The sequence below is a fragment of the Diadema setosum genome, chromosome 5 (assembly GCF_964275005.1).
Source record: "Diadema setosum chromosome 5, eeDiaSeto1, whole genome shotgun sequence".
Lineage (NCBI taxonomy): Eukaryota > Metazoa > Echinodermata > Echinoidea > Diadematoida > Diadematidae > Diadema > Diadema setosum.
In genome coordinates this window covers 10847098-10991276 of record NC_092689.1, presented here as the reverse complement: position 1 = coordinate 10991276, position 144179 = coordinate 10847098, and the positions used below count along the sequence as shown (strand labels likewise).

Here is a 144179-nt window from a genome sequence, read left to right as displayed (position 1 = left end):
TTTTAATCAATGATTAGAGTCCTGATCACAATAGGCATGACCATAAGGTTTCATCCTTGTTTAGAGACATTGGCCGTGTGATATTTGGATTCTCATTTAGAAAACGGAGTGAGACCTGCCATCTTTGGTACCGAATTCCGTATACACTAACGGAAATACAGAATGAAGTATATTTGACCTTTGACCTCACTTTGCACACCCAAAATGGCGTCTAAGCAAAAAGTGATTATTTTATGAAATGATTCTTGTAACATGGTCTTTGCGTGTGCAAAATATGGGAAAGATAGGACATGTATTCACCAAGATACTGGATGAAACATTTATGACCTTTGACCCTAATTTACATACCCAAGATGGTGTCCGATCAAGTAGTTGTTATTTTATGAAATAATGTACGTGACATGTACTAAACATGTGCAAAATATGGGATTGATAGCCATTGTTGTTGTTCATCTATTGCACAGAAAGTAGAAAGAAAGAAAAATAAAGAAAAAATTATGTTATTTTATAGAAATTTGAAGGAGAAGCATAAAAAAATCAGAAAAAGATAAAGTAAGGAAAGGGAGATTAAGATTAACTAAAGAAAAAGAAGAAAAAAGTGTTTAAAAAAATTTTAAAAATATTGGCAGGGGTGAGCCTCGAACCAGGGACCTTAGGATTACGATTCGGATGCGCTACGCAATGACCTACAGTAAACCTCGGATAAGTCGACGTCGAGTGAGTCGAAAATCACTTAACTCGAAGCAAAATAAAAAGTCCCGATTTTTCCCTATGTATTTTCTCTAAGAAATATTTGGATAAGCCGAAGTACGAGAGTCGAATTTCGGCTGTGTCGAAGTAAAACCTTCAGTCCCTTTTGTACAAAACACACGTAATTTACATCACTTGAGCCGAAGAAGATTTGTCTGGCATTCTCATTACATTTTCGAGAACAAAAAAATCGGCATGTCGCAGAACCCCGTCCCCAGCTGACCTGCTGCAGGTAAGCATGCACACTCGCCGTACCGCTCCGCACGCATGTCGAATACATACACATGTATACATGTATACACACAGCACATCGATCCATACTTTATCCATACACACAGCACATCCATACTTGGTCAACCAATCGCTGCTTTAATATTTTAGTGACAGGCCAAGTGGGCGGAGCTTGTTTGTGCGTGCCCGGCTGGCTGTATAGTTTTGTTCAATGGAGGTGGGATGGGCCTGGGAGAGTGTTTGTCTCAGGGTAGGTAGGTTGACAGAGATGGCTACCTATGTTGCACCATAGACATAGCACATGCACATTGCCACATTAACATGCACATTGCCACATTAGCGCAGACATTCTCAGAACTACGTTTATCTACTAGTATTGATACAAATTCCATGTTCAATTTAGAACAAAATAAGAACATTATCTTCAAGAACAGACAAATTTGAATGCAAACACACACACGCACGCACACACACACACACACACACATGCATGCAAATGCACTATAATACATGTACATAACTGTGAGTCGAAAAAAAAAATCGACTCTCGCGAGAGTCGAAGTTCACTTAAGTCGACGCATTTTTGACAGTCCCGAGAGCTTCGACTCATGCGAGGTTTACTGTATTTCATTCTCCATAGGCCCTGTGTATTAAGCAAAATGACGCTGCATCGAAGCCTCATGCCATTTTCAACCAAGTTTTTCGACGTGATGCCGACATCGTATGAAAAAATGGAGGGCACACTTACGATAGCCCAAAGTCTCAGCTACAACATACTAAAATCTGGGAGAAATTCACCGAAGCATAAGTGAGCTAGTGCTCGAAAAAGAGAGTCATGTCAATTTTCACTGCCAGAAAAACTGCTCTCCCATAGAGATAACACGTAAACTGGTCAAATTTGACAATACTACTTTCAATCCATTTTTACGAGGTGATGCCGTCATCCAATCAAAATGTTGTAATAATAATAATGAAAGATCATATAATAAGCTACAACATACTGAAATCTGGGTGTAAATTGGCAAAGGATAAGTGAGATACGCTTGAGTGAACTTGAAATTTGATGACGTCATTTTGAAAATTTACTTTTTTTACTTTATTAAGATATTTGATATCTTTTAATCATTTTTCCAACATCGCCAACCCATGAAATAACATATTCAACTCATCAGCTTTCAGAATATGTAAAGAAAATGGGGGGTCACCGTCCATCCTGACGAGTAAAACCGGATTTAAAATTGGCGTTTTTTTGGCATCGTTGCACTGTATATCGCCATTGACGCGCGCGCGGAATTTCAACTTTGACGGGCCCGTATGACGTCATATTAAGTCGGATTGACTTGAAACTTGGTAGAAATATTCCTTGACATTTCAGGCATCCGATAAATGTAAAAAAAACGGGAAATTTCTATTGCATATGAGCTGTGTGTGCGAATATGTGCGCGCGCGTACGCGTCCGTCGAATTTTTTCAATTTTTCAAAAAATGCTCCAAATGGTCTGAAACGTGTGCAAAAAAAATTTGAGCTCGATTTGAGCATACAAATATTTCAACGCGCGCGTATGCGCGCGTTTTGAGATAAAAATGAATTTTGAGAATATGAGTAGAATTCACTTGACTTGAAATATGTGGGACGTAAATTTCATTGAAGAATTCCATTCTATTAATGAGATATGCATGAAAATGTGTTTTCATATAATGACGTCATAGTGACGTCACGGTCGACTGATCACTATGATTTTACTTGCGCTGTCGTCTTTGCGACATGATACATATATGGTATAAGTTTGACATTGAGAGGCAATGCACTTTCTGAGCTAACCTCTGCACAAATTTTGTCCAGAAATAAAGAAGATTAAAAAGAAGAACAAAGAATCAGTACAGATACAGAAGGTGATCCGAGAGGATACTCGGATCACCTAACTAGAGATTGTAATTTGTCATCACTGACAAATTAAGGTGATCCGATTTTTTTTAATCAATGATACGAGTCCTGATACTGCAAAGTCTCAGCTACAACATATTAAAATCTGAGAGAAATTCACAGAAGCATAAGTAAGATAGTGCTCGATAAAGAGAGTCATATCAATTTTCACATCTAAAAAATTCCCTCCCTTAGAGATAACACGTCATAGCGAAGATAGAAAAAGAAGTACATATGACCTTTGACCCCACTTTGCACAGACAAGATGGCATCTGAGCAAAATGTTATTTTATTAAATGATCCCTGTAACATGGTCTTTACGTGTGCAAAATATTGGAAAGATAGGACATGTATTCACCAAGATACAGGATGAAACATGTATGACCTTTGACCCTGATTTACATACCCAAGATGGTGTCTGATCAAGTAGTTGTTATTTTATGAAAAAATGTTTGTGACATGAACTGAACATGTGCAAAATATGGTGGTGATAGGGTATGTTTTTCTTGAGTTATTGCACAGAAAGTTGCAGAAAGAAAGAAATATTTCAATACATCGAAGATAAGCTTTAATTTCAACCAAGTTTTTTCACGTGATCCCGACAACGTATGAAAAAACAAAGGGCACACTAACGATAGCCCTATGTCTCAGCTACAACATATTAAAATCTTAGAGAAATTCACCGAAGCATAAGTGAGCTAGTGCTCGATAAAGATAGTCATGTCAATTTTCATTTCCATAAAAATTGCACTCCCATAGAGATTACACGTAAACTGGTCAAATTTGACAAGGTTACCTTCAATCCATTTTTTCGAGGTGATGTCAATATCTAATAAAAATTGTGTAATTACATTTATGAAAGAACATTTTATAAGCTACAACATATTGCAATTTGGGTGAAAACTGGCAAAGGATAAGTGAGATACGCTCGAGTAAACTTGAAATTTGATGACGTCATTTTGAAAATTTACTTTTTTTACTTTATTAAGAAATTTGATATCTTTTAATCATTTTGTCAGCATAGCCAGCCCATGAAATGACATGTACAACTCATCAGCTTTCAGAATATGTCAAGAAAACGGGGGGTCACCGTCCATCCTGACGAGTAAAATCCGATTTAAAATTGGCGGTTTTTTGGCATAGTTGCACTGTATATCGCCATTGACGCGCGCGCGGAATTTCAACTTTGACGGGCCCGTATGACGTCATATTGAGTCGGATTGACTTGAAACTTGGTAGAAATATTCCTTGTCATTTCAGCCATCCGATCAAAGTGAAGAAACGGGAAATTTCTATTGCATATGAGCTGTGCGTGCGTATATGCGCGCGCGCGTACGCGTCCGTCCAATTTTTGCAATTTTTCAAAAAATGCTCAAAATGGTCTGAAACGTGTGCAAAAAAAATTTGAGCTCGATTTGAGCATGCAAATATTTCAACGCGCGCGTACGCGCGCGTTTTGAGATTAAAATGAATTTTGAGAATATGAGTAGAATTCACTTGATTTATAATATATGTGACGTAAATTTCATTGAAATATTCCATTCCATTAATGAGATATGCATGAAAATGTGTTTTCATATAATGACGTCATAGTGACGTCACGGTCGACTGATCACTATGATTTTATAAGATCTGTCGTCTTTGCGACATGATACATATATGGTATAATTTTGAAATTGATAGGCTGCGGACTTTCTGAGCTAACCTCTGCACAACTTTTGTCCAGAAATAAACAATCAGTACAGATACAGAAGGTGATCCGAAGGATATTCGGATCACCTAACTAGACTCGGAATTTGTCAATACTGACAAATTAGGTGATCCGATTTTTTTTTTTTTTTAAATCAATGATTCGAGTTTTCACCTAAGATTAGGGACATTGGTCGTGTGATGTTTGGATTCTCATTCTGAAAAGGGAGTCAGACCTGCCATCTTGGGTACCGAATTCCGTATACACTATCAAAGATGCAGAATGAAGTATATTTGACCTTTGACCCCACTTTGCACCCCCAAGATGGTATCTGAGCAAAAAGTGGTTATTTTGTGAAATGATTCTTGTAACATGGTCTTTGCGTGTGCAACATATGGGAAAGATAAGACATGTATTCACCAAGATACAGGATGAAACATTTATGACCTTTGACCCTAATTTACATAACCAAGATGGTGTCTGATCAAGTAGTTGTTATTTTATGAAATAATGTACGTAACATTAACTAAACATGTGCAAAATATGGGGTTGATAGGGGCTATTTTTCTTGAGTTATTGCAAAGAAAATTGGAAAAAGAAAGAAATATGAAAATACATCGAAGATAATCTTTAATTTCAACCACTTTTTTGGACGTGATCCCGACATTATATAAAAAACAATGGGGACACGTACGATAGCGCAAAGTCTCAGCTACAACATATTAAAATCTGGGAGAAATTCACAGAAGGGTAAGTGAGCTAGTGCTCGATAAAGACAATCATGTCAATTTTCACATCTAGCAAAATTCCCTCCCATAGAGATAACACGTCATAACGAAGATAAAGAAAGAAGTACATAATATTATGACCTTTGACCCCGATCTGCACAGACAAAATGGCATCTGAGGAAAAAGTGGTTATTAGGTGATCCGAGTATCCTCTCGGATCACCTTCTGTATCTGTACGGATTCTTTCTTTTTTTTCTTTATTTCTCCCCAAAATTTGTGCAGAGGTTAACTCAGAAAGTGCTATGCCTATGAAGTTCAAACTTATACCATGTATGCATCATGTCCCAAAGACGACAAATCTAATGTATCATTGTGATCAGTCGACCGTGACGTCACTATGACGTCATTATATGAAAACACATTTTCATGCATATCTCATTAATGGAATTGTATATTTCAATGAAATTTACGTCACATATATTTCAAGCCAAGCGCATTTTAATCATATCCTCAAAATTTATTTTTATTTCAAAACGCGCGCGTACGCGCGCGTTGAAATATTTGTATGCTCAAATCCAGCTCAAATTTTTTTTGCACACGTTTCAGACCATTTGGAGCATTTTTTGAAAAATTGAAAAAATCGGACGGACGCGTACGCGCGCGCACATATACGCACGCACAGCTAATATGAAATAGAAATTTTCAATTTTTTCACACGGATCGGATGTCCGAAATGTCAAGGAATATTTCTAGCAAGTTTCAAGTCGATCCGACTCAATATGACGTCATACGGGCCCGTCAAATTCAAAATTCCGCGCGTGCGTCAATGGGGATACACAGTGCAACTATGCCAAAAAACCGCCAATTTTAAATCGGATTTTACTCGTCAGGATGGACGGTAACCCCCCATTTTCTTTACATATTCTGAAAGGTGATGAGTTGTACATGTCATTTCATGGACTGGCTATGCTGATAAAATGAGTAAAAGATAACAAATTTCTTAATAAAGTAAAAAAAGTAAATTTTCAAAATGACGTCATCAAATTTCAAGTTTACTCGAGCGTATCTCACTAATCCTTTGCCAATTTTCACCCAAATTTCAATATGTTGTAGCTTATTTAATGTTCTTTCATAAATGTATTTAAACAATTTTGATTTGATGACGACATTACCTCGAAAAAATGGATTGAAGGTAACCTTGTCAAATTTGACCAGTTTACGTGTAATCTCTATGGGAGTGCAATTTTTATGGAAATGAAAATTGACATGACTATCTTTATCGAGCACTAGCTCACTTATGCTTCGGTGAATTTCTCTAAGATTTTATCATGGTGTAGCTGAGATGTAGGGCTATCGTAAGTGTGCCCTTTGTTTTTTCATACGTTGTCGGGATCACGTGAAAAAACTTGGTTGAAATTGAAGTTTATCTTCGATGTATTGCAATATTTCTTTCTTTTTGCATTTTTTTTGCAATAACTCAAGAAAAACAGCCCCTATCACCTTCATATTTTGCACATGTTTAGTTCATGTCACGAAAATTATTTCATAAAATTACAACTACTTGATCAGACGCCATCTTGGGTATGTAAATTAGGGTCAAAGGTCATAAATGTTTCATCCTGTATCTTGGTGAATACATGTCCTATCTTTCCCATATTTTGCACACGTAAAGACTATGTTACAGGAATCATTTCATAAAATAACCACTTTTTGCTCAGATGCCATCTTGTCTGTGCAAAGTGGGGTCAAAGGTCATATGTACTTCTTTTTCTATCTTTGCTATGACGTGTTATCTCTATGGGAGCGAATTTTTTAGATGTGAAAATTGACATGACTCTCTTTATCGAGCACTATCTTACTTATGCTTCGGTGAATTTCTCTCAGATTTTAATATGTTGTAGCTGAGACTTTGCAGTCTCAGGACTCGAATCATTGATTAAAAAAAAGATCGGATCACCTTAATTTGTCAGTGATGACAAATTACAATCTCTAGTTTTGTGAAATGATCCTTGTAACACGGTCTTTACGTGTGCAAAATATGGGGAAGATAGAACATGTATTCACCAAGATACAGGATGAAACATTTATGACCTTTGACCCTAATTTACATACCCAAGATGGCGTCTGATGAAGTAGTTGTTATTTTATGAAATAATGTACGTGACATGAACTAAACATGTGCAAAATATGGTGGTGATAGAGTATGTTTTTCTTGAGTTATTGCAAAGAAAGTTGGAAAAAGAAAGAAATATGAAAATATATCGAAGATAGGCTTTGATTTCAACCAAGTTTTTTGACGTGATTCCGATACTGTATGACAAAATGAAGGGCATATTACAATAGCCCAAAGTCTCAGCTACAACATATTAAAATCTTAGAGAAATTCACCGAAGCATAGGTGAGCTAGTGCTCGAAAAAGAAAGTCATGTCAATTTTCATTTCCAGAAAAACTGCACTCCCATTAAGATAACACGTAAACTGGTCAAATTTGACAAGATTATTTTCAATCCAATATTACGAGGTGATGCCGTCATCTAATCAAAATGTTGTTATTATATTAATGAAAGAGCATTTAGTAAGCTGCAACATACTGAAATCTGGGTGAAAATTGGCCAAGGATAAGTGAGATACGCTCGAGTGAACTTGTAATTTGATGACGTCATTTTGAAAATTTGCTCTTTTTATTTTATTAAGAAATTTGATATCTTTTAATCATTTTTCCAGCATCGCCAACCCATGAAATGACATGTACAACTCATCAGCTTTCAGAATATGTAAAGAAAATTGGGGGTCACCGTCCATCCCGACGAGTAAAATCGGATTTAAAATTGGCGGTTTTTTGGCATTGTTGCACTGTATATCGCCATTGACGCGCGCGCGGAATTTCAACTTTGACGGGCCCGTATGACGTCATATTGAGTCGGATTGACTTGAAACTTGGTAGACATATTCCCTGACATTTCAGGCAGGCGATAAGTGTGAAAAAACGGGAAATTTCTATTGCATATGAGCTGTGCGTGCGTATATGCGCGCGCGCGTACGCGTCCGTAAAATTTTTTCAATTTTTCAAAAAATGCTCTAAATGGTCTGAAACGTGTGCAAAAAAAATTTGAGCTCGATCTGAGCATACAAATATTTCAACGCGCGCGTACACGCGCGTTTTAAAATAAATATGAATTCTGAGAATATGAGTAGAATCCGCATGACTTAAAATATATGTGACGTAAATTTCATTGAAGAATTCCATTCTATTAATGAGATATGCATGAAAATGTGTTTTCATATAATGACGTCATAGTGACGTCACGGTCGACTGATCACTATGATTTTACTTGCGCTGTCGTCTTTGGGACACGATACATATATGGTATAAGTTTGAAATTGATAGGAAGAGGACTTTCTGAGCTAATCGATGCACAACTTTTGGGGAGAAAGAAGAAGAAAAAGAAGACTAGACCCGGAATTTGTCAAGACTGACAAATTAGGTGATCCGATCTCTTCGAAAATCAATGATTTGAGTCCTGATCCAAATATTCATGACCATACAGGTTTCATCTGTGTTGACGGGACATTGGCCGTGTGATGTTTGGATTCTCATTTAGAAAAGGGAGTGAGACCTGCCATCTTTGGTACCGAATTCCGTATACACTAACGGAAATACAGAATGAAGTATATTTGACCTTTGACCTCACTTTGCACACCTAAGATGGCGTCTAAGCAAAAAGTGATTAATTTATGAAATGATTCTTGTAACATGGTCTTTGCGTGTGCAAAATATGGGAAAGATAGGACATGTATTCACCAAGATACAGGATGAAACATTTATGACCTTTGACCCTAATTTACATACCCAAGATGGTGTCCGATCAAGTAGTTGTTATATTATGAAATAATGTACGTGACATGTACTAAACATGTGCAAAATATGGGACTGATAGCCATTGTTGTTCATCTATTGCACAGAAAGTAGTAAAAAGAAAGAAAAATAAAGAAAAAATTATGTTATTTTATAGAAATTTGAAGGAGAAGCATAAAAAAATCAGAAAAAGATAAAGTAAGGAAAGGGAGATTAAGATTAACTAAAGAAAAAGAAAAAAAAGTGTTTAAAAAAATTAAAAAAAAAAATATTGGCAGGGGTGAGTCTCGAACCAGGGACCTTAGGATTACGAGTCGGATGCGCTACGCAATGACCTATTTCATTCTCCATAGGCCCTGTGTATTAAGTAAAATGACGCTGCATCGAAACCTCGTGTCATTTTCAACCAAGTTTTTCGACGTGATACCGACGTCATATGAAAAAATGGAGGGCACACTTAAGATAGCCCAAAGTCTCAGCTACAACATACTAAAATCTGGGAGAAATTCACCGAAGCATAAGTGAGCTAGTGCTCGAAAAAGATAGTCATGTCAATTTTCATTTCCAGAAAAACTGCACTCCCATAGAGATAACACGTAAACTGGTCAAATTTGACAAGATTACATTCAATCCATTTTTACGAGGTGATGCCGTCATCTAATCAAAATGTTGTTATTATATTAATGAAAGAACATTTAATAAGCTACAACATACTGAAATTTGGGTACAAATTGGCAAAGGATAAGTGAGATACGCTCGAGTGAACTTGAAATTTGATGACGTAATTTTGAAAATTTACTTCTTTTATTTTATTAAGAGATTTGATATCTTTTAATCACTTTTCCAGCATCGCCAACCCATGAAATGATATTTACAACTCATCAGCTTTCAGAATATGTAACGAAAATGGGGGGTCACCGTCCATTCTGACGAGTAAAATCGGATTTAAGATTGGCGGTTTTTTGGCATAGTTGCAGTGTATATCGCCATTGACGCGCGCGCGGAATTTCAACTTTGACGGGCCCGTATGACGTCATATTGAGTCGGATTGACTTGAAACTTGGTAGAAATATTCCTTGACATTTCAGGCATCCGATAAGTGTGAAAAAACGGGAAATTTCTATTGCATAAGAGCTGCGCGTGTGTATATGTGCGCGCGCGTACGCGTCCGTCCAATTTTTTCAATTTTTCAAAAAATGCTCCAAATTGTCTGAAACGTATGCAAAAAAAAATTGAGCTCGATTTGAGCATACAAATATTTCAACGCGCGCGTACGCGCACGCTTTAAGGATAAATATGAATTTTGAGAATATGAGTAGAATGCGCTTGACTTGAAATATATGTGACGTAAATTTCATTGAACAATTCCATTCCATTAATGAGATATGAATGAGAATGTGTTTTCATATAATGACGTCATAGTGACGTCACGGTCGACTGATCACAATGATTTTACTTGCGCTGTCGTCTTTGGGACATGATACATACATGGTATAATTTTGACATTGATACGAAGAGGACTTTCTGAGCTAACCTCTGCACAACTTTTGAGGAGAAAAAAGAAAAAGAAGAAGAAAAACAAAGAATCAGTACAGATACAGAAGGTGATCCGAGAGGATACTCGGATCACCTAACTAGAGATTGTAATTTGTCATCACTGACAAATTAAGGTGATCCGATTTTTTTTAATCAATGATTCGAGTCCTTATTGTTTTTTTTTTTTTATCAATGATTCGAGTCCTGATCGCAATAGGCATGACCATACAAGTTTCATCTGTGTTTAGAGACATTGGCCGTGTGATGTTTGCATTCTCATTTAGAAAAGGGAGTCATATCTGCCATCTTTGGTACCAAATTCTGTATACACTGAATAACGAAGATACAGCAATGAATACATATGACCTTTGACCCACCTTTGCACTCCCAAGATTGCATCTGATGAAATAGTGGTTATTTTGTGAAATGATTCTCGCGACATCGTCTATACGTGTGAAAAATATGGGAAAGATAGAAAAGGTATTCACTAAGATACAAGATGAAACCTTTATGACCTTTGACCCTAATTTACATACCCAAGATGTTGTCCGATCTAGTAGTTGTTATTTTATGTAATAATGTACGAGACATGAACTAAACATGTGCAAAATATGGGGGTGATAGGGCGTGTTTTTCTTGAGTTATTGCAAAGAAAGTTGCAGAAAGAAATAAATATCTCAATACATAGAAGATAAGCTTTAATTTCAACCAATTTTTCATCGTAATCCCGACATTGTATGAAAAAACGAAGGAAACAAAACGATAGCGCAAAGTCTCAGCTACAACATATTAAAATCTGGGAGAAATTCACCGAAGGGTAAGTGAGCTAGTGCTCGATAAAGACAATCATGCCAATTTTCACATTAAAGAAAATTCCCTCCCATAGAGATAACACGTCATAACGAAGATACAAAAAGAAGTACATATGACCTTTGACCTCAATTTGCACAGACAAAATGGCATCTGAGTAAAAAGTGGTTATTTTGTGAAATGATCCTTGTAACATGGTCTTTGCGTGTGCAAAATATGGGAAAGATACAACATATATTCACTAAGATACAGGGTGAAACACTTATGACCTTTGACCCTAATTTACATACCCAAGATGGTGTTCGATCAAGTAGTTGTTATTTTATGAAATAATGTACGTGACATGAACTAAACATGTGCAAAATATGGGGGTGATAGGGCGTGTTTGTCTTGAGTTATTGCAAAGAAAGTTGCAGAAAGAAAGAAATATGTCAATACATAGAAGATAAGCTTTAATTTCAACCAAGTTTTTTATCGTAATCCCGACATCGTATGAAAAAACGAAGGTTGACGTAACGATAGCGCAAAGTCTAAGCTACAACATATAAAAATCTGGGAGAAATTCACCGAAGGGTAAGTGAGCTAGTGCTCGATAAAGACAATCATGTCAATTTTCACATTTAAAAAAATTCCCTTCCATAGAGATAACACGTCATAACGAAGATACAAAAAGAAGTACATATGACCTTTGACCTCAATTTGCACAGACAAGATGGCAACTGAGTAAAAAGTAGTTATTTTGTGAAATGATCCTTGTAACATGGTCTTTGCGTGTGCAAAATATGGGAAAGATAGGACATGTATTCACTAAGATACAGGGTGAAACACTTATGACCTTTGACCCTAATTTACATACCCAAGATGGTGTCCGATCAAGTAGTTGTTATTTTACGAAATAATTCACATGACATGAACTAAACATGTGCAAAATATGGAAGTGATAGAGGCCGTTTTTCTTGAGTTATTGCAAAGAAATTTGCAGAAAGAAAGAAATATCTCAATACATCAGAGATGAGCCTGAATTTCAACCCGATTTTTTGACGTGATTCTGACATCGTATGAAAAAACAAGGGGAACACTTACGGTAGCCTAAAGTCTCAGCTACAACATATTAAAATCTGGGAGAAATTCACCGAAGCTTAAGTGAGCTAGTGCTCGATAAAGATAGTCATGTCAATTTTCATTTCCAGAAAAACTGCACTCCCATAGAGATAACACGTAAACTGGTCAAATTTGGCAAGATTACTTTCAATCCATTTTTATGAGGTGATACCGTTATCCAATCAAAATGTTGTTATTTTATGTTTGAAAGAACATTAAATAAGCTACATCATACTGAAATCTGGGTGAAAATTGACAGAAGACTCGTGAGATACGCCCGAATGAGCTTGAAATATGATGACGTCATTTTGAAAATTTACTTTTTTTACTTTATTAAGAAATTTGATATCTTTTGATCATTTTGTCAGCATTGCCACCCCATGAAATGACATGTACAACTCATCAGCTTTCAAAATATGTACAGAAAATGGGGGGTCACCGTCCATCCTGACGAGTAAAATCGGATTTAAAATTGTCATTTTTTTGGCATAGTTGCACTGTATATCGCCATTGACGCGCGCGCGGAATTTCAACTTTGACGGGCCCGTATGACGTCATATTGAGTCGGATTGACTTAAAACTTGGTAGACATATTCCTTGACATTTCAGGCAGCCGATAAGTGTGAAAAAACGGGAAATTTCTATTGCATATGAGCTGTGCGTGCGTATATGAGCGCGCGCGTACGCGTCCGTCCAAATTTTTCGATTTTTCAAAAAATGCTCCAAATGGTCTGAAACGTGTGCAAAAAAAATTTGAGCTCGATTTGAGCATACAAATATTTCAACGCGCGCGTACGCGCACGTTTTAAGGTATAGATAAATTTTGAGAATATGAGTAGAATGCACTTGACCTGAAATATATGTGACGTAAATTTCATTGAAAAACTCCATTCCATTAATGAGATATGATTGAGAATGTGTTTTCATATAATGACGTCATAGTGACGTCACGGTCGACTGATCACCATGATTTTAGTTCGATTGCCGTCTTTGGGAGACGATACATATATGGTATAAGTTTGACATTGAAAGGCAATGCACTTTCTGAGCTAACCTCTGCACAAATTTTGTCCAGAAACAAAGAAAGAAAGATTCCGTACAGATACAGAAGGTGATCCGAGAGGATACTCGGATCACCTAAAGAAGAAGAAAGAATCCGTACAAAAACAGAAGGTGATCCGAGAGGATACTCGGATCACCTAACTAGAGATTGTAATTTGTCATCACTGACAAATTAAGGTGATCCGATTTCTTTTTTAATCAATGATTCGAGTCGTGATAGGGCAAAGTCTCAGCTACAACATACTAAAATCTGAGAGAAATTCACCGAAGCATAAGTAAGATAGTGCTCGATAAAGAGAGTCATGTCAATTTTCACATCTAAAAAATTCCCTCCCATAGAGATAACACGTCATAGCGAAAATAGAAAATATGACCTTTGACCCCACTTTGCACAGACAAGATGGCATCTGAGCAAAAAGTGGTTATTTTATGAAATGATCCCTGTAACATGGTCTTTACGTGTGCAAAATATGGGAAAGATAGGACATGTATTCACCAAGATACAGGATGAAACATCTATGACCTTTGACCCTAATTTACATACCCAAGATGGCGTCTGATCAAGTCGTTGTTATTTTATGAAATAATGTTCGTGACATGAACTAAACATGTGCAAAATATGGTGGTGATAGGGTATGTTTTTCTTGAGTTATTGCACATAACGTTGCAAAAAGAAAGAAATATTTCAATACATCGAAGATAAACTTTAAATTCAAGTAACTTTTTTGACGTGATCCCGACATCGTATGAAATAACGAAGGGCACACTTACGATAGCCCAAAGTCTCAGCTACAGCATATTAAAATCTGGGAAAAATTCACCGAAGCATAAGTGAGCTAGTGCTCGAAAAAGATAGTCATGTCAATTTTCACTTCCAGAAAAACTGCTCTCCCATAGAGATAACACGTAAACTGGTCAAATTTTACAAGGATACTTTCAATCCATTTTTACGAGGTGATGACGTCATCCAATCAAAATCTTGTAATTATAAATATGAAAGAACATTAAATAAGCTACAACATACTGAAAGTTAGGTGAAACTCGGCAAAGGATAAGTGAGATACGCTCGAGTGAACTTGAATTTTGATGACGTCATTTTGAAAATTTACTTTTTTTACTTTTTTAAGAAATTTGATATCTTTTAATCATTTTTTCAGTATCGCCAACCCATGAAATGATATGTACAACTCATCAGCTTTCAAAATATGTAAAGAAAATGGGGGGTCACCGTCCATCCTGACGAGTAAAATCGGATTTAAATTTGGCGGTTTTTTGGCATTGTTGCACTGTATATCGCCATTGACGCGCGCGCGGAATTTCAACTTTGACGGGCCCGTATGACGTCATATTGAGTCGGATTGACTTGAAACTTGGTAGCAACATTCTTTGACATTTCAGACATCCGATACGTGTGAAAAGACGGGAAATTTCTATTGCATATGAGCTGTGCGTGCGTATATGCACGCGCGCGTACGCGTCCGTCGATTTTTTCTGAAATACTCCAAATGACCTGAAACGTGTGCAAAACAATTTTGAGCTCGATTGGAGCATGTTAAAATTTCAACGCGCGCGTACGCGCTCGTTTACTATGAACGTGACTAAATTTTATGAAATATATCAATAGAGCTTGACTTGAACTATATGATATGTAAATTTCATTGAGAAAATCCATTCCATTAATGAGATACGAATGTGAACGTGTTTTCAGATAATGACGTCATAGTGACGTCATAGTTGACTGATCACAGTGATACATTAGATCTGTCGTCCTTATGACGTGATACATATATGGTATCAGTTTAGAAGTGATAGGTGAATGACTTTTAGAGTTAACCGCTGCACAACATTTGAGGAGAAAGAAATAAAGAAGAAGAAGAAGAAGAAGAAAGAATCCGTACAGATACAATAGGTGATCCGAGAGGATACTCGGATCACCTAACTAGACTTGGAATTTGTCAACACTGACAAATTAGGTGATCCGATTTTTTTTTAATCGATGATTCGAGTCCTGATCGCAATAGGCATGACCATACAGGTTTCATCTGTGTTTAATGACATTGACCTTGTGATGTTTTAATTCTCATTTAGAAAAGAGAGTCAGGTCTGCCATCTTTGGTACCAAATTCAGTATACACTATAACGAAGATACAGAATGAAGTATTTTGACCATTGACCCAGATACGTTTCATCTGTGTTTAGAGACATTGGCCGTGTGATGTTTGGATTCTCATTTAGAAAAGAGAGTCAGGTCTGCCATCTTTGGTACCAAATTCTGTATACACTATAACGAAGATACAGAATGAAGTATTTTGACCATTGACCCAACTTTGCACAGCCAAGATGGCATCTGAGCAAAAAGTGGTTATTTTGTGAAATGATTCTTGTAACATGGTCTTTACGTGTGCAAAATATGGGAAAGATAGGACATGTATTCAGCAAGATACAGGTTGAAACATTTATGACCTTTGACCCTAATTTACATACCCAAGATGGTGTCTGATCAAGTAGTTGTTATTTTATGAAATAATGTACGTGACATGAATTAAACATGTGCAGAATATGGGCGTGATAGGGGCTGTCTTTCTTGAGTTATTGCAAAGAAAGTTGCAGAAAGAAAGTAACATGAAAATACATCGAAGCTAAGCTTTAATTTTTGCGAAGTTTTTCGACGTGATTTCGATGTCGCATGAAAAAGAGTGGGCAAAGAAACGATAGCGCAAAGTCTCAGCTACATCATATTAAAATCTGGGAGAAATTCACAGAAGAGTAAGTGAGCTAGTGTTCGATAAAGACCGTCATGTCAATTTTCATTTCCAGAAAAATTCCCTCCCATAGAGATAACACGTAAACTGGTTAAATTTGACAAGGTTACATTATATCTATTTTCACGAGGTGAAGACATCATCCGATTAAAACTTTGATTGAAGAAAACTTAAAGAGTATTACATTGGCTACAACATACTAAAATCTGGAAGAAATTCACCGAAGGGTAATTGAGCTAGTCGTCGATAAAGACAATCATGTCAATTTTCACATCTAGAAAAATTCCCTCCCATAGAGATAACACGTCATAATGAAGATAAAGAAAGAAGTACATATGACCTTTGACCCTACTTTGCACAGACAAGATGGCGTCTGAGCAAAAAGTGGTTATTTTGTGAAATGATTCTTGTAACATGGTCTTTACGTATGCAAAATATGGGAAAGATAAGACATGTATTCACCAAGATTCAGGATGAAACATTTTTGACCTTTGACCCTAATTTACATACCCAAGAAGGTGCCCGATCAAGTAGTTGTTATTTTATGAAATAATGTACGTGACATAAACTAAACATGTGCAAAATATTGGGCTGATAGAGCTTGTTTTTCTTGAGTTATTGCAAAGAAAGTTGCAGAAAGAAAGGAATATGAAAATACATGGAAGATAAGCTTTAATTTCAACCAAGTTTTTGGGCATGATGCCGACTCCGTATGAAAAAACAAAGGGCACATTACGATAGCCCAAAGTCTCAGCTACAACATACTAAAATATGGGAGAAATTCACCGAAGCATAAGTGAGCTAGTGCTCGATAAAGATAGTCATGTCAGTTTTCATTTCCAGAAAAACTGCACTCCCATAGAGATAACACGTAAACTGGTCAAATTTAACAATGTTACTTTTAATCCCTTTTTACGAGGTGATGCCGGCATCCAATCAAATTGTTGTTATTATATATCTGAAAGACCATTTAATAAGCTACAACATATTGAAATTTGGACGAAAATCAACTAAAGAATAAGTGAGATATGCTTGAATGAACTTGAAATTTGATGACGTCATTTTGAAAATTTACTTTTTTAACTTTATTAAGAAATTTGATACCTTTTAATCATTTGTTCAGCATCGCCAACCCATGAAATGACATGTAAAACTCATCAGCTTTCAGAATATGTAAAGAAAATGGGGGGTCACCGTCCATCCTGACGAGTAAAATCGGGTTTAAAATTGGCGGTTTTTTTGGCATAGTTGCACTGTATATCGTCATTGACGCGCGCGCGGAATTTCAAATTTGACGGACCCTTATGACGTCATATTGAGTTGGATTGACTTGAAACTTGGTAGAAATATTCCTTGACATTTCAGACATCCGATTCAAGTGAAAAAACGGGAAATTTCTATTGCATATGAGCTGTGCATGCGTATATGTGCGCGCGCGTACGCGTCCGTCCAATTTTTTCAATTTTTCAAAAAATGCCCCAATTGGTCTGAAACGTATGCAAAAAAATTTTGAGCTTGATTGGAGCATACAAATATTTCAACGCGCGCGTACGTGCGCGTCTTAAGCGTTAATATGAATTTTGAGAGTATGAGTAGAATTCGCTTGACTTGAAATATATGTGACGTGAATTTCATTGAAAAATTCTATTCCATTAATGAGATATGAATGAGAATGTGTTTTCATATAATGACGTCATAGTAACGTCACGGTTGACTGATCACTATGATTTCATTAGATCTGTCGTCTTTGGGACATGATACATATATAGTATAATTTTGACATTGATAGGATGAGGACTTTCTGAGCTAACCTCTACACAACATTTGAGGAGAAAGAACTTTTTTTTGTGACAACGGGAAGTTTAACACTAGAGATTGTAATTTGTCATCACTGACAAATTAAGGTGATCCGATTTTTTTTTTTATCAATGATTCGAGTCCTGATCGCAATAGGCATGACCATACAAGTTTCATCTGTGTTTAGAGACATTGGCCGTGTGATGTTTGCATTCTCATTTAGCAAAGGGAGTCATATCTGCCATGTTAGGTACCAAATTCTGTATACACTATAACGAAGAAACAGCAACAAGTACATATGACCTTTGACCCACCTTTGCACTCCCAAGATTGCATCTGATGAAATAGTGGTTATTTTGTGAAATGATTCTCGCGACATCGTCTATACGTGTGAAAAATATGGGAAAGGTAGGACAGGTATTCACTAAGATACATGATGAAACATTTATGACCTTTGACCCTAATTTACATACCCAAGATGTTGTCCGATCTAGTAGTTGTTATTTTATGAAATAATGTACGAGACATGAACTAAACATGTGCAAAATATGGGGGTGATAGGGCGTGTTTTTCTTGAGTTATTGCAAAGAAAGTTGCAGAAAGAAAGAAATATCTCAATACATAGAAGATAAGCTTTAATTTCAACCAAGTTTTTATCGTAATCCCGACATCGTATGAAAAGACGAAGTAAACAAAACGATAGCGCAAAGTCTCAGCAACAACATATTAAAATCTGGGAGAAATTCACGGAAGGGTAAGTGAGCTAGTGCTCGATAAAGACAATCATGTCAATTTTCACATTAAAAAAAATTCCCTCCCATAGAGATAACACGTCATAACGAAGATACAAAAAGAAGTACATATGACCTTTGACCTCAATTTGTACAGACAAGATGGCATCTGAGTAAAAAGTAGTTATTTTGTGAAACGATCCTTGTAACATGGTCTTTGCGTGTGCAAAATATGGGAAAGATAGGACATGTATTCACTAAGATACTGGGTGAAACACTTATGACCTTTGACCCTAATTTACATACCCAAGATGGTGTCTGATCAAGTAGTTGTTATTTTATGAAATAATTCACGTCACATGAACTAAACATGTGCAAAATATGGAAGTGATAGAGGCCGTTTTTCTTGAGTTATTGCAAAGAAAGTTGCAGAAAGAAAGAAATACTTCAATACATCGAAGATAAGCTTTAATTTCAACCAAGTGTTTTGACGTGATGCAGACATCGTATGAAAAAACAAAGGGCACACTTACGATAGCGCAAAGTCTCAGCTACAACATATTAAAATCTGGGAGAAATTCACCGAAGCATAAGTGAGCTAGTGCTCGATAAAGATAGTCATGTCAATTTTCATTTCCATAAAAACTGCACTCCCATAGAGTTAACACGTAAACTGGTCAAATTTGACAAGATTACATTCAATCCATTTTTACGAGGTGATGCCGTCATCTAATCAAAATACCGTTATTACGTTAATGAAAGAGCATTTAATAAGCTACAACATACTGAAATCTTGGTGAAAATTGACAAAGGATTAGTGAGATACGCTCGAATGAACTTGAAATTTGATGACGTAATTTTGAAAATTTACTTTTTTTACTTTATTAAGAAATTTGATATCTTTTAATCATTTTGTCAGCATTGCCACCCCATGAAATGACATGTACAACTCATCAGCTTTCAAAATATGTACAGAAAATGGGGGGTCACCGTCCATCCTGACGAGTAAAATCGGATTTAAAATTGGCAGTTTTTTGGCATAGTTGCACTGTATATCGCCATTGACGCGCGCGCGGAATTTCAACTTTGACGGGCCCGTATGACGTCATATTGAGTTGGATTGACTTGAAACTTGGTAGAAATATTCCTTGACATTTCAGTCATCCGATGAGTGTAAAAAAACGGGAAATTTCTATTGCATATGAGCTGTGCGTGCGTATATGTGCGCGCGCGTACGCGTCCGTCCAATTTTTTCAATTTTTCAAAAAATGCTCCAAATGATCTGAAACGTGTGCAAAAAAAATTTGAGCTCGATTGGAGCATGTCAACATTTTAACGTGCGCGTACGCGCACGGTTTAAGTGTAAACTGAAATTTGAGAAAATGTGTAGAGTGCGCTTGATTTGAACTATGTGTGACGTAAATTTCATAGAAAAATTCCATTCCATTAATGAGATATTAATGAAAATGTGCTTTCATATAATGACGTCATAGTGACGTCACGGTCCATTGATCACAATGATTTTACAAAATCTGTCGTCTTTGTGACATGATACATATATGGTATAATTTTGAAATTGATAGGCAGAGGACTTTCTGAGTTAACCTCTGCACAACTTTTGTCCAGAAATAAAGAATCAGTACAGATACAGAAGGTGATCCGAAGGATACTCGGATCACCTAACTAGAGATTGTAATTTGTCATCACTGACAAATTAAGGTGATCCGATTTTTTTTCATCAATGATTCGAGTCCTGATCGCAATAGGCATGACCATACAGGTTTCAGCTGTGTTTAGAGACATTGGCCGTGTGACGTTTGGATTCTCATTTAGAAAAGGGAATCATGTCTGCCATCTTTGGTACTATTCTGTATACACTAGATAACGAAGATACAGCAACAAATACATATGACCTTTGACCCACCTTTACACTCCCAAGATGGCATCTGAGGAAAAAGTGATTATTTTGTGAAATAATTCTCGCGACATCGTCTATACGTGTGCAAAATATGGGAAAGATAGGGCAGGCATTCATCAAGATACAAGACGGAACATTTATGACATTTGACCCTAATTTTCATACCCAAGATGGTGTCCGATCAAGTAGTTGTAATTTTATGAAATAATGTACGTGACATGAACTAAATACGTGCAAAATATGGAGGTGATAGGGGCTGTTTTTCTTGAGTTATTGCAAAGAAAGTTACAGAAAGAAAGAAATATCTGAATACATCGAAGATAAGCTTTAATTTCAACCAAGATTTTTTACGTGATTCCGACATCGTATGAAAAAACAAAGGGTATGTAACGATAGCGCAAAGTCTCAGCTACAACATATTAAAATCTAGGAGAAATTCACAGAAGGGTAAGTGAGCTAGTTGTCGATAAAGACAATCATGTCAATTTTCACATCTAGAAAAATTCCCTCCCATAGAGATAACACGTCATAACGAAGATACAGGAAGAAGTACATATGATCTTTGACCCCATTTTGCACAGACAAGATGGCCTCTGAGCCAAAAATGATAAATTTGTGAAATGATCCTTGTAACATGGTCTTTACGTGTGCAAAATATGGGAAAGATAGGACATGTATTCACCAAGATACAGGATGAAACATTTATGACCATTGACCCTAATTTACATACCCAAGATGGTGTCTGATCAAGTAGTTGTTATTTTGTGAAATAATGTACGTGACATGAACTAAACATGTGCAAAATATGGTGGTGATAGGATATGTTTTTCTTGAGTTATTGCAAAGAAAGTTACAGAAAGAAAGAAATATTTCAATACATCGAAGATAAGCTTGAATTTCAACCAAGTTTTTGGAAGTGATGCCGACTCCGTATGAAAAAACAAAGGGCACACTTACGATAGCCCAAAGTCTCAGCTACAACATACTAAAATATGGGAGAAATTCACCGAAGCATAAGTGAGCTAGTGCTCGATAAAGATAGTCATGTCAGTTTTCATTTCCAGAAAAACTGCACTCCCATAGAGATAACACGTAAACTGGTCAAATTTGACAAAATTACTTTCAATCCATTTTTACAAGGTGATACCATCATCCAATTAAAATATTGTTATTACAACTTTGAAAGTACATTTAATAAGCTACAACATACTGAAATCTGGGGGTGAATCGGCAAAGGATAAGTGAGATACGCTCTAGTGAACTTGAAATTTGATGACGTCATTTTCAAATTTTAGTTTTTTTATTTCATTGTGAAATTTGATACCTTTTAATCATTTTGCCAGCATCGGCAACCCATGAAATGACATGTACGACTCATGAGCTTTCAGAATATGTAAAGAGAATGGGGGGTCATCGTCCATCCCGACGAGTAAAATCAGATTTAAAATTTGCGGTTTTTTGGCATAGTTGAACTGTATATCGGCATTGACGCGCGCGCGGAATTTCAACTTTGACGGGCCCGTATGACGTCATATTGAATCGGATTGACTTGAAACTTGGCAGAAATATTCCTTGACATTTCAGGCATCCGATAAGTGTGAAAAAACGGGAAATTTCTATGAAATTTGAGCTGTGCGTGCGCATATGCGCGCGCGCGTACGCGTCCGTCCAATTTTTTCAATTTTTCAAAAAATGCTCCAAATGGTCTGAAACGTGTGCAAAAAATTTTTGAGCTCGATTTGAGCATGCAAATATTTCAACGCGCGCGTACGCGCACGTTTTTAGAAAAAATATGAATTTTGAGAATATGAGTAGAATGCGCATGACTTGAAATATATGTGACGCAAATTTCATTGAAAAATTCCATTCCATTAATTAGATATGATTGAGAATGTGTTTTCATATAATGACGTCATAGTGACGTCACGGTCGACTGATCACAATGATACATTAGATTTGTTGTCTTTAGGACATGATGCATACATGGTATAATTTTGAAATTGATAGGCAGAGTACTTTCTGAGCTGACCTCTGCACAACTTTTGGGGAGAAATAAAGAAATAAAGAAGAAGAAGAATAAAGAATCAGTACAGATACAGAAGGTGATCCGAGAGGATACTCGGATCACCTAACTAGACCCGGAATTTGTCAAGACTGACAAATTAGGTGATCCGATTTTTTTTTTAATCAATGATTCGAGTCCTGATCACAATAGGCATGACCATAAGGTTTCATCCTTGTTTAGAGACATTGGCCGTGTGATATTTGGATTCTCATTTAGAAAAGGGAGTGAGACCTGCCATCTTTGGTACCGAATTCCGTATACACTAACGGAAATACAGAATGAAGTATATTTGACCTTTGACCTCACTTTGCACACCCAAAATGGCGTCTAAGCAAAAAGTGATTATTTTTTGAAATGATTCTTGTAACATGGTCTTTGCGTGTGCAAAATATGGGAAAGATAGGACATGTATTCACCAAGATACTGGATGAAACATTTATGACCTTTGACCCTAATTTACATACCCAAGATGGTGTCCGATCAAGTAGTTGTTATTTTATGAAATAATGTACGTGACATGTATTAAACATGTGCAAAATATGGGATTGATAGCCATTGTTGTTGTTCATCTATTGCACAGAAAGTAGAAAGAAAGAAAAATAAAGAAAAATTGTTATTTTATAGAAATTTGAAGGAGAAGCATAAAAAAATCAGAAAAAGATAAAGTAAGGGAAGGGAGATTAAGATTAACTAAAGAAAAAGAAGAAAAAAGTGTTTAAAAAAATTAAAAAAAAAATATTGGCAGGGGTGAGCCTCGAACCAGGGACCTTAGGATTACGAGTCGGATGCGCTACGCAATGACCTATTTCATTCTCCATAGGCCCTGTGTATTAAGCAAAATGACGCTGCATCGAAGCCTCGTGCCATTTTCAACCAAGTTTTTCGACGTGATGCCGACATCGTATGAAAAAATGGAGGGCACACTTACGATAGCCCAAAGTCTCAGCTACAATATACTAAAATCTGGGAGAAATTCACCAAAGCATAAGTGAGCTAGTGCTCGAAAAAGAGAGTCATGTCAATTTTCACTGCCAGAAAAACTGCTCTCCCATAGAGATAACACGTAAACTGGTCAAATTTGACAACATTACTTTCAATCCATTTTTACGAGGTGATGCCGTCATCCAATCAAAATGTTGTAAATATATTAATGAAAGATCATATAATAAGCTACAACATACTGAAATCTGGGTGTAAATTGGCAAAGGATAAGTGAGATACGCTTGATTGAACTTGAAATTTGATGACGTCATTTTGAAAATTTACTTTTTTTACTTTATTAAGATATTTGATATCTTTTAGTCATTTTTCCAGCATAGCCAGCCCATGAAATGACATGTACAACTCATCAGCTTTCAGAATATGTAAAGAAAATGGGGGGTCACCGTCCATCCTGACGAGTAAAATCGGATTTAAAATTGGCGTTTTTTTGGCATCGTTGCACTGTATATCGCCATTGACGCGCGCGCGGAATTTCAACTTTGACGGGCCCGTATGACGTCATATTGAGTCAGATTGACTTGAAACCTGGTAGAAATATTTCTTGACAATTCAGGCATCCGATAAATGTAAAAAAACGGGAAATTTCCATTGCATATGAGCTGTGTGTGCGAATATGTGCGCGCGCGTACGCGTCCGTCCAATTTTTTCAATTTTTCAAAAAATGCTCCAAATGGTCTGAAACGTGTGCAAAAAAAATTTGAGCTCGATTTGAGCATACAAATATTTCAACGCGCGCGTACGCGCACGTTTTAAGAGAAAATATGAATTTTGAGAACATGAGTAGAATGCGCATAACTTGAATTATATGTGACGTAAATTTCATTGCAAAATTCCATTCCATTAATGAGATATGAATGAAAATGTGTTTTCATATAATGACGTCATAGTGACGTCACGGTCGACTGATCACTATGATTTTACTTGCGCTGTCGTCTTTAGGACATGATACATACATGGTATAATTTTGATATTGATAGGAAAAGGACTTTCTGAGCTAATCGATGCACAACTTTTGGGGAGAAATAAGAAAAAGAAGAAGAAGAAGAAGAAAGAATCCGTACAGAAACAGAAGGTGATCCGAGAGGATACTCGGATCACCTAACTAGACTTGGAATTTGTCAACACTGACAAATTAGGTGATCCGATTTTTTTTTAATCGATGATTCGAGTCCTGATCCCAATAGGCATGACCATACAGGTTTCATCTGTGTTTAATGACATTGACCGTGTGGTGTTTTAATTCTCATTTAGAAAAGAGAGTCAGGTCTGCCATCTTTGGTACCAAATTCAGTATACACTATAACGAAGATACAGAATGAAACATTTATGACCTTTGACCCTAATTTACCTACCCAAGATGGTGTTCGATCAAGTAGTTGTTATCTTATAATAATGTACGTGACATGAACTAAACATGTGCAAAATATGGGGGTAATAGGGAATGTCTTTCTTGAGTTATTGCAAAGAAAGTTGCAGAAAGAAAGTAACATGAAAATACATCGAAGCTAAGCTTTAATTTTAGCGAAGTTTTTCGACGTGATTTCGATGTCGCATGAAAAAGAGTGGGCAAAGAAACGATAGCGCAAAGTCTCAGCTACAACATATTAAAATCTGGGAGAAATTCACAGAACAGTAAGTGAGCTAGTGTTCGATAAAGACCGTCATGTCAATTTTCATTTCCAGAAAAATTCCCTCCCATAGATATAACACGTAAACTGGTTAAATTTGACAAGGTTACATTATATCTATTTTCACGAGGTGAAGACATCATCCGATTAAAACTTTGATTGAAGAAAACTTAAAGAGTATTACATTGGCTACAACATACTAAAATCTGGAAGAAATTCACCGAAGGGCATTGAGCTAGTCGTCGATAAAGACAATCATGTCAATTTTCACATCTAGAAAAATTCCCTCCCATAGAGATAACACGTCATAATGAAGATAAAGAAAGAAGTACATATGACCTTTGACCCTACTTTGCACAGACAAGATGGCGTCTGAGCAAAAAGTGGTTATTTTGTGAAATGATTCTTGTAACATGGTCTTTACGTATGCAAAATATGGGAAAGATAAGACACGTATTCACCAAGATACAGGATGAAACATTTTTGACCTTTGACCCTAATTTACATACCCAAGAAGGTGCCCGATCAAGTAGTTGTTATTTTATGAAATAATGTACGTGACATAAACTAAACATGTGCAAAATATTGGGCTGATAGAGCTTGTTTTTCTTGAGTTATTGCAAAGAAAGTTGCAGAAAGAAAGGAATATGAAAATACATGGAAGATAAGCTTTAATTTCAACCAAGTTTTTGGGCATGATGCCGACTCCATATGAAAAAACGAAGGGCACACTTACGATAGCCCAAAGTCTCAGCTACAACATACTAAAATCTGGGAGAAATTCACCGAAGCATAAGTGAGCTAGTGCTCGATAAAGATAGTCATGTCAGTTTTCATTTCCAGAAAAACTGCACTCCCATAGAGATAACACGTAAACTGGTCAAATTTAACAATGTTACATTTAATCCCTTTTTACGAGGTGATGCCGTCATCCAATCAAATTGTTGTTATTATATATCTGAAAGACCATTTAATAAGCTACAACATATTGAAATTTGGACGAAAATCAACTAAACAATAAGTGAGATATGCTTGAATGAACTTGAAATTTGATGACGTCATTTTGAAAATTTACTTTTTTAACTTTATTAAGAAATTTGATATATCTTAATCATTTTTCCAGCATTGCCAACCCATGAAATGACATGTACAACTCATCAGCTTTCAAAATATGTAAAGAAAATGGGGGGTCACCGTCCATCCTGACGAGTAAAATCGGATTTAAAATTGGCAGTTTTTTGGCATTGTTGCACTGTATATCGCCATTGACGCGCGCGCGGAATTTCAAATTTGACAGGCCCGTATGACGTCATTTTGAGTGGGATTGGCTTGAAACTTGGTAGAAATATTCCTTGACATTTGAGACATCCGATCAAAGTGAAAAAACGGGAAATTTATATTGCATATGAGCTGTGCGTGCGTATATGCGCGCGCGCGTACGCGTCCGTCCGATTTTTTCAATTTTTTAAAAAATGCCGCAAATGGTCTGAAACGTGTGCAAAAAAATTTTGAGCTCGATTGGAGCATACAAATATTTCAACGCGCGCGTACGCGCACGTTTTAAGAGTACAGATGAATTTTGAGAACATGAGTAGAATCAACTTGTTTCGAACTATATGTGAGGTAAAGTTCATAGAAAAATTCCTTTCCATTAATGAGATATGAATGAGAATGTGTTTTCATATAATGACGTCATAGTGACGTAACGGTCGACTGATCACTTTGATTTTATTACATCTGTCGTCTTTGGGACATGATACATATATGGTATAATTTTGACATTGATAGGATGAGGACTTTCTGAGCTAACCTCTACACAACATTTGAGGAGAAAGAACTTTTTTGTGACAACGGGAAGTTTAACACTAGACTCGGAATTTGTCAACACTGACAAATTAGGTGATCCGATTTTTTTTTTTTTAATCAATGATTCGAGTCCTGATCGCAATAGGCATGACCAATAGGTTTCATCTGTGTTTAGAGACATTGGCCGTGTGATATTTGGATTCTCATTTAGAAAAGGGAGTCAGACCTGCCATCTTGGGTACCGAATTCCGTATACACTATCGAAGATACAGAATGAAGTATATTTGACCTTTGACCCCACTTTGCACCCCCAAGATGGCATCTGAGCAAAAAGTAGATATTTTGTGAAATGATTCTTGTAACATGGTCTTTGCGTGTGCAAAATATGGGAAAGATAAGACATGTATTCACCAAGATACAGGATGAAACATTTATGACCTTTGACCCTAATTTACATACACAAGATGGTGTCCGATCAAGTAGTTGTTATTTTATGAAATAATGTACGTAACATGAACTAAATATGTGCAAAATATGGGGGTCATAGGGGCTGTTTTTCTTGAGTTATTGCGAAGAAAGTTGGAAAAAGAAAGAAATATGAAAATACATCGAAGATAAGCTTGAATTTCAACCACGTTTTTGGACGTGATCCCGACACCATATGAGACAAAGGGCTCGCGTACAATAGCGCAAAGTTTCAGCTACAACATATTAAAATCTGGGAGGAATTCACCGAAGGGTAAGTGAGTTAGTGCTCGATAAAGACATTCATGTCAATTTTCACATCTAGAGAAATCCCCTCCCATAGACATAGCACGTCACAACGAAGATAAAGAAAGAAGTACATATGACCTTTGACCCCACTTTGCACAGAGAAGATGACATCTGAGCAAAAAGTGTTTATTTTGTGAATTGACCCTTGTAACATAGTCTTTACGTGTGCAAAATATGGGAAAGATAGGACATGTGTTTACCAAGATACAGGATGAAACATTTATGACCTTTGACCCTAATTTACAGACCCAAGATGGCGTCTGATGAAGTAGTTGTTATTTTATGAAATAATGTACGTGCCATGAACTAAACATGTGCAAAATATGGTGGTGATAGGGTATCTTTTTCTTGAGTTATTGCAAAGAAAGTTGCAGAAAGAAAGAAATATTTCAATACATCGAAGATAAGCTTTAATTTCAACCAAGTTTTTGGACGTGATGCCGACTCAGTATGAAAAAACGAAGGGCACATTCACGATAGCCCAAAGTCTCAGCTACAACATACTAAAATATGGGAGAAATTCACCGAAGCGTAAGTGAGCTAGTGCTCGATAAAGATAATCATGTCAGTTTTCATTTCCAGAAAAACTGCACTCCCATAGAGATAACACGTAAACTGGTCAAATTTGACAATGTTACTTTTAATCCCTTTTTACGAGGTGATGCCGTCATCCAATCAAAATGTTGTTATGATATGACTGAAAGAACATTTAATAAGCTACAACATATTGAAATTTGGACGAAAATCAACAAAAGAATAAGTGAGATACGCTTGAGTAAACTTGAAATTTGATGACGTCATTTTGAAAATTTACTTTTTTTACTTTATTAAGAAATTTGATATCTTTTAATCATTTTTCCAGCTTCGCCAACCCATGAAATAACATGTACAACTCATCAGCTTTTAGAATATGTAAAGAAAATGGGGGGTCACCGTCCATCCTGACGAGTAAAATCGGGGTTAAAATTGGCGGTTTTTTGGCATTGTTGCACTGTATATCGCCATTGACGCGCGCGCGGAATTTCAACTTTGACGGGCCCGTATGAGGTCATATTGAGTCAGATTGACTTGAAACTTGGTAGAAATATTCCTTGACATTTCAGGCATTCGATAAGAGTGAAAAAACGGGAAATTTCTATTTCATATGAGCTGTGCGTGCGTATATGTGCGCGCACGTACGCGTCCGTCCAATTTTTTCAATTTTTCAAAAAATGTTCTAAATGGTCTGAAACGTGTGCAAAAAAAAATTGAGCTCGATTTGAGCATACAAATATTTCAACGCGCGCGTACGCGCACGTTTTAAGAGAAAATATGAATTTTGAGAAGATGAGTAGAATGCGCATAATTTGAATTTTATGTGACGTAAATTTCATTGAAAAATTCCATTCCATTAATGAGATATGATTGAGAATATGTTTTCATATAATGACGTCATAGTGACGTCACGGTCGACTGATCACAATGATTTTACTTGATTTGTCGTCTTTGGGACACGATACATACATGGTATAATTTTGGCATTGATAGGAAGAGTACTTTCTGAGCTAATCGAAACACAACATTTGTCCAGAAAGAAAGAAAGAAGAAGAAAGAATCCGTACAGATACAGAAGGTGATCCGAGAGGATACTCGGATCACCTAACTAGACTCGGAATTTGTCAAGACTGACAAATTAGGTGATCCGATTTTTTTTTAAATCAATGATTCGAGTTTTCACCTGAGATTACGGACATTGGTCGTGTGATGTTTGGATTCTCATTTTGAAAAGGGAGTCAGACCTGCCATCTTGGGTACCGAATTCCGTATACACTATCAAAGATGCAGAATGAAGTATATTTTACCTTTGACCCCACTTGCACCCCCAAGATGGCATCTGAGCAAAAACTGGTTATTTTGTGAAATGATTCTTGTACCATGGTCTTTGCGTGTGCAGAATATGGGAAAGATAAGACATGTATTTACCAAGATACAGGATGAAACATTTATGACCTTTGACCCTAATTTACATACCCAAGATGGTGTCTGATCAAGTAGTTGTTATTTTATGAAATAGTGTACGTAACATTAACTAAACATGTGCAAAATATGGGGTTGATAGGGGCTATTTTTCTTGAGTTATTGCAAAGAACATTGGAAAAAGAAAGAAATATGAAAATACATCGAAGATAATCTTTAATTTCAACAACGTTTTTGGACGTGATCCCGACACCATATGAAAACAAAGGGAACACCTACGATAGCGCAAAGTCTCAGCTACAACATATTAAAATCTGGGAGAAGTTCACCGAAGGGTAAGTGAGCTAGTGCTCGATAGAGACAATCATGTCAATTTTCACATCTAGAAAAATTCCATCCCATAGATATAACACGTCATAACGAAGATAAAGAAAGAAGTACATATGACCTTTGACCCCGATCTGCACAGACAAGATGGCATCAGAGCAAAAAGTGGTTATGTTGTGAAATGATCCTTGTAACACGGTCTTTACGTGTGCAAAATATGGGGAAGATAGAACATGTATTCACCAAGATACAGGATGAAACATTTATGACCTTTGACCCTAATTTACATACCCAAGATGGCGTCTGATCAAGTAGTTGTTATTTTATGAAATAATGTACGTGACATGAACTAAACATGTGTAAAATATGGTGGTGATAGAGTATGTTTTTCTTAAGTTATTGCAAAGAAAGTTGGAAAAAGAAAGAAATATGAAAATACATCGAAGATAGGCTTTAATTTCAACCAAGTTTTTGGACGTGATCCCGATACCGTATGAAAAAATGAAGGACACACTTAAGATAGCCCAAAGTCTCAGCTACAACATATTAAAATCTTAGAGAAATTCACCGAAGCATAGGTGAGCTAGTGCTCGAAAAAGATAGTCATGTCAATTTTCATTTCCAGAAAAACTGCACTCCCATTAAGATAACACGTAAACTGGTCAAATTTGACAAGATTACTTTCAATCCAATATTACGAGGTGATGCCGTCATCTAATCAAAATGTTGTTATTATATTAATGAAAGAGCATTTAGTAAGCTGCAACATACTGAAATCTGGGTGGAAATTGGCAAAGGATAAGTGAGATACGCTCGAGTGAACTTGTAATTTGATGACGTCATTTTGAAAATTTGCTCTTTTTACTTTATTAAGAAATTTGATATCTTTTAATCATTTTTCCAGCATCGCCAACCCATGAAATGACATGTACAACTCATCAGCTTTCAGAATATGTAAAGAAAACGGGGGGTCACCGTCCATCCTGACGAGTAAAATCGGACTTAAAATTGGCAGTTTTTTGGCATTGTTGCACTGTATATCGCCATTGACGCGCGCGCGGAATTTCAACTTTGACGGGCCCTTATGACGTCATATTGAGTCGGATTGACTTGAAACTTGGTAGACATATTCCCTGACATTTCAGGCAGGCGATAAGTGTGAAAAAAAGGGAAATTTCTTTTGCATATGAGCTGTGCGTGCGTATATGCGCGCGCGCGTACGCGTCCGTAAAATTTTTTCAATTTTTCAAAAAATGCTCCAAATGGTCTGAAACGTGTGCAAAAAAAATATTTCAACGCGCGCGTACGCGCACGTTTTAAGGTATAGATGAATTTTGAGAATATGAATAGAATGCGCTTGACTTGAAATATATGTGACGTAAATTTCATTGAAAAACTCCATTCCATTAATGAGATATGATTGAGAATGTGTTTTCATATAATGACGTCATAGTGACGTCACGGTCGACTGATCACTTTGATTTTAGTTCGATTGCCGTCTTTGGGAGACGATACATATATGGTATAAGTTTGAAATTGAAAGGACGAGGACTTTCTGAGCTAATCGATGCACAACTTTTGGGGAGAAAGAAGAAAAAGAAGAAGACTAGAGATTGTAATTTGTCATCACTGACAAATTAAGGTGATCCGATTTTTTTTTAATCAATGATTCGAGTCCTGATTGCAATAGGCATGACCACACAAGTTTCATCTGTGTTTAGAGACATTGGCCGTGTGATGTTTGCATTCTCATTTAGCAGAGGGAGTCATATCTGTCATGTTTGGTACCAAATTCTGTATACACTATAACGAAGAAACAGCAACAAGTACATATGACCTTTGACCCACCTTTGCACTCCCAAGATTGCATCTGGTGAAATAGTGGTTATTTTGTGAAATGATTCTCGCGACATCGTCTATACGTGTGAAAAATATGGGAAAGATAGGACAGGTATTCACCAAGATACAAGATGAAACATTTATGACCTTTGACCCTAATTTACATACCAAAGATATTGTCCGATCTAGTAGTTGTTATTTTATCAAATAATGTACGTGACATGAACTAAACATGTGCAAAATATGGGGGTGATAGGGCGTGTTTTTCTTGAGTTATTGCAAAGAAAGTTGCAGAAAGAAAGAAATATCTCAATACATAGAAGATAAGCTTTAATTTCAACCAAGTTTTTTATCGTGATGCCGACAACGTATGAAAAAACGAAGGGCACATTACCGGTAGCGTAAGGTCTCAGCTACAACATATTAATATCTGGGAGAAATTCACCGAAGGGTAAGTGAACTAGTGCTCGATAAAGACAATCATGTCAATTTTCACATTTAAATAAATTCCCTCCCATAGAGATAACACGTCATAACGAAGATACAAAAAGAAGTACATATGACCTTTGACCTCAATTTGCACAGACAAGATGGCATCTGAGTAAAAAGTAGTTATTTTGTGAAATGATCCTTGTAACATGGTCTTTGCGTGTGCAAAATATGGGAAAGATAAAACATGTATTCACTAAGATACAGGATGAAACACTTATGACCTTTGACCCTAATTTACATACCCAAGATGGTGTCTGATCAAGTAGTTGTTATTTCATGAAATAATTTACGCGACATGAACTAAACATGTGCAAAATATGGAAGTGATAGAGGCCGTTTTTCTTGAGTTATTGCAAAGAAAGTTGCAGAAAGAAAGAAATATCTCAATACATCGAAGATAAGCTTGAATTTCAACCAAAATTTTTGACGTGATCCCGACAGCGTTTGAAAAAATGAAGGGCACACTTACGGTAGGGTTAAGTCTCAGCTACAACATATTAAAATCTGGGAGAAATTTACTGAAGGGTAAGTGAGCTAGTGCTCGATAAAGCTAGTCATGTCAATTTTCATTTCCAGAAAAACTGCACTCCCATAGAGATAACACGTAAACTGCTCAAATTCGACAAGATTACTTTCAATCCATTTTTACGAGGTGATACCGTTATCCAATCAAAACTTTGTAATTTTATGTTTGTAAGAACATTAAATAAGCTACAACATACTGAAATCTGGGTGAAAATTGACAAAGGACTAGTGAGATATGCTCGAATAAACTTGAAATTTGATGACGTCATTTTGAAAATTCACTTTTTTTACTTTATTAAGAAATTTGATATCTTTTGATCATTTTGTCAGCATTGCCACCCCATGAAATGACATGTACAACTCATCAGCTTTCAAAATAAGTAAAGAAAATGGGGGGTCACCGTCCATCCTGACGAGTAAAATCGGATTTAAAATTGGCAGTTTTTTGGCATAGTTGCACTGTATATCGCCATTGACGCGCGCGCGGAATTTCAGCTTTGACGGGCCCGTATGACGTCATATTGAGTCGGATTGACTTGAAACTTGGTAGAAATTTTCCTTGACATTTCAAACATCCGATCAAAGTAAAAAAACTGGAAATTTCAGTTGCATATGAGCTGTGCGTGCGTATATGCGCGCGCGCGTACGCGTCCGTCCGATTTTTTCAATTTTTCAAAAAATGCTCCAAATGGTCTGAAACGTATGCAAAAAAATTTTGAGCTCGATTGGAGCATACAAATATTTCAACGCGCGCGTACGCGCACGTTTTAAGAGAAAATATGAATTTTGAGAACATGAGTAGAATGCGCATAACTTGAAATATATGTGACGTTAATTTCATTGAAAAATTCTATTCCATTAATGAGATATGATTGAGAATGTGTTTTCATATAATGACGTCATAGTGACGTCACGGTCCACTGATCACAATGATACATTAGATGTGTCGTCTTTGGGACATGATGCATACATGGTATAATTTTGAAATTGATAGGCAGCGGACTTTTTGAGCTAACCTCTGCACAACTTTTGCGGAGAAATAAAGAAATAAAGAAGAAGAAAGAATCAGTACAGATACAGAAGGTGATCCGAGAGGATACTCGGATCACCTAACTAGACTTGGAATTTGTCAAGACTGACAAATTAGGTGATCCGATCTCTTCGGAAATCAATGATTTTAGTCCCGATCCCAATGGTATGACCAAACAGGTTTCATCTGTGTTAATAGGGACATTGATGTGTGATGTTTGGATTCTCATTTAGAAAAGGGAGTCAGACCTGCCATCTATGGTACACAATTCCGTATACACTAAGATACAGAATGAAGTATACTTGATCTTTGACCCCACTTTGCACAGACAAGATGGCATCTGAGCAAAACGTGGTTATTTTGTGAAATGATCCCTGTAATATGGTCTTTACGTGTGCAAAATATGGGAAAGATAGGACATGTATTCACCAAGATACAGGGTAAAACATTTATGACCTTTGACCCTAATTTGTATACCCAAGATGGCGTCAAATCAAGTAGTTGTTATCTTATGAAATAATGTATGTGGCATGATCTAAACATGTGCAAAATATGGGGGTGATTGAGTCTGTTTTTCTTGAGTTATTGCAAAGAAAGTTGCAGAAAGAAAGAAATGTCTCAATACATCGAAGATAAGCTTTAATTTCAACCAAGTTTTTTGACGTAATCCCGAAACCGTATGAAGAAACAAAGGGCACATTAACGATAGCGCAAAGTCTCAGCTACAACATATTAAAATCTGGGAGAAATTCACAGAAGAGTAAGTGAGCTAGTGTCCGATAAAGACCGTCATGTCAATTTTCATTTCCAGAAAAATTCCCTCCCATAGAGATAACACGTAAACTGGTTAAATTTGACAAGGTTACATTATATCTATTTTCACGAGGTGAAGACATCATCCGATTAAAACTTTGATTGAACAAAACTTAAAGAGTATTACATTGGCTACAACATACTAAAATCTGGAAGAAATTCACCAAAGGGTAATTGAGTTAGTCGTCGATAAAGACAATCATGTCAATTTTCACATCTAGAAAAATTCCCTCCCATAGAGATAACACGTGATAATGAAGATAAAGAAAGAAGTACATATGACCTTTGACCCTACTTTGCACAGACAAGATGGCGTCTGAGCAAAAAGTGGTTATTTTGTGAAATGATTCTTGTAACATGTTCTTTACGTATGCAAAATATGGGAAAGATAAGACATGTATTCACCAAGATACAGGATGAAACATTTTTGACCTTTGACCCTAATTTACATACCCAAGAAGGTGTCCGATCAAGTAGTTGTTATTTTATGAAATAATGTACGTGACATAAACTAAACATGTGCAAAATATTGGGCTGATAGAGCTTGTTTTTCTTGAGTTATTGCAAAGAAAGTTGCAGAAAGAAAGGAATATGAAAATACATGGAAGATAAGCTTTAATTTCAACCAAGTTTTTGGGCATGATGCCGACTCCGTATGAAAAAACGAAGGGCACACTTACGATAGCCCAAAGTCTCAGCTACAACATACTAAAATATGGGAGAAATTCACCGAAGCATAAGTGAGCTAGTGCTCGATAAAGACAGTCATGTCAGTTTTCATTTCCAGAAAAACTGCACTCCCATAGAGATAACACGTAAACTGGTCAAATGTAACAATGTTACTTTTAATCCATTTTTACGAGATGATGCCGTCATCCAATCAAAATGTTGTTATTATATTACCGAAAGAGCATTTAATAAGCTACAACATACTGAAATCTAGGTGAAAATTGGCAAAGGATTAGTGAGATACGCTCGAATGAACTTAAAATTTGATGACGTCATTTTGAAAATTTACTTTTTTTACTTTATTAAGAAATTTGATATCGTTTAATCATTTTTTCAGCATCGTCAACCCATGAAATGACATGTACAACTCATCAGCTTTCAGAATATGTAAAGAAAATGGGGGGTCACCGTCCATCCTGACGAGTAAAATCGGATTTGAAATTGGCGGTTTTTTGGCATTGTTGGACTGTATATCGCCATTGACGCGCGCGCGGAATTTCAACTTTAACGGGTCTGTATGACGTCATATTGAGTCGGATTGACTTGAAACTTGGTAGAAATATTCCTTGACATTTCAGGCATCCGATAAGTGTGAAAAAACGGGAAATTTCTATTGCATATGAGCTGTGCGTGCGTATATATGCGCGCGCGTACGCGTCCGTCCAATTTTTTCAATTTTTCAAAAAATGCTCCAAATGGTCTGAAACGTGTGCAAAAAAATTTTGAGCTCGATTTGAGCATACAAATATTTCTACGCGCGCGTACGCGCACGTTTTAAGAGAAAATATGAATTTTGAGAATATGAGTAGAATCCGCATAACTTGAAATATATGTGACGTAAATTTCATTGAAAAATTCCATTCCATAATTGAGATATAATTGAGAATGTGTTTTCATATAATGACGTCATAGTGACGTCACGGTCGACTGATCACTATGATTTTATTTGACCCGTCGTCTTTGGGACATGATACATATATGGTATAATTTTGACATTGATAGGAAGAACACTTTCTGAGCTAATCGATACACAAATTTTGTCCAGAAATAAAGAAAGAAGAAGAAGAAGAAGACCCAACAAAGAATCCGTACAGATACAGAAGGTGATCCGAGAGGATACTCGGATCACCTAACTAGAGATTGTAATTTGTCATTACTGACAAATTAAGGTGATCCGATTTTTTTTTAATCAATGATTCGAGTCCTGATCACAATAGGCATGACTATACAGGTTTCATCTGTGTTTAGAGACATTGGCCGTGTGATGTTTGGATTCTCATTTAGAAAAGGGAGTCAGACCTGCCATCTTTGGTACCGAATTCCGTATACACTAACGGAAATACAGAATGAAGTATATTTGACCTTTGACCTCACTTTGCACACCCAAGATGGCGTCTGAGCAAAAAGTGATTATTCTATAAAATGATTCTTGTAACATGGTCTTTGCGTGTGCAAAATATGGGAAAGATAGGACATGTATTCACCAAGATACAGGTTAAAACATTTATGACCTTTGACCCTAATGTACATACCCAAGATGGTGTCCGATCAAGTAGTTGTTATTTTATGAAATAATGTACGTGACATAAACTAAACATGTGCAAAATATGGGGATGATAGGGGCTGTTTTTCTTGAGTTATTGCAAAGAAAGTTGCAGAGAGAAAGAAATATCTCAATACATCGAAGATAAGTTTGATGTCAACCAAGTTTTTTGACGTGATCTCGGCGTCGTATGAAAAAATGGAGAATCACTGATGATAGCCCAAAGTCTCAGCTACAACATACTAAAATCTGGTAGAAATTTACAGAAGAGTAAGTGAGGTAGTGCTCGATAAAGACCGTCATGTCAATTTTCATTTCCAGAAAAATTCCCTCCCATAGAGATAACACGTAAACTGGTTAAATTTGACAAGGTTACATTATATCCATTTTCAAGTGGTGAAGACATCATCCGATTAAAACTTTGATTCACAAAACTTAAAGAGTATTACATTGGCTACAACATACTAAAATCTGGAAGAAATTCACCGAAGGGTAATTGAGCTAGTCGTCGATAAAGACAATCATGTCAATTTTCACATCTAGAAAAATTCCCTCCCATAGAGATAACACGTCATAATGAAGATAAAGAAAGAAGTACATATGACCTTTGACCCTACTTTGCACAGACAAGATGGCGTCTGAGCAAAAAGTGGTTATTTTGTGAAATGATTCTTGTAACATGGTCTTTACGTATGCAAAATATGGGAAAGATAAGACATGTATTCACCAAGATACAGGATGAAACATTTTTGACCTTTGACCCTAAATTACATACCCAAGAAGGTGCCCGATCAAGTAGTTGTTATTTTATGAAATAATGTACGTGACATAAACTAAATATGTGCAATATATAGGGCTGATAGAGCTTGTTTTTCTTGAGTTATTGCAAAGAAAGTTGCAGAAAGAAAGGAATATGAAAATACATGGAAGATAAGCTTTAATTTCAACCAAGTTTTTGGGCATGATGCCGACTCCGTATGAAAAAACGAAGGGCACACTCACGATAGCCCAAAGTCTCAGCTACAACATACTAAAGTATGGGAGAAATTCACCGAAGCATAAGTGAGCTAGTGCTCGATAAAGATAGTCATGTCAGTTTTCATTTCCAGAAAAACTGCACTCCCATAGAGATAACACGTAAACTTGTCAAATTTAGCAATGTTACTTTTAATCCCTTTTTACGAGGTGATGCCGTCATCCAATCAAATTGTTGTTATTATATATCTGAAAGACCATTTAATAAGCTACAACATATTGAAATTTGGACGAAAATCAACTAAAGAATAAGTGAGATATGCTTGAATGAACTTGAAATTTGATGACGTCATTTTGAAAATTTACTTTTTTAACTTTATTAAGAAATTTGATATATTTTAATCATTTTTCCAGCATTGCCAACCCATGAAATGACATGTACAACTCATCAGCTTTCAAAATATGTAAAGAAAATGGGGGGTCACCGTCCATCCTGACGAGTAAAATCGGATTTAAAATTGGCGGTTTTTTGGCATTGTTGCACTGTATATCGCCATTGACGCGCGCGCGGAATTTCAACTTTGACGGGCCCGTATGACGTCATTTAGGGTCGGATTGACTTGAAACTTGGTAGAAATATTTCTTGACATTTCAGGCATCCGATCTGTGTAAAAAAACGGGAAATTTCTATTGTATATGAGCTTTACGTGCGTATATGCGCGCGCGCGTACGCGTCCGTCCAATTTTTTCAATTTTTCAAAAAATGCTCCAAATGGTCTGAAACGTATGCAAAAAAAATTTGAGCTCGATTTGAGCATACAAATATTTCAACGCGCACGTACGCGCACGTTTCAAGAGAAAATGTGAATTTTGAGAACATGAGTAGAATGCGCATTAGTTGAAAAATATGTGACGTAAATTTCATTGAAAAACTCTATTCCATTAATGAGATATGATTGAGAATGTGTTTTCATATAATGACGTCATAGTGACGTCACGATCGACCAATCACAATGATACATTAGATTTGTCGTCTTTGGGACATGATACATATATGGTATGAGTTTGAAGTTGATAATCTGAGTACTTTTTGAGTACGTAGATACACAACTTTTGTCCAGAAATAAAGAAAGAAGAAGAAGAAGAACAAAGAATCCGTACAGATACAGAAGGTGATCCGAGAGGATACTCGGATCACCTAACTAGAGATTGTAATTTGTCATCACTGACAAATTAAGGTGATCCGATCTTTTTTTTTAATCAATGATTCAAGTCCTGAGACTGCAAAGTCTCAGCTACAACATATTAAAATCTGAGAGAAATTCACCGAAGCATAAGTAAGATAGTGCTCGATAAAGACAATCATGTCAATTTTCACATCTAAAAAATTCGCTCCCATAGAGATAACACGTCATAGCAAAGATAGAAAAAGAAGTACATTATGACCTTTGACCCCACTTTGCACAGACAAGATGGCATCTGAGCAAAAAGTGGTTATGTTATGAAATGATTCCTGTAACATAGTCTTTACGTGTGCAAAATATGGGAAAGATAGGACATGTATTCACCAAGATACAGGATGAAACATTTATGACCTTTGACCCTAATTTACATACCCAAGATGGCGTCTGATCAAGCAGTTGTAATTTTATGAAATAATTTTCGTGACATGAACTAAACATGTGCAAAATATGAAGGTGATAGGGGCTGTTTTTCTTGAGTTATTGCAAAAAAAATGCAAAAAGAAAGAAATATTGCAATACATCGAAGATAAACTTCAATTTCAACCAAGTTTTTTCACGTGATCCCGACAACGTATGAAAAAACAAAGGGCACACTTACGATAGCCCTACATCTCAGCTACATTATGATAAAATCTTAGAGAAATTCACCGAAGCATAAGTGAGCTAGTGCTCGATAAAGATAGTCATGTCAATTTTCATTTCCATAAAAATTGCACTCCCATAGAGATTACACGTAAACTGGTCAAATTTGACAAGGTTACCTTCAATCCATTTTTTCGAGGTAATGTCGTCATCAAATCAAAATTGTTTAAATACATTTATGAAAGAACATTAAATAAGCTACAACATATTGAAATTTGGGTGAAAATTGGCAAAGGATTAGTGAGATACGCTCGAGTAAACTTGAAATTTGATGACGTTATTTTGAAAATTTACTTTTTTTACTTTATTAAGAAATTTGATATCTTTTATCATTTTATCAGCATAGCCAGTCCATGAAATGACATGTACAACTCATCACCTGTCAGAATATGTAAAGAAAATGGGGGGTCACCGTCCATCCTGACGAGTAAATTCCGATTTAAAATTGGCGGTTTTTTGGCATAGTTGCACTGTGTATCCCCATTGACGCACGCGCGGAATTTTGAATTTGACGGGCCCGTATGACGTCATATTGAGTCGGATCGACTTGAAACTTGGTAGAAATATTCCTTGACATTTCGGACATCCGATCCGTGTGAAAAAATTGAAAATTTCTATTTCATATTAGCTGTGCGTGCGTATATGTGCGCGCGCGTACGCGTCCGTCCGATTTTTTCAATTTTTCAAAAAATGCTCCAAATGGTCTGAAACGTGTGTAAAAAAAATTTGAGCTGGATTTGAGCATACAAATATTTCAACGCGCGCGTACGCGCGCGTTTTGAAATAAAAATAAATTTTGAGGATATGATTAAAATGCGCTTGGCTTGAAATATATGTGACGTAAATTTCATTGAAATATACAATTCCATTAATGAGATATGCATGAAAATGTGTTTTCATATAATGACGTCATAGTGACGTCACGGTCGACTGATCACAATGATACATTAGATTTGTCGTCTTTGGGACATGATGCATACATGGTATAAGTTTGAACTTCATAGGCATAGCACTTTCTGAGTTAACCTCTGCACAAATTTTGGGGAGAAATAAAGAAAAAAAAGAAAGAATCCGTACAGATACAGAAGGTGATCCGAGAGGATACTCGGATCACCTAACTAGACTCGGAATTTGTCAAGACTGACAAATTAGGTGATCCGATTTTTTTTTTTTTTTTAAATCAATGATTCGAGTTTTCACCTAAGATTAGGGACATTGGTCGTGTGATGTTTGGATTCTCATTTTGAAAAGGGAGTCAGACCTGCCATCTTGGGTACCGAATTCCGTGTACACTATCAAAGATGCAGAATGAAGTATATTTGACCTTTGACCCCACTTTGCACCCCCAAGATGGCATCTGAGCAAAAAGTGGTTATTTTGTGAAATGATTCTTGTAACATGGTCTTTGCGTGTGCAACATATGGGAAAGATAAGACATGTATTCACTAAGATACAGGATGAAACATTTATGACCTTTGACCCTAATTTACATACCCAAGATGGTGTCTGATCAAGTAGTTGTTATTTTATGAAATAATGTACGTAACATTAACTAAACATGTGCAAAATATGGGGTTGATAGGGGTTATTTTTCTTGAGTTATAATGCAAAGAAAATTGGAAAAAGAAAGAAATATGAAAATACATCGAAGATAATCTTTAATTTCAACCACTTTTTTGGACGTGATCCCGACATTATATAAAAAAACAAGGGGAACAAGTACGATAGCGCAAAGTCTCAGCTACAACATATTAAAATCTGGGAGAAATTCACCGAAGGGTAAGTGAGCTAGTGCTCGATAAAGACAATCATGTCAATTTTCACATCTAGAAAAATTCCCTCCCATAGAGATAACACGTCATAACGAAGATAAAGAAAGAAGTACATAATGCTATGACCTTTGACCCCGATCTGCACAGACAAGATGGCATGTGAGGAAAAAGTGGTTATTTTGTGAAATGATCCTTGTAACACGGTCTTTACGTGTGCAAAATATGGGGAAGATAGAACATGTATTCACCAAGATACAGGATGAAACATTTATGACCTTTGACCCTAATTTACATACCCAAGATGGCGTCTGATGAAGTGATTGTTATTTTATGAAATAATGTACGTAACATGAACTAAACATGTGCAAAATATGGTGGTGATAGAGTATGTCTTTCTTGAGTTATTGCAAAGAAAGTTGGAAAAAGAAAGAAATATGAAAATATATCGAAGATAGGCTTTGATTTAAACCAAGTTTTTGGACGTGATCCCGATACCGTATGAAAAAATGAAGGGCATATTACGATAGCCCAAAGTCTCAGCTACAACATATTAAAATCTTAGAGAAATTCACCGAAGCATAGGTGAGCTAGTGCTCGAAAAAGAAAGTCATGTCAATTTTCATTTCCAGAAAAACTGCACTCCCATTAAGATAACACGTAAACTGGTCAAATTTGACAAGATTACTTTCAATCCAATATTACGAGGTGATGCCGTCATCAAATCAAAATGTTGTTATTATACTAATGAAAGAGCATTTAGTAAGCTGCAACATACTGAAATCTGGGTGAAAATTGGCCAAGGATAAGTGAGATACGCTCGAGTGAACTTGTAATTTGATGACGTCATTTTGAAAATTTGCTCTTTTTATTTTATTAAGAAATTTGATATCTTTTAATCATTTTTCCAGCATCGCCAACCCATGAAATGACATGTACAACTCATCAGCTTTCAGAATATGTAAAGAAAATGGGGGGTCACCGTCCATCCTGACGAGTAAAATTGGATTTAAAATTGGCGGTTTTTTGGCATTGTTGCACTGTATATCGCCATTGACGCGCGCGCGGAATTTCAACTTTGACGGGCCCGTATGACGTCATATTGAGTCGGATTGACTTGAAACTTGGTAGACATATTCCCTGACATTTCAGGCAGGCGATAAGTGTGAAAAAACGGGAAATTTCTATTGCATATGAGCTGTGCGTGCGTATATGCGCGCGCGCGTACGCGTCCGTAAAATTTTTTCAATTTTTCAAAAAATGCTCTAAATGGTCTGAAACGTGTGCAAAAAAAATTTGAGCTCGATCTGAGCATACAAATATTTCAACGCGCGCGTACGCGCGCGTTTAAGAATAAATATGAATTCTGAGAATATGAGTAGAATTCGCTTGACTTGAAATATATGTGACGCAAATTTCATAGAAGAATTCCATTCTATTAATGAGATATGCATGAAAATGTGTTTTCATATAATGACGTCATAGTGACGTCACGGTCGACTGATCACTATGATTTTACTTGCGCTGTCGTCTTTTGGACACGATACATATATGGTATAAGTTTGAAATTGATAGGAAGAGGACTTTCTGAACTAATCGATGCACAACTTTTGGGGAGAAAGAAGAAGAAAAAGAAGAAGAAGAAGAAAGAATCCGTACAAAAACAGAAGGTGATCCGAGAGGATACTCGGATCACCTAACTAGACCCGGAATTTGTCAAGACTGACAAATTAGGTGATCCGATTTTTTTTTTAATCAATGATTCGAGTCCTGATCACAATAGGCATGACCATAAGGTTTCATCCTTGTTTAGAGACATTGGCCGTGTGATATTTGGATTCTCATTTAGAAAAGGGAGTGAGACCTGCCATCTTTGGTACCGAATTCCGTATACACTAACGGAAATACAGAATGAAGTATATTTGACCTTTGACCTCACTTTGCACACCCAAAATGGCGTCTAAGCAAAAAGTGATTATTTTTTGAAATGATTCTTGTAACATGGTCTTTGCGTGTGCAAAATATGGGAAAGATAGGACATGTATTCACCAAGATACTGGATGAAACATTTATGACCTTTGACCCTAATTTACATACCCAAGATGGTGTCCGATCAAGTAGTTGTTATTTTATGAAATAATGTACGTGACATGTATTAAACATGTGCAAAATATGGGATTGATAGCCATTGTTGTTGTTCATCTATTGCACAGAAAGTAGAAAGAAAGAAAAATAAAGAAAAATTATTTTATAGAAATTTGAAGGAGAAGCATAAAAAAATCAGAAAAAGATAAAGTAAGGGAAGGGAGATTAAGATTAACTAAAGAAAAAGAAGAAAAAAGTGTTTAAAAAAATTTAAAAAAATATTGGCAGGGGTGAGCCTCGAACCAGGGACCTTAGGATTACGAGTCGGATGCGCTACGCAATGACCTATTTCATTCTCCATAGGCCCTGTGTATTAAGCAAAATGACGCTGCATCGAAGCCTCGTGCCATTTTCAACCAAGTTTTTCGACGTGATGCCGACATCGTATGAAAAAATGGAGGGCACACTTACGATAGCCCAAAGTCTCAGCTACAACATACTAAAGTCTGGGAGAAATTCACCGAAGCATAAGTGAGCTAGTGCTCGAAAAAGAGAGTCATGTCAATTTTCACTGCCAGAAAAACTGCTCTCCCATAGAGATAACACGTAAACTGGTCAAATTTGACAATATTACTTTCAATCCATTTTTACGAGGTGATGCCGTCATCCAATCAAAATGTTGTAATTATATTAATGAAAGATCATATAATAAGCTACAACATACTGAAATCTGGGTGTAAATTGGCAAAGGATAAGTGAGATACGCTTGATTGAACTTGAAATTTGATGACGTCATTTTGAAAATTTACTTTTTTTACTTTATTAAGATATTTGATATCTTTTAGTCATTTTTCCAGCATAGCCAGCCCATGAAATGACATGTACAACTCATCAGCTTTCAGAATATGTAAAGAAAATGGGGGGTCACCGTCCATCCTGACGAGTAAAATCGGATTTAAAATTGGCGTTTTTTTGGCATCGTTGCACTGTATATCGCCATTGACGCGCGCGCGGAATTTCAACTTTGACGGGCCCGTATGACGTCATATTGAGTCAGATTGACTTGAAACTTGGTAGAAATATTTCTTGACAATTCAGGCATCCGATAAATGTAAAAAAACGGGAAATTTCCATTGCATATGAGCTGTGTGTGCGAATATGTGCGCGCGCGTACGCGTCCGTCCAATTTTTTCAATTTTTCAAAAAATGCTCCAAATGGTCTGAAACGTGTGCAAAAAAAATTTGAGCTCGATTTGAGCATACAAATATTTCAACGCGCGCGTACGCGCACGTTTTAAGAGAAAATATGAATTTTGAGAACATGAGTAGAATGCGCATAACTTGAATTATATGTGACGTAAATTTCATTGCAAAATTCCATTCCATTAATGAGATATGAATGAAAATGTGTTTTCATATAATGACGTCATAGTGACGTCACGGTCGACTGATCACTATGATTTTACTTGCGCTGTCGTCTTTAGGACATGATACATACATGGTATAATTTTGATATTGATAGGAAAAGGACTTTCTGAGCTAATCGATGCACAACTTTTGGGGAGAAATAAGAAAAAGAAGAAGAAGACTAGAGATCGTAATTTGTCATCACTGACAAATTAAGGTGATCCGATTTTTTTTTTTTTTTACTCAATGATTCAAGTCCTGATCGCAATAGGCATGACCATGCAGGTTTCTTCTGTGTTCAGAGACATTGGCCGTGTGATGTTTGGATTCTCATTTAGAAAAGGGAGTCGTATCTGCCATCTTTGGTACCAACTCTGTATACACAATAACGAAGATACAGCAACAAGTACATATGACCTTTGACCCCACTTTGCACAACCTAGATGGCATCTGAGCAAAAAGTGGTTATTTTGTGAAATGATTCTTGTAACATGATCTTTGCGTGTGCAAAATATGGGAAAGATAAGACATGTATTCACCAAGATTCAGGATGAAACATTTGTGACCTTTGACCCTAATTTACATACCCAAGATGTTGTCCGATCAAGTAGTTGTTATTTTCTGAAATAATCTACGTGACATGAATTAAACATGTGCAAAATATGGGGGTGATAGGGGCTGTTTTTCTTGAGTTATGCAAAGAAAGTTTCAGAAACATAGAAATATCTCAGCACATCGAAGATAAGCTTTAATTTCAACCAAGTATTTTAACATGATCCCGACATCATATGAAAAAAGCAAAGGGCACGTAACGATAGCGCAATGTCTGAGTTACAACATATTAAAATCTGAGAAAAATTCACCGAAGGGTAAGTGAGCTAGTGCTCGATAAAGACAATCGTGTCAATATTAACATCTAGAAAAATTCCCTCCCATAGAGATAACACGTCATAACGAAGATACAGAAAAAAGTACATATGACCTTTCACAACACTTTGCACAGACAAGATGGCATCTGAGCAAAAAGTGGTTATTTAGTGAAATGATTCTTGTAACATGGTCTTTACGTGTGCAAAATATGGGAAAGATAGGACATGTATTCACCAAGATGCAGGATGATACATTTATGACCTTTGACCCTAATTTACATACCCAAGATGGCGTCTGATCAAGTAGTTGTTATTTTGTGAAATAATGTTCGTGACATGAACTAAACATGTGCAAAATATGGTGGTGATAGGGTATGTTTTTCTTGAGTTATTGCACATAAAGTTGTAAAAAGAAAGAAATATTACAATACATCGAAGATAAGCTTTAATTTCAACCAAATTTTTTGACGTGATCCCGACAACGTATGAAAAAATGAATGGCACACTTACGATAGCCCTATGTCTCAGCTACAACATATCAAAATCTTAGAGAAATTCACCGAAGCATAAGTGAGCTAGTGCTCGATAAAGATAGTCATGTCAATTTTCATTTCCCTAAAAATTGCACTCCCATAGAGATTACACGTAAACTGGTCAAATTTGACAAGGTTACCTTCAATCCATTTTTTCGAGGTGATGTCGTCATCTGATCAAAATTGTGTAATTACATTTATGAAAGAGCATTTCATAAGCTACAACATATTGAAATTTAGGTGAAAATTGGCAAAGGATAAGTGAGATACGCTCGAGCAAACTTGAAATTTGATGACGTCATTTTGAAAATTTACTTTTTTTACTTTATTAAGAAATTTGATATCTTTTAATCATTTTGTCAGCATAGCCAGCCCATGAAATGACATGTACAACTCATCAGCTTTCAGAATATGTCAAGAAAATGGGGGGTCACCGTCCATTCTGACGAGTAAAATCCGATTTAAAATTGGCGGTTTTTTGGCATAGTTGCACTGTGTATCCCCATTGACGCACGCGCGGAATTTTGAATTTGAGGGGCCCGTATGACGTCATATTGAATCGGATCGACTTGAAACTTGGCATAAATATTCCTTGACATTTCGGACATCCGATCCATGTGAAAAAATTGAAAATTTCTATTCCATATGAGCTGTGCGTGCGAATATGTGCGCGCGCGTACGCGTCCGTCCAATTTTTTCAATTTTTCAAAAAATGCTCCAAATGGTCTGAAACGTGTGCAAAAAAATTTTGAGCTCGATTTGAGCATACAAATATTTCAACGCGCGCGTACGCGCACGTTTTGAGATAAAAATGAATTTTGAGAATATGAGTAGAATTCGCATGACTTGAAATATATGTGACGTAAATTTCATTGAAATATTCTGTTCCATTAATGAGATATGCATGAAAATGTGTTTTCATATAATGACGTCATAGTGACGTCACGGTCGACTGATCACTATGATTTTACTTGCGCTGTCGTCTTTGCGACATGATACATATATGGTATAAGTTTGACATTGAGAGGCAATACACTTTCTGAGCTAACCTCTGCACAACTTTTGAGGAGAAATAAAGAAACTAGAGATTGTAATTTGTCATCATTGACAAATTAAGGTGATCCGATTTTTTTTTAATCAATGATTCGAGTCCTGATCGCAGTAGGCATGACCATACAAGTTTCGTCTGTGTTTAGAGACATTGGCCGTGTGATGTTTGCATTCTCATTTAGCAAAGGGAGTCATATCTGCCATGTTAGGTACCAAATTCTGTATACACTATAAGGAAGACACAGCAACAAGCACATATGACCTTTGACCCACCTTTGCACTCCCAAGATTGCATCTGATGAAATAGTGGTTATTTTGTGAAATGATTCTCGCGATATCGTCTGTACGTGTGAAAAATATGGGAAAGATAGGACAGGTATTCACCAAGATACAAGATGAAACATTTATGACCTTTGACCCTAATTTACATACCCAAGATGTTGTCCGATCTAGTAGTTGTTATTTTATGAAATAATGTACGTGACATGAACTAAACATGTGCAAAATATGGGGGTGATAGGGGGTGTTTTTCTTGAGTTATTGCAAAGAAAGTTGCAGAAAGAAGAAATATATCAATACATAGAAGATAAGCTTTAATTTCAAGCAAGTTTTTTATCGTAATCTCGACATCGTATGAAGAAACGAAGGTCAACTGAACAATAGCGCAAAGTCTCAGCTACCACATATTAAAATCTGGGAGAAATTCACCGAAGGGTAAGTGAGCTAGTGCTCGATAAAGACAATCACGTCAATTTTCACATTTAAAAAAATTCCCTCCCGTAGAGATAATACGTCATAACGAAGATACAAAAAGAAGTACATATGACCTTTGACCTCAATTTGCACAGACAAGATGGCATCTGAGTAAAAAGTAGTTATCTTGTGAAATGATCCTTGTAACATGATCTTTGCGTGTGCAAAATATGGGAAAGATAGGACATGTATTCACTAAGATACAGGATGAAACACTTATGACCTTTGACCCTAATTTACATACCCAAGATGGTGTCCGATCAAGTAGTTGTTATTTTATGAAATGATTTACGTGACATGAACTAAACATGTGCAAAATATGGAAGTGATAAAGGCCGTTTTTCTTGAGTTATTGCAAAGAAAGTTGCAGAAAGAAAGAAATATCTCAATACCTCGAAGATAAGCCTGAATTTCAACCAAAATTTTTGACGTGATCCCGACATCGTATGAAAAAACAAAGGGCACACTTACGGTAGCGTAAAGTCTCAGCTACAACATATTAAAATCTGGGAGAAATTTACCGAAGGGTAAGTGAGCTAGTGCTCGATAAAGATAGTCATGTCAATTTTCATTTCCAGAAAAACTGCACTCCCATAGAGATAACACGTAAACTGGTCAAATTTGACAAGATTACTTTCAATCCATTTTTACGAGGTGATACCGTCATCCAATCAAAATGTTGTAATTTTATGTTTAAAATAACATTAAATAAGCTACATCATACTGAAATCTGGGTGAAAATTGACAAAGGACTAGTGAGATGCGCTCGAATAAACTTGAAATTTGATGACGTCATTTTGAAAATTTACTTTTTTTACTTTATTAAGAAATTTGATATCTTTTAATCATTTTGTCAGTATTGCCACCCCATGAAATGACATGTACAACTCATCAGCTTTCAAAATATGTACAGAAAATGGGGGGTCACCGTCCATCCTGACGAGTAAAATCAGATTTAAAATTGGCAGTTTTTTGGCATAGTTGCACTGTATATCGCCATTGACGCGCGCGCGGAATTTCAACTTTGACAGGCCCGTATGACGTCATATTGAGTCGGATTGACTTGAAACTTGGTATAAATATTCCTTTACATTTCAGACATCGGATCAAAGTGAAAAAAACTGGAAATTTCAATTGCATATGAGCTGTGCGTGCGTATATGCGCGCGCGCGTACGCGTCCGTCCAATTTTTTTAATTTTTCAAAAAATGTTCCAAATGGTCTGAAACGTGTGCAAAAAAAATTTGAGCTCGATTGGAGCATACAAATATTTCAACGCGCGCGTACGCGCACGTTTTAAGAGAAAATTGAATTTTGAGAACATGAGTAGAATGCGCATAATTTGAAATATATGTGACGTAAATTTCATTGAAAAATTCTATTCCATTAATGAGATATGATTGAGAATGTGTTTTCATATAATGACGTCATAGTGACGTCACGGTCAACTGATCACAATGATGCATTAGATTTGTTGTCTTTAGGACATGATGCATATATGGTATAATTTTGAAATTGATAGGCAGAGGACTTTCTGAGCTAACCTCTGCACAACTTTTGGGGAGAAATAAAGAAATAAAGAAGAAGAACGAGAGGATACTCGGATCACCTAATAAAGAATCAGTACAGATACAGAAGGTGATCCGAGAGGATACTCGGATCACCTAAAGAAGAAAGAATCCGTACAGAAACAGAAGGTGATCCGAGAGGATACTCGGATCACCTAACTAGAGATTGTAATTTGTCATCACTGACAAATTAAGGTGATCCGATTTCTTTTTTAATCAATGATTCGAGTCGTGATAGTGCAAAGTCTCAGCTACAACATACTAAAATCTGAGAGAAATTCACCGAAGCATAAGTAAGATAGTGCTCGATAAAGAGAGTCATGTCAATTTTCACATCTAAAAAATTCCCTCCCATAGAGATAACACGTCATAGCGAAAATAGAAAATATGACCTTTGACCCCACTTTGCACAGACAAGATGGCATCTGAGCAAAAAGTGGTTATTTTATGAAATGATCCCTGTAACATGGTCTTTACGTGTGCAAAATATGGGAAAGATAGGACATGTATTCACCAAGATACAGGATGAAACATCTATGACCTTTGACCCTAATTTACATACCCAAGATGGCGTCTGATCAAGTCGTTGTTATTTTATGAAATAATGTACGTGACATGAACTAAACATGTGCAAAATATGGTGGTGATAGGGTATGTTTTTCTTGAGTTATTGCACATAACGTTGCAAAAAGAAAGAAATATTTCAATACATCGAAGATAAACTTTAAATTCAAGTAACTTTTTTGACGTGATCCCGACATCGTATGAAAAAACGAAGGGCACACTTACGACAGCCCAAAGTCTCAGCTACAGCATATTAAAATCTGGGAAAAATTCACCGAAGCATAAGTGAGCTAGTGCTCGAAAAAGATAGTCATGTCAATTTTCACTTCCAGAAAAACTGCTCTCCCATAGAGATAACACGTAAACTGGTCAAATTTTACAAGGATACTTTCAATCCATTTTTACGAGGTGATGACGTCATCCAATCAAAATCTTCTAATTATAAATATGAAAGAACATTGAATAAGCTACAACATACTGAAAGTTAGGTGAAACTCGGCAAAGGATAAGTGAGATACGCTCGAGTGAACTTGAATTTTGATGACGTCATTTTGAAAATTTACTTTTTTTACTTTTTTAAGAAATTTGATATCTTTTAATCATTTTTTCAGTATCGCCAACCCATGAAATGATATGTACAACTCATCAGCTTTCAAAATATGTAAAGAAAATGGGGGGTCACCGTCCATCCTGACGAGTAAAATCGGATTTAAATTTGGCGGTTTTTTGGCATTGTTGCACTGTATATCGCCATTGACGCGCGCGCGGAATTTCAACTTTGACGGGCCCGTATGACGTCATATTGAGTCGGATTGACTTGAAACTTGGTAGAAACATTCTTTGACATTTCAGACATCCGATACGTGTGAAAAGACGGGAAATTTCTATTGCATATGAGCTGTGCGTGCGTATATGCGCGCGCGCGTACGCGTCCGTCGATTTTTTCTGAAATACTCCAAATGACCTGAAACGTGTGCAAAACAATTTTGAGCTCGATTGGATCATGTTAAAATTTCAACGCGCGCGTACGCGCTCGTTTACTATGAACGTGACTAAATTTTATGAAATATATCAATAGAGCTTGACTTGAACTATATGATACGTAAATTTCATTGAGAAAATCCATTCCATTAATGAGATACGAATGTGAACGTGTTTTCAGATAATGACGTCATAGTGACGTCATGGTTGACTGATCACAGTGATACATTAGATCTGTCGTCCTTATGACGTGATACATATATGGTATCAGTTTAGAAGTGATAGGTGAATGACTTTTAGAGTTAACCGCTGCACAACATTTGAGGAGAAAGAAATAAAGAAGAAGAAGAAGAAGAAGAAGAAGAAAGAATCCGTACAGATACAATAGGTGATCCGAGAGGATACTCGGATCACCTAACTAGACTTGGAATTTGTCAACACTGACAAATTAGGTGATCCGATCTCTTGGGAAATCAATGATTTGAGTCCTGATCCCAATAGGCATGACTATACAGGTTTCATCTGTGTTGAGAGGACATTGGCCATGTGATGTTTGGAGTCTCATTTAGAAAAGGTAGTCAGACCTGCCATCTTTGGTACCGAATTCCGTATGCACTAACGAAGATACAGAATGAAGTATATTTGACCTTTGACCCCATTTTTCACACCAAAGATGGCATCTGAGCAAAAAGTAGTTATTTTGTGAAATGATTCTTGTAAAATGGTCCTTGCGTGTGCAAAATATGGGAACGATAGAACAAGTATTCACCAAGATACAGGATGAAACATTTATGACCTTTGACCCTAATTTACATACCCAAGATTGTGTCCGATCAAGTAGTTGTTATTTTATGAAATAATGTACGTGACATGAACTAAACATGTGCAAAATATGGGGGTAGTAGAGGCTGTTTTTCTTGAGTTATTGCAAAGAAAGTTGCAGAAAGAAAGAAATATCTCAATACATCGAAGATAAGCTTTAATTTCAACCAAGTTTTTTTTTAGCATGATCCAGACATCGTATGAAAAACAAAAGGCATATTTCTGATAGCGCAAAGTCTCAGCTACAACATATTAAGATCTGGGAGAAATTCACCGAAGGGTAAGTGAGCTAGTGCTCGATAAAGACAATCATGTCAACTTTCACGTCTAGAAAAATTCCCTCCCATAGAGATAACACGTCATAACGAAGATACAGAAAAAAGTACATATGACCTTTGACCCCACTTTGCACAGACAAGATGGCATCTGAGCAAAAAGTGGTTATTTTGTGAAATGATCCTTGTAACATGGTCTTCACGTGTGCAAAATATGGGAAAGAAAGGACATGTATTTATTAAGATACAGGATGATATATTTATGACCTTTGACCCTAATTTACATACCCAAGATGGTGTCCGATCAAGTAGTTGTTATTTTATCAAATAATGTACGTAACAAGAACTAAACATGTGCAAAATATGGGGGTGATAGGGGCTGTCTTTCTTGAGTTATTGCAAAGAAAGTTGCAGAAAGGAAGAAATATCTCTATACATCGAAGATAAGCTTTAATTTCAACCAAATTTTTTGACGTGATGCCGACGTCGTATGAAAAAACAAAGGGCACATTAACGATAGCCCAAAGTCTCAGCTACAACATACTAAAATTTGGGAGAAATTCACCGAAGCATAAGTGAGATAGTGCTCGATAAAGATAGTCATGTCAATTTTCATTTCCAGAAAAACTGCACTCCCATAGAGATAACACGTAAACTGGTCAAATTTGACAAGATTACTTTGAATCCATTTTTACGATGTGATGCCGTCATCCAATCAAAATGCCGTTATTATATTAATGAAAAAGCATTTAATAAGCTACAACATACTGAAATTTGTGTGAAAATTGGCAAAGGATAAGTGAGATACGCTCGAGTGAACTTGAAATTTGATGACGTCATTTTGAAAATATACTTTTTTTACTTTATTAAGAAATTTGATATCTTTTAATCATTTTTTCAGTATCGCCAACCCATGAAATGATATGTACAACTCATCAGCTTTCAAAATATGTAAAGAAAATGGGGGGTCACCGTCCATCCTGACGAGTAAAATCGGATTTAAAATTGGCGGTTTTTTGGCATTGTTGCACTGTATATCGCAATTGACGCGCGCGCGGAATTTCAACTTTGACGGGCCCGTATGACGTCATATTGAGTCGGATTGACTTGAAACTTGGTAGAAACATTCCTTGACATTTCAGACATCCGATCCGTGTGAAAAAAGGGAAATTTCTATTGCATATGAGCTGTGCGTGCGTATATGTGCGCGCGCGTACGCGTCCGTCCAATTTTTTCAATTTTTCAAAAAATGCTCCAAATGGTCTGAAACGTGTGCAAAAAAAATTTGAGCTCGATTTGAGCATACAAATATTTCAACGCGCGCGTACGCGCACTTTTTAATAATAAATGTGAATTTTGATAATATGAGTAGAATGCGCTTGACTTGAAATATATGTGACGTAAATTTCATTGAAAAATTCCATTCCAATAATGAGATATGAATGAAAATGTGTTTTCATATAATGACGTCATAGTGACGTCACGGTCGACTGATCACTATTATTTTACTTGCGCTGTCGTCTTTGCGACATGATACATATATGGTATAAGTTTGACGTTGAGAGGCTGTGCACTTTCTGAGCTAACCTCTGCACAAATTTTGTCCAGAAATAAAGAAGATTAAAAAGAAGAACAAAGAATCAGTACAGATACAGAAGGTGATCCGAGAGGATACTCGGATCACCTAAGAAGAAGAAAGAATCCGTACAGAAACAGAAGGTGATCCGAGAGGATACTCGGATCACCTAATTAAAAAGAAGAACAAAGAATCAGTACAGATACAGAAGGTGATCCGAGAGGATACTCGGATCACCTAACAATACAGAAGGTGATCCGAGAGGATACTCGGATCACCTAAAAAAAAATACACGCAATATCAATCTAGTGAGTAAGCGAGTTATAACGTAGGAGAGCAATAAATTTATTCCACTCAGTTTATTATACACCAATAATATGAATCAGGCGAAGAATAGACTAATTGCTTATTGATCAGGTTTTGCCTATCAAGAAAGCTAATAAGGGCGATATCATTGTGGGCGACTAAAACGATGGACGAATCACAGTCACAGCTGTCTTTCGCACATACTAGATACACACCACAGTACGTATACTGCATGCAGTTCCAAAGATTGACATTTGATCGGAGGGCCATCACGGGGATCAGAAGAGGTGCATGCAGTGTGTAAACTGGCATAGACTCCAGACCAATTATTGTACTTTTCATACCAGCTGAATACAGCATGTAGCTAATGACGATCGTGGGACGTGATCCTAGAAGAGGATATCCAGAGTGGAGTGGCTTCTAACACTCTGAACTTGATACAGAGTCGCAACGTTGTGAGCAGTACAACTTACTACAGGAGAGTGTAGGGTGCCTACCGCTACCGTACCGGTGGTGCATGGTGGTGTATTCATGCTGATTTACCCGTCACTTCCCCCACTGCACCGGACCAGGCCTCCCCTCATCATCACGTCACCTCGGTCAGCAAGCAAGTGGAGTCAGACAGAAGGCCAACAAGGAGGATCAAGGATCAACGCTAAATTACAACAGCTTCCTTCTCATCGTATGGTCATTTTTCATAAGTTGGATAGTAAAACTAAAGGTAGGAATGTGAAATGAAAGTTTCCTTGTTTGTTTGTTTGTTTGTTTTGGGTTTGTTTGTTGTTGTTGTTTTGGGTTTTTGTTTTTTTTTGGGGGGGGGGAATTTACAGTTTTTCGAGTCTTACAGTTACCTCCACCTGCTGGTTACTCACATTCTTACTAAAATGCAGATTGTGATTAATTTGTTTGCGTTGATTGAATTACTACGTCATATTTCATAATATATTGTTCTAGCTACATTGGTAGAGCCAGGGTTTTAACCGCGCAGCCATCATGGTCACTGACTGTCTCTGTAGATGGATGGTTAGCAGTAGCATTCCCACTGCTATTTTTTGCACACTGTAGCTGTAAAATTTTATATTAAATGACGTTATCTATAAAGCGTTCAAATCATCATTGTGTGAACAGTTGCATCCACAACAGTTTGTCTTATATAACTAGGCAGTAGTTCAAGTGCTTATCATCAGTTGCTTGCAAGTGTTCAGCTGTGAAAAAAAAAAAAGTGCAGAATTGACTGCATAATGCAGTGATAACATGTGAACATTTAAGTTTTTATGCCTCCTGTTTTGTTTTTTGTTTGTTTGCCTTGTTTTGGTTGCAGGCATCCGCGATGGCCACAATTCTCAAAGAGTTGGAAGACGTGAAGAATCGGTGTATTGATGAGGTTCCTGGGTCAGAAATAATTGCCTGTCATCCGGCAGCTGTCAGAATTAGCATAGTGTAAGCATAAATAATATTCATAGTGTAAGGAAAGATCATCTTATCATCTCATATGCAGCCTATCTCTGGATAGGCTGCATAGTCCTTTGAAGATTACAGAAAAAGAAGAAGATATAAAATGCACCAAAGACATTTCACCTTTGTCTTCAGTTAAAATCACATAATAATGATGACAATAATAGTTATACTAATAATAATGATAATAATTGTTGTTATTATTATCATTATTATTATCATCATCATTATCATTATTATTATTATTATTATCGTCATTATTATTATCATCATCATTATTATTATTATTATTATCATCATCATCATCATCATTATTATTATTATTATTATTATTAACAACACTTATATAGCACTTGATACTCCCTTCCCCCCCCCCCCAAATGGCACACTGTGTCTCACTCTTGATGCCTTATCTGAAGGTCAAATGTTCTTGCCTCTAACGCTCCTACGCGAGGGGAAGGCATGATTCAACACAACATTGATCAGCTGAACTTACAGCACTGGAACTCCAGCCATTTGATTGCACTCACTGCCCTAGGCACTGTCCTGATGTGATTTTTTTTTTTTTTTTTTTGGGGGGGGGGGTTGGTGGGGGGTGCTCTGGTGTCAGACTTCATGGTCAAAGTTCAAGAATATTTTGATTATTCCAGGATTTCATGAGGATGTCAAGATGATGAGGCAATTAAAAAAACTCAAATATGACAGCGTACATTAAATCTAATTTTAATCTTGACTGTGGCGGTAGGGTAAACGTCAATGTAAAGAGAAAAAAGCAAACAAACCAACAGTGAAACTTGATATACATGTATGTACATTGGGTCAAATCAATAAAACACATATGAGAGTGGTCATGCCAAGTGAATTTAAGAAATTTAGGAATATGACTGCGTAATTCAGTATTGATTGTATTGAATTGTCTTCTGTGTACTTTGAATTGTCTTCTATGTACTTTGATTTGGTAAAATAGGCATGTTTTAAAGGTGCTGTCTGCCACGCTCATGCTCTAGTTAGGATCTTGAAAGCTGTCATCATCCCACATTGTATGTGTACCCAGTGGGAAATGTGACAATATGATCTCCAAATTGTTCTCTTCTATACAGTTGAAGGTTCAGATACTGTCTCGATGAAGCAGTATCACATGCAGCTGAAAGTTCTCACAACAGATGTACAGTTGCCTGAATTCAAAGCTGAGCAAGATTTTTTTTCTTTTTAACTATACGGCAGATCTTGGCAAGTTATTACATTTTCTACGTAAACTAACACACACAAAGGTGGGATTATGCTGGTCATCAGTTGCATGTGAAAGGATATGGTATTTTGGGGCACAACTAAGGTGAGAGTACAAGTTAGCCATTTATGGAGGTTTACCAGAACCCATTTGCAAACTCTGAAAACTGTTTTCATATTGTTGGTTAAGTTCTGTTATCATGGCAAGATTTATCCGCAATGGCTTCTCGGTGGTGAGTGTCGAAGAACACCAACTTGCCGTATCATCATACACAAGATATGACTTGTCAAATTATATGTACATTTAAGTGTATTTCCCACTTCTAGCTGGCGTGTAATGGAAAATCTGCTTTACATTTCCCACAGGAAGACTCGGTACAAAGCTCTTGCTGTATGCATGCAGTTTCAAGATGGCTACCCAGACCAGCCCATCATCATCGAGATCAAGAGTAAAACACTGCCGGAAAAACTGACAGATGGCCTTACGAAGATATGCGATGGGGAAGCAAAAAAACTATTAGGCAAACCACAGGTGAGCTTCTGTGAAATTTTCCTGTCATGTTTCATTTTCCACTCATGCATAATTTGTCTGTTGATACCTTTATTGCATCTTATTATACAATGAAGAATATGAAATGGAACTATCAGTATTTTGACACATATTTCAGGGGCGGATCCAGGAATTCCGTAAAGGGGAGGCGCCTTTACGAAATCAAAGGAGGGTGAACGCCCCCCATTTTTTCCCTTTATTTCTTTTGTTTAAAAAAAAATAAATAAAGAGGGGGCGCGCCTGGTGGAACCCCTCTGGATCCGCCACTGTATTTAGTGCCAGGGATTTTTTTTTTTTTAATTCTCAATTTTGTATTGTATTTTTCTTTCTTTCTTCCTCTTTTTCCTCTCTTGTTGTATGAATGCAATTGTGAAGTTCTTTGATTTGTTTGCCATGACCTTTGGACTTAAAGTCAATATTTACTGAAAAGCTATTAGATATATCAGAGATGGTAGTTCTTATCAAGTACATTTTATTTTGACAAAATTTCACTCAGAAATAATATGTATATATATGTACTTTTTTGGTCTCTATCTCTTTTTAGCTCACCTGAGCCAAAGGCTCAAGTGAGCTATTGCGATCGCCCTTCGTCCGGCGTCCGTCGTGCGTCGTGCGGCGTCCGGCGTCCGTCGTCCGTAAACTTTTTACATTTTCATCTTCTTCTTGAAAACCCCAAGACCGATTTTCATCAAACTTAGCAGGTAGCATCCCTAGGGGGTTAGGAATTCAATTTGTTAAAATGGGCACCATACCCCACCTAGGGGGCCCCCATCGGGGCCCAAACCCCCCAAAATTAAGGAATCTGTAAAAATCTTCTTCTCTAGAACCAGAAGTGATAGAGCTAAGTTAATACTATGAATTAGTACATTGATGACTGTAGTTTCAAGTTTGTTCATGGCAGAATCAGAGGTGCCCCCCCCCCCCCCTTGGGACCCAGGGGAGGGGGGTGGGGAGGGGTCCTAATGGGGCCTAAATTGTACATTTTCATCTTCTTCTTGAGAACCCCATGACCAATTTTCACCAAACTTGGCAGGTAGCATCTCTAGGGGGTTAGGATCTCAATTTGTTAAAATGGGCACCATGCCCCACCCAGGGGCCCCAGGGGGGGGGGGGGGCCAAACCCCCCCCCCCAAAATGAAGGAATCTTTAAAAATCTTCTCTAGAATCAGAAGTTATATAGCTAAGATAATACTATGAGTGAGTACATTAATGACTGTAGTTTGTTCATAGCAGATGCAGGGGTGCCCCTCTTGGGGGCAGGGGGGGGGGGGGGGGGTTGGGAAGGTCCAAATGGGGACCTGAATTGTACATTTTCATCTTCTTCCTGAAAACCTCATGATGGATTTTCATCAAACTTGGCAGGTAGCATCCCTAGGGGGTCAGGATCTCAATTTATCAAAATGGGCACCATGCCCCACCCAGAGGGCCCCAGGGGGCCCCAATCCCCCCAAATTAAGGAATCTTAAAAAATTTGGGCCCTTATTGTACATTTTCATCTTCTACTTGAGAATGCCTGGTCAAATTTTAGTAGAGCTGTGAATAATTTAGATTAGTGACTGTGTGAAAGGTGAACTTGCGATACTCAGGTGAGCGCTAGACCCGCGGGTCTCTTGTTTAAATCAGAATAAAATATTTCAAAATGACAGCGAATGTTATACCAGTTTGATACTTAGAAACAGAAATTTTCTCTGAATTTCTACTTTGGTGCCACACCACATGCTGAAGGGCTCTCCCACTGGGCTGTAGACTGACAATGTGTTCATGAGAAATGATGCAACATGATTATAAACTAAATGTTCTGTAATTTTGTACACATGAGTCTTCATATTACACCATGAGGAGCTGATTTCACTGTAGCGCCACCATCTGTGATTTTGAAGGAGGGTTTCTGCCGTCTGATATTACTTGAAATTACCTATTAAAAACTGAACGTACACCATCAGAATCAATTTACGGACGTTTGCTGATATCCATTCACGTAATTGTTTGGTCATCAATCATTTCTTCTGTCATTAGGTCCTGCACATAGTGAAGTTTGTGGAGCGGTTTTTGGCAGACAACCCCTTCACAGTGTGCAGCGATGAGCTGGCTTTCATCAAGCGTGAACTCATCACGGGGAACGATGAAATCAAGACAAAGCAGAAGAGCGGCGTCATCATCGTTTCCATCAGGGAAGAGGAATATGCGATGAAGATGAAACTCAAAGTACCCGATCTCTACCCTGAGCAGCAAGTGAGGTAAAGAGAAGGGATGATATTATCAACCTCTTGATTGAGATTACTATGGCTCTGTATGCGATGAATGCTATTTGTGACAAAGCTTGTTACAGTGTGTGTAGTTGTAAACAGAGAAAGTATTCATCTATCCAGGTAGGCTTCCATCTGAGCCATTCTCAGAACTAAAGTTGATCAATGTCTACAATTGAATGATTAAGGTCAATGAGATATTGTTGGCTGGGCTCGACATTTGCAGTGGCCCAGGGCCACTAGAAAGTAATGTCGGATATTCTTTGATGGCCCAATTGGACTGCTAAAAATAAAAAAAAAAATGAATTCTTATATTTTCATTTATTTCAGGCCAGAAGAATATCAAATGCAAATATTTTAGTGGCCTAATTGTGCCACCAGAGAGAGAGAGAGAGAGAGGGAAAAAAAAAAGGTTCGTGTTAAGCTCTGATAATGCTGTCTGTTATAGAATTGTCATGTCAAATTTTCTCATCACACTTCTATGCAAAGCCATAGACCACTTGAAAAAAATGAAGTATCTGTTAGGGGGAACTTGAAAATTTATAAAGTATCATTCTCGGTATACTAAACTGACCGTACAGAAATTATTGAAAATTTATGGTCTAATGAGATTATCTAACATCACAATATGTCTCTGTATGGCTTCCTTTATGGTGCCCTGGTATCATTAGGATACTACACTTGCTATGAATAAGAATATGTTGCAAGAATATGGTAACTTGGTAATTTTTAGCATCCCTGGCATCAAGCAACTTTGTGTAACTTTGTTTAACACAGAAGTTTTACATTGTCAAACATTCTGAGGAAATCTTGTTGTAACCTGTTTGACATTTCTCATTAAAAACTGAAGAGGGGTTCTTATCCCATTAAGGACAGACTGATTTCGCTACAACTCAGGACAACAACAGGACTAGTCCTCAACGGGTTTGATAAGCTTGATATTGTCCAAGCATTGGATTCATTGCCTTCTATAAAATGAAGGCATACAAAAACTTACACAGCTATTACACTTTACATGATTCTTTGTTGTGACTTTGCTTATGATATATTTGCTATTATTTTTGTTGTTGTTGTTTTCATTATATTTTTTAGAGTTGAAAGTGTAGAGGGTAACTTTCCAGAGCTATTCACCAAGATGTTTGTAGCTCAGGCGGAGGAGACTGCCAGGCAGTGTGTGCAGCCACCCCTGAAGAAGAAGTCAAAGTGAGTTTAAATGCATCACCAGCTGTTGGCTCCGGCTTCATATGTAGTAGTAGTAGTAGTATGAAGTAGTCACAGTGTACAGTCATTCACCAATGTGTCCATTTCGTGATACTTGAAGTAGGGATATGTGTAATGTAGTTTGAATCACATCCATCCCATTCATTGCCAATCATATCAGTTACATGAGTTTTTGTTGCGTATTTTTTAATGATCTGCCTTGTATAATTATACTGTTTGTTGGTGTTGTTATTTGTGTGTGTGTGTGTGTGTGTGCAGTGCTCCATGATATGTACTTGAATGATGTGAGAGTGTTCCGGCTGATTTGGGTAATGAAAATGAATTTACATCCTCCACAGAACCCATCTGGAACACACTTCAATTACTGACAAGTTTCAAATTCAAGTAACAAATCAAACACATTTAATGGTGTTTCCTTATTTGTTCATAAAGATTTAGATGATGAATAGTTCTACCCTTATTCCCCCCCCCCCCCATCAAACAAAAATCATCACTGAGCATTTTTGGTGGATTTATCAGAGCATGCTGTCTTGCAAACATTTTGAAGGTGTGGATTGGGAATTCCTCAGCATGTACAAGTAAATTTCATGTGGTGAAGTGTATATTAATGTAAGTCATCTCAATCTCACATTCACAGGGATCCTCCATTCGAGCCAAAGCCCTCTCTCAAACCAGTTGCGCAATACCTGATCGACTGCCTGCGGAGATATCCCACGGAGTGCTGCCCCATTTGCAAAGAGAGAGCGTTCACCCCCAAACCAGAGGTTGGTTGATAGATGTAGATGGCGGAAGCTTTGCTTCAAGTCAGATTTGACTTTTTGACGTATCAAAGGAAAAGAATCATGGAAACATATCAGTTGCATGTCTTATGTGAGTTACGAATAGGAAAAGATTACATTACATTTGCTCCCCAACCCCCACCCCCCATCCTCCATGTTGTGATAACTCTAGAGAACTAAACAATTTGAATACAACAGCTAAAAGTTGAAAAGATATCTGGAATGAATAATAGTTCTGTTATTGTCAGTAATCATATGTTACAGTTGTACATGTGAATTAGGAGTAATTGCGGAAATCATTCATTAATTTCAACGTGATTTAGCTTTATCACTTTTGTGAAAAGTTTGATATTTCATATCCCTATGATACACTGTTTTGTAAAGTGATAATATTATTTGTTGTATTGTTTGAGTAAAGAAAAGGCACTATTTGCTGATTTCGGGGGTGAAGTGGTAATTGTTCCTCCTCACTGTATGTATTATTTTATAATCCACTAATTTTTACTTCTCCTTCTGCTCAGCACACCGTGAATGACAGCTCAAGTGAGCGGTTTGTGGTGTGGGTCTACTGTGGTCACATATTCCACAAAGGCTGTCTGGACGAGTTCTTCAAAACGCCGCCATTTACAGGTGAGGAAATTACTGCGTGAGACACAGGAACTATGGCCTGTCCCTTTGACTACATGTATATACAGGAAGCTTGAAAAGCTTTTATAGCGCAGTGAAAGTTGCGTTTGTCTCATAAAGGCTATTTTGGGAAATTGGGAAGATGATTGTCTTTGTCTCATACGAAAGCAGATAGACCAGGTTCAATGTGAATTTGGAGGGGTTTGACGGCAGAGAGATGTACAGATTTCTTAGACCATAATTTCTGTTTTCAGAACACTTGTTTTAGAAGGGATTTAATCAAGAAAATAAGTACCAAAATATGTTATGTGCCTTTCTGTTCTTGTGGTGGGATGGGACAGTACACTGTTGAACGTTTTACTTTCAAAGTATCTTCCTTGTCATCAGACAGCTGTAACTCACATGGATAAAAATTCATCTTGATATTAGATTATATTGATCAATACAGTGTTGATTTAATGTAAAGTCATATCTTGTTTCACTAAATGAACCGCATAACATTCTAATCGCGTTCTTGCAATCTTGAAGTTTTTTGTCATTGAAACCCTGTCCCATTGGCTTGCTGTGATGCTAGAAAAATGCTTCGATTGTGAATATCTGTCGTTGGTTCAATACTCGCATTGCCTCTTTTTCATCAACTTTCAAAAACAACTGTGCAGGAGGCAAGAAGTGTCCATCCTGCGGCAAGAGAATCTACCATGACATGTGGAAGATTACGCCCAAGGTCGCGGAGGAGCGGTGGGCCCACCAGCAGGCACGGCAGCGCGAGCTCGACGAGGTGGCCGACTTTTTGCAATGACGATGGGAGAGAAGAGGCAGGGACCTTTAATAGTGAATGGGAAATCCCCCTCGCAATGAACTCGGTCTTCTCTTGCCAGCGAAATTCGGTGGAAGCGTTGGTCCACCATGCAAAGACACTTATTCTCGTGGAGTGTTAGGGCCGTAAAGATATGGAGGATGAAGAGGAGGAGGAGGAAGGCAGACAGGCAACTCAACTCTGCTGTCGCCAGATCCTCTTTGCATCTGTGCCGTAGCCTCCAACGTTTGCACGAGGACTGAAAAGTGAGGAATAGACTAGTAAATGCGTCAGGACAGGTGACATCATAGTGAACTCATTGATACTCCTTTGCAATCATGCTGTGTGATCCAGGTGGCTTGATGTGTGCATGTACCGTACAGATCTAACCCGGGTATTTTTTCCGTACATTTGATCTATGCCCTGCAGATGTTAATTTTTATAGTATCAAATGCTACAGCATTAAAAGCACAAAGTAAAACATAGTTACTTCCATTATCTGTGCATTGCACGAGGATAGAATAAAAAAAAAAAAAAAAATAGAGTCCCTCCCCTCCCCCCCCCCCCAACATCTGTATGTAGTTGTGCCTGAAACTGCAATTCAGGGAATTTCCACATTAAAATATTTCCTTATATAGTACACTTGTACCTATTTCTTGAGGTAAAGCCAGTGTTTTTCAGTCTGTGAACTGTAAAGTTATAGACTTTTGCCCAGGGCTTTGACATTGTACCAGTTTTTTGCCAAAATATAATGAGTTACCAGGTTAGTGCTCTATCAAACCTTAACTATGTATTGAGTTAGCAGACATAATGTTACATATCTCAGGATTTTGTTTTGTAAAGTGACATGTTAGAATCTGAACCTAATCCTTTCCCTTCAGCAATAGACATACCAAATTTACAGAGAAAATCTTGTTGGTGAATTGACTCATGAAACTACAATCATTTATGAGTAATTATTAAAGATAATATAAAGTTTTGGTGCCTCAAAAGTTTCCCTGAGTTTCCTTGTCTTAGTTTGTGTTTCAGGTTAAAGTACCTTTCATATAACTAACACTGTGAGACTTACTCACCCCAAAGTGCTCTCATGTCTTAGTAATCATGCAATAATGGTTTCGTACAATACATGTATATTGATTCTCGCGGTACCGCGTCGAGTCAAACTAACGGCTCGTTCGAATTTTTCAGAGCCCGCTCTGCTCTGGTACAAAACATTATTGCATGATTACTAAGACATGAGAGCACTTTGGGGCGAGTAAGTCTCACAGTGTTAGTTATATGAAAGGTACTTTAACCTGAAACACAAACTAAGACAAGGAAACTCAGGGAAACTTTTGAGGTACCAAAACTTCATATTATCTTTAAAGCAAACAGTGACATTTTAGACTTTAATCTTGCTCTTAAACATCTGACCTCTCTAAGATTCTTCCTGAATCTTACACCTTGTACCAATCTTTTGAAGAAAATGTGATTAATGTAGAATAATGCCTTTTGAGATACTAATTGGAGAAGAATGAAATAGTAATTAATTTACAGGCATGTAGAGCAAAAACTCATAATCTTGAGAACTAAAGGGTGCTATAACAGGATTATTATTAGCAAGAAAATGTGCCACAGTGCTGTAAATTGAGTACCGGGTAGTAAATACTGCAAAGAATAAGTACTTTTTGTCATGTACTTTTTCTTTCTTAAACAGGGCTGAAGAATGCCAATGCATATTCATGAACACACAGGTCACAAACTTTTCATGCAAATAACAGAGAATTAGACTTTTCTGACTCGGAATCAAAAATGTACAATTATTCAGTGCTGCTAGCAGTGATGTAGTTAACTCTTTATGTGCCACGTTCACATGCCCGACTCAGTTGACAGCATACCAAGTTCGCATATTCTGCTCAAATGCACAAACCCACGCAAACCGATTGATAGATAGCCAAATGCCGCAGTACAACAAAGGCGTTTCTCGCGATTCCATTACTGTCACGTGTAGCATGTATTTTATGTGGTGATTGACTATCAAGCGGTGTTCCCTATTGGATTTGCAAGAAAATTCTAAGTTTCTGTCACTGTTTTGTGTGCAAAAGTCATGCTTTTACAATAATGTAGCTACTGGTTATTTAAAAAAAAAAAAAAAAAACAGTTACAGATTTGTGTCATACAATATACATCAAAGCAAAGCTTGGCTTTTTCTCTACAACTTTCTTCATTACATTTCCAAGATAACAAAAATCTGTAAGATATGAAAAGTATGACGTCGTTGCTGTCTCAGAATAATGTGGCACACAGGGGGTTTACACCATGGCACATAAAGAGTTAATGTCCAATTATCAGATGCAAAAGGTGGAAAGGAGAAGAATTCTTCTTTTTCTTTCCATTTCTCACTCTTGTGAGAATGGAAATGTGTGAAGCTCTAATATTTCCCTTGTGTATTGAAGAGAAAGTGCATTTGAATTAAAATGGCAATGTAACTTTAATCTTATAGCTAGAGAGTGGTAATTATGTATGAACATCAATTTTGGCATCTGCTGGAGCAATATGTAATGCATTGCCTAAGGATGTGTGTGTCTGTCTATCTGTCTGTATGTGTGTCTGTGTTTATCCACATTTGCAGGGTCAGAGAGAGGAATGATTTGATGTGCAGATGAGTGAAATATGATATGTAATTAAAGAATTACATATACTTTCATAATTCATAAGAGGTTTCTCATAATCTCACAAACACACAGACAAAAGTTGGAAACCTGCAGCCCCATCTAAACCGAAACTGTACCATCCCGACGATTTCATCCAAATCTGTTCATAACTGATTTAGTTATTTTGCAGACAGAAAAAGAGACAACAAACTATTGCCACCATGTCCAAGAACATGACCGCCTTTGCAGCTCACTAAAATGTTAACTCTGTATAACAGAGGGCTCTGTAAGGCTCATACACAAACAAAAGTACAGTACATTGTATTTCTGATCTTTCTTCTTAACACCATCTTATAAATGCCTCCATTCCTTGACTGCAAATGCTACTGTGCTACAAGAAACTGCACTCGTAGCAAAAACATACAAACACACACACAAGCACACATAAATACATACACACATGTACATGTTTGTGCTGTGCATGTGAGACATTGTAGTCATTCAACCTTGTATAAAGTGCATTCACCTGTCACATGTTCACGCATAGTGCAATACAATGTACTACAGTATCTCAAATCTATATATAGGTAGATCAATAGATATGTGTGTGTATGTGTGTGTATATATATATATTACAATGTATATATATATATATATATATATATATATATATACATTGACAAACAGAAAAGGACAGTTACACAGTAATTCATATTATCATTTCATAGATTTTTATTCAATTCATTACGATCATTAGAAACATTGTAAAGATACAGCACTAGGAGAGAATATTAGAGAGATAGAGAGAAATAGAGACACATACAGCAAACATAAGCCGCCCCCAGTCGAGGATTAAAAATGGCACAGGTAGCTACTCTAGTGGCAATGAAACATAAGTCCCATGGAAAGAGAGAAAGTGATAGAGACAAGACAGAGAGTACAATTGTATATTCGTACAGATATTGATTACACAGTGAGTTCAACCACGTATAATACTTCCACTTTTTTCGTCCTTCCAAGATTTTGAAAACAATCAAGTTCTGCTTATCCTTTACACATCTTGGACAAAATTTTCGGCAGAAAGGACGATCAACTTTGAATTTGATTCACTTGTAAGGAAAAACTGGGCTCTCCCTTGCTACTAAATTTTTGGGAAGCAAAACATTGCTCCCAGTTCGCAGAGCCACACAACTTTTGCTTCCTCTTTCAGTGTAAAAAAAGAAAATGAAAAGAAAAACAAAGCCAGTGGAAGTTCACAGTAAAATATGAACGTCATCAAAGACAAACATATACCTAATACTATTATTTTTCATCCCAAGTTGGATCCCCTATACAGGACAGAGTCTACAAATTGAAATCCATTTCACATCAGTCCATAGTTTTACTCGACATCTCCCATCCAACTAACTCCATGGCTTCGTAAAAATTTTTCCTGATGCACAGAATGAATCGGGAGAAGCAACAGGACTATCGGTAAAATGTGCCACATAAATACATAACTGTCCATTGTGCTAATTGGCAAATAATAAAGCTATCTAAACTTGGATTACACAGTATCTATTCAGACCTTCAAAGTCTGGAGAGACGAACATTGCTACAAATAAAAATTTTACCACAGGGGGGGAAAGAAATTTTTCATACTGACAACTGCAAGCACAAGAACGAGTGATTTCATTACATAACATAAATGTACTGCTAAGATATGTGTTTTCTACAAATTAATATATTAATCCTTTCTGTGCTGCACATGTATACATCAGTTTTTACTACAACACAATATTTGTCAATGCATTCAGTTTTCCATATTAATTCTGTGTGTCTTGCTTTCACATATACTTCTTTTTATTTTGGTAAAGAAAGAATATAAATCTGTTGAAGCAGATATATCAAGCACAATCACTTTTCACCCCCTGCTGTATAAGGAGAAATCTACCTATTTTCGAAGATACATCAGTTGAGTACAAATGAAATGAATGTTTACAGATTTCCTGCACGAGTGAAAAAGAGACAAAAATGATCACACTGCATTTGCGTTGCTCTTCCGAGTTTTTCAAGGTAACGGAAAGAAATACTGCTACATATATTCTGGTACTACTGACCAGGATTAAAGATTTATACCAATATACATAAAATGTTGTCTCTCTCTATCGACGCAATCTTTCTCTACGGCCTCAAAAATTTCAAGTAGACTGTAAACTTATCAACCACTTCATACTCTCTCTGATAATTCACAGGTTAGTGCAAGGATGTGTAGAGTACTTTGGACCCCTCACTAGTCTTTTAAGGTGCTTTACACCAACATTAGTCTTCTGATACATTCATGGAGTACCGCATTTTCATTGACATGGCATGACTAAAAGAGGTGGTTTGATACTCAATCCCGGTTCTTCACACTCGTACCTCATACCTCAAAGCACCGCTTGCCTTCCAAATTGATCTGAAGTTTCACCGTTATCGTCATCACCTTCCGATATGGAGACATTCTCCCTGAAAGTCACTAGCAACATCCAGGCAACTGATCAAGCATTGTCTGAGGATGTCCTTAGTAAGGGGGACAGCCCAATATGGCACTGCATTGAACGTTTTGAACAAAGATGGGTATTCTAACCCTACTTGGACCACCCCACCCCTCCCCCACCCCCACCCCCCAAAAAACAACAACAACCTAACACAAAAATAACATCAGACGGAAAAGCAAACATACAAAATATCAATCCAATGTCTACAGAAATGATGCAGCATATACATAAAAGATATCTTTTTGTTTCCATTCCTACAGAAAATTAAATGGCTTAAAAACTGGGGAGAAGACAATAGCTGGGAGTCGGTACAATCTGATTGATTGATTGATTGATTGATTGATATATGCATAACGACACTATCAACACATTTAGTGTTATTTAAGTGTCAAACAATTTAGCTTAATCTAAGTTCATACACGGTTTTAACATGCACAGCAAAAATAATGGGCATCTGACAAGCTAATCCTAGGTCATAAAAGGTAAAAATTCAGCAAAGTTGGTCTGTACATGAAAAAAAGCGACACTGTATTATCTTGCGGATTTCATTTAAGTTTGAGAAACTTCAATCTATGGTCTAAAACCCTGCATTTTTAAGACAATAAATGTGTAGTTTTGAAGTTCATTCAAATGCTCCATTGATAGCTCATATCACACTTCTTTCTTCGCTGAATTTTCATTTTCCCTGTGCTGCCTCCACGTCCTTGAGAATCCCACTCTTTGACCAATACGATGGAGACAGTGCACAAGACCTGTACCTGTGAATAACCCTAAGTCGCACTAAGATCCTGTAAAACACAATATTTGAAATTTCCGCGAATTGGAGCCGATGGCCTTTTTCGCGGCATGAAATTTCCGCGAATTGGAGCCGATGGCCTTTTTCGCGGCATGAAAATTTGCGAGTTGCCTCAAACATTCAATGCATATAGTGTAGACAAGAACTTTCGTGTGCATTCTAATTTTGCGAATCCTGGCTCTCGCGAAATTCGCGAAATTAAAATGCATGCGAACATTCCTCGTTTTACAGTATTCAATGATGTGGTGCACATGAAACTCCACAGAGAATCTTGCTAAAAATGCACAATAATTTGTAATGTGTTGATTGACAATAGAATGCATGGGGACCATTTCATCTGAATTCAGGGTGACATCACCATACAGCCCCCTCCTTAGCTGACAGCAAGGCCAAGCTACAATGCACACAGGCAACTCCCCATCACCTGACCTTTAAAGGACAGAATCTATTACGAGCACTGCCTGGATGCTGTGGGGTGGTCTAACCAGCACAAACAGCATACTCTGAAAATCCAGAAAGGACATAAATTAAGGTCCTACTAAGTATCACGACCATCAGTCAAAACCTCCCCTCCAGCTATGCTTGAACCCACATTATCTTGGACTCAGAAGGTGGTCACTCCACCAGATTTCAGAGAAACATTCCCAACTTCTTGTGGCAATTTTCGAAGCTTTGTCTGAAGAGGAGCATGTAACTCAATGCTCTTCACTCTCCTCTGCTTGCTTCTATATCCATAAAAGTCGAAGATTTATTCCCAGAATGTGTGATGTATTACAGCACGGGTGTACTGAAATGAAACAAGTATCGGCTCAATCATACAGTATTTCACATTTTGGAAGGAAACAATACAATAAACATATGTACTCCAGAAACAAAATTCTTTGACATGAATAAATACACTTAAAATTCAGGCAATGCCATGAATGGACAAGGATGAGAACGAAAAGTCACACACTTGAGTATCAACAAGCTCAGATTGCCAGTGAGAAGAAACACTTTCATGATTATTATTTTTTTTTTTTTTTCCGGTTTACAGGGTAGAGCAAAACGAGCAAAATATATCAAGGTTCTGAGGGAACAGATTTACATGCCATACATTTCATGAAAGCATCTTTTTTTTTTTCCTTCAATGTTAGTGGCTGCAAATCACATTTGGCATCTTTTAGGTTTCAACTATTTCAACAACCATTTTCTTCCCCTTCCTTTGTAACATTTTCCATTCAAAGTTATTCAAAGTATGGCACAGGCCTGTCACATACATGCTACGTGTATCTGTGTTGATGCTGTAAAACCAGAAATTTTCATGTGCATGAAATTTTCATGAATTTTTGTGAGGAGGCAAGATTTGCAGAAGTAAAATGCATGCGAATTTGTTTTTCTACACCATGCATTGAATGCCAGTGGCAATTTGCAATAATTTCATGCCGCAAAAAAAGGCCATCGGCTCAAATTCGCAAAATTTTCATGCCGCAAATGTTTCTGGTTTTACAGTTCAGTATTCTTGGTACAATAATGGAGCTGCTCAGTCAAAAACATGTTTGTAGTGGCTCAAAATTTCTCTGTTTATGCTAGCAGCTACTCATGATCCACTTGTCTTTTAGCTGAAATGATATTTACATTTTGTCATTGTTACAAATCAGTACATGGAATTTTCTGTCACTACCGACTCGACACTTACATTGCCACAACTTAAAAAACATGTACACGATAGATGGGGAAAAAGTCAGAAATTGTAGAGCTGAAGTTTGTCAGTTTGACCAGAACAAGAGTTGAGACAATCCTTTGTATATATATATGTAGAAAAAGGTAACATTATTACAGTTTTAGTGCCAGAACATAAAAGAAATAAGATTTTTAGAATGGGAATTCAATGCATTTATTGAGACCTATGGTTAAGCAATTTGATATGTAGCGAATGGCTGAGCATCTGCTGAGGATCTTGCAGCATTCCTTCAACGTTATGCTGAATATATGACTCGAAAAGTTCTTGGGAGAGGGACGAATATGCCTCATAATTTATAACAGGCATGACTTCAGTTCAGAGGGGTGGCCCAAGACTGCCCCGTTCATACACAACTGGTGTAGTGATTTTTACTGCATGTGGCATGTGAATATGCAAATCTCCTTCCTTGACTGTCAAATAGATATCAAACAGATAGCTTCGTACTTGACATATTTCAACACCTTATTTCATGTGAAGAGCAAATGTGCACATGCTCACTGTTTTTGCGTGTGCACAAAACACTTAAAGGTACATGTGAACAGAAAATAAAAACTCAAACCTATTCATATTCTTTTCTCCAGAGGGAGGAAGTCACAAAAGGACAGATATGACATGTAAGTAGCAATACATATTGATGAGGTGCAGTGCTTCCTCTATGTATGCAAATGTGATTCTGAGCAGAATGTGTTAAAAATTGATATTCTAGTTTGTTTGCTTGCTTACTTTACTGCCACATAAAAATCTGTGAATTTAATATTTTTTCAAAACAAAGTAACATATTGCTGAACTATTGCAATGGCTAAAAAAAAAAAAAAAAATCAAAAACAAAACACAACCAATCGGACACTTTGAGACTTTGAATGCACGATCATGAAATCTGAATATTTCTACGCTTGAAAAAACAGAAGATGTCAATGGAGGCACGTCATGTGTCAGCTTCACTTCGCCAATTCTCTTGGCCGGTAGAATGTCGCGGATGTCTGGGATGATGATGATGATGATGCCGGCGATACACCTGCAGCCGAGACTACTTAACCTCTTTCTGCAAATGCTGGATGAACTCGTAGTATGACATGGAGCCCTCTGTGCGATCCTGGATGAGATTCCTCAGGAACAGGCCGCGCTGCTTGCTGTCGTCCCTGAAGAAAGGGTGAAGCATACTACAATCAGCCAAGCATCGTTTACTTTCTGTGCGTAACCTTTTGGCATCGCTTCTGCATCAAAATGACATTCTCATCTAACGAGTGTATTGGCGCTCTACTTCTAACACAATGATGATTTACCGAATCAATATTGTGCAGAACCACAGTGGAAGATTTATATATGGATATTCTTTTCACAGTGTACCATGAGACTGCCCATTCCTATACTCCCCCCCCCCCATTACTTTTGAAGTTGAGGACAGAATATTACAAAACTTGTAAAGTTTTGAAAAAGGGGAACCCATCGTCCTCACAACTCAAAAAAAAAAAAAAAAAAAAATCCATCACTCTTATCTGCATGGTCAAGCTAAAGTGATACATGTATACAATGTGAATACTGCCACAATCAAATTGACAGTCCCTTGTCATCTCCACTAACCTAATGACCAGGAGAGGTGCATGGTAGGGCCTCTTCTCAAGAAGCCAGCTAATGAAGGTCCTCATCCTATCCGACGTCGAGTTATCCAGCTCTGGAAGCTCCATCTAGAATGAAGAATTACAGGTTCCGATGACTAATTCATATCACAGCAGAAAAGGAAATATGAGCAAAATCTTGTCTGAGATCAAGGAAGGTTAATCTTCAAATGAAAACTGCCAATTTCTGTCAACCAGTGCCTTTAAAGTACAAATATGAAAACCACACAACTAATGTGACACAGTTGTTGACTCTTTCAGTTCAATTTAGTTCAATTCATTTCTCATTTTCTTCACAGAGCATATTATCTTTACCAAAAAAAACAAAAAAATTACAAATGATCCTGTATACACATTGACTGACTGTAAGATGAAAATTAGAGGTGACTTCATCTGCATAATCTTTGTGACTTTAATCTGCATGCATCAAAGACATAGACCTGTAAAAGAAATTTATAACAGCTAACTCACCATTCCTTCTGGTATGCTTGCAAAGTTTGGGACATCCAAGACGTCCTGGCAGAATTCAGGCGAGATGGTCTGACCGACAAAGAGGTACATGGCATCACCGCAGTCCATGAGGAATGCACCGTCCCTGCTGAGGTACTCAGACGACAGACCGATAAGACCCGGCTGGGGTATGGCTTGATCATTGATCAGCAGACCGCCCTATATATATTTTTTAAATCAAGGGAGAGGGTTGAATAGAAAGACTTTATGATAAGTTTCCAGATAATTCAGTACAAATATCAATATATGTTTGCTTTGAAATTACCACAGCATGACATTGAAACAAGGATTTGTTTTTCATTTGTACCACTGCAATGCCTTGTTATCTCATGGTACAGTTTTCACATGATGACTGTATACACAGTAAGGGATTTGAATGCACAAATAGTCACAAGCCTGATAAAGGATATTTCCCTGCTGGTGAATAATCAAAAGTTGCACTGATATGGACTAAAGAAACTAATAATTTGCATTTTTCATTTACAAAAGCAAAGTCCATTCCAGTTTAATGACACTTTACTATGCCAGAAATTCGAGCACAGATAATGGATAGAAAATGTCACTAAGACGAAGTTCACACACTCACATCAATGTCATTCTGTCTCAAAATGTGTAAATACCTTTTGTGAAAAAAAAGAAAGAAATTAATTTGACTTGTTTTCCTGTTGAGGGTAACATGTTTAACTAGTTACTCTGACAGGCATACTTTTTATAAAATGAACTACCCAAGAAATATACAAATGTAAACTCCACTTTCACTACAATCATATGACATTCTCTGAGATCACTTTACTTTCATTTAGACATTTGACAAACAGCAATATTCGCGTGAAGCTCTGCTCCAGAGGATCCCAAGAGGGCGCCTTACCTCATCGCTCAAGTTGTGCACTGGGTAGAGGTCGGGATGCACATGGAGCATGATGTAAAGGAGGGGCATGCACTTGAACATTTCCATGGCGAACACACGGCTGTCCAGCTTGGTGCTTGTGCCGAGGCGGAACGCCATCTGCAAAATCAGATCAAACATGCGACATGTAATCAAAATGTCTTCCTGAACTATCAAGTGGCAGAAAAAAAAAGTAATTTATTGCTACCTCAGTGTTGTCTTGCTACCACAGCTGAATTACATACATGGACAAATAATCTCTTGTGAATCATCTTTAACTGAAGAAAGTGAAGAAGAGAGGAGAAGTTTAAATCACTTCTGTATACTACAAACTTGCATTCCAGGGGATGCTTGCACTCAAGACATTGAAATTCCGTGGTTCTAACGAGAAATCAGGGAGATCATTTTGTGCTACATGTGTTTCAATAAACCTCCTGCATAAACAGGGAGATAATTGGGCAGCTCTGGCTCTTGTGGCAACAGAATCGTGCAGACGAGCCCACCGCACGTCACAAGTCTCTACTCACGTTCTTCAGCAGTGACAGGGTGTACAGCGGCAGGAGGCGGAGATTGGGCGGGCACATGAGGGCGCCCATGGCGTGGGAGTTGGCGAGGGTCGTCCGGTAGGCGGCCAGGGAGTCAATGCACACGTTGACCAGGGCATCTCTGGCATCCCCGAGATTGGACGTCTGGCACTTGTCCACCGCTAAAATGGGGGTTGGGAGGGAGGGGAAGATTTAGAGCAAAATATGCCACTACTGAATAGTCCATTTTTTTCTCTCTCTCTCTTGCATGTTTCCTACTCACGGCGTCACAAATACAATGTACTTCACTTTGTTGAAATGCCCTGAGTTTCCGATTACAAGTGGAAAACCCGCTTTTTCTATGATTCAATGCTGAAATGAAAACATAAAAATGACAGTCAACAAGATTAGAGCACAATCTATTGTCAACATGATGTAATTTCATTCTGGAAAAGGAAGTTTTCCTGAGGAAAAACAAGATAATATGTCATTTGTTTTCAGGAGGTATTCTCAGCGTTGAACCACATATCAACAAGAAATGGTGATTAAATGTGCCAATCATTGGTCAATACCACACAAGGGTAAACATATTCATCACACAACAAAAAGGTGAGGTTACATAACCCACCCATCCTAGACAGAAGCCCTGTGATGGCCTGGGGATCTGCTGATACAATGACATCTGTCAGCTGGTTGGCCACCGGCAGGCACATGGTGTGAACTCGGATCCGGCGTTCACCTAATGACAGAAAAACAACAAACAAACATTCACTTTGAACTGACAAACTTCAACGATGGGACTTGAAGCTTATAAAGTCATGGATATATTCACTGTTATGGCTATCATTGTCACTTTTCTCCCATTGTGTCAGAACCTCGGTCAAACCTCTCAGAAAACATTTAAACAGACACCAACCACTGACTAAATTGGGTCATTACACAAAGCATCATGACTTGAAGGTCTGCATGGATCGTTGACATGTGAATGAATTAACAACACCAATGATAAACTTGTTTCTTCATATGATGACAGAGAACTCATTTGAATTGTAAGGAACAATATCACACACGGGAATTATGATCATTTTCGTGATCACTATAACGTGAACTTATCATGTAGATTTTTGTTCATATACATGCACTGTTAATTTATGTATGATTTTAAAAAAAAAAATCAAATTGAACTGAAAGGCCAAGAATGAAAAATGGATCAGCTTCAATATGTACCCAGTATCCTGATTACTAATCCTGATAAAAACGGTACATTTTCTTTTCACTAAACAGACTATCATCCACTGTGCATACATAAACAATTTGTGATATACACTCTATGCATAAAATTTCCCAGCATGGATGTATCACTTTAATGGAACAGGTCAAGTGGTCAAGAGATCCTTGGTCAACTGAAGTGGCTGAATGACCAACCTTTGCTGCTTGTGTAGAGTAGTGCTGCCTGGAAGCAAGCCATGGAGGAGCTGTTGAGGTTGTCCTCTATGGCTACCTGCATGGCAAAGCCAGCGTCGGGGTTGATGTTCGGCAGGGAGAGCAGGTCCGTCGACCGCACAAAGAAGTTTCCGTGGAACGCATGGATGCTCATCCCTGATGGACGGTAGTGGGGAGAGAGACGATGCGAAACAAAAACAACGGTTTCAAATTTGGTATCAGAGCAATGTCAGAAGCATAAGTAAATTGCTCATATGAACTACGCAATTCGCGGCTGATCTGACTGTTGATTTACAATAGATTGTGGCTGTAGGTGGTATTCATTCCCCCATCTTCAACAAAACTCATTTGACATTTCAATGCTTTGCATCAAACAATAAACCACATCACTACCAAAGCAACTGACTGGAACCAATGTAGGACCTTTATTTTCCAAAGGTTTCATTTTCATGTTCACTGCCATATTTCAGGTGTTATGTTGTGAGAATCATATGAACAGGGACTTTATAATCAGTCCTTTTTAAGACAGCAGAATGATCAAATTTGCATGAAAGTGAATTGTATACACTTTACATCACCTTGAATTGCATCTGTTTTAGGGGAACCTATCTTATTTTCATGTTACAGGCACAGAACACAGCATGTGCAAAAAAAGTTTGCCCTTCATGTCAGCATATTCGAGTTCATGAAACACGGTGTCGACTGTAGGTAAATTTATCCTCGAGATAGATTGCAGCACAATATTTACTAATGGGCCAATTCCATCCTCTCCCACTAAGCAGCTTTCAGGCTGAAGCAAAGGTTTCAAAGAAGGACAACAAGGATAAGAGTCTCACCCTTTGTGCATCGTATCCTCATGACTGCCTCGAAGCCGATCTTTCTCGTCAGATACCTCCTGAAGTCAGACTCGAGTCTTTCCGCCTGCATTGGATTCTGCACGGTGTGGAACGCCGGGTAGTGGTTCAGGCAGCCCCCAGAAAACTTTGCTATGCCAGCTGCGTGTGGAAATTGAGGAAAAAGCAAAGGTCAATTCTTTCAGACTTTTGTGACACTAAATAATACCATACACATGACAAGCCTTCATGATGGGATAGCTCTGTAATGGGTCTCAAACATTATCTGCTGTAACTCTTCTGTATGCTACACAGTATTTCTTTCTTTCTTTCCTTTTTTTTTTTTTTTTTGAAGAGAGTCTTTTGGTCACAACCATTTGCACACTTTCCACCTCATCAGCAAATTAACTTCAGAAGAGACATTTCACATCCACAATATTCAGTTAATATTAATGAATTCATATAATTTCATCTTGTTGCTTCTATTTCAAACAACACAGATGGTATGCCACTTATTTATTTGTCTTTTATTTGCACTAAATTACATTCCATAATTTTTATCTATGTACTATACAAATGTCTTTCCATTCTATCACTTTCACAAACATGTTTCTGAGGTGCTCAGCATGAAATTTTTAAGTATGCAAAAAGTAGGACATCAATACAGTAATCACTTCATGGAATAGGATGCAATATTGTCATGTCTCACTGAGTGAAAAAAAAAAGCAAACCAAAAACATTAAAACTCGTGACAGACATACCAAGAGTTGCAATGTCCATGTACTGTGCGCCCAATACAAACAAGTCTGCTGCCACCTGGTGTCCAGAGTACTCCAGGGCCGTTCTCTTGTAGAAGTCAGTGGCGGGACCAAGGTTTGGCACACTCTAAGATGATGGATTCAAGCAAACACGATCAAAGATAAGAACATTACAATTTTTTAGCTCACACATGTCTATCAATGTACAAAAAATTTGCAAGACATAGACTGTCCTTCTGCGCAGATATTTCACTAAAATTCCACAAGTCAAAGCTGGCATAGTGCACAAAAAGTCTTTTGAGGATCATCAGCTTTGAAGTAATGTCACTCAGATTAACAACCCTAAAATACATAACATTATAACTTAACCTTTTCAAAACAAAGACTGTAAAACTGAAGATATATTCATCTTTATAATATACTGAAAGTTCAATGAATAACTAGTGTAAAATGTAAGCATTGGATAATACTTTGAAGAAATAAATGATACCACAATTGCCCCCTCTCCATCCTAAATAATTATACACAATCATATGTTTAGGACTCAGTTATTAGTTGGAAATAACTACAAATGGGCAAGAGAGTTGTAGCTACCTTTGCTGTGGCTCTTTGATTGGGATCCTCTCGCGACTTGAGGGCGCCCACACCAACAGAGGGTAACGTACACTGAAATATCGTGACTCGACCTCCAGTTGGACTCTGTTGGAAAAAGAAACAATTTTACAATAGAAGAGAGAGAAAGAGACTAAAGGTGCGTTCGAGCGCTCTCCTAACGTAAACTGTACCGTTACGTACCCACACCAGAGGAGCGTTCAAACACTCCTGAAGTGTACCTTACCGAACTGAATCAAGCCAAAAGTGTACCACTTCCCGATGTGCTAAAAATGGGTACCAAAAGTGTACCAAAAGTTTGCATGTGAAGGATGCGCGTAACATGCACATACATCATAATGCAAAGAGTTCATTCTCTTCGTTTAGGATATCTGTAAGTAGTTTAAGCACACCAGGTGAATGACCCCATTGCTACAAAATGCATGATACTTCCTCTAAAAATAACTCATGATGAAAGCTTTCTCGACAGAGCGCTCAAATGCTCCAAATCTGGCACAGTTCAGAACAGTATGCTTTGGTTCGCTTTAGAGTGCTTGAACGCACCCTAGGGCTGTCAGAAGAGAAAGAGACTGAAACAACTACAACACTTGTGCAAACTGAGGAGCTGATGTTGTGGCTAAGTGGAAAAGACCATGGACTATCAATCACTATTTTCCTGGTTGGAGTGCACTGGCTGTGACAGTTATATATGCCCCACGGCAAGACAATTTACTGTCACTGCCCAACCCTTCTGAAGGGACCTTAATCTCTCAGTCTTGTGGTTGCTTGCTTAAAAGCTTTCAATGCTTCCTTAGTGGTCACACCAACACATATCAATGCAACCAACCAAAGAAAAAATGAATATATAAATAAATGCGGCTAAATCATTAGGGAACCTCAAAGCTCAGTCTGAAGAGAATGCGCCTTGATGTGACAAACCTGAACATCAATCACCATTGGCAGGCAAAGTCTTGTTTACCATGTCACTTTTGATCATTGAATTTCTTGCTCATATTCAAAGACACAGTTATGCTGTGAAGATGTCACAGTACAGGCACCTTGACATCTCGACAAGCTTTCAAATATTGGCAATTAAATGGCAAATTGAATAACACTTGAAATAGTCCAGCTTTATCTTCAGCTCTGTACAGTCCTATCAAGTTAACTTATTATTTCCCTGCTGATTTGTAGTTTTGAATTTGATATTTATATTCATAATTGGTCATTCTTTCCTTTTAGTGATGAAAGCGAGAGCTACAGGTGATGACTTTTAAAAAAAAACGGTAGTGGAAACAAGACATACCATGAGTTTGAGAGCAGCTTGTAAGGCTGGTCCCAGTGCCGTCTGCGTATTCTTGTTGTCCACAAACATGGCCGGCAGTTGATTGAGGAGCTCACATATTAACTGTAGGAGAGGGATGTAACATACAAAAAGAAAATGAAAGAAAGCTTGAATTTATGTCTCTGAGATATCTAAAAGTGAAAAAGCCGAGACTCCATGAGTTCAAAAATGTCCTAATTAAAGACTGTTCATTTTTCTTTTAATCTCCTGGTGAGCTCTTCTCTACACTTTATACATATGCATATGTCACTTCAAAACGCACAAGAGAAACACTGTATCAGTAAAGCATGTCACTAGGACTTTTTTCTCTCTCTTAATGGAATGTTTGGGCTTGGTGGTTCTCAGTTTCACTTCTGAGTTGGAGTCAACATTATACAAAATAGAGAAGATGAAAATGGCTGCCTTTTAAAAACATTTCTTTAGGTGCAGAATTTGCACATACAATCTTCATAAATATTATATTGTATTTTCTCAAACTGAAAAAAACAAAACAAAACAAAGATGTATATGCATACAATGGGAGGTATATTAATCCTTCCTTATCCAAATATGGGTGCACGCACAGACTTCTTGACTTACCTCTTTTGATTCATGAACATTGACCAAGAGATCACTCGGGCAAGGCAGGAAAACATCTGAGAAAGAAAAACCATAGAAGAATCAAAATATTTTGCTACCATCTGTCATACAATCTAAGGGGGTTTCTGTTCTGATTCTGCAGAATACACACAACAGAGAATCAAACTCATCGTAATGGACTAACAATAGTCATCATAAAACTGAGCTTGTCACTCATAAGCATGTCAAATACAATCCAACTTTGGTCTGATTCCTGGCAACCTACTCAAATCTTATAAAGCTGTGGAGCTGTGAATATGCACAAATTACCTGCCACTAGTAAGTATGCATTCCCTTGGAATAAACCACTGGCTTTACAACTTTTATTGTCTCACTAACATGAGGTCCTAGTCATGACATTGGACATTAATTAAACACTCCATCATCCTTCAACACAAAAAGATCAATGCACTTGAAATTCCTAAAAGCATTGTAAGTAATTTATTGTTTGCTCCATACATGTGAAAAGAACAGAAATGAAAAAAAAATAAATAAATGGACAAAGTAATCATGTATTAGTAGACATGAAAGAGTAGTAGGAAGTTGTATGTCATACAGATTTCAATGTGTGCACAGTATGGCTAGAATACTTCTAAGTGATTTTGAACAATGAAACGAAAAATTCATAGTTGCAACCGATTGACAACTTCCCCTTAATCGACATGAATAAACACTAATCATTCAGTGTTGGAAGTAGTAGTCATGATAATCTGCGCTTGTTTACATCAATGAAGGGCAATTTGACAATCAGTTGCAATAAGCCCAACTCCACACAAGAATTCATGAATTTGAAGAATCATAGTGATCACTGTGCGTGCATAAGTAGGCCGCCAACTGCGGAACATACCGTCCACATCCGAAACGACCATCATCTGCGGCCGGGTGGCGCCCTCCGGCAGGCTGTAGAAGTGCAGCGTGCTGTCGAACGTGATAAAGCCGATCATGGTGCGGGCATCGCCGGGCATCTTCTCCATGTACTCTAGGAGCGTCTGGCAGATGACCGACAGGTAGCCGGACTCCACCGCGCTGAAGGAGACATCCAGGAGGAAGAGATAGACAGCTGGCTGGGGCGGCCGCAGCTGAAAAACAAGAATGCACATATTCCCATTTATACGCAGCGTATTCACTGATATTTCAAATTTGCATGATGATCACCTCTTCATCAAATCTTTCGTTGTGATTTTAAATTTGTGACTTCTGGGCCCTGTTGCATAAGAAAATGCAGTCAACCTTTAGTCACATATCAGCCGATCACAACTGAGTATTCAGAGACATATGTTTGATCTCAATTTTAATGCAACAAGGAACTGGAATTTCAAAGCCACACTGATTAAAAAAACAAACAAACAAACAACAAAACAATACTACTTCAATCAACATGACCTTTAGCCAGACGAGATAATACTTGTACTTCAACACTTGTAGTGTTGTATACAGTTCTTAAAGCAAAGAATCACAATTGTGTTACACTTGTCTCCACTAGAAGCCCTGATAACATTATGATGGGCAAAAAGTGGACAAAAATACATCCCGTACATTGATTCCTACCAAAAACAGCTGGAAAAAAATAGAAATCATTCTGGAGTGATGCAACTCCAGAGCAAATCAGACAGTGCATCAATTTGAAGAAAAAAAAAACACACAAACAATATAAAATCTCTCCTCTAACTTGTGCAAAACAAACACAGACAAATAAAAATCTCCTTTCATTCTGTTTGGTAGGTAGCTGCATTCAGGGTATTGGCCACAAGCTTGCGGACATATGTAGTCTGAAGATGAAAGTCTCACCATGTACTCTGAAGGTGCGATGAACTCTATTGTTGAGGATTTGATTTCAGGCCTCCTCTGCGGTTCTCCGTACGTCTTCGTGACAGGGTCAAAGGTGAACTCTTCGGGTACTGCCAGAAAGAAAAGAATCAATCCAAGGAGCTTAAATGAAAATCCACCTGTTCAAGGTTCAAGGAGGGTAGCTCCCTTTATGCAAGCCAATCTAAAAGCTTGGAAATTTAACTTTTTCACAACTATGGGGCCAGGGTATAAGTCGTGTCAAAAGTTTCATACAAGTTTCCTCTTGTTACAATGGATTAATTTTTTCCCATCATCCATCTCTACTTATTAACCTAGTATGCAAAGTCTGCATCAATACGTCAAATGGTACTCTCTCATTTGCCTGTCTTCTAACATTTTAATCCTTTCTTCATGAGATGAGCATGTTAGGCTTGGCTTTCCTAATGGGTTAAAATAGTGTACCTAGTACTCCTGTATTATGTGTCAGTATCTTTCAATAACGTGTAATGATTTTTTATGAATTAACTGGCATCTACATATTGTATAAATTGAACAGGTAAAAAAATGAACCTGGGAAAAGAGTCAATGAAGATGGATAGATCAATTGGCAGCTCCATACCTATTCTTGTGTAGCCCAAAAATATTGGTCAGTATGACTGGACGCTTACATTTTCCTTTTTCTGCCCCTCACCCACACAGCGCAAGTGTATCAAAGCTAGCCATGAAATTATAACATTGCTCTATTTCGATACATATGAGCAATTTTTTATTAAATTCATGATTTTGCACATGAAGAGGTACAGTCAACAGAAGAAAAAAAAAATTGCTTGGAAGCCCCCACTTGGGGCAAAAGAACATTGAGATGTCTACTCACAGTCGTTGACCCTGAAGCAGAGATTGCAGCGCCACCGCCGGTTGTCGATGAAGGCGACAAACGGGTTGATGTAGGTGCGACAAGATCTGCAACGGACTATCACACTGGACTGGATTACTGGTAAGTGCTGCGTGGGAAAAGATTCACATGTACTAATGGTGACAACTGGGCTTTATCAAACATTTCATTAGTAATGCCATTCTAGCAAAGCGTGCCTCAAGCACATAAAAGTGTATGTCTCACTCTGTTTATATCATCCGAGTCCTTAAACGACAGAGTCGTGAAAAAGACTGGGATTTCCTAAAATGCGTTTCTTGCAAACTGGCACGACTGGCTTGAGAAGGAGGCACTATGCTCAATAGATTTTTGGGCAGTTTACCATCAAATAATACTCTAATTCTGTTCAATTATTCAGTCTAATTGTAAGATAGTTGATAGGTGATCAAAATACTTAATGAAAAAAATAGTTGTGAGAGTTAATTCTAAATTATCTGAAAACCCGAGTAAATGATAAACAGTATCATGCCACAGTTATCAGACTGCACTATGGAGAGTTTGCACTTACTGAGAGGTCCCTGAACGGGTGAATGATGAGGCCGAAAGGAAGTCTGGATTTCTGAAGCAGTGACTGAGATTCTGGGATGGCATTCAAGGTGCACCGAAATACACTGAAGAGAGAGAATATAATATGTATTTAGGAGTGACAAAACAGGTAAAAGATGTATTTACAAACTTAATATCAACAAGCACCTAACAAAATCAGCAAGTGGTTTGAAGTGACAGAACATATGCAATTCATTAAACCAAAAGATATGCAATGTACAATGTAAGAGCAATTTGCATAGATTCGTCAGCTGATTCCGACATGACACTGATGCAATGTAACCATCAATTTTAAAGTAATTCCACTTCAGGTTTATTCCACATTCCATTTTCAATACAGTATAACAAAATCTAAAATTACAAGATTTCCCCAAACAAATTTGCAGCTAAACTCTTGTTGACAAATATCGATCTTGCCATGTAAGATGAGGAGAGACTGACACTCGGGAAATATGAGTGTCCTGCCAGATTTGGAACAGTTGTTTAAAGGCATAATTTACCATTTGCAGATGAAACAAAAACCCAACATTAGTGCTTTAAAATAGTTCTAAAATGAGAGTTAGGGATAGAAACAACCACTGTAAAAATTTGAATCCGTATAATCGATGTTAAGTATTGTTAAATACACAAAATGTGAACAATAGTTATAATAAGAATGCTTTCAGACTAAACCGTATACAGTTATGGTTTATTGAGAAAAATGCTGATATCTCCTCATATTTTAGGCTTTATTGCAAAAATTTTATGTGGTAGGATGTTTTGTGGTACAACAGACCTACACATATGCATCAAATGTGATATCTTGAACATTTTTGAAATCACTGCTCCCAAAGGTAAACTGGACCTTTAAATGAAACAAGGGGTAACTCCCATTCCAATGTCATCTTTCCCCAGACATGGTGAAATCCCCTACGTAAAATTTCTACTGTCAAATATCAATCATCCCCTCTATCCAGTAAAAGGTAAAGGGTACAACAAGTCGTCGCTCTCCTGAGCATTTGGCATCTTAGAGATACATAACTAGGTTTTGTGGCCCCAACCATGAAGTGTATGTCCCCTACCCCTTCCCCTTGCCCCTACCTCCCCCCCCCCCCCCCCATCTCCAAGCAGACCAACATCTCCCTTCCCCTCACCTCCCCCATCTTCCCTAGTCCTTTTTACTCACTCTGGACTGACTTGGAGCTTCTGGTAGTCTGGGTGGAGCTTGGCTTTGGGAGGCTTGAACTCCTTGGCCTGCACTATGTGCCTCTCCTGAAGCAGGTTGAACGGCCGTGTCTCTTGAAGCCGCAGGTTGTTCATTCCTGCATTGATGTCATTCATTGATGTCTTTTAAAAAAACAAAAAACAAAACAAATAATATACACATAAGTACTCCATGGATTTCTAAGCTACACATTTTGTATGCCTAATCCACTAGTCTTCTCATCTACCTACTTATTCATAAATCAATCTTTCTATCCATCAAATTTTCTCATGGAATGTCCTTTATCTGTCTATTCATTCATTTATTTATTTTTTTTGACTCAGTATCAACATTCAGTAAGAACAGTGACAAAAACAATGGATACTGCACACACACACACACACACAAAATACTTTTTGAGATTAAAGATTAGTAGTCTGCAGAGTTAGTTGACAATGCATACACAAAGAGAACTTGGGTCAGTGAGCTCTTGGGTGAGTTATAATAGCTCCTTAAAGTTTCAGTTGCAACCATTGTTGATGTATATGCCTGTTTCCCTAGGAGGACATGCATAAGAAACCTAAATGTGCTAAAGCAAAATAGATACATCTATGCTCTTTTTATTTTATTTTATTTTTATTTTTTTAATGTCTCATTGATAATAACATCATCATAGCCAGAGGCCGAATTGTGACAATTTATATAAAATAAATAAAAACAAAATACACACTCCAATAGCTCATTAAAAAAAAAAAATCCAAGTATACATTAACCCTTAGATTACACTGACATGTCTATTGCAAACTTCTAAGTATATTGATTGAAAGCACTCTTACACCTGGAAAAAAAAAAACAAGAAAAAAAAAAACAATGGCACTTACTACATACAATAGGGCAAACATCACATCTACTAAAATCATCAAAAAATATTCATAATTTAAAAGACATTTTTACCATCTCCATAATAACCAAGGTTCATTCACTGCCTCCGTGATGTAACAGGGGTCAAACATGGCATATCATCTGTTTAGGTACATCTTTACACAGTTCAATAACATGTTTGTTAGCTCAAAACCATGACCATGCTCTATCATCACACATACTGTAAAAGTGGATATTTTCGCGCGACTAATTTTTCGCGCTAGGCCGGGTCAGAAGAGTTTCGCATGTTTTTAATTCCGCGGAATCAAGATATCACGCACAGGAACGTATGGCAAGCAAAAATATTCGCGTGTTTTTATTTTCGCGCTAGTTTCTGGTTGCGCGAAATGCGCGAAAATTTCAACACCGCGAAAATTTCCACTTTTACAGTAAATTACTAATAAAAACAAACTGTTAGTACAGTAACTGAAACAACAAGGCAGACATGCATCAACAAAAAACAAACAAATACACAGTTAGATTAGTGGTTTTAATGATAGCCAGACACTTCTCTGTTAATGTTTCAATTCAGCTTATTCATCAAAAAGCGTTCTACACGCCAACACAATGTTAAAGCACACACAGCTACTAACAACCACACAAGTTGCGATACAAAACCAAAACATCCATTGTAACCAGACTGCCGAAGCGCCAAATCATATTGCACAAAAGGGTCAAAGTTGAACGAAAACCAAGCACATGCACAACATCCATGCACTTCATGCAAACGGACTCACTGCCTCCTTCTTTATCGCATCATTCGGCACCTCGTTCATCGGGCCACCCCTGGAACCCACCTGCGAGGGTTGGAATGGCCCTGGCTGCTGTGCCATGCCAGTGGGTGGCTGGGCCATTCCACTATTCGGCTGGGGAGGTGCAGTTCCCATGTAACCTGGTTGCTGGGGATACTGTCTTCTCCCTGAAAAAATATTCAATTTACAAAGTCCATTCCATGATATAACATCCCATACATTGTGTTGTACAAATTACATCATCACTGATTTTCACTGAAATATTTCACTTGAGTCAATACTACTTTTACATCTATAAAACCATTTGATAGGATCAACCAATACCAAGACTAAATACATCTATGACAGCTAATGACAAAAAGAAAATCATTTTTAGATACAGAATGTATTCATCACCATTAGTCTTTTCCATCCCCCCCCCCTTTCAACATTCAACATTATACTCATGCTCATAAGATCTTGTTAACCCTATATGCACTCCCACAGCCTAGCGACAATCTACCATGTGCAGGGAAGCGCGTTAACGACAATTTGCCATATGAATGATGAAATACAAGAGTATCATTCTCCCCTGCTCAAGTCCAGTAAATGTTTGACAAGATTCTTCGCAACAGATTCAGCTAAAAAGCTGTGTTCCCACAAAATTCCTTTTGGGTCTTCTACATGACACACTATGAAATGTAAAACAACTTAAACAGAGAGAGAACCAAGATATCAACACGAGACTCCAATAGCAAGCATTGCTACACAATGTACTGTCTTGCAAATATTGGTAAATTTCACTGTGTATAACCGACTGTAGTCAAAATTCTCACTCACTAGATACGTTAATATATCCTTGATTCTACTGAAATTTCATTTAAAATGTGGTGATGTACCCTAAGAAATACAGTACCTCCTTCGTGATTAATGAGACTTATTATACACCTACCTGTCATGCCACCAGCCCTAGATATATCTTGTCCCGTTGGTGGGCCTGTCGGGGGACCCATGGGAGGCCCAGTTGGAGGGCCCGTAGGAGGGCCGCCCATAGGAGGCCCACCCATAGGGGGCCCGCCCATCGGTGGTCCACCCATGGGAGGGGGACCCGTGGGAGGGGGGCCTCCAACAGCAGGGGGCGCATGTCCACCAGGAGGAGGGGGTCCCAGGTACTGACCGCTGGCATGGGTGGGTGGCCCTGTGTAGGTGTTGGAATGGCCAAACTGGCCATGCTGGAGGAACTCACCGGCTGGAGGTGGACCTGAAGAAGAAGTTGCAGGGTAACTTATGAGTTCCTCATTCAAAAGGCAATAGAAAGAACACAACGTCTCAATTACTTGTTTAGAGGGATTGCATAGTTTTGGTTGAGACCTAATTTCAGGTTTCTAACATTTTTTGGTGAGATAATGAAAAACCTCTAATAAAATGTAAAAGAGAATGTTATTCCAAGAGAAATTCAACGTTCATTCGATGAAAATTGGTTTTGAAATAGCCAAGATATCCAAAATAGAGCGATCCAAATAAAAGGTGGAACCCACTTTTTATCACAATTGCTTTGATTTACTTTGTTTTTGGATGTCTAAGCCATTCCAAAACCGATTTTCATCAAATAAACTTTGAATTCCTATTAGAATGGTATACTCTGTACTACTGGTATTTCATAAGTGAATCCTTGGTACCTTGCAAAAAGTTAAAAGCCCAATTCTCATCTCCACCAATACTATACCATCCCTTTAATGATGATAGTTTGTTATATCATAACTCAATCATTGGCAACCATCTGCTCTTTGTTTACTGTAAAAGTGGATATTTTCGCGTGAGTAATTTTTAACACTCGGCCGGGTAAGATGAATTTCACATGTTTTTAATTCATTAAGTAGAAAAATGAGCAAAGGAAATGGAATTCCATCGGAATTCGAACCCGAGACCTCCAGATTGCTAGCCCGGTGCTCTACCGACTAAGCTTTAGAAAGCCCTAGTACAGTGTTTGTCCAAGAAACCCTTAATTCCGCAGAATCAGGACATTAACTACTGGAATATATGGCAGGCAAAATTATTCGCGGGCTTCTATTTTCGCGCTAGCTTCTGGTTTCGCGAAGTACACAAAAATTTCAACACAATGAAAATTTCCACTTATAAATGCTCTGTATTCATACTCTGTAAATCTGTTCTAATATTCCCCAGAAGAAGAGAAAATCTAATTCCCTGTCTTTGCAATCAATGTCCACACATTCATTTAAATTCAGTCAAATACAGATAACACATGCCTCACAAGAGGCATCAACAATACTGTAAATGTGGATACTTTTGCGTGAGTAATTTTTTTTTTTGCGCTCGGCCAGGTAAGATGAGTTTTGAATGTCTTTTAATTCTGCGGAATTATGAACTATTGGAACATACGGCAAACAAAAATTTTTAACATGTTTTTATTCTTGTGCTAATTTCTGGTTGTGCAAAATGTGTGAAATTTTCACTTTTACAGTACACAATTATAACCCAAGGAACACATCTGTCTACCTTGTGAATTAGGGAAATATGGTATGCCGCCCTCTAGGCTGTCATATTGCTGGGATGGGATGGGGGACGGGGCGGCAGATGAACGAGCCGACGGAGGACCTGAAGAAGAAATAGAAACGTGAAATGATGAATGGAATAGAGTGAGGACTAAATGTCCACACCAGCAATCAATGCTCTCAAGTTGGTGAACCTTTGCATGACTTTGTGCAAAAGCACCAGCAGGGAGGTGCTCCCTGGCACCAGCTACATGTACCTGCAAACAGCCGTACTGCAGGTCTAGTAAGTTGAATGAATTAACTCGTTTGGAAACATTGATAAAGCAATTCTGAATGTATGACCAAAACACGGTATATAGTTTGCGCATCATTTTGAACCCCTCCCCCTACAAAAAACAACAACGAATACATTTCCTTCTCAACATGATGCCTGCATGTAAGATTCAGAGTTACTATGAAATATCTGCAAGATGAAGTCAACATTTTCATCCTACAGGAAATGCTGCCAAACCTTAGCGAGGAGTCAGTTACCAAAGGTCATTTTGAAAGGAACAGGCAGGGTTTCCTTGAGAAATAGTTGACAGCAGAAATTCCCACATAATCTGGACCTCAAACTGGTAGCAAAGCTGAAATGCAGTAAATTGTGAAATACTGCTAGGGACCCTTGATTCCTAGAAAGTACTAACATGTAAATTGATGTGCAAATTTCAATGGGTCAGTATGATTACTCTTTTCTCTTACATGGATTCATTTCTGTATGTAATACTTGATGTATGTATTTTTTTTTTTCTAAGGTGTTATTTTTTTTGGGGGGGAGGGAGGGGGGCTGGGTTGTTCAGCTTTGTTCACATCAAAAGCTGCTTTCAATATATTTATTTCCTTTCTTTACAGCTTTGCAGGTATTGTTTTCTGCAATATTCACTGAAGAATACATGGGCCATAAACATGAAAAAGAAATCATAACAGGAGAGTTCACTGTTTACTTGAAACCATCAAATTTTGAGAGTCAGTTTGAGGGAAAATTGTACATATAGGCGATTTTGATTTTCAGTTGCTAGGTAGGTAGAAATGTGGATGACAACAATCACATTTTATGAAATACGAAAATTGTTGCAAAAGACAGGATGTGAAAGAGAGCTACCACCTTTTGAAGCAAATAACATTCAAACTAGCTAATCTTGAGGAAAGTGCAACATTGGCTGCGTTTATCTAAAACTTTTCTGAGGCAGAATCATGATCTTAAACGCGTTTGAGGCATTTTCAAGGGTTAGATAAATGCAACCGTGTTTTCAAACGCGTTTAGAAATGCCGTTTTGGAACGCCTTTCAAAGGGCGTTTTGAAACAAGTTTGAGACCACGATTGCCGTTCTGTGAGTAGATAAACGCAATGCCGTTTTGAAACGTGTTTATATCTCAAGGTCAAATCCCAGCTGTTTCCAGTTGTGCTCTCTACCCATTATTTGTGTGCGACTGAGGAGGCACGTTTGGTGGGTATGCAGTTGACCTTTACTTCCCGGGTCAAACAGCGCAAAGCAGCTGCGCAGTGACACCACTCGAATCACGATTGTATGATGGTTAGATAAACGCAGCTCCCCGTGAATCGCGTTTCAAACCACGTTTGCGAACACCGTTCCAAACGCGTTTAGAAACGTGATTCTCTCTCTCAAGTTAGATAAACGCAGCCTTTGATACCCGACGTTCCATTCTAAGAAGCAAATAACCACACCACAAGTCACTGACTGACACCGCAAAACTATATGATTTGTTATCAACACTCATCATCTTTGTGAGTAAGTTCAGAGTGAGGATGACACAACAACCATGGGTACTGATGACTTATGATAAGAAGGAAACAGGAAGCCCACATAGAGACTAAGAGAAAGTTACAATACATGTGATATGCATGGAAATCAAGACACAGCAATAACCGTCACGACACAGATAACAAACAGGGAATGGTACAACAAATAAGAACTTCTGTGGGTTCTTCTAAGTGACGATGTTAAGCCATCATCAAATATCTTGCAGAGTTCAAGCAAGTACTGTATAAGTAAAAGCTGTACTTCCATACCCTGCGTGCATGATGCATGACGGGGATACGTGTATGAGACAAATTTAAGATGTAAAACTGAAGAATGAGAGAAAGTGGGGATTATGAAACACACCCCATGAAAACTGAAACAGCTAAACCAACCCAGATCATATGTCCAGTTGTATCTAGCTCTCTCCTATGTTAGACTGCTACAGATACAACTGTAGGATGATAATGTCAGTTTAGAAATACAGACGCATGTTGGCCCAGACTACGAAGCAGGAAAAGACCTCTACAATGTACGTTTTAATAGCTGCAGGCATGATGTGACAATAATTTACAAGGCCTCGAGAGAAGCATGCTATGGTCCAAAGGTAGGACGTTCAGATGTGGAATGTCAACACTTTTGTCAAATTTGTTAATTGAACCTTACACCTTTATGATCAATTGTACAAATATGCATTGCACCACTCTCTTCCCCTTTTAGTACCAATCTCACTTTTAATTGTCTGCAAAATATGATTTTGCCGGAAGGGAACTGAGCAACGCAATCTTAATATCCCACATGCATACTACAATGTGCATAGTTTGTTTCAATCTTGCTTTTATCATAAGAGAATTTGTCCCACAGAGTGTATAATTTAGAAGGCGTATTCCTGCAATGTGGGAGGTAAATACATTTGCTGCAAGCTCCTCCGTCTAACCACCACAGAAAGGTTGTTCACATGTTGCTATATGTGTCCTTGTACTTAAACTTTGGCCCATGGATTTGCATGTTTACATGTACAGCATGATAAGAATCCAGATTTATCCTCAGTGTACATGTACTGTATAATCACTTGAGAAGCAAAAAGTATTTGCCAAGCAGCAGCAGTGCTACACCACTCATTTCAACTCTTCATCATACACTTGGGCATTTTCAATCCCATACACCATTTTTTTTTTTTTTTGGATAAAAAACAAACAGATATTGTAACTTACAATCTGACAAGAAGGTAGAATTTTTCAACAGATACTAACTATGGGAGTCTGTATTATAAAAGACATTCTACTGCACAAAGTTTCTATACAGTGGTCAAAACATACAATGATAATATTTATAATAATAATAATAATAATTTTAATTTACAGAAACATTGTATGTTTTCCTAAACTGCAATTTACAGGACTACTCTTAGCTCAGGTCAAAACCAGAATAAATCATGAACTTGTCGGAAAGCACCCATATTTGAACTTCACCGGCATTTTTAGGAATGTACCTGTGGTGTGAATTTGGTTTGAGTTTGATGGTCATGGCTCAAAACCGTAGAAAGTTTAAGAGTGAGTACACGAAATTGTTGACACTAACAATGCCAGCGACGACTCAAGAGTGACACCTACATGTACAGTATGCCTCGCTTCTGCAGCGGGGTGAGAAAAATTACTATGCGACGCATCTTTTTCTTCCAAATGAAATATCATGAATCTGCACTTGGTTAAACATATCAACATTTACAAAACTATGTGACATCTACCAGAAATCTGGCAATGCAATGCAAAATCAATGTCAATAAAGCATTGGATAGATTTGAAGAAATATACAAATGTATGATATTCAGCTGAGGAAAAAAAAAAATAATAATACCATCCACCATTGCTGAAATAAAAATTCTTAGGTTCACACACAAAGACAACAAAATCTGAATGTACATGTACAATGTACATTATGTGTACATGAAAATGTTGTATGTGTACACTGTATAGTATGTTCGCATTAACTTATTTTGTATATTTTTTTACAACACACTGATATTGAACAATTTAGTACTGGTATTGGTCCTGCTGATTTAGATGTAGATGTAGGTCAAGGAGTCCCAATCACTTTGTCAGGTAGACCAGAAGAAAATAAGGTGAATATTGTTTCAGGGATGCCACATCAGTTCGCGGTCATGAGCTTTAGCATTTGTGGGCTGTAAATAGTGCTACAATCTGATTGCACACTAAATAATATCTTGGCTTATTCTGATAAAAAACAATATTTTCTTGAAAGGTTTGCTTTTCCTGGAGACTGGAAATCATTCTACATTTGTATTTATTTATTTATTTATTTATTTATCTATTTATTTAATTTTTGTCTGTATTTTGGGGTCTTATTGGAAAGGATCAGTAAAAGTTTGTAAGGCATGTGAGCTGAGAATGACCCAGGGCGTGAGACTTGGTAGGTCTACCATTTTACACTCGCGTAAATACTGTACTCAATCTGAAATACACTGATGCCTCTATCATGATTACCAGTAGAAAGCTAATGCTTCAAGGGATCGTACAGTTTTGGTTGAGACCTAATTTCAGGTTTCTAACATTTTTTGGTGAGATAATGAGAAACCTCTTATGAAATATGAAAGAGCATGTAATTCTATGAGGAATTCAACGTTTATTTGATGAAAATTGGTTTTGAAATGGCTGAGATATCCAAAAAAGACAATTCTAATAAAGTGTGGGACCCACACTTTATTACGATCGCTTTGTTTTACTTTGTTTTTGGATGTTTCAGTCATTCCAAACCCGATTTTCATCAAATAAACTTTGTATTCCTCTTAAAATGGTATGCTCTGTACTATATCATAAGTGTTTTCTTGGTATCTCGCAAAAAGTCAAAAGCCCAATTCTCATCTCCACCAATACTGTACCATCCCTTTCAACAGTGGGTACTACTTTGTACACTTGAAGGAGTTTTTCTTGGTTTGCTTTTCATTTGCTCTTTAGAAGTTTTTGCTAGGATAGAGTTGACGCAGAGGACTGGTAGTTTGAAGTGCCAGCTTAGGCACAGTCCACTGGGCCGCAATTGGAAAGTTTTCTCATGCTTGGCAGACTCAATCTGGATCTCACGGCACAATTTCCAAGTGAACTTGCTATTTGACTCACAAGAGTAACAGAACTTTGTCACAGGGTGCCTTACAGTAACCTTTCTCAGTACCAACTCTGGACTCTAAAGTGTGCCCATTTTGATGAGGCAAACACATAAGTATTGAATGTGCATTATTGTGCCAATATGTGGAACTTGTTCATGTACAAAGGTAGACGGGCAATGCATGACTTGGCACGAGTGACTACAGTTCAGATGCAAACATAACAAGCCCAGGCTATGTCAAGGAGGATTGTGTCCCTGGCTGGGTCACACACCCTCTAGTCTACATCCAATCAGACCTTGATTTATAGAATGGCTTTTACGACCACAAACGTGCATTTTGTTTGTAATCATGTTACGACTGGTAGCATCTCTGAAAGTGCTGTAATGTATGTAAATTATAATCTATTGATTCTTTTATAAATGTGTAGAAACTCAAAGAGATTTTATGCAAGAATGCAAAATTAGTCCAGACCACAATAATGGGAGTTACAGTATTGTAGGAGTTCAGTCAGCTGAGCAGGTAAGACTACAAGTACAATCCTTATGCTACGTGTACAACTAGCCTGCTCTATTTGTATACTTGCCAGCATTGTGAAATGTCTAGTGCTCTGGGCACAACTGGGAAGTACAAAAGGCATAGAGTATCGCAAAACTGCGCAACTGCCAATGCAATATCACAACACGACACGTGGAAGTATTTCAAGAGAGTGAATTCTACACGCATTATTGTATACCAGCAAACAAGACACTAATGAGCCAAATGAACTGATGTAGTCAGCTATAATATTTAGACACTGTGATATTAGCATCCTGACAAGTGACAGATTGTGTCTATTAACACATTAGCACTATATTCATTTGTCAAGTGCTTTAAGTTTTACCCAGTGGGTGTACCAGTGAGTGTTCAATCCTGTACAAATGTGCAGGTACAAATACCTGAATGACTACCGTACTCATTTACAGTACCGGTAGTTAATATTGTATACCATCATCTTATTGGTAGTTTTAGGGTTCCTCATGTTTACAGTTATCATCTGAATTTTTCATGCATTTTTTTTTCACTTTTAATCCACAGTCACCTTAAATTTTGTTCTGCACAGTGGATTATACAAATTGTATTATCATAGTTGTTGTGCAATATAAATGTCCATTATTGTTATTGTAATAATTAATGTCCAAATCCACAATCAATTCAAGAGCTTTTGGTGGTTTTATCACTGCAACGATCATTCTGAGTTTGACTCAGAAAGCAACTATACGGAAATATGAACTTTCTCTCCAACAGAAATACCATTACACAGTAATTCTTGGTGACCATTACAAAGACATTGACTACCCTCACAAGTATTTGAATGTGACTGCTACAAGCAGTGTGATAAAAAGTAAGATTGAAATGAAATTTAATACTTGCATTCCAAAGTAAAATGTGACATACAAACATGTACATGTGCACATGTAGACAGAAGTGAGTTCATGATAAATGACACCATATCCAAATGCATGCATGGCTACAATGTATTTCTTACAGAAAATTGTATGTGGCCATACAGTACCTATTTTGCAATATTTTGACATTTGAAATGATAGAGCTATCCTATTATTTCACCGATCTATTTAAAATATTAACTGGTCTTTCTCCTTTAATGTCTGTGATCAAACCAATGTACAGTATATATACTTATTGGGGGTCATCATCCTTTGATAATTCATGACATTCAGTCAGAACAAACAGACCGTGCAACATAACAAAGAAAGCACACATGTGCCAACTCTATCACGCTACTTAGATTTGGGCCTTTCAATTTGGAAGCCGCAGAAGCAAATCGAGTAATAAATAAATCAATAAATAGTCAACCTGCTCTCTTCTGAATCAGAAGATCACAAGTTAGAAGTTCACACTAATGCATTTTCATCAGCACACATCGCCAACTGCCACCACTGTAGCTCTGTCAGCAGATTGAAGGTCAATCTACACATACAATTTGTAGCTCACTACCCTGATAATATACAAGTGTATGCGCCAAATGTTTCATGAGATTTTTTTTTTTGCTCATTTCGCGAGTCAGGTGCTATTCGCGAAGTTAAAGACACACAAAAACATTTGACTCTGATCCCGACATAAATGTTACATGCATGCATACATTTCGCCATTCAGTACTGTACACCACAACCGCGAATTTAACCACTCGCGAAATCGTCAGGAAGTCCCAATTCGTGAAAATTTAGACTCGCTAAATATATGGCATATACAGTAATATAGACAGGACACAAATGATGCTCTATTTGCAAATCAGCTACCTCTTCTTGCACATCACATCTCAAGGCACTATTGGAAGTTCAAGAAAGAGCTCTATGAACTACTGGTAGTCAACATCTTCCTCCTAATAAATGCTTGCTACCTGCTTTAAAGGGAAGGTAAACCCAAAGAGCAATGTGGATTGAGTGAAAGCAGCAACATTAGTAGAACACATCAGTGAAAGTTTGAGAAAAATCGGACAATCGATGCAAAAGTTATGAATTTTTAAAGTTTTGGTGTTGGAACCACTGGATGAGGAGACTACTAGAGGATATGACGTATGAGTGGACAACAATACAAAGAAAATATAAAGGATATTCAGCAAAAATTCACTTTTCTAGAATTATGAAAGAGCAGTGGACCAACCGCTTTCAGAAAGCAGGGGGAATAATTGCTACCCTTAACATATGTCAATATCAAGTTGATGGAATTTGTAATTTTCATGAAAAATGGATTTTTGTAGTATTTTCTTTATATTTTCTTGATATTGTAGTCCACTCATACGTCATAACCTCTAGTAGTCTCCTCATCCAGCGGTTCCAACATCAAAACTTTAAAAATTCATAACTTTTGCATCGATTGTCCGATTTTCTTCAAACTTTCACTGATGTGTTCTACTAATGTTGCTGCTTTCACTCAATCCACATTGTTCTTGGGGTTTATCTTCCCTTTAATAAGGGAAAAACAACGAAAGTGAGAGGCTGTTTTGCCAAGTAGTGTTAATAAAAACTGCACCCAAATTTACCCAGTATGAGTTGATCTAGGGCTAGAAGTCTACTGCATCAAAGTAAACCATGACACTATTCCTTCATTGATTTGGACACTTGCATTTTTCCAAAATCACACTCCTGTCAGACACTTGTAGAGTGATGGTTGAAATCACAAGAAAGTCTTCAATGCCAAATTATGTTTGGTTCGAAGTCAAGTAGTGGTATCTACATTTCGCATATGATTTTTTTTTTTTTAATCTCTCTACGCAACAGGCCCCAGCAGCATTGGTACACACATGAAATACCGGTATATACAATATTTGAACATTCTGTAGTATAACAAATGTAACAGTGATGAATATGATTCAAACTATGGTCTTCATGTGGATTTTTGACTAACTTGTATGACTGCAACACATTCTACTTTGTTGAAAGTTGGTTTGAAGAAAGGCAGTGACTACAGAGCAACAGTTTTGTAAAATCATGTAGGCAAAAATTGAAAATGAAGAAGTACTACGCTTGTTGTGATAGTTTTGATGGTGATATACAGCTGTACTGTATCTATGCAAATCATATATCAAAGCAACGTTCAAAGGATACATTTACACAGTTTCTCTCTCAATTGTCATGTGACATTTGAAGCATCGCACCTTTTTATTTCCTCTACAATCATTGTTGGAGTCTAATTGACTGATTTAACTTGATGATGCTTCAAAACATAACTTCCGCACTATAATCACCACAAAATGGTAAAGAAAACATGAATTTTCTGACTGTGACATTTGGAGGGTCAACAAAAAAATTGTGACCAAAATGACTTTACTGCTCCTCAAACACTGTTCTAGAAGATGATTGCCCAGCTCTAGAGAAATCAAAGCTTTCCTCTATATTTCTTTTTGAAGTGTGCCAGATCTTTTTTGATCAGTTGCTCAGATATCTCATTTCCATGGAAACTTCCTTCCTTCAGAAAGGTCTCTTCAGAAAATAGATGTTTACTGTCAAAAGGGAAAAATTGGACAATAACATTCCCCTCAAGCCAAACACGTCGTGAAAGATTCACAAATTAGTAAAGTTCCAGTATGTTAGCACAACCACAAGAAGATGTTCTGTCTACAAACTCAGAAAGGCAAAGGGTTTTCTAAACTACTACAGACATTGTATATACTGGAGAGCTGCTACACTGTACATGTACATGCTACACAAACTACAGAGGTGAAAGCTTGAATGCTAAACAGCAAATTTGCTGACAAATATGAAAGCAAATGAATGGAGATTCAATGTACCTGATCCACTTGGTGAGGGAGTGTTTAACATCTCAAGGGTAGGGGAGGGTGACATGATTTCCACACGGGGGCGGGGTAGGGAACCAAGAGAGGAGGTTGATGGGGACTTATGGATTGAGGGAGGGGCAAGCCCTGGGCCGAAGCCTGGGGTGAGGGATTGGGGGGTGGTGGCTGGTGGGGCGGACAAACAGAAAAGAACAAGGAGTAAAATAAGCATCCGTTAGTCGTACAACAAGCTAAATTACCTGAACTGAGGTGTCATATTTTCTTTCTTGGTTATATTCAAACATTCCAATGTCAAAAGATATACTATCAAGACATACTGTACAAACCAGACCCTGTTTATACAACATGCATAATAAACAATTCATTGCCTTAAGTATCTTTGCTCTCGCAAACCAATCATGCTTCAAAATTATGACATAGTGATCAGCCCATTACTGCAACTCATCAAGAAAGTGCATTAATTCTTTATTTCCCCAAGCAAACATTTCAACATGATTTGGTGGTGGTTTGATGGAAAAAACATGCCCATTGGCGTACACTCTCAGAAGTATCGTAAGATCAAGTGCATTCAGCCAATCCTTAATATCATATCAGCACAGTCTGACTGGCTTCTGACAGTCCAATACATTTTATGCCTGTGAAAAGCCATAGACACACAAGTACGCTGTACATAAGAAGTTCAGGAAAAAGCAGACTGATATTCTAATGACACCCATTCTAGCCTCAAATGATAGGATTTCAATGGACCAAAAGGGGAGGGGAGGTTGGCATCGAAGTGTCAGTTACATACTCTGCTCACTTTCATTGCCAGGGCTTTGTAACCATGGCTGACAATCAATTCAGGGGGCCTGATGAAAAACTTGCAGCAAAAAACTACATGTTACATGTCCATACAACCAGCATGCAGTGTCAACACACCCTGCATATTCAGTCACTGTATTTTTTTTCACCATGCATTATAAAGCTACAAGTATGGCAGCACATGTATACAGGATTTTTTTTTTTTTTTTTTGATTGATGGGAATGACAGTACACAGTTAAACAAAATGTGGTGCCATTGCATTCGACTGGAGCAGTGCGTGACAATTGTACTGCATGCTTACAATGTCAGGATATAAATTATTAACAATTACAATAAATGAGTTGGAGGTGAAGGAAAAGGTTTCAATCTCTGTCAACTACAGTATAAAATTTCTTTAAATGAGTAGTAAAATAAATATGTTTGCAGGTATACCGGTATATTTATCATACAGTACATGAATGTTAGTATGTTGAATACACTGCACATGATCCAGATAGCCCCAGGGCTACAAGGGCAAACTTTACCATTTCCGTATTGCATGGGGTATAAGTGTCCTCTGTTTGGACCTACATGGTGTACCTCTATTAACACAAAATAATGGCTTGCCACAAAAGCCAGTATTACAATGTATGTGTTACACATACACATACCTGTATCATATTTGCCCACAATGTACACAATACCCTACTGATCAGGAATATCAGTTTGTTTCAGAAGCATACTGTACATTGTTGTTGTTGTTTTTTTTCTCTGTTGAATTACATTTTTATTTCTAAGGTGCATTAATTTTGGATGGTTCACCCTTACAGTGTAATGGGAGTATTAATTCATTTCAATCCCTCATGAGATACAGGAATCTTTTCAGCATGCTCAAACCCTTATCTTCAGATTGGAAGTTATTCAAGTCATTTCAATGAGTTCATACATGTCACAGGGAACTCTACAAATTAATCTAAACACTTCAATCAGAAATTCACTCATAAAGTATAATTGCATTTTGATTTGAATACTTTGAAGGAAAGAAATATTAGACCATCTCTTCACATGAATTTTTATTTTTTCTAAGAATTATCTTCATGCTTTAATACTTCCTGAGTTTATGGGATATTCCAAATGATACCAAACTCAACACAACAGTAACACTAATGCCCATACAATATACACAGTCAATACATGTACAACATATGTACACTGTAGTATAACAGTCACCATTGATTAAACATGGTAAAAAAAAAAAAAAAAAAAAAAAGCGCACTGATAGAGATGGCAAGTTCAGAAACACATTTCATTACACCATTTAGTAACAAACTCTCACACAATCAGATTTCAAGTTAAGCTTCATCTATACAATATGCTAAGTGTATTACATATCATGTACTCTTTTTTAGTGCATTTTGAAAAAAAAAAAATGATAACTACAAAAAAGAATGCTTCCTTACACATATAGTCATAGTCTCGGGTTTTTCACTGCATACAAAGCTACTTGAAGAATATCTTTGATACTAACTATAATCATGTTGGCGCTGCAGTACATGTATGTAACTTCGTACAACCAAGTCTCAAATAAACTGGGTGTATGTGAACAATTCAAACATATTGATGTTGATCACAATGTACACACGATATGCACCAAACAAATATTTGCAGCCATTAGGATGAATTTCAGACAAACGAAAGGCAGGGTCTCGCATCATCTGTTGTCATACTGTGCACTGGGGATACTAACATCCAGCCTCAGCTTACTTGCACCCCCCCCCCCAAAAAAAAAGAAGAAGTTAACTCAACTACACATGCACTATTTTGCTAAAAACCTGCAGTCTGCCGTTAAAGATGCCATCCCCTCACAACTTGCCATACAATTTGCACATAAAATTTACCCATTCCTTTTTCTGTTTGTTTGTTTTCTCCTTCTACTGCATAAGCCTGCAGGAGAGGACGACTTCTGTGTATGTGTGACTGTCATTGGCAATCCAGAAGTTGCTCAGACATCTTAGACTGCCATTCAGTACAAGGTGTAACTTTCAGAGGAACGTCCTGCTATGTTTCCTTACTCAAACATATAGTCATCATTATGCTTCAAGATATCTTTCAAGAAATATTTTCTGGTCAGTCAAAACAGTCACAGGAAATCTTAGGAATTTGCTGCATGCTAATCTTTTCAGAGCCAAACCCAAGATCATTTCAATAGAGAAAAGATTATATACTGTGTCAGGTCAAAACCAATGTTATCCATATTTGATACCCAGTAAACACACTGCTGGCAGTGTTTGTAAAAGTGGAATGACTCCACTAGAGTAAGGAATACTCAGTTACTTCCCTCACAACTGAAAAAAAAATGATGAATCTGGCGCTTCTACAACATCCTCCCTCTAGCCATTACACTTCTACTGCAAAAGACGGCTTCTGTAAGCAGCCTTCTGATTTTTAGTTCTTTGCACACCTGCAAGTTTTTCTTGTTCATTCTCCCAAACACTGAACATTTTGCTTACCACACATTTTGCCTTTCCTGAAAAGGAAGAAGAAAAAATGTCAGAGCACAAATCAAACTTCAATCCTGGAAAGAAAAGAGGTAACAGTAAAGTGATATTATTCTTTAATCATCATGAGTATGGCAGGTACAAACCTGCAATTCATCCTGTACTCACAGGAATTCTCTATACTCACCTGAAGAATTCAAACTTGCATTCTGATCACCGGCTCCAATTCCAACAGAACCTGGTCTACTATCCTGCTGAACACCTCCAATCACGGGTGTTCCTATCCGGGGCGGCGGTCCCATTTGTGGTGTGCCCATGGGCGGCGGGCCTGCTCCCGGAGGTCCCTGTCTCGGACTCTGCCCACCTGGGGGAGGTACGCTCCCACGAGGTGAAGCCCCACCTGAAGGGGGTCCTAAATTTGTGTTTGGTAGTCTTTGAGACATGAAACTACTAGACGATGATGGGTCATTGATACTGCCACCATTGGCATAAGAGTTTGTCGCTGCTGATCCTGGAGCAAACCTATTTTGTGCTGCTAATGGATACCTACTCGAAGGTCCTGAATTTGAAGGTTTCGAAAATCCACCTCCAGCGCTAGAAGGAGGGGGAGGGCCCACTGGCGGGCTTGCCGATGGCGGGGCACCTGATGACGAGGGGGGAGGCCCCATGCCACTGTTAAAGGAATGTCCTACTGTTGCTGGTGGTGGCCCTTGTGGGCCTGGTTGGGGGCCTCTCATTGCAGGGGGGTCAGCGCCATAGGGGTGGGAGTTCATGGAGTTGGAACTTGCAGGTGGCATCATACCACCTGGTTGACCAGTCCTTTGCACATCCCCTGGATACTGTCCCCTTCCAATGCCTTGTCCGGGCAACCTCTGTCCTGCATACTGCTGACCTGCTGGTGGGGGTGCCCCTGAAACGGTCGGAGGTGCTCCCGTAACAGGTGCTGGTCCATACATGCCGACTGGATTCGTTCCCGGAGGTCCCATTCCCTGTGCCTGACCAGGCTTCAGTGGACCAGAGTTCATCGGCATACCTCCTCCCATGTACCCTGCTGGCTGGTGGGGCAGACCTGGCTGCATACCTGGCTGCATACCTGGCCGCATGCCTGGGTTGTACCCTCCTGGGGGTGGTGCTCCTGGTTGCTGCATGTCTTACGGGCTGAAAGCAAAATTGAGAAGTGAAGCTTTGATTACCAGTCATGCCAGGTACACACATCTATAACTGATTTCAACAAACTGAGGAGAGTAGCAAAATCATCTTTCATTCACTTGATGCCACTTTTGGCCTACCGGTATATTTTGAACTATATCTGGCAAAGGCAAACGTTACAGACAAACCAGTGTACAGAGTTGGAATAACATCAGACTAAGTGAAGACCTTTCGACAGTTAATTTGGCATACTGGCATCTAATGAGTAGCAATTGGAGTCACACGATTATATTCCCTGGTGTAGGACTATTATGTTGTCTAAACAAATCAGTAATTTTGTTAGAGCTTTAACAGGAAAAGAATGAAATACTCTTTGTGCTCAAGATGTATCATTATCATCACATTTAAATACTAAAAGGTACAATACCTCTCCAAGTTTTCTAATGCACACTGAACTGTACACCCTTTGTACCTTCATCCAGACTGATCTTATCCTTAGATGTCCACAACTTCTTTTCCCTTTTACTGTCACAGTGCCGTTCTTATACTGGACACTGGAGAGAAGTGCAACATTATTTAGAATGAGTACCTAGGTAACTTTGGTGCACTCCTCAAAACAATGATAAAGCTATACAGGTACTGTACTACATTTCATACATTACATTTCAAGAACCTCTTTCAGCTTCTGGGATAGAAAATGTCTAGGAACACAATGAGCTACTGTATAGTGTACATCTACACTGTACATGGTTCAAAAGTTACACTAGTCAACACTAATCTTAAAAGGAAGGCCTCAATATGCACAATTGAATTGTACTGTTGTACTATTCAATTTAAAACAAAATGCTGACAGATACATGGCATGGCCTGAGGGGAATCTTTTCATCTTCTTCTCTTCTTTTTTTTTTTTTTTTAAAGGGGGGGGGGGGCAGCATATTTGGCTTAAGGGTAACATTTGTAGGAAAGCTATCCCCAAATACAATATACACCAGTAAACAGATCAGTAGACATGTCACAGACAGACTGCTACATATTGTGGGAATTCTGACAACTCATTGTCCAGGATTCAATATCAGGTATTGTGCAAACTCTGTAGGTTGATGATATACCGGGATTGATTTGGAGGTCTAGAAGTTAACTACCGTATTCAAACTGACTCAAACTTAGAATAATATTACAGCAAATGGTCTGTGACTCATCAATCACTTTTGCTATGCCATGGATTGTTGTTTCTGGTCATGGTGTTTGTTTGTTTGTTCGTTTGTTTGTTTGTTTTTGTGTGTGAGTGTGTTTTCTGATCACCTGTTGGTAAAGTGGTCAGATGTATGCAGAAAGAACTGACTAGTTCAATGAGCCAATGAAATGATACACATTGTAGACTTTCTATGTGAAGTCATGCATCCAGAGTATTGTTGTAAGACAAGTACATGTATCGGCACCCACACCAAGGTTCGACCTCCCATGCCAAGGTTCGACCGTGCGCCAAAGCATAGGTTTATACATGTGTTTAGCAGGGGGTCAAATTTTGGATGGCATTGTGGTTGAATTATGGGCGGCTTGCATCATGTATCGACCCTGTGCTCATTCTCCTCGGTGTGGCCGGCTCGGCCAGTAATAAAATATCCGACACCAACTAAATTGAATACAAACCACTGCCACTACCAGTACAACAGAACATGGTTTATGTGAGCGGTGCTGTGACTGTACCTTATTATCCCTAGGCCTACCTGTAATTTAACCGTGTCTGTAGACTAACCAGCTAGCTGAGAGGTGAAATCTCAACCCTCGAGTTCTAACAACATAACTACACTGGAGTCTAACATTACCTTTCTGCATCCCAGGAGTGATGCCATCAAATTCTACCAACAATTATCCAATTATCCTTACTCAAGGCATGGTAGACTAATTCAATAAATGAGTACAGGCAACGCCATAAATTTCTACTGATCAAAATTTTACCAAATCTTCTTGATGGCAATCACACACTTTACGGCCCTATGTTATCGGTGCGAGATTTTACCCTAATTGAGCAGTGCATGCGAATTTGAGTAATAATGAACAAAAGCAAAACAAAAAACCAAAAAATAACTACAGTCCACAAAAATCTTTTATCCAACCCGCCAGTCTGTTACTGTCTGCAGAGAGTTATCGCTTTATGGGCACGGGAGCCAGTACATGCTTACACACACACCACTGTGTGTACACATACACACACACACACACACACAAGCCCCTCCTGCCTGTGATGGGTGGTTTGTGCGAATTGCAATGGCGTCGGATGGATAAAGGAGACATTAAAATAACATATCGTTTATCTAATTGATGTGGCTAGCTAGGAATTGTAGTAGGATGTTCAAAAACAGAAGCTACTGTATCGCAGATTTCTTCACACTTTGTGCCATGACCATGGCAATTTTCTGCGATGCAACATTGTAAATGTAAAGCTTGATAATCCTGCAGCAGACAGCAAAGACACGCAATATTGCGTAGGTTGTGAAGGGCTCAGTCAGTGACTGAAGAGGTTAGGCCTATCACTTGTTAAACGGCGTTCCATACAACAAGAGTAGCTCGCCGGCTGCTCAGTGCGTGGTGGTTCATGGGATATCACCTTGCTTGGCACACGGGGAGTGAGGTACTGATTAATGTAGCCTGGGGCTGTAAAGTGCATGCATTGTCAATTATTTTCGCGCTAGTTTCTGGTTGCGCGAAATTCGCGAAAATTTCCAGTTTTACAGTAGTCTACACTTAATATTGATTTACACTAGACTCTACACTACACAGTTAACTAGATCTATTTGATTACATGTAGAACTAATTTACCTAACGTTACTCAGAAAAAGAAAGCATTGCGAAAGGCCTGTACGGTGGACATTAGTCATTACTTCTCATGCTACTTACGTACTAACGTTAGTACTCAGTCAGTCTCAAGAGAATATTGCACTACCTATCTAACTTACATGTAGTAATAGTTAGATCTAGGCTACATATGTAGGGCCTAGGCCTAATATCAAAAATATGCCTATATTTCTAATTTGCAGGGAAGAGGGCTACATCGTCATCGGTATCTTTAAAGACAAAGCACATAAATTTAATTTATCTGTCAACGTCTGCCTGCTGCTGGGCCCATGCACTCAAATCGATGCGGTAGATATCTCTCCCCTCTGCTATGTTCATTCAGTACAACTAACAGAGAGATAGGCCTATTAACACATTAACACCATCACTATCAGTAGATTCCATAACCGATAACGTAACGTTCGTCAAGCAAGTTTCATTCACAAACTAACGTTTCAATTTGAACGTTTTCCACACACACTTTTAACAAGTTCTGCTCACATACGTTCGTAATACCATGAAGACTGATGGAAATACGAGCCTGCAATCATCTTACCTTAGTTTCGACTTAACAGATAGTCATGATCAACGTGATTTCTATAGCATACACCTCGGTAACACTTGAGGAACGCCGTTCATTGATCAGCATGTAGCTTGCATTGGGCTAGTTCATCGAGCGTCTCACGCCTTTACACCGTGGTGGTATTGGTAGCGAATCACGGGTTTGGCAAGCTAGCTGGCTGTATGACTTTGGTGCTATCAATCTAGCCATGTAACACGTTAGCGTACATGTCAGATGCCCGAGATGTATCACAACCGGAAACGCTGTGCACATAACGGTGAAAGGGCAAGTGACATGCGTATTAGGTCATTATCATCAACGTGGCAGTTCTTTCACTCTATTTTCCGGGGGTGCCATTGCCTAGGGTTTGATTGGGTTTCAGAATATTTCATGCGCGAGCACAGAATTTGCGATTTCTCCATTACGTTTTTCACGTATAGAGTATCTTCCAGCGGCCTAGAAATGAGAAAGTTTGTTACACGACTGTAAGGAATTGAATTGGATACGGGGCTTTTGTTTGTGCCCTTCCCTAGAAAATAGAAATAATGAATAGAAATTATAATAATTAGCCATTATCATCATCATTGTTGTGCATATTGTTATCATTATTATCATAACCGTATCAATGATTATGATTATGATTATGATTTAGTGCAGTGAGTGTAATTACCAGGGACATACCCATCATGCTTTGTTTTTCTTTGTGGATGGAATGTTTTATCCAGTTCAGGGCGATGAATGAAAGTAATAATGATAATAATGATAAATTTCAACTTTATTTTTCATTTCCATTAAATTAAATCTTTAAAAAAAAAGTAATCGTCATTCTGGGGAAAATCCCCTTTCCTATGTCAGATGCTCTTGCTAAGAATGTTCAAAATACAAAATACGAAATAACCTTATCTATAGTGACATATTTAGAATCATTGATATGTGACGAACTGTAAACTATGATAGGACAGGTTATACTCATGCCCCCTCGTTTGGCAAGAATAAACGTGCAAATTGTAAAATAATGTACAAACAACTATACAGTATGTCCAAAAAAAAATCACAATCAGATTTTCGCATTGATAACACCCAACATGTTAAAAAAAGTGTCTAAATGCTACTTCAGGGTCTTAAAATATAACATCTTAGCTCTATTTTGCAAAAAATCCCATCCGATTTGGTTAAGCGGTCACAGAGAAATGTGGATTGTTGTAAAGCATGTCATGAGTCTGATTCTTCCAAGTTTAGCACTTTGATGATCTTGTGTGTGAATACAGAATTTGGAGGGAAGAGATTCCTGACATCCTCTACAAAATTCCTCATTTCTCTTTGACCATTGAAGCAAATCGAATGGGGTTTTCTGTAAGATGTTGGCAACGAGTTATAGTTTCATACCCTGAAATTGTATTTGGATTGATTCATTATTCTTAAAGCTATCATTGTGGAGGGTACCGTTGTAATTTTTTTTTTTTTTTTTTTTTTGGGGGGGGGGGGGGACGTGCGGTATATTGCTTGGAGCCCGTAAAGTGATTCCCATAAAAAGCTATTATAAAATAAGTTCTTACTAGATAGGTAATTTTCAGCTGTAACGAATGACAAATTATGAAGTCGAAGAATTTATATAACAAAATGAAACCCCAATACATTTAACGAGAAAGAGCGTTGTGATCACCCGTAAAATGTAGTTGTTTCATAGTAATAATCAACTCGCCAACACGACGATTCCACGTACGTTTCCACTTCCATGCAGTGCAAAAGCAATACCGGGTACATACACTATAGTATATTATGCCTCTAGTAGCTTATTTTTCCTATTCGTGTACAACACCTATATATTCGCGATGAATGCCATTCAAATGCCATAACAGATAATGTCTGTTCATGCCGCGTACAGACGTTCATTATGCAAAAGTGTATACAGCTGTAGGCTGCCTTATGGTCAACTACCGAGTATAACACTGCATGCATGCAGCCATCATAGCAATTCAATAAACACTTGTATACGCATGCGTATACACATACACAGACAGACAGACAGACAGACAAACACACACACACACACACACACACACACACACACACCATGGGCGTAAATCCCGGGGGGGGGGGGGATGGGGGGATATATCCCCCCTGAAATGGAGGAGGGGGGATGGCCTGTACAATCATCCCCCCCCCCCTGAATTTTTAGGAAAAAATGGAGGAAGCAGAAATGTGATATGTATCAATTTTGGCATATTGCATGACGTTTGTACGCCGGCCTTCAGACAGGTAACAGAGCTGAACAATATATGCTATCTTGTAGGAAAATGTATACACAATTTTCTCAGGCGCTCGCTCGCCTATTTTGGCTTCGCTCGCTCGCGAAGAAAGTAACATCGACATACACTGCGAGGTATGGCTCAGACGTTGACAACGTCAAATAGTATAGGCCTACATGTAAACATCCTATGACGCGAGTAACTGGGGACCATCTGCAAAATATGTACAAAAACAAACAAACAAACAATAACAAAAAATATATCGCCATAATTGAACCCCTCCATTTCCTGAATCATTATTGAGAAACGACAGTGACTGATGACTCAGTCAGGATACATCTATGGGCATACCCAGGGAAGATCAGGGGCGTCGAATCTATTGGGGGGGGGGGGGGCAAAGGGGCATTTGCCCCGCCCCTATACGGATGTGTTTAGGCAGACAAATCATTTATCCCCCAAGCAATTCCCGAGATGAGGACAAATCTCGAACTTTCTTAATGGAAAATATTGTCCAAATATCGCCAGAATTATGCACCAGATCGTTGTATTGCAATCATAAACATGCAGTGTGGACATATCATGAAGAGGCGTCGATGAGGAGGGGGGTGGTTCCCCCATAAAAGTGGGACAAACAAAAGCGAAAAATATAGCTACAAACGGCAGTTTTTGGAGTGTAAAATGTCAAAATTTTAAAGCTCGCTCGCTTCGCTCGCTCGCATTTAACCGCTATGCCATGCTGATGTTGCTGCCAGTGACTGACAGCAGTTGCGCCCGGTGCGCCCCCCTTAATTTCCAAAGCGAAAAAATACAGCCACAAACCACAGTTTTTTAGACTGTAAAATGTCAAAATTTTCAAGCTTACTCGCTTCGCTCCCTCGCATTTAATCATTATGCCATTCTTATGATGTTGCTGCCAGTATTGCCAGCAGTTTACGCCCGGTGCGCCCCCCTTAATTTCCAAAGCAAAAAAATACAGCCACAAAGGACAGTTTTTTAGACTGTAAAATATCAAAATTTTCAAGCTCACTCGCTTCGCTCGCTCGCATTTAATCGTTATGCCATTTTCCTGATGTTGCTGCCAGTAATTGCCAGGAGTTGCGCCCGGTGTGCCCCCCCCCCTTAATTTCCAAAGCAAAAAAAAAATACATCCACAAACGGCAGTCTTTGGAAGCTTTTGGACTGTAAAATGTCAAAAATTTTCAAGCTCGCTCGCTCCGCTCGCTCGCATTTAACCACTATGTCATTCTCCTGAAGTTGCTGCCAGTGATTGACAGCAGTTGCGCCCGGTGCGGCCCCCCTTAATTTCCAAAGCGAAAGATATAGCTACAAACGGCAGTTTTTAGACTGTAAAATGTCAAAAATTTCAAGCTCGCTCGCTCCGCTGGCTCGCATTTGATTGTTATGCCATTCTCCTGATGTTGCTGCCAGTGATTGACAGCAGTTGCGCCCGGTGCGGCCCTCCTTAGTTTCCAAAGCGAAAAATATAGCTACAAACGGCAGTTTTGGGACTGTAAAATGTCTAAATTATTAATGCAAAAAGATTTCATCGTGGGAGGGGGAAACCTCCCTACCATACCCTCCCCCCCCCCCCCCCCCCGCTTGCTTCGCTCCCTCCGTGGCACATAACCGCTCCTCCTAAGATCAAATCCTGTCTACGCCGGTGATAGGCCCCATTATTTAGTAGGCCTTCACAGTGATGTCGCACAGGCGGAGCAAGAGCTGAAATACCACGATTTAGTCATTCAATAATATATTGTGAATATTTCATTTTCTTATTGTTTTTTAAAGAAAAGAAAACAAAATTTCACCAAAAGTGTGCACCAGATCGCTGAATTTCAGGTCTGAAAATACAAAATCTTCCTCGTGTGGGAGAGGGATACACACCCTCCCCCCGTTCGGTCGTTCCGCTCCCTCTCACAGATATTTCAAAAAGAAAAAGAAAAATATTTTCATACTTTTAAGGTCTCATTTTCCGCCGAAAGTCATCTGACAAGCAAAAAAAAAAAAAAAAAAGCAACAAGAACAAAACGTCTTCATATTTTTGCTGCCACTTTCCTCCCACTATAACTTATTCCATGCAAAAGAGTGGGACATCCGATTCCTGTAAAGTGTGTGTGTGTGTGGGGGGGGGGGGGGGGTTCACCAAGCTTCCCTCCCCCCCCCCCCCCCCCAAAGGCTGCGCCGGTCCGGTTATGGGCTTGTAATCGTGGTGATGGTGACCATCCCCCCCCCCCCACTCCTCAGTACGGATTTACGCCGTTGACACACACACACGCACAAACAAACACAAGTTACGAGCGCACATGCCTACACATTAATACAAATGCATTATTATACACACGTACAAACATCAGTTGTGAAAACAAAAAAGAAGTTGCACCTATATGAAATTCCACATGCACCAATGCCATGCTTTAGTGGACTTTAATGGAGTTATAGATCATCAATGAACAAAAGGTTATAATTTCGATAAAATTTGATATCTGAAAGTGAACAATCAAACTCGGCGATTTGTTTATGAGAAAGTCGGATTTCGTAAGGTAAAGTTTCCCATCATGAACTTTTGCGCCGAAAAGTCTTGGTCGCAAATAGATTCTTATGCAAATGATTAAGATGCTTTTTAACCTCAGGAAAAACTCTCTCTCTCCCAAAAAGTTACTACACGTATTATAGGTTATCACAACAGAACAAAATACTAATTTAATGCAATGAATGCAAGTTCGTTGCATTTTTAAAAAATCTCATATGCATGATGCCAACAGAAATAAACCAAAAAGACACGTTGTGTATGTGTGAGTGTGTGTATGTGTGTGTGTGTGTGTGTGTGTGTGTGTGTGTGTGTGTGTGTGTGTTTACCTTTATGTGTAAAGGAGACTTGCAAAGTCGTCGTGCATGCTTCCTTGAATTTACAGAGCAAACGCCAGGTCTATAGAGTGCATTCTCTAAAATAGAAAAAAAAGGTTATGCGAACTTAAATAACCCTTATACAGGAGGGAGGTAAAGTGTATAGAGGTATAACAGCTACTATGTTGTGATGAATTGAAACAAGGATCGTTGTATCCTTCGTTGCGCAATGTGCAACATGATGTGTGTATAGATATCTACGTGTCTTTGACAACGTGTGCAGATGCGCGTGCATAAGGTTTCATGTGTCTGTCTGTTTGATTGTTTTTGGATAAAAATAAAGTTATGCAACCCGGAAAAGACTTTTCCCACGTAGGCTAAAAACCACGTCATCCATATCAATTATCCTGGTTTTTTGTGTGGGGGAGACAGAACTTCTAATTGCATGCGTACAAACACTTCGAGGCATATTCATCGATTCTCTTGGGTGAAAGGAGTTATGCCTTGTCTACTATTTCTTAGGCACATTTATTGCAGGGAAAGGGGGTAAGAGGAAAGCAGTATAGAGATGGTAAGTATTCAGTAAACGTTCAATGTAGAAAGTTCGGTCGATCACTCCATTATGAATTATCCTGCTTAGTGGTTTTTGGGGTTTTTTTCGAGTGCGTTTGGTTTATGTTGTACTTGTTTGTTAAGACGAGGGTATAATGGTAACTCTAAATGTGTATGCCAAAGCTTTATGAAAATTCTGACAATTTTGATTTTACCCTAAAGGGTCAACTTGAACACTGAAGAATAATTTGATTAGAGGTTGAATTATGGCGCTGGTTGTCAGTATTTAAAATCAAAAGAACAATTAAGAGAAAATGTATTTTCCAATCAACTTTAAGATCACTCTTCCCACTGGGTATAAACCAGTCTAGATAGTGATAATGGTTACTCGAAATTATTTTCATGTTATTTCTATCGTTTCGTCATTGCCAGTGCTCTTAATCATGGTCAGTTATCATATTAATTATCTTTAGCGTGAGTGATGTCTATATATATATATACGTGTCTCAAAATGATTGAGTTTATTTAACTTGCTATATGTGATATAACGATGTGAAAAGTTGAACAGCAGCTTCTTTCATGCTAGCAAATAATTTGCCATTGACCTTGATATATTGGAACGCCTATTAATATAGAAGGATGGACGAATTGATATGCACAAACGAATTAAGAAGATTTTCCTGTCATTTTCAGACGGATACGGCTTTAGGATTCTTGTCGAAATTTGCTAAAATCGTATCAAACACTGGGATCTCTTTTTACGTGCAGTTATAGTGTACTATTTTCCGCTGATTGTGACAGCTCTGGTTAATTGCGCAATACATTAACCAACGCCATAATGACTACCGTCTAAAACATAGGTGCGGCGCCATTTCTCACAGTTGAATGAACTTTGTGCCAATGGCTGCACTGGACAAATATCAGGCACACTGATTGGATAAGGCGTAAGTCTCCCTTCTCCTCTATACGTGTTATACTACTCATGTCTTATTGGCTTGATCAAGCCGAATTGGCTTGATTTTTACTAGAGTAATGCATACATTTATTGAAAATGTATGCTTGTATAATTTTTGCTTTCTCGTCTTCAAGAAAAAAGTTACGACACCAAAATAACTTGAACGACGACCGTCCTCACTTGTAGTCTGCCACAGGGAACTAAGGGCAAAATGGTCCAATGACATGTCTTGTAATATAAATCGTCGGACTGGTGATGACGTCACCATCAACTGCATCCATATTGCTAGTTCCTGTCAAGTTGTGTACGTAGACGTAGACTAACGTGACGGTGTCCTGTGGATGAATGACGCAAAATTCTCCACCGAAGTAATTACTGTGTAATTACTGGGTTTGTGAAATAGTAAGTCGTGTACTGTAATCTATAATGGAATTTCTGATTAATATTTAGGGAGAAAATGCAAATAGTGTTTGAGGTTAAGACGCCATGATCCTCATTTCTTGTTCGCCGGTCTTTTTTTCGCTCCGTGTTATTTGGACGGAGATCGCATTCATTGGCATTGCACTCATTCTGTTATCACGCAGTGCAGTACAGTGCCAGTGGTGACAGTGATGCATAATTATGGTGCTTGATGCAAACTGTTTTGTACTAAAAATGTAAGTGTTCTAACAGTAACATGTTATATGAAACTCGCGTGTGTTACGTATCTGATGATGGGTGATGAACGTGAAATGCACTTCCATAGCGTAGTGATCACTTCCTTTCCTGTAAATTTAATGGCTGTAAAATTATTTTGTTTTGTCAAATTAAACAGTTTGCACAGCTCAGCAGCACTCCAGCACTATAGATCTAGACTAGTTCATACTAATTTTAATGTTAGCAGTCTCGACTGGAGTGTCAGTCATGGTTCTGTGGGCCTGTTTTAGGATGTGCATTTAGATAAGTTTACCCATCATGCCCATTTTGTAGAGCTATGACCATGTATGTAAATTTAAGTAATGCAAGCTGCCCATGATCATGATGATAATCATGATAATCATAATGCAGGGCTGCCAACTCTCACGCATTGAGCGTGAGACTCGCGCATTTTGGTCCTTTCTCACTCTTAACAATTTATTTCATTTGCATGCATTTCTATTGATCTCACTCATTTTGACTCCTAAATTATAGCATTGGCCTATGGAAGTCTCACTCTCAACTAGTTTCCAGTGTTGGCAGCCCTGATAAGACAACCACCCAATGCCGTCCAAAATTTGACCACCTGCTACATCCATGTAAAAACTTCGGCTATCCTGGGTTTTAGGGGTCTAAATTATTTTGGGCTTCTAACTTCAGCACAGGCATAGATATGATGGACTAGGCCTATGGAAAGCCAAAATGGTTTCACACTAACACTAACTTAGTCCCTAAGGCCTAACCCTGGCCCTAACCCTATTTGGCTTTCCATAGTCCGTATCTATGCCTGTGCTGAAGTTAGAAGCCCAAAATAATTTAGACCCCTAAAACCCAGGATAGCCAAAACTTCGCTTTTGTAGGGCCCGGGGGTTTCTAACGTCAATTACCGTATGGTCGCCACTGCTGTAAGGTCGCCAGACATTCACATCGCATGTAATGCGCACCGCGATCGGAGATCAGCTTGGGCGACAGCTTTTCATCACTCTCAAAATACATTCGTAATTCACCTTTTTCCTCCCTAAATACACAAATAATTGTAATCAAAATATATTTTCCCATATGTAAGAGGTGATAAAACCATTTTTAATGCGAAGATGTTTTTGATTTAGAATGGATTTCAGGCGGCAGACTAAGGGAGGTTTTCAAACGCGGTGACGGACGATGCATCCTTCATTGAAGTGTGTGTATAAACACACACGCTAATAAATATGTGGCAGGCTATGGGCGGCGAACTAATTCAGTGCCAATATTAGTTCGCCAACCTGGAAGTGCATAGGAATTACACACAAGTGGCGACCATACCGTAATTGACGTTACACGGTCAAACTTCGGTATGGGTGCTGATAAATTAAAGTTAGATAAAAAAAAGAACTGCCTGTTCAAATTTTTGCGTGTTTTGTATTTTGCGCAACCAGAAACTAGCAGTAGGCCTAGCACGAAAATAAAAGCATGCAAATATTTTTGCTTGACATGGAACGATGTTCCAGTAGCAGTAGGGCCTAGGGCCTAGGCCTAGATCTACCTAGATGGTAGTTGATGTCTTGATTCCGTGGAATTAAAAAATTGGGCCACATGAAACTCGTAATACCTGGCGGAGCGCAAATAGATTTAATTGGTCGTGCGAAAATATCCACTTTTACAGTAGGCCTAGGTGGTCTACAGGGCATGGGATTCCTATTATTCAATTTATAACTTGGAGAATCTAACACCATTAGATTGTCAGTATACTTGGTCTATGGCTATTCATCTCATTTCCTATCCAGCTGCAGGCTCTTGTATCCAAACACTTGAAAACCAGTATTGAAAACCAGAACATGAAATGTAACGTTATTAGGCTACACTGTAGACCCTCTATAGCCTATAGCTATAGACATGCTCTGGTAGAACTCTTGTATGAGTGGTAAATATGCAGTGCACAACAATATTAACTAAATGAAAAATGGGAAATGGGACAGAAACTGCTTTGATCTAGCATCAAAACAATTATAGTATCTATTCTAGTGATGCATTCATGTTATTCTTGATGCTTGTCAAAATTTTTTAGATTTGACAGTCGTGTCGCAAATGGCCATGGGAACCTTGATTTAGCGTACACATGTTGATTAATCTTTAACACATTGTCTACACGTCATCTTCTAGATCTCAATCCCACTCTACGACAGTGCTGCTGCTGTTCACACTGCACATTTGTTGTTGTAGTATAATTTATGACAGATACAACAAGAGTTTGGATGAAACAAACTGAATATGCTGGACACATCAACCTCATAAATGGTATTCCCAGGTTTGGATACTGCGTGACACTGCCATTTTGAAAGTTCTGCATACTTATGTGTATGAAATTCAGCCGTACCAAGTCCTATACATAAGGCATGAGACATGTGCTGCATTAAATGTAGCCTTTCTCATGCTCACTTGCCAGACAAGCTTTTTACATGCCTGAGCACAAAAAACAAAAAACAAAAAAAAATGACAACATAAAACATGGATTTCTTACCACCAAGTCATGTTCTTATTTAGACTCCTCATTATGAATGCCGCTATGATTGTGTCTTTCTAACGTGGACTGCTTCTGATATTTCTATTCATTTTGCAGGATTTCCAGAGGTCTGTAAATAGATATTCACAGAAGATGAGTTATATATGGAACTATATTGTCGACACCTTCACATCACTGCTCACAAGTTTAGGTAAGTAGAGACAGTGTGAGTTTTAAAAAGTATTATAGAAGCTGTTATTTTTGCAAATGTCTGGAATCGCTGTTCAGCCACAAATTTAACAACATGTGAAAATATCGCCACCTGATGCCCTAGCAGAGTGAACGGACAGGCATTGATGTACTTATGATAGCCTCTGTGTCAAAACATGAATACGATCTCTCTTGAAAATGGCTGAGATCTTCTTTTTCACAAAAAGGACAGCTTTTAACAGTATAAGCGATGTTGGAATTCCAAGTCTTTGTTTCAGTGTTTCTCATTTTGTGCATACATGAACATTACTTCTTCTGGCAGACTTGTTGACAATTTGGGCTGAATGGTGAGGTCCTCAAGCTAGTTACTAAATAATTGACCTTAATTGCTTGGTTGAAGTGGCAATCATCCAACTTTTGCTACTCTTACGGAATAGACATTTTGTTTTATGAACAAATGAAATCTGTTCCATTTACTGTGGTATGAAGTTATGTGTTTATGTTGAACCATATGTACCCTTTGCAGTGTACTGTTGATAGTATTGACTTGTATTTTTTTTTTTTTTTTTTTTTGGGGGGGGGAATATATATAATGGGTAACTGACAATTCAGAAGGTTGCATGAATCAAAAGAAAAAAAAAGCAGTTGACTGAAAATAGAAGACAGTCAGAATCAGTGGAAATATAGATAATGTGTGATTTTGTGCCAAGCCTTGTGACCTTTGTTGTCATGGAGAAATTACCACAAACCCGAACGGGTATTTGCTGCATGTCATATTTTTGTCTCTGTACATTGTGTCATATCGTCAACATTGGGAGATTTCTACACTTTTTCGCAATCAATGACAGGACTATGGGGCAAATCGGGCAGACTAGTATTTCTCGGTCTAGACAATGCCGGGAAGACGACCTTACTATCAGTCCTGAAAGATGACAGAATGGCACAGCATGTCCCCACATTACATCCAAGTAAGTAAATTATTGATGATAATCAACTCTTTGTCTTTCTCAGGTACAGTGCACTCCCGTTATAACAAACACGGTTATAATGAAATTCCGGTTACAACGAAATAAAAATTCAGGCCGCAAGATTATCTACCTGTACTCTGTGTATTTGTATTGTTTATTTGTTCGTTTATAACGAAGTTTCGATATAACGAAAGAAAGCCGCCGATCCCAAGGACTTCGTTATAACGGGAGTCCACTGTATGTATCTGTGTGTTGTATACATATGATAGAGGGAGAGGTAAGGGTGAATGAAACTCTGAAGAGATTGCTGTTTAATGAATTTGTGCATATTTGGCTCTGTCTTGTACTAGCTTGACTGTCCCAGTGGGCAAAAATTTGTTGAATATCAGTCTCTCATGGAATTTCATTCACCCTTGTTTCATATAAGGATATATCAAAGATCTCCGACTCCCCTTTTATTTTATATTATGTGTGAACAATCTCTGTTTGAGGATGCCCAAGTACCGACTAGTTCTTAGGTGCTGATACTGTTTGGAATGCAAGTGTCACTCTGCTTTGTATAACCATCCCTCTGTTGTGTCCTGAAGAGATGAAGCTTGACTTAGCACGAATAATGTGCCCATTCTCAATGGCTTTGAAAGAAACTACATGATGTTTTTTGCCTTAGATAATCTGTCTCCTCCACGCTATTCTTTAATTTTGCTTTGAATGTGTAAACACGGTAGAGATGATCGGATTAGAAACTGTCCGCCGTTGAGCTGTGTCTGATGTTTGAAGGTTGAAAAAAGTTTGAATGTTCTTGGCCCCATTTCATAAAAGATGTTAGGGTGGCAACTCTTGCTGGAATGGCAACTTCCAATAGCAACAGCCAATCAGGAAGCTGGATTCTTGTCGTTACTATGACAATTGCCATTCCAGCAAGAGTTGCCACCCTAACATCTTTTATGAAATGGGGCCCTGATCTTACACGTCCAATCAAATCCATGCAGCTTTGAAATCACATGTATTTGCCTTGCAGCATTTAACCAATCAGAATCTTTTGTATGGACTCCAATTTTTATATTCTTTGAATACTTTCAGATATGATTACATGTTGACACATTTAATGTCAATGTTGTCAATGTTAACGTTCCACTCACAGCATCAGAAGAGTTGAGGATTGATGGGGTCACCTTCACAACCTTTGACCTTGGTGGTCACTTACAAGCCAGGAAGGTGTGGAAGAAGTATCTGCCCGCTGTGGAGGGCATCGTGTTCCTTGTGGATGCTGCAGAGAGGGAGAGGTTTGCAGAGGCAAAGACAGAATTAGATGTAAGTGTGTGTGATCCTTCCAGAGGAGAATGAAACCCAAATATACATGTGCATTTAGTAAATGCAGCAATATTAGTGGAACACATGGTAAAAGTTTGATGAAAATAGGACAATCGTTTCAAAAGTTACGCATTTTTACAGATTTCTTATTGATTTCTCTGCAGACAAACCAGGTTACAGTATTTATGCCACTACCACAAAGCATTGCCAGAGGCACTTTTGATGTTTAGTGTGTGATGATGATGATGATGACGACGACGATGATGATTACAGTATTTATGCCACTACCACAAAGCATTGCCGGAGGCACTTTTGATGTTTGCTGTGTGTGTTGTGATGGTGATGGTGATGATGATGATGATGAAAAATTGGTCAATGATTATAGTGCTTTATTTATCCATTATTCATTGTGCCCCATGTGTTTCGTCATCTGATCTTTGCTTCCAACGTGTCTGTCTGTTGTGTGCAGAGTTTAATGACAGACGAGATGGTGGCCAACGCCCCCATCCTGGTGCTCGGAAACAAGATTGACTTACCAGGAGCAGCTAGTGAGGAGGAGCTAAGGTATCAGATGGGTCTCACTGGCCAGACAACTGGAAAGGTAAAATTGAGTCATTCGCCCACAAACTTGCCCCCATGGATTTGACAAATATATCCTTTGCATATTGTGATGAACAATTTTACATCAAATGATAGTAGCCTTGTCAGGGATAAGTCTTTTGTTTCCTGTTTTCATCAGAGTCAAGCAAAGAAAAAAAAATATGTTGGCATTTATCTTTTCCCAGATAATAATAATAAGTACTGGCAGTGTTCAGGGGTCTTGTCTTTTTTTTTTTCCAGTCTTTGTCATGTTATGTTGTCATAGGCATCATGTTCAAAAGTTTTCTATCTATGAAGTTCATTGCGTTTTAAAGGTAGGGAATCCCATTTGCATGCCTTAAATGAAGAGTTGTATAAATACAGTGGTATGTTGAAGAGAGTATCATTTTAGAAACTCCCATAAAGTATTGAAAGTGGAAGGTAACATTTAGTACATTTTTATTGACCATTAGATTTTGAATTGAATTTTTTTCGGGGCTCACCATAAATTCCAGTACATTACTAGGCTACCTTTGCAGACCCATGCACTGCATGTGTGTCCATCATGTATATTTTGTGAAGAAAGTTCATCAAAACTTACAAACATTTCTATATACATTCTTGCCACACACTCCATATGTTATTACATCAGCTCTTAAACTTTTAGATTTGTGTTTATAGATAAAAAAATACAGAAGACTGCAACAAAAAGGCTTAAGTGTGGCTGACACACAGAACTAATGAGTAGTTGAGTTTTGTGCATTATTCAAATTGTAGATAACTGTTGACTTTCAAATTTCTCAGCAGTGGCCTAAACAAGTCCCCTGAGGTTCATATTTAATGTTTTGCTGCATTTTGGGAGGTCTGTAAAAGGTATTCCTACCTTTAAGAGGAAACGGAAACCCAAATATAAATTTGGTTTGAGTGAAAGCAACAATATTAGTGGAACGCATCAGCGGAAGTTTGAGGAAACTTGGACAGTTGATTTAAAAGTTATGAATTTTTAAAGTTACTGTGCCATCATCACTGGATAAGGAAACTACTACACTTCATGATGTCGGTATGGACAACAGAATAAAGAAAATGTAAATGAAATTCAACAAATTTTTCACTCTTCTACTATAAAGAGAGAGCACTTGACTCACACAGAAAGCTGGAGGAATAATATTACCCTTAACATTTGTAGTAACAATTCACTGGAATGTGTGCTTTTCATAAATTAAATTTTGTGAAATTCTCTGTATATTTTTTTTTTATATTGTTGTCAACAGTGATGTCATAAAGTGTAGTAGTCTCCTTATCCAGTGATGATGGCACCAAAACGTTAAAATTTTATAACTTTTGAATCGATTGTCCAGTTTTCCTCAAACTTTCACTGATGTGTTCTACTAATACTGCTGCTTTTACTCAATCCACATTGGGCTTTGGTTTCCTTAGAAATAACTGCTTTAGTAGTAGAAGGACATATTGAAATCAATAACATTAACTTGAGATTTACTTACCAGTATGAACGTATATACCAGTTACCACATTGTCATGGTTCTTGTCATCCTAGGGGAAGGTTCCGCAGAGAGAGCTTCCAGGCCGTCCCCTGGAACTCTTCATGTGCAGTGTCCTGAAGAAGCAAGGCTACGGAGAGGGCTTCAGGTGGCTAGGACAGTACCTCTAAGCCACACAGGCGCTGTTTCGGCGGCAACAGCAAACAGCAGCAACACCGAGAAAAAAAGACAAAGACAAGACTGATTGTGGACACGAATAGTATTTAAGAGGGAATACTGAACGTTTCATTCCGAGGTTCCAAATGCAAGATCGTCAAGGGCTGGCGAAGGAAGGCAGAGTGCGCAAGCCATTTAGAAACGTGATAATCGAGGGTAGACGGAGATGTGCTTGTGGCCAACTGCCTTGCTGCTCCAGATGAGTTTACTGCAAATGGTTTGTGTGACCTGCAGATAGCCATGCCAATATCTTCAAGGTATAACCCATTAAGAGATTCCAGAAAAGAGCGAGGGAGAGAGAGAGAGAGAGTGTGAGAGTAAAACTTGCCTTGTTGATATTGGCAGAGCTAATGAGGGGTGTTCTACGAGATAATGTTGTAATGTCAATGAAACTGTATTGTAAGCATTACTATAGCCCCCCATTGTAAATGTGGGGCATGGAATCACACAGCCAATGATGGGATGAAAATTTTGCCGAGACTCTGGTGGGCAATCTTTGACAGACACTTGAGGAGCCATGTGGATGGCTTTTTGACAGTTCATAGCTCTTTGGAATCATTGCGAAATTTTCAACTCGTCACACAGGGTTGTTGAATACATGCTAGGATTCATATCATCAGCTACATAGAAATGACTTTCCAAACCAGTAGCCCATGTTTTACCAGGCTAACTTTCGGAGTATACTTCAGAGAAATTGCAAATTACAGAATTGAATAAAAATAACATTCGTGTACATTTATGAGATATGCTGGGATCACTTTTGTCAGAACAGAAAGCTCATGTGGCATCATGCTGGGGTATTCATAAACCACACTGCACAGCATCAAAACAGGGACTGTTGAGGGCCAGAACCAAAGTAGAACAATCAAAATTCATCAAGCTTTTGAACATGATTTGCCGTAGAAATTATCATACATGAGCTGTGTGAAATATTCTGGACACCACTTCCAGTGGAGTGGGGAGGCCCATTAGTCAGAACAAAGACTTGAAATATGTGCATGGTGATGCAGACTTTCCAGACATGCTTTAAAATTATAGAAAAATTTGTAAACATGTTTGGAATAAGGGTTCTGCGTACCACATGGATAGCTTTATTTTACAATGGGCAAAATACTGTTGGTGGATGTGCTGTGTAAGTTATTCGGGATGAGCATGGTAAAAGAAAAAAATAAAAGGTGAAAGTCTCTCTTTAATCTCTTCTCCTGAGAATTATGTTTCAGCAAATTTCAAAGTAAGTAGGTAATGCTGTATAAATATCACATGTGTATATGGTATGTTTTATACTTTAATACCAATGCTGGACTGTTCACTTTGAATTTGCAATCATATTCATGTCTGTAAATGAAAGCAGTTTAGGCCATCGCATGTGGAAATGCATGATTACATCTGGCAGCATCAAAGCAATCAATTTCTGTGTCATTTTATTTTTCCTCAGATACTGCATTACAGCCTAGTAAATCAATTCTTAGCACGAGAGTTGCTCCAATTCTGTTAGTACACCACCTGTCCTGAACTAAATATCAAATTCCATTAAGTTTTCATTTGTTGTAGACCCAAAAGACATTATGCAAATACTTCAAATTTATGTTGTTTGACTTGTTCAATCTGCACACGCTTATTTCTGAATCAATGTTTCCTGCAGCAGCTTTGATTATTAGAATGCTTGTGTCGCTGTGTCTGGCCTTGAAGGAATCAGAAAATTTAACACTTAGCAGTTCTGCTCACATAGGAATGTGAAATGAAATATGCTGTAATGAGCACAAAGATTATGTAATGTGAGTGTCATGTTGTGAATCTGTACAAGTTTGCTCTGCTGCTCTAGATCTTGAGAGGTAAAAACCAACAACAACATTTAGACAAGGTGAAAATATTGAATGCGCTGTCAAATGTATCGAGTTCAGCAAGCTTGACCTGTAGAGCAATGGAATTCATGCCACAACACTCCCTAACTGAATTAGAACATGTTAGACCTAAAAGGAGTCAGAGGTTGTGGCAAGATATGTTTTTACTGGTGTATTCATGTGTCTGTGTGGAAGCAGTCCATTTATCACAAGAGGAAACCCAATATTGCATTCTTGCTGCTAGGAACATGGAATACCAATGAAATTACTGAAAGATTCATAGGTACTCGCAACTGCTTGAGTGAGTGTGAAAGCTGTGAAAGTTGAGACATATCTAACTTAACATTGTTCAGGGATAACACAAATGAAACCAGGTGACGTGGTAAAATGTTGGTATGCACAGGTAATCCTTCCATGAATAGGAGTGATTTAACTCCAGACACAAGTGTTGCGAGATTTTTCAATGAATTCACCTTTCTTGTGTAGTAGCGTGTCATGACATTATGGCTTTAGGCTCTTTCATTTGACAGTTGATCTTTATGCAAGTAAAGATGCATCTGCATAGGTTGTAATCAAAATTTCAATATTTTGAAAGAGTATAATTAATGCAGTGGAGCCAAACTTTCCCAATGAAGATGTTATTCTATTCTTATCTTCATTGCAGTTGAGATTGATAGTTTAAATTAATGATGTATGCAGGACACATATGATTTCAGTGTTTGCTAACATGTGAATTCCCATTTGATTTTTTTTTCTTGTCTTTTCGTAAATAGTTTGTTAGAATTATATAGTGAGAGAGAAAAAAATAAGCTTGCCAACTATTGAAGAAGAAGATATGGCAAATGTCATTACAAGTGCAGTGAATGATTTCACTGTGGCAAACAAACCCTCTTTCGGTGTGGCTTTTGTGTATGAGCACCTTTCACTATTGTAGGGGTTTCTTTTTGCTTTAAATTCTATAAATTAGCTGCAGATTTAATAGATTTTATTTTGTAGGTTTTGAAGTGAGATGTTTCTTATTTTGGGACGGCTCAACAAGAAAACACAAGGAATGAACATGGCGAGTTGTTCGATAACAGTATCACCCAATTCAAACAACCGCAGAGAAAAGTATTGCTGTAATCATGCCGAGTTTCTATTTGTGATAATGCTAATGTCATCCAATGCCGAGTTTTACTCTTAATATGTTAACCTGTATTTTGTTATTTTCCTCCCTTTTATTTTTCTTGGAGGACGAGTAAAGGTGTCATTTGCAAAAATCTTACGATTTATAAACTCATTACCACATGTATTGTTTAATTATTACCATACATGAATTAAGTACCAATAAAGAGAGGACATTTTCAAGAAATTATGAACCTGATATGTATGATTGATCCTCTTGCATGTTGTTTAGCAGATTACCGCTGAGAACATGTCAATGTGCATCAAGTTTTCTTTCTTTCATTTTCTTTTTCTGGGAAGTCATTTTTGATGTTACCAAAAAACAAAATAAGGATCTAAAAGACTAACGGCATACAGTACACTGTTGTAAGGTTTCCTTTTGTGACCCGAGACTAAATTGCAGCAAGGATGACTTGGGCTTTAATTGAAAATCAATCCCAAACTCTTTGCTTGGTCATATTTTCTCTCTTCAATGCCTCTGCAGGGTTCCTTGTAATCATTTTCAGAGTATGTACATGTTATCTGTAAGTGATTGCAAGCAAAAAAAGCACACATAATGTAGGCCTAGTCCATTGCTCTAGTTGGGATCTTATTACAGTGTATTTAACACTGGCAGGATTCTTCAAACAACAGAGCAAACCATGCCCATTTCACTTTTTCTCTGCATGCAACAGTTTCCAATGCTAGAGAAGCTACAGTCCATGTCATACCTACAATCAACTCTTACCGTAATGAAAGTCACACAAGTCATACATGCAGTAAATTCTCATATTTATTTATTTATTTTTTTTTTTCATTTGAACATCGACACTATGAATTGATTGTACTGGGTACAGAGTTACAGAATGTGTAGTGATCAGGTTGAGGAATAAGCAAGAATTTCAAAATTTATTACAAATCACAGTGAACAAGGATGAACATACCAGCTTCACAAAAGAATACAGGATTGGGTGTTCATGGAAGCAGAACAAAAGGAAGCATCCATAAATTGTACATTGGTGAAGTGGTATTATTATGAGATTAAAATTATAGATTGCTACATTACTGGAATATAGGAGTCTTGTATGTCGTCATCCTCATTCAGTGTAATTTGTTTGGGGTTTTTCAGAGTTATGGTTTATCTGCTCCGGGACCAGAATAAATTCCACAAATCTATGCATGACACTATCGATTTATGTATGACACGATTTGAAATCATGAAAACCATCTGGAATTCCCTTTTAAAGTGAAAACATAGTTCTGGTAAGGGTTTGAGAACCCATCTTGCACCATTTTATATTTGCTTGCAATATATCAAAAGATTCCAAGAAACTTAGCTGACGCGATTTGCCAGGATGATGAGTTGTCAAAGTAGTTTGGGATCAAAACTAAAAGTCAGTATACCGACTTTTATTTCAAAAGGATCCAGGTTAACTCGGTGTCAGGGACAACTTGGGCCTATTTCAGACAATTTATATGCAGTTTGTGATCGCCATATTCTATACATAGACGCATGTTCATTTTGTAGGCGCGCCAAAGAGGTTCTTTGTTGCGTGCGTTGTATCAACTTGAACTGCAACCAGCCATAACGCGAAGTGCTCTCATAGTACAACACTGTGCAATCCAGAGGGACAACTCGGCCCCGCCATCAATGAGGCCGAGTTCCCCCCCCCCCCCACCCCCGAGTCCGAGTTAACCTGACCCCAATCAGGTAAGTTCTGAGATGCGAACATTTTTGGTTGATATACATTTTTGTTGCTCATTACAGCATTGTTCCACACATTTCTTAGGCATACGTGTACATTTTGGAGCAAAATTTGACAATTTTGCAGGCATACCAGAACTATGTTTTGCCTTTAAATCAACATAATTATTGCTCTACGTCTAAGCATCTATGTTCCATCCTGATGGACTAACTTTGAACAGCCCTGCACATGTAATCTCGACCCTATCATGACTCGAGTTGAGACTGATGAGAGGTTTTCATTCTGAGCAACTTTCTTGTGGAAATGCACTGTACACATACTATCAGCCTCACACATTCAAACAAGAAAGCTTCACTCTTTTCTCCAATACATTTGTGTCGTGTTTGATATCCCACATTAGTTAAACTGTATTCATTGTAAAAAAAAAAAAAGAACCACAGACAATAACACCCTCTCTGCAATGAAATAATTGACACAGAGGTAACAAATACAACATACATTGTACAATGCTCTGACTTTATTGTACGGTATCCATATTGGCTTCATGGAAAGTACATCTACAAGTTTTATATACACATTGTATCAAATTGTACTGGCATTAGGTCACTGTAATACCACTGCAATTTAGACATGTAGTGTTTGAATTGATTTGATTAATGCATATACGGGTGTTCTACAGAAAAACAGAAGACAAGTAAAAAGACATGTCTGACCACATTTGAACAAAAGAAAAACAACTATACAAAAATAAGAAAATGTCTGTTATGTTCAAAGCAGATTCAGCTGTACAGTACATCCAAAAAAAAAAAAAAAATTAGATTTCTGCACTTCATAAAGATGAAATAATCTGAATGCAATTTGAGGGAATGAAAATGAAACTTTTTACCTACATTTTGCAGAAAACCCCATTCAATTTGGATATTGTCAAAAAGAAAAAACTTATGTCAATCTCCACCACACAATTTTTAATTATGAGTATGTACTTGCCTGAAATAATTTTGGTTTGTATATGTACACCTTAATTTAATTTTGATTTCTCTGTATGTTTTAACTGAATTTGTGAAAATAAACTTAAAACTTGAAATGTGGATTGTTGGAAACATGTCATGGGTCCGTTTCCTCCACATTCAGCACTTGGATGCCCTTGGAACTCAATGGACAAAACTCGGAGGGAACGGATTCCTGGCATGCTCTACAAAGATTCTCATTTCTCTTTGACCACTGAAGCAAATCAGATGGGGTTTCCAGTAAGTTGTAGGTAATAAGTTATAGTTTCATACCTGAAATAGCATTTGGATTGATTCACTATTTTTGAAGTTATCGTTGCAGAAAGTCCAATTGTAATTTTTTTTTTTTCCCTTGGGGGCGGGGGACATATGGTATATACTGTATGTCCCCCGCCCCCCAGGGGAAAAAAAAATTACAATTTATATACACAGCTAGGGATGGGAAATTTTCATTCCTGGGAAGCAAGCAATTTGCATTTCCTCATGCTACACACATGTATTTGCAATTTACAGCTGTGATTTCAGCATGTACAAATGAATAAGCTCAAGCAACAAATCTTCATGTAAAAGGCGCACATTCTAATCTTACTTTCATTAAAAAAAATACTGACCACAAAACGGTATTTTAAAAATGCCTCCAGCACTCTATGGAGTAGCGGCTTAGATTTCCTTTTATCACGCACAATTCATCAGTACCATAGCTAAATTTTAAAGTGGACACGTACCCCGCAGTTCCGTTTCACCCAAGAATTTATGTACACGTGAATTACATTAATTGCAACCACTGCAGCAACAGCTAGCCAACGGTGAGCATGTGTGGTAGCTGCTATGGTAGCTTTAGAAAGCAATGCAAGTATAAATTGTTGCAGATCTTTTATCTTCCCACAGGGCCAGGATGTGAAAGAAGTCATGACAATACCACAATACCAACTTGCACAAGCTGATACAGACCTTATATATCACTCGCAATGGTAGAATAGTCATTTCGGTATGTACACTACACTTCATCACAGATGTATGTCACATTTGCTTAAGCAGTAACCTGTCAACTTCACTGCAATACTGAAAATGTTTTGGTATCACAACATATGAAAAAAAAATAGAAAGTCTCATATGCATTGTCGAACTACTGATCAACAGAATTGCAACTACAATACAGTAAAGAGAATGAATGTCAAAAAAGGAGTTGTTATACAATGAAATCAGTCACGAGTGTAATCGCAACATTAATTCGTTGAACGCCAGTAGAGCATATTTGGAGTCAGAATACTTAAAAAGCAAGTAGGCATCTGCAATTCCATTGTGGGCTAGACCAAAGTGGTAGTTTCAGAGGAAAGACTACAATTTTCATTCATTAACCTCTGGTTTTCATATCTTCAATTTCTCATTCAGTTTTTCTTTTTCATGAGTGTAGCAACATATCACTACTCCAGAATACACTTCACTGAAATACTGACATACCCCAAAATACATAGGCATTTATCCATTCAACTACTACATCTTCTTCAAAAATTATTCTCAACTCTGAATGTCTCAATGATTTCTATGTTGGTTGTTTTTTAATACCAATACACTGGGCTTGTCTCATGTCAAGCACAAGACAAGAGGCCACATAAATTGATTTATGATTCATGTAACCACTTCATTACAATATCAAGCTTGCAGACACATCAAACTGCAGAGTGACAATTGATTATGGAATCTTAAAAAACGAATTTTTCGAACTGAGTGTGTATGAGTCAACGATTTCTAAAACATGGTCTTCCGCATGCTTTTTCAAGCTCATTTCAAGGCATGAACCTGAACCTCATAGGCTTTGTGAGATATTTGAACTGTGAGTTGGAACAAGGTACAGCCACTTGTTATGGGCAGATTTGGCATCACAATGTAAGATGAATCAGCTCACATATTCCTCTCTGAGGGGGCTTTGTACTTCATCCCGATGTAGTCAAAGAGGTCCTCCTCAGATGTGACTGGCAGTGGCTCTCCGGGAATTCCTAGACAGATGAAACAGACACAAGAATGGATTAGTGGCATTCATTTTCTTCAAATCATTATCCACATGAATCAACTTTTCCATCGCAGTCAACAGTCAGAATAGGTTCTGTGTATACAGTAAAAATCAACTTGTTCATATTGGCATTGACATTCCGTTATAACTACCCCTGCTCTTTTAGGTTTTGAATTCTGCATTTAAATCTATTCAACAATATGTATCACAATAAATATACTGTTACTTTAAGAGTGCACATGTAACAAAACAAAACAAAAAAAATGAAAAGTACCAATTAGAAATAATGACAGTAATAACTGGTGTCTGAACTGCAAATTTCTTTCAGTAAAACATTAGCTAAATATCAAGTGTTTCACATGCTCAGTTTATTATTACACAGAATTTCTCTGAATTCTATTCTTCATTTACTACAGAAACTTTCTAATTTGTTGTAGTTGTTGCATGGATTCCCCCTTATGTTACAGTAAACATGTATAGGTATTCTCAGTCATAATCTTCATGGTTACTGTTATTGAGACACCTGTCTCTCTCTCTCTCAATATTGTGCCATTCTGCCGACGCACCTGTGCTGCCCATGGGGCGGATGGTGTACTCGTTGAGGGTGAACCCTTCCTCCAGGGCCTTCGCCCTCATGTTCTTGTTGAACATGTCACTGCCGGTGAAGTAGAGGGTGCCGCAGTGGTACTGGTCGTGGGGGATGAGGCGGATGTCGAGGCGCCGGAAGTGGCGCTCCTCACCTTCCTTGGCTTCCTTCTCGGGCAGACGGATGACCCCCTAGACAGGAAATCATTGTTTGAAAAGACTTTAATGGAGTGGGTAGGCTGGCCCAGTTGGGATATATTTGAGAATCCCCATAACAAACTGTGTACAGCTTCATCACTGATCTCAATTTAAATCCTGCGTATGGCTCCTTCACTTTAGAATAAACTCATAATGTGCGCAACATACACAGTTTAGATGCTTTTCAAGGACATGTCAAGGCATATCTTTTTGCTCAATCATATAATTAGTCATTTCTTTATTTCTTCTTAGACATTGTTATTGTATTGTATTGCCTTGTATGGTATTGCACTGTATTGTATTGTATTATTTTATGTACCTTTTCTATTTTCTATTTTCTTTAACATCATTCTGGAGAGAGCAGCAAGTGCTCTGAGTAGTTTGTAACTAGATATAGCACTATATAAGAAATTACATATTATTATTATTATTATCATTATCAAGTACACACACAGCTGAATAATCTCGACTAGAGTCGACCATTACCGATGAGCGTATGCTCAGAGACTCCAACTCTCCCGCTTTCGACGGGAGATCTCCCGCCGAAAGCCCATTTTTGCAAAAATCTCCCGTTCTCCCACTTGAGATTGAATCTCTCCCGCCATGGCTCCGTGTCTCCCTCTTGAAATGATTTCTTACTAAGTGTCATTGTACGTTGAAAAATAAGCCTTAGATAGCACAAGAAAGCATCTAAAACCCTAGAGCTTGGACCCTGGCCACAAGGAACTTCACCTTCGCACACATGAAGTCTCCCGTTTGCTGGGGGTTTCAGGCGGGAGAATCTCCAGATCAGAAGGTGCTTGGGATTGGAGTCTCTGTATGCTTCAATGCACATATTAGCTGACTGATGCTATCTGTGTGTTTTTTTTTTTTAATGTACTACCCTGGTGGGCAGCGAATGAATCGGGTCACCCATGAATCCCCATGCTTTCGGGTCTTTAAGGCTGAGACAATTCAATGAATGAGTGATGCCTATAGAGTTACTGATTCATATCATTTGAATGATCAATCACATATGATTACGTAAATTTTTTTTTTTTTTTTAATGGTCATCAACATAACACACTGTCCCCACAGAAATAGTCTGTTTGAGATGACACTCTATTAACTTCATTAGGAAGCTGCATTGGTTTCGATTGTTAAGCGCTTTCAGCTGATTTTCGCATCCATATGCTCTTAACCTCACAATAACATCAACTTAATATACATTGAAGCCTGCCTGACACAATGTTGGGGAAGCGCTCTCCAAATATCTAGAGAGAAAAGTGATGTTATAATCATTCTGTATCTGTTCAATACCTGACATGAATGCCATGTATAACAAAACACCGATGATTCAGTAACATCAAGCTATTCAAGAAAGTTCTTTTACTATATATATTATATGGACTGAATTTCACCAGAGAGATGCTTATGTTTAATACTAAATATATTTGTACTTTCAGTGACCAATAAATAATTTTACGCAGGAAATCATGCTCACCATAAATTTTGTGTCCCCCTGAGAAATGGACTCGGTTGCAATCTTGGAATCCACCAATTTCTTCACCACTGCCGTCAGTAGCTCTGGCTGTCATGCAAAGAAAGAAAAAAAAAAGCTCAGTTTGGTGGCATTAAAAAGAGACTAGAGTGCACTCCTGTTACAACGAACACGGTTTTATAAACAAAATTCTGGTTACAACAAAATAAAAATTCAACCTGTAACATTATCTTTTCTATGGTTTTTATTGTTTATTTGTTTGGTTGTAACGAAGTTTCGATATAACGAAAGAAAATTGTCAGTCCTAAGGACTTCGTTATGACGGGAGTCCACTGTATTTACTTTTCACCTTCATAGACCAAATTCACAGAGGAGTTCAATTAAAAGCACAGAATGAAGCAAGGCTCAATGTATTGCAGATGAATTTCTGCAGTGTTAACATGACACAACAGCACCTAGTTCTGTGGTCCATAACTTTACTGGATTACAATTGTACTTTCTTCGGTCATGGCCAAGCGTCAGTCTTTACATGGTCAGTGATGCAAAATACCACTTCAATAAATTATTCCCTCAAAATACTACAGTTTAATATCAGACAAAAAGCAATGCATGCACATTTTTGAAATGTAGATACTGACGGTTCTAAAGAAATGAACAAACATCACAATACTATCAATTCTCAGCAAAAATCAACATTAACTTTAACAATGGGGTCAATTGGAGAAACACGAGGAAGGCAGCCAGCTGACCTTTTTCTTATCTTTGGCAATGAAAGAGGGATGAGTGAGGAGAATGTCCATGTCACCGCTGGATGCTGCGCCACGGCGATAGCTCCCACAGACCGTGGCTACGTAGTCTTCGTCCTCATCCGCTATCAGCTGTTTGATGATCACCTCCATTCTGGTGACCTCGTCCCTGGGAATTCTCCGCTCAAAGTCTTCAAAATGTCTGGCGTCGAAAGTACAGGGAAGAATGAGCGAGGGTGAATGTCGGCAAATGAAGGAGTGAACTGTATGTTACCACTTTATAGTCACAACTTCCAGCTTCACATAGTATCATGGAGCAATACACTGAGACTCAATGTACATGTAACTGACTTCATGGACTGGAAACCACAAGTCTGCAGTGATTTACTCTAAAAGTGGAAATTTTTGCGGTGTATAAATTTGCACGCATTTCTCACAACCAGAAACTAGTGCGAAAATTAAAGCACGCAAATATTTTTGCTTGCATTATGTTCCAGTAGTTGATGTCTTGATTTCGCGAAATTAAAAACACATGAAACTCTTTTTACCCCGCCGAGCACGAAAAATTAGCAGCGCAAAAATATCCACTTTTACAGTATTCAGAGAGCCACTGGTCAAGATACTGTATTTACCGTTGCATTAAACTCACTTTTGTTTTGTTTTGTTTTGTTTCGTTACAGAATGGAAGATCCTCAAGACAAGGGGTGCAATTTTAGAAATGTACAATGGCAAGTCACTTCCCCAAAAATGGCGGGGCTCCTGAGAATAGCATGGAAAGACCCTCTGACAGCAGCTGTAATAAAAAAAACAAATGCTCACTGTAACTAACGCTAAACTTCTCAAGAGTGTAATGAAAAGGAAGCTTTCTGATATAATTGCAACTCAAGAGAGTAGCGGGGCCTTGCCAGCTTTGGAAAGAGACAGACTGGAAAAGAGTGAAGTGCTCACTGAGGAAAAATTCAGAGCAAAATCTTCATCAGGCTGCGTAAGACCAAGCAATGGTTTGAAAATAAATGCTCTCCTCCTGCATTTAAATGATTGACAATTGTAACATAACATCACAAGTAGTCATTATAATGACACTAACCTCCCATAGACCTTACTGACTTGCTGAAGTTATCAAATTCTGAAAATTTGCAAACTTTGGTGCCACACAGAGCAAGAATATCTTTTGTTTTTAATGAAATCAGATATCAATCTTACAGAGAAACTCTGGATGTGGAAAGACATTTTTTTCTCTCTGTATTTCACATGATAGCATCATGGCAGTAGACAATGCACATCTGTTACAGGTAAAGCCTATTGTATGGGTGATTTCTTGAGCAAGGCAATTCTGCTACATACTACTAGACTGGCATGTTACACATAAGAGATGTGATATCTTGTGTAAGAGAACATATTATGATAGTGTAAGGTAATTATTAAAATGCCTCACCTCAGTCCAATCTGCTGGTGGTGATTTAGCTTGTCTGCATTCTTTCTGAGGTCTGAGAAAAGAAAAATAGAGGTGGACACTTCACAAGCTATAAATAGAACATGCTTCTATTTGCTTGTAGTACCTCATATTGAATTATTATATCTTGGATGTGTTTTGGGTATCATTACAACACAAGAGCATTACCGTACTTCAAAAGCAGTGACACCTACACTCTTTCCCTTTATTTAGCAAACACAAATCAATTTGTACTGCACAGATTCCAAGATCTGTTAATGATGGTATACCTATATATCTATTATACGATGCAAATTTCACATAACCCCTGCCAAACAATGTCAATTACCTGATGCATGCCTTCCTCAACACTATTAATGTGATTAAATAATCCTTATCGCCACAGCTACATTAGTACAAAACAACTACTGGGATCACTAGACACAAAACATATAACTGCATATGGTCTGTAATGTGTGTGAAGAATCCTAACAGATCAGATAGTTTGCAAAATATTTCAAGAAAATTTGCCATGTTGCAAAACTTTGAATGAATGCTGCTAACAACTTTCAGAGTTTCGATGAAATGTGTTCACTATACCCACATATATTGATGGACAATGTAACTATGTAAGCACATACCTTCAATAGACATGATACCATCTTCCATTACAAGCTTCCGGGCAGCAACAGGTCTGTTGAAAAATATGACAATGGTAGATGCACGTGACCATTACCAATAAACAGTGGTTTCTGATGGTGAATGAAATCTGACTGATATTGAATTTCACCGTTCTGGGAATTTGTTGCAAATGACTTCAATGTTGTACAGTCTTTTGATAATTCTTACAATATCTGGTCATCATTTTCAAAGTACAACAAAACAAAATGGCCCGAATTCACGAAGGTGGTACAAATGAAACCATGGTTTAAAACATGGACAAAAACCATGGAGCGCAAAGTGTCGCGTGGAATATTTTGTTACGAAATTAGTCATTTCGTCGATGAAATGATTTTGTGATGAAATGATTATTTTGTAACGAAATGACAACATTTTGTAACTAAATGAACCATTTCGTCCACAAAATAATTTCATTAACGAAATGACCAATTTCGTAACGAAATATTCCGTGCGACACTTGGCGATCCATGGTTTTTGTCCATGGTTTAAACCATGGTTTCATTTGTACCACCTTCGAGAATTCGGGCCAATGTTTTTTTCACAGCTCATACAAAGACAGCTATTTCTCACACATAAAATGCATGATCTGCTAAGTCATTAACAACTCATTTCTTATACTTAAGATTAGCTAGAAAAATATAAACAAACAAGTAACCCATCTTTCTTGATTATGCAGTCTCCTCTAATCTGAAATCGGTGTCTTAATTAGCAACTTGGTCAGGATTGACTCAGAGCTAATGCTGGCATCAATTCCTCCCCTTACCCTATTCCAGAGACCCTTGTCAGCATGTTAATGGCTTCACTCTTGTCATCTTTGCGAATCTTCTCCAGTTTCTCCAGCTTTCCAGTGGCAATGACCTCGTCTATTTTCTTGGCTATCTTTTCCCCAATGCCATCCTGAAAAAAACGATGGAAAACAAAATCAACTGCTTGTTATCCTTTTGACTGAAAGATCTGTCTGTATCTGATCATCAGGGATATGTTTCATGGAGACTGCATCTGGCTTCACAGATGTGAGGAGAGCGATAACGTAAAAAAAATAAGATTCCTCCAGACAGACGGATCTTTCTGTCTAGTCATCCTTAACCTTGTTTTGTTTCTTTTTCTTTTTGATATAAACATATTATTACACTTTTCCTTTTTTACTATGACATATTTCCGGCTGGAAAAACACTGCAGAGAATTAAACAGAACCCAGCACCTAAAAATTAAGGAAGGCATTATTACCAGCTTCTTGGCTTCATCTCCACTCTTGATCCTTGTAGGGTACTTTGCCAGAACACTTGCCGCCTTCCGATAGGCATTGTGCTTGTGCATCGCCCGATTCACATTCTTCTCATAATTGGCAAGCTCTAGAATAGACAGGTATGGGGGGCAAAAAAAAACATGAAATTACTGTACGTTGTTGTTGTCAAACATTAATACAGTCTTGAATCAATAAATACACTATGCAGACAACACATTTTATTTCGACAAGCTCCAACTGCTGATGTCACAAGTCAAGCAGATCATGTTACTAGAATTCCGCTCACAGTACAGAAAATTGTTCTGTCATATTATTTGAATACAAAATCAAAACGAAAAAAGTTATTTCTTCCCTTACTTCAAATTAAATGCAATACTTAAATGCACAGTATCACATTCTTTGTCAAAATATCACTTATCATTCCATGCTCATTTATAGTGCCAGTGCAATATGCAGCAACTTCATTTCATATGATGCCATTTATGTAGTTCATGTATCATACCAATATACCATATCATGTAGAGGTGACCTCTGCCTAATTCAATCATTAAAAGTGAAAATATATTTATAGATCACTCTACTAGTACTACTCGTATCGTACAAGTACTTTACTATACACTCTTTTTTTAATCAAGATCAATAAATGACCATTTAAATGGCCATACGGTGCATGCCAAGCCCATGCCATACAGGCCAAGATACTGTACATTACAGTATATACACATGATTTCTTCACTTGTGCTTCAAGTCCTATGCTATTTTCTGTGCACTACTTTGCTGATGAATAACTTGGGGTTTTTTTTCCCCTTCACATAGACCCTGCACTGTGGTCTGTACTATCTCATTCTTTAAAGTACAGGAAGTGTCAGGCTATACAGGCAATAGATCTAATTTATTGGGCAGAAATATGATATGTGGATCTGTTACGAGTTCGAGATATTGATGGGGAAATTTTATAGTTTAACAGTATACAAATGACGCACAGGTCTGAGTGCGTCAGTCGGAATTGTGTGCATAACGTACTGTAACTACTGTATGGAATGCTTAACCCACGAGGCGAAGCCGAGTGGGTTTAGGCTTAATTCCATAGTTACCGCATGCACACTATATTCCACCTGACGCACAAAAAGACATGTGCGTCATCTGTATTATAGAATGGGTAATTTTCTTGCCAAAACCCCATTTTTCTATCATGTTACCCGATGACAAATTTGCTGGATGCATTTCCTTTTGGCTTGCCATAGACGAGAGCCCGAAAACCATGCATCAGTTTTTACTAGACGCATGGTTTTTCTTCAGAACCATGCATCCAGTAAAAACTGATGCATGATTGTTTTAGCCAATAGGCGTCTCGTACCGAGTGCGCGAATGCTTGCTTAGTGCACGAACCTTTGTTACAAGTGCACGTACTCTTGCTACAAGTGCGCGATAACATGTTTACCACTGTGACTCAGTGTGCAGCCAGTACAAATCAACACATGGCTCTCGACCAATGAGATCAAAGGATTTTCGCTACCCATTCTATGATAATATCAAATTTGGAAAAGAAATGCTTTATTTTCAAAATTGGAGTAATAATGGTATAAATGTACATGTAGTGTCTGATGTAATAGTAAATGGATTTTGGATTGATCAAACCCAAGTTAATAATAGTTTGTAGACTGATAATTTGCTGTTTCTTTTCAGTATCAAAAATTGAAACATGCCTTCCCCCATTTTTGGTTGCATAAATTACGTAATCAAAAAAATGAAAATGAAATGAATAGTCAACAGATGTTTGAAGTGTCAAGGAGTAATTTTTTGATATCCTCGGCAAAAAAAAAAAAAAGCCAAAATGTATTACACTTTTTTTTTTTAAGAAATGAAGGTTACGGAACCAAATATGATCATCATTTGGCAACGCAAACTCAACCTGCCATATACATTTGATTTGGTCTCAGTATTTGATTTTACTCTGTTGAAATTGAAACTCAACAAGATAAGATAGTTTAAATCTTTATTATAATTAAAGGAGACCTCTGGATGATTTTCAAATTTTTACATTTGAACATGTATATAAATTAGTTATACTGGGTACAGAGTTTCAGGATTTATGATGATTGGGATGAAAAATAAGAATGTTTTCGAAGTTTATAACAAATTGCAATGAACAAGGATGATGACATCGCAGCCTCACCATAAGAATGCATGAGATGTGGCTCAAGGAAGCAGCTCAAAAGAAGAAGGCATGCATAGATTACACACAGGTGAGCTTGCAAGCATGCAGTATTGTAATGGAATGACACTGCTACATTTCTGAGATATGTGAGGCTCCTATGTCATCATCTTTGTTCAGTGTAATTTGTTTAAGGTTTTTGAAAGTACTGTTTCTCTGCTCAAGAACCACAATAAATTCTACAAATCTATACATGAAGCTGTTGATTTATGTACTACGTACATGATGTGAAATTAAGAAAATCGTCCGGAATGCCCCTTTAATATTAAAGTGATAAATATAGTACCTTTTAAACTAAGATATGAAATGGAAAATAACAACAAATGCACAGTGCAAATTCTGTAATAAAAATTAATTTTTAATGCATAATTTGTTGTATTGTCCGAGTATAAGAAACATTTGGGCAAGGATCAGTGACCTTATCTTTGAATGTTCAAGAAAAAATATCATCATAGATGAGAAAATTATAGTAATCTGGTATGAAGTATGTACAGGATTTAACCATCTTATCCACGCAAGACAATAGTTAATTTTATGGAATATGCAATTTATAAGGTACAATGTATATCTCATGGAGGAATACAGAAACCAGCGTTTTACAGCATCATTTATTGTAAAACTAAAAGAATTCAATTTTCAAATATGAGTTTCTGTTATATACTGACTTACGGTAATTATATTTCCAATAAATGAAGTATTCCAGCAATCGATGATAAAATCTGTTACATACAGAATTTTCATTTGATGTAAACTGAACTATGATTGCAATTGTTTTATGCTTGTATTGACTTTCGCATGATTCTGAACAATTGATCTGAATAAAGTCCCTCAGTTTGAGGACAAAAAATATATAAAATTTATTATTATTACTGACATAGAACTACACTTGTATTGTAATTAAATAATTTACCAACCGACTAAAAAATCCACAAAGTTCTGATTGGGGTTGTTGCTATCGGGCGCTTTCCTTTTGCTCATGGTGCTCTCGAACTCCTCCTGAAGTCGTCTAGAAAAGCCTCAAAGGATCCGTCGGTTGCCAGCCAGATACCAACGCAGCGTTTTAACGGCGGTGTCGCTCGGTTCTTGTTCGTCCAACTACAAAGCCTATTAGTATTGAACATACACGAAAAAGAACGCTATCGGACTAGGGCACGCACTAATCTATGAAAAGTGCACCCTACTCGCGAGTACAGCTCAGTCTCTCAAGATCAGATGGCAAATAGGGTGGAATGTTCTCCTGCTTGCCCGAATAAGATGCCCGTTCAGTTGCAAAATAGAAAGCATACAGCAAATTGTATGCCTCCAAAGCAAAACTGCAGCTCTAGTAGTAGATTACAAAAGCAGTAGAGTTCTGAGGACAACGCCAGTGGTGCGGTGTAAGTGCGATTAAAGTCCTTTGTTATGTACACACGTTTTCACTTGTAAGTCTACGTTCAAGGAAATTATATTTAGAAACTTCTCTTTGTCACTGTCTTTATCGTACAACTGCACTTTCTGAATTCACTCTGTAACTTTCTTCAATATTCAGTTTGTAATGCATTATAGTGATAAATAAATTCTTTCCCATATTGTGGCTGAAATCTGAATATTTGTATGTTTGCTTGTATTTTTCGTGATACAATCATCTGAAATAAAACTAGTCATTTGAGCGTCGTGTCGCGACAGGAAAAGAATATTTCATAGACGTAATGTACAATCAAATTGTTGCAAAATTACTAAATGTATTTTTTTTTTAATGGTTAGTCTTTATTGATAAATATGTAATTATGTGACAACATACCAAATGTATTCGACGTATCAGGGCAAATTACCCCCGGCTAAATTCTGGTTAGAGTAAGGTTAGTAGGTTCAGTTTAGAGTTAGAGTTTGGGTTAGGGTTGGGATTAGGTTCAGTAGTGTTCAGGATTAGGATTAGGGTTAGGGTCAAGGGAAGGGTCTATGGGGTGATTGCCCAGTTGATAATTGCCCTACCCATATTTGAAGCTAATAATAATTACTGTAGTTTATTATTATTATTCTTATTATTAACGAATGATAATGATAATAGAAAGATAACTCAGAAAACGGGAAGAAAATTGAGCAGAGTATTAAACATAGAATAGTTTCGTTATTCAGTCCGTTTTTGCTGATTTGCATGTTTGTTTTTAGAGGACATCAATAGGTCTGAACTGAATAGGCCTTACATTCTAAAACTTGTATCACACACTATATCGAAGTATAATATAGAACATACCGGTATAACATTTCTTTAGCCTATATATATATATATATATATATATATATATATATATATATATATATATATATATAGTCATTGTTAATTGGTGCAGATAAGGCTGTAATACTTTCTAATATATTTCTCTACAAGATAATAAGACCTGAAATGTTGATGAGCACCTGATAAATTCATGACGAGATCTTGAACTGATGAAAGTTTCATGCAACACAAAACTGATAAGATGAATGGATCTTTAAAACATGTGAAGATAATTACGAATTGCCTGGCATATAGGTCTGGTCACGAAAGTCTAGTACATTGTAACTATCAATACATTAACAAAAGATATATGGAACAAGTAAATTGTGGCAGTTTAGCTATAGTTTAGGGTAAAGTGAATCCAGGTGTCTTTTGTCAAGAATGTTAATTCTTCAGCTCTAATCCATGTCAGCGACTGTACCATTGGTTTCGATGGAAGTTATTTTGTTTGGTTTGGTTTGCTTAGTTTTGTTTGTTTGTTTTAGGTTTTGTTTTTGTTTGTTTTTTTGCGGACGGATGTATCCAAGTATTGAATCTTCAACAGGAAAAATGCAGAAAATATCATAAATATAAGCCTATGGCACAAATCTAGATAGGATCTTTCAGCCACATTTATTGTGATGATCAAGGTAGCAGTATCATGGCAACATACGTGACAAATGCAATTAGTCATTTGCATTGCCCATGAGGTCGAGTGTCGGGGTATAAAATTGATTTCATCAACAGGAAGACTATGCTGAAGGGAGCAGAGGTCAGTTTGTTGGCCTTAGGACCCCCCCCCCTTCCTTGCATTCCAATTAAAATCAAATAGACCAAAGAAAGGTAATAAAACAAAACAATGTGCACCAATTTGAATCAAATGGGCGAAATATGCCCGTGGAAAGAAGGATCTAAAGTCTTTCTATTTCACGGGATGAATGATACTCAATATGGTGTTTTGTTTGGGGTTTTTGTTGGTTTTTTTTTTTGAGAAAGGGAGAGAGAGAGAGAGAGAGAGAGGGAGGGGGAAGAGGTGATTCAATTCAATTCAATTCAATGAAGGTTTATTGACAATAAAAAAGAACATGCAGCTCATTAGCTGAAATTGTTCATTTTACAATTAAAACAGAAATACAACATTGTACAAAATAAACATATTTGTGAAATTGTCTATCGATATGTATCGAAATGACGGAAACACTGTACAAACGATATGACGGAAACACTGTACAAACAGATAAAACATTGATGTTTCGACCCGGCCTCAAATCCCTGAATTTTGAACCAAGACCCTAAAATTCCCATGGAAATTATCAACAAACAGTACATGCATAAATATTTTCTTTTTCACTGATTAAAACCTTTGACCTCTTAACCCTCAATAAAAATGCATGTATTAAAATCATCAATAATGGAGTACGAATACTGAAAAATATTGCACATGTAAAGAAAAAAATGATTGTAAAAATCATTGAGTAACTGAAATGAGCAGGGAGTAATTAAATTTCTGAACAATAAAGTACTTAAGCTTAATTATCGATACGCATCATAAACACAATCGATTATGAATGTAAACAAACTCAAGGCGCCGTTATGGCACAACATGTGGTTCTCAAAACAAGTCTAAAGCACATCTCAAATATAAAACAATACTTCAACACAATTGACAAAACATTAAAAAACATGAAAACAGTGTATTTATCACAAAGGTATTGAGTGCTTCCCACCCCCCACCCACCAAGTCCAAGTCAATGAACATCCAAGTTATTAAATAAAAAACAAGATATCTAAAAATCCAAAAAGTTTCAACTTACACCGAACCTATCACAAATCCATGCATCAAAACATAAAAGAGAAAAAAAAAATCAGCACCAAACAACAAACTTATAGCATTCAGCCTGACCCTTGACCCTTGACCCTTGACCTTTGACCCCACGCCCTCAAAACTCTCAAGAGAATCATTGATGGGCAGAGATATGCACTTGAAATTGACCTTGACCTTTTGGACATGAACAAAATACGCATGAAATTTACTATCAAAAATACAAAGAGAATACTTTACAAAAGGTCAGGAATATTGCACATTGATGAGTAGAAAAGTCTACAAGCCAACTAAAACAGTCATAATCCATCCCGAAAGTCACGGCTGATTTCATGCTATAGTCATTAATAGGGCTTGATATTAACAATATAAACATATAAGAACAAACTCCAGTCATGTAAAACTAAATATCAGACACACATTTGTGCGCGCGCACACACACACACACACACACACACAGTGCACCTACACGACACACACACACACACAAAAAAAAAAAAAACAGGACACACACGCTCGCTCACACATGTGCTCATGAAAACTTAATTGAAAACTGGGGGGAAAAAAAACACCGAGCAAACAAGCAAACAAACGAATGAACAAAACCAAAGCAGTGGGTGCGAATATGAACGAATATGATTTTATATATGGCACACTTTGTTAAGATATAATTTGGGCCATTTAAGACCAAAATTTCCCCATCACACTCTATGATATGAACTGTTGGTTGATTTAGTGCCTTGTAAAAGAAAATTTTGAGGACTGCTCATAGGCCTAAGTTCTTATCTGTTTCTCGCCATTTTCACATCAAATTTCACTGCACGATAACATTACACAATCAAAATTGTTTGCCTTTTTACGAAATAGAGTGGTATTTATTTTGAAAGAGATATTATTATTACTCACAATTTTCGATTAGCCATTGGATAAGACTCAACTATGTATATTTATAATTAGACAGTAGGAGTGTATAGGTTCCAAATCTTGCATCCCGACCGCGGGTATTGGAAAGGCCATGCCTTGCTAAGAAGCCAATGAACTAAGCCTCGCCGGCAAGAAAATAGGCCTACAATAGGCGAGGGAAAGCTAATGATAAATTACATTAAAAATATTTCTTTCCAAGAATAGGAGTACAATTGAAATAGTACTGTTTTTTGTTCTTTCTCTTTTTACATATATCCAGGCTGAATAAGAAACTCACGAACGTTGTAACAAGGCGGCTAGATGAATAATGTTACGCTAGTCTTTATTCTGATAAAATAACAAAAACAAAAACAAAAACTCTTTAGTCATCACTCAGTTGTCTTCGTCAGCTGATCGTCAGCTGATCAAAATTGTTGATTGGTATCGATCGCGCGGCGATAATTTGTATTTGATAGTTATATGGTCAGTGAGCTTCCTTGCGTACCACTTCATAATACGGCGGCATGCACGAATGCATGCGCGCGTACGTACGTGCACGTACGTGCAATGATTTTGATATGGAGAAGATCAACAAGAAGCTAAGCTTAGGCGGGTGATCCAAAACTAGGAAAATGTGCTTTCATCTCCACGTCACTTCTGATGGCCGCGTCTGATTTTCTAGTCAGGTAACTGAAGCCGCAGTTTGTGCCTCTGTTTTTACGTGTCATTTATGAAGTCATTTGTGTTTGACCGTTTCATTTCTGGCCCGTCAAGTGTAGACTTGCACTCAGCTCTCGTTCCGCTGAGACTTGGCCGTGCTGGGCCACTTGTCACCGCCACCGCTCCGGCTGGCCTCCCGGGGACAATTGACAATGGCCCGCTCGCGTGCACCCGTGCACCTTTATAATAGCTCTAACATTATCCGGCCGGCTACAATTTTGTGAACGACGAAGAGTATGTGAAACTCCTTTCTCGAAGAGTTCTACGAAAGACACCTCGCTCCCCCATCCCCCCCCCCCCCCCCAACAAGGCATACACACAAACAAACAGACAAACAAGCAAGCTATGAATAAAATATTTGGCATGCCAAATATTCCACACACCTTCCTGTTCTCGGTGCTACAATGTAGTTTTAGATATCCATGGCATGGGCATGGCATGGCAACCTTGTAAAATCAAGCAGTCATGCACTTGAACTGAGAATGAGATGATTGTCCTATTTCTAAACTGATGATATTTGGAAATTTAACCGTTAGTCATCCATAATTATAAGTAATAATTAATATCAATGTCACTTAGTAGCTTAATTTAATTGTAACCTGTCTTAATTATCATCATTGTCGTCGTTGGTATGAAAGCTTCAACTATTTGTAGATGTTCTATCATTGTATGAATTTGGTTCCCAATGTTTATCAATTTCACCCCACATACACACTTGTCTATTTTTTTTTTTTTTTTCAGATAAAACCTGTGTTACCATACCAGCAGAGTCATGTCACAGCAGCTGCTGTCTGTTTGCTGCACCGGGACCACTCAATAAGCACAACATTGACTTGCTATTTGGAGCAAAGTAGATGGATATGATCAGCTAAGAAACTCTGCAGAAGATACAATGGCTGGAAGGGAATTTCTTGTAAGTTGATATTTAATGATGTAATTGGTATTGCAGTTTGATAATAGAATACAACTGAAGTGACCATTCAGGTGGTGATTGTCATTTTGTGTAGTGTTCTTCACTGCAGCATACAAGATGCAGAAAAGATCAGAATTTGTCCCTGATTTAGGAATGAAATTGTCACAGCCAACATGGGTGTCAGCATAGGCTCTACATTTCTACATGTGGTAGAGTTGTGCATTTAGAAGTGCTATTTTAGTTTCCATGTTCATATTATTTGTACAATTTATGTATTTTACCCAGTGTACATTAATAGTATGTTTTCACTCTGCCATGAAACCTGTCAATTTTCATCTTTTCAGGTTTTGTACACACATCAAAAGAGGAAGAAGGCTAAGGTATGGCAAGACGGAGTTCTCAAAGTCAGTGATCAGGGCTCAAAGGCAGTCCTCTATGGAGAAGGCAACAAGCGTCTGGATCAAGTTCACATTAAACCAGACCAGGTAACCATGGATAACAAAGAATGCATTTATTTTCTCCTTTTTTAAAATGTCTAATTAGCATTGTCTTCACCATCATTCAATACTT

General features: G+C 37.7%; 4 protein-coding genes across 5 annotated transcripts; 2 read left to right on the top strand and 2 right to left on the bottom strand.

The window, feature by feature from the left end:
• Window positions 1-56161: 56161 nt before the first annotated feature.
• Window positions 56162-64702, top strand: LOC140229080 (uncharacterized). Of its 2 annotated transcripts, none has more exons than XM_072309342.1 (7): window positions 56162-56282; window positions 57398-58056; window positions 60091-60311; window positions 61413-61523; window positions 62179-62305; window positions 62842-62950; window positions 63607-64702. In XM_072309342.1, exons 2-7 carry the CDS (start codon window positions 57862-57864, stop codon window positions 63744-63746), a joined length of 903 nt encoding a protein of 300 aa, XP_072165443.1. In that variant the 5' UTR covers window positions 56162-56282; window positions 57398-57861; the 3' UTR covers window positions 63747-64702. The 2 variants fall into 2 exon arrangements, with proteins under 2 accessions (XP_072165443.1, XP_072165442.1); XM_072309341.1 differs by having other exon boundaries at window positions 56173-56282; window positions 57891-58056.
• A 6218-nt stretch (window positions 64703-70920) lies between these two features.
• Window positions 70921-106316, bottom strand: LOC140229079 (protein transport protein Sec24A-like). The gene is made up of 23 exons (XM_072309340.1): window positions 106182-106316; window positions 101829-102799; window positions 98357-98527; window positions 89153-89251; window positions 87588-87896; window positions 86702-86823; window positions 84966-85126; window positions 83763-83865; window positions 83198-83324; window positions 82324-82433; window positions 81383-81614; window positions 80497-80552; window positions 79879-79980; window positions 78579-78683; window positions 77988-78111; window positions 77230-77388; window positions 76376-76549; window positions 75579-75689; window positions 74954-75132; window positions 74409-74546; window positions 73502-73699; window positions 72996-73099; window positions 70921-72553 (listed from the first exon to the last, which is right to left on the bottom strand). The coding sequence occupies exons 2-23, from the start codon at window positions 102787-102789 to the stop codon at window positions 72442-72444; spliced, it is 3957 nt and encodes a 1318-aa protein (XP_072165441.1). The 5' UTR covers window positions 102790-102799; window positions 106182-106316; the 3' UTR covers window positions 70921-72441.
• A 6757-nt stretch (window positions 106317-113073) lies between these two features.
• Window positions 113074-123923, top strand: LOC140228589 (small COPII coat GTPase SAR1B-like). Its single transcript, XM_072308819.1, has 6 exons — window positions 113074-113189; window positions 116059-116152; window positions 117000-117119; window positions 118261-118430; window positions 118900-119031; window positions 120565-123923. Exons 2-6 carry the CDS (start codon window positions 116095-116097, stop codon window positions 120676-120678), a joined length of 594 nt encoding a protein of 197 aa, XP_072164920.1. The 5' UTR covers window positions 113074-113189; window positions 116059-116094; the 3' UTR covers window positions 120679-123923.
• A 4160-nt stretch (window positions 123924-128083) lies between these two features.
• Window positions 128084-138361, bottom strand: LOC140228588 (DNA polymerase beta-like). The gene is made up of 9 exons (XM_072308818.1): window positions 137930-138361; window positions 134782-134906; window positions 134318-134451; window positions 133515-133567; window positions 132877-132928; window positions 131445-131643; window positions 130699-130785; window positions 128999-129209; window positions 128084-128418 (listed from the first exon to the last, which is right to left on the bottom strand). Exons 1-9 carry the CDS (start codon window positions 137991-137993, stop codon window positions 128324-128326), a joined length of 1020 nt encoding a protein of 339 aa, XP_072164919.1. The 5' UTR covers window positions 137994-138361; the 3' UTR covers window positions 128084-128323.
• Window positions 138362-144179: the final 5818 nt, after the last annotated feature.

Bases quoted from the DNA above. Each gene is read 5' to 3' on its own strand.
- LOC140229080 (XM_072309341.1), top strand. From the start codon at position 56,173: ATGGCCACAATTCTCAAAGAGTTGGAAGACGTGAAGAATCGGTGTATT. The intron at 62,306-62,841 runs GTTGGTTGATAG...CCTTCTGCTCAG, and splicing joins CGTTCACCCCCAAACCAGAG to CACACCGTGAATGACAGCTC. The intron at 62,951-63,606 runs GTGAGGAAATTA...ACAACTGTGCAG, and splicing joins CAAAACGCCGCCATTTACAG to GAGGCAAGAAGTGTCCATCC.
- LOC140229079 (XM_072309340.1), bottom strand. From the start codon at position 102,789: ATGCAGCAACCAGGAGCACCACCCCCAGGAGGGTACAACCCAGGCATG. The intron at 85,127-86,701 runs GTGGGTTCCAGG...TTTTTTTAAAAG, and splicing joins GGCCATTCCAACCCTCGCAG to ACATCAATGAATGACATCAA. The intron at 76,550-77,229 runs GTGAGACTCTTA...ACCGTCCATCAG, and splicing joins GAGGATACGATGCACAAAGG to GGATGAGCATCCATGCGTTC.
- LOC140228589 (XM_072308819.1), top strand. From the start codon at position 116,095: ATGAGTTATATATGGAACTATATTGTCGACACCTTCACATCACTGCTC. The intron at 117,120-118,260 runs GTAAGTAAATTA...TTCCACTCACAG, and splicing joins TGTCCCCACATTACATCCAA to CATCAGAAGAGTTGAGGATT. The intron at 119,032-120,564 runs GTAAAATTGAGT...TTGTCATCCTAG, and splicing joins CTGGCCAGACAACTGGAAAG to GGGAAGGTTCCGCAGAGAGA.
- LOC140228588 (XM_072308818.1), bottom strand. From the start codon at position 137,993: ATGAGCAAAAGGAAAGCGCCCGATAGCAACAACCCCAATCAGAACTTT. The intron at 134,452-134,781 runs GTAATAATGCCT...CGTTTTTTTCAG, and splicing joins GAGATGAAGCCAAGAAGCTG to GATGGCATTGGGGAAAAGAT. The intron at 130,786-131,444 runs GTCAGCTGGCTG...TTTGCATGACAG, and splicing joins TTGCCAAAGATAAGAAAAAG to CCAGAGCTACTGACGGCAGT.